The 105563-nt window shown below is 45.3% G+C and overlaps 1 protein-coding gene across 3 annotated transcripts; it reads right to left on the bottom strand.

Annotated features, from left to right (window-relative positions):
- Positions 1 to 17037: 17037 nt before the first annotated feature.
- On the bottom strand, positions 17038 to 74054 carry PGGHG (protein-glucosylgalactosylhydroxylysine glucosidase). Of its 3 annotated transcripts, none has more exons than XM_073563279.1 (14): positions 73824 to 74054; positions 71599 to 71869; positions 71017 to 71215; positions 68782 to 69211; positions 67781 to 67900; positions 66246 to 66377; positions 65131 to 65242; positions 64303 to 64375; positions 56304 to 56440; positions 52979 to 53112; positions 40554 to 40649; positions 34407 to 34504; positions 32562 to 32773; positions 17038 to 18250 (listed from the first exon to the last, which is right to left on the bottom strand). In XM_073563279.1, the coding sequence occupies exons 2-14, from the start codon at positions 71849 to 71851 to the stop codon at positions 18195 to 18197; spliced, it is 2052 nt and encodes a 683-aa protein (XP_073419380.1). In that variant the 5' UTR covers positions 71852 to 71869; positions 73824 to 74054; the 3' UTR covers positions 17038 to 18194. The 3 variants fall into 3 exon arrangements, with proteins under 3 accessions (XP_073419380.1, XP_073419379.1, XP_073419378.1); XM_073563278.1 differs by having other exon boundaries at positions 73877 to 74054; XM_073563277.1 differs by lacking the exon at positions 73824 to 74054 and adding an exon at positions 72160 to 72224.
- Between the last annotated feature and the right edge of the window lie 31509 nt (positions 74055 to 105563).

Below are 105563 nucleotides of genomic sequence, written 5' to 3'. Positions count from 1 at the left end.
TGCTGCAGGCAGTGAAACCCTGGTGTCAGCTGGGATGTGCGCTGAACACGTGGCGGAGATCGCGCGCGCACAGATCCTGTGCACGATCGCCACGACATATATAAACACTTTACTGGTCGGGAAGTCCTTCCCTTCCATGACGTACATACACTTCAAATGTCGTGAAGGGGCTGAGGCCTATTTTTAACTTTAAGGACCAAGCAATTTTTCTTTGTTTCAAGAGTTGGTGAGGAAGATCAGAACCAATTTCAGAAAAGTATCTTTTTAACAAAAGTAGAGTAGTTTAGAACTATTTTCAGCAGATGTGTTTGGAAAATAAACAGTAAGTGAATATAAAAACCCCTCCTGCTATAAACATATATCTATCTTAAAGAGGTTGTCCGGGCTTTTCACATAATCAGTGTATATGTGAGCACTGTGTCTCTAATGACACATACTGATGGGAGCAGCCTGTCCAATCAGCAGCTGTAACAGTGTGAAGTGTATGTATGTATGTATTGTGCTGCTTTCACAAATACAGGATCACTGCTGTGTTCTTTCCAATGCTGGAATGATGATAAAGGTAAGTGCTGGTGCAGTTTACTGCCAGCCAATGAGTGGTCAGTGGGTGGTGCTGGTCACTGGAGCTTGTTGGGAGTTTGGTGGAGCTTCTCACATACACTGCACCAAATCTGCTGCTGTGTGAAGACATCAGTGACACAGAGCTGTCTCATTCACACAGCAGAGACTTTGTCACACAACAGATTACATCAGTGACTGCCATCCCCTGTGCAGACTAGAAGCTGCAGACCCCCATCACTGGCCATCACACAGTCTGTTCTCACTGCTGCCAGCAGCCTGGGACAGTGAGGGAAGGAATTACTGATAATGAGTTATGTATTGTAATCATGGAGTGGCCCAGAATACAGGACCATTTTCCCTCCTCCTCACTAGATTCACTTTCCATAGATTACTGTTCAGAGTGTGTCTGGGGGAGGAGCAGCTCTCTGCACTGAGGCTGCTGGAGGGGAAGAATTCCTTACTGTGTGATGAGGGCTGCTTCATGTGGATGGGGAGGGCCTGTTGCTATGGAGGGTGGGGTTGTTGCTATAGAGGGCAGCTTTGGAGTAGAGTAGGAGGTTATGACTAGTTCTCATTTCAATGCCATAACACACCCCCCTTGGATGTTCTGTTCAGAATATCTAGAAAACCGTGCAAACTAGTGACAGAAAGTAAATTACTTATTGTCATAATTCTGCAGCCCAGATATGTACTGAGATTATGTGAAAAGCCCGGACAACCCCTTTAAAATAAGAAGAAAATAATGTAAGGGCAGAAAACTTAGAAAGTGAAAGTTGTGCTCTATGTTTTAATTGTTCCAGCCGTCTTCCTTTGTCAACTCGGATGTAGCGGACAATATTGACGGCTACATTAAAGGGGTTAAATTCAGAGATATGCCGATTCCGGTGTGTTACTGTCAAATGATGAGCCATAAGATCTTGTGGATAGAGAGAATAACACCTACAAGGTCATAGTGATAGATATGGTCTATTCATTAATGTGCAGGATCAAACACCCACCAGAGAGAGAGATATATTCATCACTAGGTGTCCAAGGGTTAATGACCGTTACACTTTTTGAGTTTTTTTTCTCCATGGCCGACTTAATGACCTAAGGTTTACAATTCTCATTTTCGGAGTACAGGGTCTTCTACTGAAGCTTTTACAGGAAGAGCTGCTAATGTTTTCACAAGTAGGAATGATTAAAATAGATTAACACCTATTCAAAAAGTGATCACACCATTTACCACTTACATTTCCTGGAAGTGTCTGCAAAAGATCAGACACTAAACAGGTAGAATAAAAATAAGCATCAAGAAGAAAAAAGAAAAAAAAAAAAAATTATATATATATATATATATATATATATATATATATATATATATATATATATATACCGTACTTCAGGAAAACTGTTCCAAAGCCATCATTATTTATATTACAAACTAATGTGCATTGTTTATATGAAGTATAAAATTAGCCAAAGGTTTCAGCAATATTAGTGAATTAATATAACTGCTTCCGGACCACCCACAGACTCCAAATTAAACCTCCGGGCGGTCCGGCCTCTACTCTGCAGTGATGTTGTAAAAATAGGTGTGCAGCTACACCTGATCGTGTCGCTACAGGAGCGGGGATTAGGCTGAAAAAGCGCTGTGTACACGGTAGTAGGAAGCATTGACTGCATAATCTCCTCCATACACAGCGGTCACGCAATCACTGTGCATAGTGAAGGACCAGAAGATTTGGGGGTCATAGGAGATTCAGACAGCTCTGCTATGCAGCCAGCAGGCTGGATTTCCCCTGTAACTGGGGCTAATATATCAGCCCTAGATACGAGGAAAATACGATGAAAATTAAAAAAAAATATATCAATATTTATGGGGGACACAATGTGTAGAATAAATGAAATTAAAAAAAAAAAGTCTACCGTCAATCCAAGAAAAGTTAAAAGTTAAATTGTCATACGTAGATAAAGATAATGGAGTTAAATAGAAAAAATGACTTTGCAATCATTTATTAACCCCTTCACACTACTGCCAGTTTTGGCATGTTTTAAACCTCACGTGTCACTTTATGTGCTAATATTTTGATACTCTTATACCTATACCAGTGATTCACTCAAGTTTCTTTTTTTTTTGTGACACATTGTACTCTTAGTGGTAAATTGATGTCAATATGTTTTCCTATATTTTATGGAAATACCTTTTTTTAAACCTCTGGAAATTTCAGATAACAAAATTGTAAAATTTGGAGTTTTAAAACAATGGATGTTACAGATCAAAAATTGCAAACATGTCATTTTAGTACCCAATACATGGTGCCCAGCTTGTGCATCTGGAAACAAAACCCCATAAATTGTTGAATAGGTTTGCTTTCCAGAGCAATTCCATGCATGGGGACGTTAATTTAGGATTGGGCTGGGCTCTGAATGGAGATGAGCCATTATAATTTGGGAGCTCTGCTTTAGCTGAATTGTTTTTTTTGTTTAGGAGCCATCTCTCTTTTTCAAATCCTTTGAACTTCCATTACAAAGGCTTTTCCCAGTGTCGGCTCCTAGACTGAGAGGTCTGTCTCTACACACATAGGAAATGTTTCAAATAAGGGGAGAGACTATGGAGGACCAGACTCTTAGATTAATCATCCAAAACGCATTGTCCTCAGCAGAGGTTTCTAAGTGTGCTTTTTTCAGAAACACCGTAAGTAATGCAAGTAATCAGGCTCCTTGCATCTTCTCGCCCTACCACTTGCATCAGTGACCCCATTCCATCACATCTCCCCCAGTCCCTTTCCACTGCTGTCACCACTCACCTAACAAAAATATTTAACCTCTCTCTCTTCTGGTATCTTTCCTTCCTCATTTAAGCATGCCATCATACAGCCATTACTTAAAAAACATCCCTCGACCAAAACTGTGCCGCTAACTATACACCTGTCTCTAATCTTCCCTTCATCTCTAAACTCCTGGAATGCCTGGTTCACGCCCGACTTATCCGCTATCTTTCAGATAACTCTCTCCTCGACCCTCTACAATCCGGTTTCCGCTCTATACACTCCACTGAAACTGCCCTCACTAAAGTCTCTAATGATCTGCTAACAGCTAAATCTAATGGTCATTACTCCATGCTAATTCTCTTGGATCTCTCTGCAGCATTTGACACTGTGGATCATCAGCTCCTCCTCACTATGCTCCGCTCCATCGGCATCAAGGACACCGTTCTCTCTTGGTTCTCCTCCTATCTCTCTGACCGCTCCTTTACTGTATCTTTTTTGCTGGCTCCTCCTCTCATCTTTCCCTTACTGTTGGGGTTCCTCAAGGATCGGTTCAAGGCCCCCTCCTCTTCTCTTTGTATACTGTCCCTATTGGTCAAGCAATCAGTAGATTTGGGTTCCAGTACCAGCTCTATGCTGATGACACCCAATTATTACACTTCTCCTGATATCATGCCTGCCTTTTTAGAAAACACCAGTGATTGTCTTACCGCTGTCTCTAGCATCATGTCCTCCCTTTATCTGAAACTGAACCTGTCAAAAACTGAACTCCTCGTGTTTCCTCCCTCTACTAACCTACCTATGCCCGACATTATCATTTCCGTGTGGTTCCACCATTACTCCCCAGCAACATGCCCGCTGTCTTGGGGGTCATACTTGATTCCGAGCTTTCATTCACCCCCACATCCGGTTACTGGCTCACTCTTGTTATCTGCACCTCAAAAACATTTCTAGAATTCGACCCTTTCTTACTTTCGACTCTGCAAAAACTCTTACTGTTTCTCTTATTCATTCTCGTCTGGACTATTGTAACTCTCTTCTAATCGGTCTCCCTCTTTCCAAACTCGTCCCTCACCAATCTGTCCTGAATGCTGCAGCTAGGATCATATTCCTCACCAATCGTTATACCGATGCCTCTACCTTGTGCCAGTCCTTAAACTGGCTACCCATCCACTCCAGAATTCAGTATAAACTAATTACCCTTACCCACACAGCACTCCATGGCTCAGCACCACCCTACATCTTCTCCCTTGTCTCAACCTACCATCCTACCCGTGCCCTCCGTTTTGCTAATGACCCGAAGTTAACATCCTCATTAATCACAATCTTCCACTCCCGTCTCCAAGACTTTTCACGTGCCGCGCCAACTCTATGGAATGCACTACCCAGGCTAGTATGATTAATCCCCAATCCCCACAGTTTTAAGCGTGCCTTAAAAACGCATTTGTTCAGACTGGCCTATCGCCTCAACGCATTAACCTAAATATCCCTGTGTGGCTCATTTAACATTTTTTTACCATAACCAGGTTCCTCACATCATGTTCTCACATGCTTTTTGCATTTAATAGCCCTCTGTGTCTGTACTGTTACATATTTAGACTGTTAACTGGTTCATGCAGTAACAGGAACACCCGATTCTTGCACTAGGGATGGTCCAAACAATAAAAACAAAATTAATAGTTACCATCCTCCTTTCGTGTATCCCATTTTTCCTTATAGATTGTAAGCTTGTGAGCAGGGCCCTCACTCCTCTTGGTATCTGTTTTGATCTGTGTTTATTGCAATGCTGTAATGTCTATTGTCTGTAGAAGTCCCCTCTATAAAGTAAAGTGCTGCGGAATATGTTGGCGCTATAGAAATAATAATAATAATAATAATAATAATAATAATAATAATAATAATTTTATTATTATAGCCAGTCTGTTATTCATGGTTCCACACATCAATAGTGAATACGGTAAATACTATCTTGTGAGATTTAGTCAAACAGCCTAAGACCTCATTCACATGTCAACATTTTGGCATCAGTGTTTGTATGCCAAAGCGAGGAGCGTAACTTGGATAGAAAAACTATCACTGAAAGATTGACACCTGTTCTGTGTTTTGGAGACACTCTTGGTTTTTGCATACAAATACTGATGTAAAAATACTGATGTGTGAATGAGGCCGGTTTCACATTAGCGCATTTTATGCACGCGCACGGCCGGGGGTAGCTCCGCCCCCGATCCGGCTCTCTGCCCGGCGTGCCCGCCCCTTCCTTGTAGCGCCGCCTCCTAGCGGACAGCGGCGCCTGCGATCGGCGCACCCTATCTTTAGCATAGGGTGCGCCGATCGTGCGCAGGTCGTGCGCTAGTTGCGCTTTGACCTGCGCTGCGCACTTTTGACGGTGCGCCGTGCGCGCCAAAATCGAACTTTTCGGATTTTGGCGCGCACGGCGCACCGTCATAAGTGCGCAGCGCAGGTCAAAGCGCAACTAGCGCACGGCCTGCGCACGATCGGCGCACCCTATGCTAAAGATAGGGTGCGCCGATCGCAGGCGCCGCTGTCCGCTAGGAGGCGGCGCTACAAGGAAGGGGCGGGCACGCCGGGCAGAGAGCCGGATCGGGGGCGGAGCTACCCCCGGCCGTGCGCGCGCATAAAATGCGCTAATGTGAAACCGGCCTGAGACATGAGTTTTAGACAGTGCAAACTTCGTTTTAAAAATTAACCAAATTTATCTAGCCTATCAGGGAGTCTAATTCTAGGTGTTGATTTGCTCCCAAAATTTGCCCAAAAATTTTGCCAAATTTTTCAAAGCATAGAGGGAACATTTGACAGCAAGGTGAAGTGACGGGAGCCCATTTCAGTTACAACCGTTTCAGACTTCTTATGTTCGCTCTGATGACAGGAAATGTCCGGACAGGCCAAGCATTGTGATCCGACACTGGAAGGATTATCACAGACGCCTCAAACAGCACTTAACTTGAGCGCGCCAGTTTACACCTCCACTTTTATTTAAATAATTTATTGAATCAAAATTTCCTCAAACTTATGGCCCAAAGCCAAATATTAGTAATGTTGTCCATTAATTTAGCAAGAGAAAGAGCTAACCACAGAAGCTTCTGAATATGAAGATATAAAAAGAAAAAAAGTCATTAATTTAGTATTCATCTTTACAGGTAAATGTGCTGTTATATATACAACTATACATTTATCTAGTCAGTTACCGCATATACTCATGTATAAGCCGATATTTTCAGCCCATTTTTTTGGGCTGAAAGTACCCCTCTCGGCTCATACACGAGTCATATACCTGGGGGTCAGCGGGGGAGGGGGGGTGTCACAGATCATACTCACCCGTCCTGGCACTCTCTACAGCCCCCTCGCTTCTCCACTGTCTCCCTTCCTGTCTTCAGCGGTCACATGGTACCGCTCATTAAACTCATGAATATGCGCATGAGCGGTATCACGTGACCGCTGAAGGCAGGAAGGGAGACAGAGGAGAAGCAAGGCTGCAGAGGCGTTCCAGGACGGGCGAGTATAGCGATATTCACCTGTCCTTGTTCCCACGCTGCTCACCGCCGTCTGCTGCTTCCTGTGTCCGTGAGGTTTAGCCAGCAGGGGGAGCTGTGACGTGGTTAGTGCGCGCCGCGCCCTCTGCTGGCTGAACAGTCATTGACAGAGGACGTGTAGACAGTGGTGAGCAGCGATGGACCCCGGACAGGTGAATATCTCAGGTGCCGGGTTCTGAGCAGGAGAGGCGAGTATGGCATTTTTATTTTTTTTTTTTGCAGCATATGGGGGCATAATATATGGGGCAGCATATGGGGCATATTCTATGGAGCAGCATATGGGGGCATAATCTATGGAGCATTTTAGGGGGGCATTATTAACCTTTGTGCAGCATTATATGGGATGTATTTTGTATGGAGCATTATATGGATATTCAAAAACATTTAACCTACTGATGTCTCAATTAATTTTACTTTTATTGGTATCTATTTCTATTTGAAATTTACCAGTAGCTGCTGCATTTTCCACCCTAGGCTTATACACGAGTCAATAAGTTTTCCCAGTTTTTTGTGGCAAAATTGAAGGGGGTAGGGTCGGCTTATACACGGGTCCCCTTATAAAAGAGTATATATGGTAATTATGAATTATTTTCATTAATTTATTTTTATATTCTAAAAAATAATTATTATACAAATAATAATTCCTAAAGTAGAAGAGTAAATGTAGAAAAGGCTTTATATCCATTTTGGAAAATGCATTTTTTATTTACATGAATTTGTAGTTTATTTAATAATATTTTTGTACCAGATTTTATTTCTCTGCTTAAATCCTTCATGACCAAGTTATTTCTTTTTTTGGATTTATTTTTCCCCTTCTTCAAAGAGCTAAAACTTTTATTTTTCAATAGACGTAATAAATGGTGCTAAGCCTAAGAGAAAGCCCTTGTACGATTTTCTCGTTAGATATATTGGAAAGTAGGGGGAAAAAAAGCAAATTTGTACAATTTCTGCATTTCATTTTTATGGCATTAATTTGTAATAAAATGACCTGGCGAAATGAATTTCCAGGTCACTGTGATTATGGTGATTACCAAGGTTGTTGAGCTTTTCTTGCATATTTTAATGGCTATAAAAAAAAAAAATCCAAACTTTAAAAGGGGTATTCCCATCTCCAAGATCCTATCCCAATATGTAGTAGGTGTAAAAAAAAAATAAATAAAAGTAAATACCTCCAATAAGAAATGTAGCATGGTTCTTCTGATTCGCCATGTCGCTTACCGCTTGTGCAGGGCATTGTAGTAGTGGTTACGACCACTCCAATAGTGACAGTTAGCTAGATGCTAGTGGTCATAACTATGGATATCTAATGCCCTGCACATCAGGAAAGAGATATTGCGAATCAGAAAAACTGTACTACATTTCTAATTGGAGGCATTTGCTAATAATAATAATATTTATATAGCGCCAACATATTCCGCAGCGCTTTACAATTTAACATTTTCAAAATACAAGTCATAAGTAACAACATTAACAATACAATAATTCAAGCAAACTAAGACGACCCTGCTCGTGAGAGCTTACACTCTACAATGAGGTGAGGGAGATACAAAGTACAGGTGTGTATTTACAATGGTGTATTTACAATGATGATCCAGCCATCTTGAGGGAGTGAGGGATGGATGGAGATAGTGAATGGGCTACACACGCACACTTACACATAGAATGACTGATTAGTGAACGTGATAGGCCGCTCTGAACAAATGTGTTGTGAGGGAACGCCTGAAACTATTCAAATTGTGGATAGTCCTAATTTCTTGGGGTAGAGCATTCCAAAGGTTTGGCGCAGCGCGGGAGAAGTCTTGGAGTCGGAGGTACGGATTAGTGAAGAGGTTAGTCGAAAGTCATTTTCAGAGCGCAGCAGTCGGTTAGGCCGATAGACAGAAATGAGGGAGGAGATGTAGGGGGTGCTGCACTGTGGAGAGCTTTGTGGGTGAAAACAAGTACTTTGAATTGGATCCTATAATGAATGGACAGCCAATGTAAGGACTGGCGAAGAGCGAACGCGTCCGAGTACAGATTAGCCAGATGGATGACCCTGGCTGCTGCATTAAGGATGGACTGGAGAGGGGATAGTCAAGTAAAGGGGAGGCCAAATAATAGAGCATAGCAGTAATCCAGGCAGGAGTGGATCAATGCTACAGTGATGGTTTTTGTTGTTTCCATGGTGAGAAAAGGGCGGATTCTAGAGATGTTCTTTAGGTGTAAGCGGCAAGAGCGGGCAAGAGATTGTATATGGGATGTGAAGGAGAGATTGGTGTCAAATATAACACCCAGACAGCACGCCTGCTGCCGGGGTGTTATTATGGTGCCACCCACGGAGAGGGAAATGTCACATTTAGGGAGGTTAGTAGATGGTAGTTCAGTTTTTGAGAGTTTGAGTTTCAGATAGAGAGCAGACATGATGTTGGAGACTGTGGACAGATAGTCACTGGCGTTCTGTAGTACAGCGGGCGTAAGCTCGGGGGATAACGTGTATAATTGTGCGTCATCAGCATAAAGATGGTACTGAAAGCCAAATCTGCTGATGGTTTGTCCAATTGGGGCCGTGTAGAGAGAGAAGAGAAGGGGGCCAAGGACTGAGCCCTGAGGTACCCCGACAGCGAGAGGAAGAGATGATTTAGAGCCAGAGAACAAAACACTGAAGGAGCGGTGAGAAAGATAGGAAGAGAACCAGGAGAGAGCAGTGTGCCCAGTGACTGGAGCCTAGAGAGTAGGAGATGGTGGTCAACAGTGTCGAAAGCTGCAGAAAGGTCAAGAAGAATGAGCAGAGAGTGGTGACCATTACTTTTTGCTGTCAGAAGGTCATTGGTCACTTTGATGAGTGCAGTTTCAGTCGAACGTAGGGGGCGGAAGCCGGTCTGTAAAGGGGCTAGGAGGGAGTGAGTGGAGAGGTAATGGGTAAGCCAGGAGTAGACTAGGCGCTCCAAAAGTTTAGAGATGAAGGGGAGATTGGAGACTTGTCTGTAGTTGTTTGTGCAGGATGGGTCAAGAGCGGGCTTCTTTAGTAATGGAGTAACGATGGCGTGTTTGAAGGAGGATGGGAAAATGCCCGAGGAGAGGGAGAGGTTAAAGATTGTAATTAGGCGAGTTGTGACGACTGGAGAGACAGACTGGAGGAGATGTGAGGGAATGGGGTCGGTCGTGCATGTAGTCGGACGAGAAGAGAGGAGTCTGGAGACTTCTGTGATGGGATCAAATGTGGAAAGTGAGCCATGGGAAATGAAGGGAGGGATGGGAGTCACAGCACTTGGTGGTTGGGAGCATATTTCTTGAAAGATATTATCTATTTTTTCTATACAGTGGAATGCCAGGTCATCAGAACAAAATGTTTGTGTTAAGGGGCTTGTGCTTTTGGCCTGAGGAGGGGGTGAAAAAAGTGTCAAAAAGTTTCTAGGGGTTCTTGGCTAGTGAGTGTGACGTCCGTCTGCGAGTCTGGGCTGCAGTAAGACAGCATCCCGAGCAACCCCGATACCCTTTACCCGTATACAGGGATCTGGATTTACAGCAGAACCCAGGAGGTAGCTGTCTGAATAAGAGCAGCAGACCAGAGCAGGGCGGTCGCCAGAAAGGGGTTAAAAAAACGGGACCAAAAGCGTAGTCAGGAATCCAAGTCTAAACCAGGCGGGCAGCAGAGGTACAAAAACGGCAGACAGTAGCAGAGTCAAATCCAGGCCAAGGTCAGAGTCATAAACCAGGAGGGCGGCAGAGGTACAAAATCATCAGGCAGGAGCAGAGTCAGAAATCCAGGCAAAGGTCAGAATCAAAGATAGCAAATAAAAAACTAGCACACTTGGGAAACCAAGACTATATCTGGCGGCCTGCAAGAGAGCCCCAAGGTATTTGAAGGATCAGGCTATCCCTCACAGGTTCATAGTCTGATGATGTCATTTGGACCACCCCCAGGACCAGGCCAGATGGTGATGCACCAACCCTTTCAAGACTGACAGAGGAGCGGAGCCTGCGCCCACCAGATGCCTGCGCAGAAGCCCCTTCTCTGTCACCACCACTCACGGGGAAACCACGGCGCCTCCTAGTGGCCGAGGCAGGAACAGCCATTACCGAGTCTGACGGTGACGTGACCGCCCGGCGCCTCCCAGTGGTTGAGACCGGAACAGCAGTCCCTGTATCTGACGGCGACGTGACTGTCTGGCGCCTCCCAGTGGCCGAGGCAGGAACATCAGTCCCTGTATCTGACGGCGAAGTGACAGTCCGGCGCCTCCCAGTGTCCGAGGCAGGAACAGCAGTCCCTGTGTCTGACAGCAACGTGACAGTACCCCCACTTCTAAGAGGGGCATCCGGACCCTCAAAACCTGGTTTGTTAGGGTGAAGGAGGTGAAATTTCCTGATCAACCCCTTGGCATGAATGTCACCAGCAGGGACCCAGGACCTCTCCTCCGGACCGTAGCCCTTCCAGTGCACCAGATACTGCACGGACCCTCTCACTAAGCGAGAGTCAAGGATGCCCTGGACTTCATATTCCAAGGCACCCCCGACCAAAACTGGAGGAGGAGGGGACCGGACAGGACGAATTGGGGAGCGGTACAACTTGGAGAGACTTGTGGAAAACATTTAGCAGTTTGAATGACTGAGGGAGTTTTAGATGAAAAGCTACTGGGTTAATCACCTCAATTTCGTACGGACCAATGAACCTAGGACCTAGTTTGGCAGACGGCACTTTAAGCCTAATATTCCTGGTAGAAAGCCAGACTTTGTCTCCAACTCCCAGGTGCGGCCCTTTGGATCGCCGTCTGTTAGCAGCCGAAGCTTGTCTAACCTTTCAAGTTTGTGTTCACTTCTGCCCAAATCGTCTTTAACTGATATATAGATCTTTCTACCCCAGGGAGCTCTGACATCTTAGCAGAGAATGAGCCAAAGCGTGGGTGCAGCCCAAGATTATAGAAGAAAGGGGTAGTCTTGATGGACTCCTGGTACTGATTATTCAGGGTGAACTCTGCTAAGGGCAGATGTTCCACCCAATTGGACTGATGCTCAGACACATAACGGAGATATTGTTCCAGAGCTTGGTTGGCGCGCTCAGTTTGACCATTGGTTTCAGGGTGGTAGGCAGAGGAGAAGGACAATTCAATGCCAATGCGTTTGCAGAACGCCCTCCAAAATTTAGAAACAAACTGGGTACCCCTGTCAGACACAATATTCACAGGAGTGCCAACAGGCGTACAACATGAATAATGAACAGTTTACTTAGGGTTTCGGAATTAGGTAGTCCAGACAGAGGAACGAAATGACACTGCTTACTGAACCTATCCACCACCACCCAGATACACGTCTTCCCTTCTGTGGGCGGGAGGTCAGTAATAAAGTCCATGTAGATGTGGGTCCATGGACCCTCAGGGGTAGGCAAGGACTGGAGTCAGCTGGCAGGGCGATTATGGGGGGACTTAGCGCGAGCACAGATTTCACAAGCCAGTACATAGTCCTTACAATCCTTTATTACAGTTGGCCACCAAAAATTCCTGGTCACCAGTCTGATGGCATTATTTATACCTGGATGCCCTGCAAGGACGGAATCATGCGATTCCTTCAGAACTTGCAGGCGGAATGTGGCTGGAATAAAACAATTTTTGGGGAGGCGTAGTGTCAGGGGATCTACGGATCTCCTCCAGAAGATCCAAAGACACAGCCGAAACAACAATCCCGTTGGCCAATATTGGAGCTGGTTCAGAGTCCTCGGCCTGTGAGGGGCAAAAACTTAGAGAGAGGGCATCAGCCCTTACATTTTTAGTACCTGGTTGAAAAGTGATCACAAAATCAAATCTCGAGAAGAACAGGGCCCACCTTGCTTGTCTAGGATTCAGTCTTTTTGCTGATTCCAAGTAGATGAGGTTCTTGTAATCCGTGATCACGGTGATCTTATGTTTCGCACCTTCGAGGAAGAAGCACCATTCCTCGAAGGCCCATTTTATTGCCAACAGTTCCCGATTCCCTATATCATAATTCCTCTCAGTGGAAGAAAATTTTCGGGAAAAGAAGGCACATGGACGAAGTTGAGTGAGGGATGCCGTGCCTTGTCATACCACTGCTCCTACTCCAACCTCAGAGGCATCAACCTCTACAACAAAGGGGCGGTCTAGATCAGGCTGAATCAATATTGGGTTAGACGCAAAACATTCTTTTAAAACAGAAAATGCCCGAAGTGCCTCAGGCTTCCAATTAACCACATCCGCCCCTTTCCGGGTCAAATCTGTGAGTGGTTTAGCAATCTCCGAAAAACCTTTGATAAATTTGCGATAAGAGTTCGCGAACCCTAAGAATCGCTGCAGCGCTTTAAGAGACTTGGGTTGTACCCATTCCTTAATGGGTTGGATCTTGGCAGGATCCATGCAAAACCCTTTAGCTGAGACAATGTATCCTAGAAACTGTACCACCTCCTCAGCCATGAAAACGCATTTCTCTAATTTGGCGAATAGAGAATGTCCTCTAAGCCTCTGGAGAACCGAACAGAACAGACATGTTGGACGTGCGTCATAAGATCAGCAGAGTAGATCAGGATGTCATCAAAATAAATGACTACATATACTCCACAGATATCTCTGAAGATATCATTAACAAAATTTTGAAACACGGCAGGTGCGTTACTGAGCCCGAACTGCATTACAAGGTACTCAAAGTGGCCAAGGGGTGTGTTATACGCGGTTTTCCTCTCATCTCCTTTTCTTATACGGACAAGATTATATGCTCCACGGAGGTCAAGCTTAGTAAACCAAGAGGCTCCCAACAGCTGATTAAAAAGATCAGGGATGAGTGGAAGCGGATACTGTTTTTTTACAGTGATTGCATTTAACTCACGGTAGTCAATGCAAGGTCTGAGACCACCATCTTTCTTTTCCACAAAAAAGAACCCAGCGCCAACAGGTGAGGTGGATGGCCTAATAAACCCCTTATGTAAACTGTCTGCTATGTAGTCTCTCATGGCCTGACGCTCTGGACCAGAGATATTATTCTCCCCTTTGGGAGACGAGAATCTGGTATCAAGTCTATGGGGCAATCGTACTCTCTGTGAGGGGGAAATTTCTCAAATTCCACTATGGAAAAAACATCCTCATAATCTCGAAATGCATAAGGTACAAAGGGAGGTTTGATTTTAACTTGGTTTACCGATAGCGATATACAGTTGTCCTGACACTGTCGGCTCCAGCGAACAATATCACCAAGGTGCCAGTCTATGACCGGATTATGTGTATGCAACCATGGCATACCCAAAATAACTGCAGCTGATAAATTATCAATCACAAAAAATGACACATGTTCAGTATGTAATGTCCCCACTGACATTGCAATTTCTGCAGTAACAAACTCCACTCCACCCTGGACAATAGATGTGCCATTAATCTCAGTGGTTTTAATAGGGGCATTAAGCCTTAGCAGTGGTACACCAAGCTTCTTTGCCACCAAGAAATCCATGAAGTTTCCCTCAGAACCACTATCCACATAAGCCTCCAAACGCAGAGATTTTTTAAAGAATGACAGAGAGATGGGTAAAAAAAACTTTAGCCGCATCTGCGGGCAATACCTGAGCCACTGGGCAGGCATGACCAGAACTGACCAGGGGCTGATGTCCCAGGAGTGAAGATATCTGTTGTCCAGAGTTTTCCCTGAAGTCTCCAGACTGCAGCATGCTTGTATAGGAGGATGGGAGTGTTCCTCCAGGCTGTGCAATGAAGCAGGTGCTTTTAGCCACTTAAATCAGCTCAGGCAGGAGAGGGAAAAAAAGTTCAGGGATAATGCTTTTATATACATGTGATATATATAAAAAACGATTTTTTGGGCCAAATATAATGTGACGTTCGTCTGCGCGTCTGGGCTGCAGTAAGACAGCACCCCGAGCAACCCTGATACCCTTTACCCCTATACAGGGATCTGGATTTACAGCAGAGCCCAGGAGGTAGCTGTCTGAATAAGAGCAGCGGACCAGAGCAGGGCGGTCGCCAGAAAGGGGTTAAAAAAACGGGACCAAAAGCGAAGTCAGGAATCCGAGTCTAAACCAGGCGGGCAGCAGAGGTACAAAAACGGCAGACAGTAGCAGAGTCAAATCCAGGCCAAGGTAAGAGACATAAACCAGGAGGGCGGCAGAGGCCAAAATCGTCAGGCAGGAGCAGTCTCAGAAATCCAGGCAAAGGTCAGAATCAAAGATAGCAAATAACAAACTAGCACACTGGGGAAACCAAGACTATATCTGGCGGCCTGCAAGACAGGCCCCAAGGTATTTGAAGGATCAGGCTATCCCTCACAGGTTCACAGTCTGATGATGTCATTTGGACCGCCCCCAGGACCAGGCCAGATAGTGATGCACCAACCCTTTCATGACTGACAGAGGAGCGGAGCCTACGCCCACCAGATGCCTGTGCAGGAGCCCCTTCTCTGTCACCACCACCCACGGGGAAACCACGGCGCCTCCTAGTGGTCGAGGCAGGAACAGCCGTCCCCGAGTCTGACGTGACCGCCCGGCGCCTCCCAGTGGTTGAGACCGGAACAGCAGTCCCTGTATCTGACGGCGACGTGACAGTCCGGCGCCTCCCAGTGGCCGAGGCAGGAACAGCAGTCCCTGTATCTGACGGCGACGTGACAGTCCGGCGCCTCCCAGTGGCCGGGGCAGGAACAGCAGTCCCTGTGTCTGACGGCGACGTGACAGTGAGGAGATCAGGGTGGCGAAGTAGGTCTGTTTGGCGAGGTGAATGGCAGCGTTATAGGTTCTTAAGAAATTTAAAGTGGATGAAGTCTTCTGGTGTGCGGGTTTTTCTCCATAGGCGTTCAGCACTCCTAGAGCATCGCTGGAGAAGTTGAGTTTGCGATATGAGCCAGGGTTGTTTTACTCTGTGTTTGGAAGTTCTGAGGGTGAGCGGCGCTACTTGGTCAAGGGTGCTTCTAAGAGTGTCGTTGAAGTGATGAGCAGCCAGATTAGGACAGGAAAAAGAGGCGATTGGAGACGGTGATGAGTGTAGGGAGTCTGAAAGTGTCTGAGGGTTAACAGCTTGTAGATTTCTGAATGTGTGGTGAGTAGGAGTGAGCTGGGGTGGGTGAAGATTTGTGAGCGTGAAGGAGAGAATGTTGTGGTCAGAGTGGAAGCGGTGAGTTATTTAGGTGGGAGATTGAACAGAGCCAGACAAAGACCAGATCAAGGGTGTTACCGTCCTTGTGTGTCTCAGAGGTTTAGGGCTGTGAGAGGCCTAGAGAAGTGGTTAGTGATAGAAGCTGGGATACAGATGTGGAAGTGGGGCTGTTAATGGGGATGTTGAAGTCTCCCAAGATAAGGGTTGGTAGTTCTGAGGACATGAAGTGCGGCAGCCAAGCTGAAAAGTGGTCAAGGAAGTGGGTGGCTGAGCCTGAGGGCCGGTATATGACCGCTACTCTGAGGGAGAGGGGACGGAGGAGCCTGATGGTGTGGACCTTAAAAGAAGGGAATGAGAGTGATGGAACTGGGGGGATGACCTGGAAAGTGCATTGTGGGGACAGGAGTATGCCGACTCCACCACCATGTCTGTTTGTGGGTCTCGGGGAATGGGAGAATTGTAAGCCACCATGGGAAATGGCAGCAGGAGAGAGAGTGTCAGAATTCTGAATCCAGGTATTACAACTACAACATATTGTGATAGGATCTTGGAGATGGGAGTACCCCTTTAATATATGAAATTTCACACTACATATTAAAATTCAGAACTACGTAATTTTGATTTGAAGTCGCTGTGAATGTTTAAAAAGTATTCATAAAATAAACTCTGATGTATAATACAAGCATAATGTGAGCAGAACATTTGCTTTCAAAAATAAGCTTTTACGGTAAGGGCGCATTCAGGTCAGACGACATATAAATTGGACGGAGATCAAGATGCAGTGCCCGGACTGGCGTCAAGTCTCCCAACAAGAGCGTGACAGCTGCATAGCATGCATATGAAGCAGTGCTGCTAGGGTTAGGAGGGCAGCGGCCAGACTCCGTGCATTGCGGTCCATACCGATTTGTATGGACGGCTAACTATGCGTGAACTACAGCAGGGATCAACATCCTATTGGGCATACCCTAGATAAGCCGGTAGACACAAGAACACTGCACGCAGCTAATGAATGGGGTTCAAAGGAGGGGTGTTGCAGGGAAAACTGATCTGATTAGCACGTCTAGTCCCAGCTTTGCATTTATAACAAATTACAGAAAGACATCAGCATTCCCCAAAATCAGGTCTCTTTAATCCAAGTGCCATAAAACACAACAATAAGGAACAGCTTTTCTGCTTGTAATAACAAGTCGAAATCTTGCATGTGAACAGTATCTGGGAGTCAGACACTTGACAACCTCACTGATCACATCCGCCAGTTGCTAGAACTGAAAGCAGCCGATCACTGGAGTTTCCAGGTGTCAGACCTGCACCGATCTGATATTCATAACCAGTCCCAAAAATAGGTCAGTAATATATACAGTGGCAAGTAAAAGCTTGTCTATTGGAGATAAATACTACCTGTACTGCACTTTATAGTAGGGGTAGCTTATGGATATATGGGACAGCCGCAAACTGAAGGTTTTACAATGGCCCTCACAGTCTCCTGATCTGAACACCATTGAAAATCTGAGGCTAGATCTCAAAACAGCAGTGCATGCAAGACAACCCAGGAATCTCAGAGCTGGAAGAATTTTCCAAGAAAGAATGGATGAAAATCCCTCAAAAAATAGTTGAAAAAAAAAAACTCTTGGCTGGCTACAAAAAGGATTCAAAAGGGGGTGCCTACTAGGTACTAACAATGCAAAGCGTCCAAACGTTTGCATTGGCCCATATTCCTTTTTGTAATTTTTAAAATGTAAAAGATACAAATATATTATTTTTTGCCTGAAATACAAAGGAAATGTGTCATCTTTAACTTTAGCCATTTTAGAGATAATTTCATCTTTAACTTGCTTACTTGCTTAACTGTTCACAACAACAGTTATTTTGACCAGGGGTACCCAAACTACATTTACTTGCCACTGTATTAAGCCTAGACAACCCTTCTGATGGCATATACTGTAACTACGCCAAAAATGTCTCAATGGAAATGCCATGGAGCTTAGAACAAGTTTAATATGACAATATGGTCTTGATAGCAAAAAAAAAAAAAAATATCCCTCCCCTGCAACAATATATGCAACTAAAAACTTACATTTTGTAGGTTCTTTAAAGCTAAAATATCTAGGTGGCGGGAATGATGGGATTTAATTACCACTTGATATAACGCAACATACTCCTGATGTTCTTGCCTGTAAGAAGACAAGTTGTGTGTCCTCTGATAGAGATAACACCCGATAAATGATACACAGTCATCAGAACAGATTTGTGCTTGTTTTATTCAATCAGGAGGTTGTCATCTGAACCCGGCCTGCTTTGGTCGAAAAGGACACTGGTTTACCTGTAGCATGGGAAACACAGACAAGCACTTATTGTATTGATTCATCCATCTACAGACCCATGAAGCCCTTGCCAAAATACAGTGAAAAGAATACAAATTTGCGCCAGGAACAAATTTTAATGTTACTTATTTCTGCAACACTTGTCTGAAAAAAAAAAATAAAAATGACCTGTTCTGTTATTTAACCCTCTTGCACCAGAGCCTGTTTTTGCCTTCGTGACCGGGCCAGTTTTTTCAATTCTGACCAGTGTCACTTTAGGAGGTCATAACTCTAGAACGCTTCAACGGATCCCGGTGATTCTGAGAATGTTTTCTTGTGACATATTGTACTTTATGATAGTGGTAAAATTTATTTGATATGACTTTGCACTTATCTGTTAAAAATGGAAATTAGGCGAAAGTTTTGAAAATTTCGTAATTTTCAAACTTAATTTTTATGCCCAGTCATATCGCATAAAATAGTTCATTTTTTTCTTAGGAAGTTATAAGGTATAAAATTTGACCAGCGATTTCTAATTTTTACAACCAAATTTACAAAACCATTTTTTTTTTTTTTTTTTTTAGGGACCACATTATACAGTATATGGAGTGAGTTTGGGGGGGGGGGGGGGTCAATATGACAGAAAATACCCAAAAGTAACACCATTCTAAAAACTTCACCCCTCAAGGTGCTCAAAACCACATTCAAAAAGTTAATTAACACTTTACGTGCTTCACAGGAACTGAAGCAATGTGGAAGGAATAAATTGAACATTTAACTTTTTTTTCACAAACATTTTACTTCAGAACCAATTTTTTTTTCACAAGTGTAAAAAGAGAAAAATGAACCACAAAATCTTTTGTGCAATTTCTCCTGAATACGCCGATATGCCATATGTGGGGGTGAACCACTGTTTGAGTGCACGGCAGAGCTCGGAAGTGAAGGAGCGCCATTTGACTTTTTCAATGCAGAATTGGCTGGAATTGAGGTTGGACGCCATGTCATGTTTTCAGAGCCCCTGATGTGCCTAAACAGTGGGAACCCCCACAAGTGACACCATTATGGAAACTAGACCCCCCCAAGGAACTTATCTAGATGTGTGGTGAGCACTTTGAACCCCCAAGCGCTTCACAGAAGTTTATAACTTAGAGTCATGAAAATAAAAAATCATTTTTTTCCATAAAAATAATCTCTTTGCCCCCAAATTTTTATTTTCCCAAGGGTAACAGGAGAAATTAGACCCCAAAAGTTGTTGTGCAATTTGTCCTGAATACGTCGATACCCCATATGTGGCGGTAAACAACTGGGCACACGGCAGAGCTCGGTAGGGAAGGAGTACCATTTGACGCTTTCAATGCAGATTTGGCTGGAATTGAGATCGGACGCCATATTGCTTTTGGAGAGTCCCTATAGTGCCTAAACAGTGGAAACCCCCCAATTCTAATTCCGACTCTATGCCCAACACACCCCTAAACCCAATGCCAAACATAACTCTAACCACAACCCTAACCCCAAAACACCCCAAACTCTAATCCCTACCCTAACCATAACACTAACCATAAAAATAACCCTAACACACCCCTAACCCCAACCCTAATTTTAGCCACAATCCTAACCCTAACTTTAGCTTATCCCTAACTTTAGCCTAAAGGGGGTTTTACACATAGCGATATCGCTAACAATATCGCTAAAGCATCACCGATTTGGTGACGCAGCAGCGATATCGCTATGTGTGATACTTGCCTCCGATCGGCTCCCCCGCTGTCCATCGCTGATCGCGCAGTTCCATTTCTCGTCGGGTGCTTCCTGCTGGGCTTCCTGCTGGCGCCGACGAGTGACGCGTGGACGCGGACGGGAGGACGTCAGGATCGCCGCGTTTGAAAGGTAAGTAACGACCGCTGTATCGCTGCTGCATCGCTGTGAGATCTGCCTGTGTGGCAGCTCACTAGCGACCATTTAGCGATGCACCAGCGATCCTGACCGGGTCGTATCGTGGTCGGGATCGCTGGTGCATCGCTAAATGTAAAGGGGCCTTAACCCTAACCTTAGCCTAACAATAACCCTAACCTTAGCCTAACAATAACCCTAACCTTAGCCTAACAATAACCCTAACCTTAGCCTAACAATAACCCTAACCTTAGCCTAACAATAACACTATTTTAGCCTAACAATAACCCTAACTTTAGCCTAACAGTAACCCTAACTTTAGCCTAAGACTGGTTTCACATTTGCGGACGGAGGAGCTGCAGAGGGCTGCGGACTTCCTCAGTGTTCTCCGCCTCCTGCCACGACTCCTCCGGTCAGCTCCGCTTATGGCCACATACGGCCTGCGTACCCTATCTTTAGCATTGGGTACGCAGGCCGTGCCGCTGTATGCAGATGCCTCCGCATGCATTTTGACGGTGCGGTGACCTGCGCCGAACGCAGCATGTTGGAATTTGTTTTGTTTGCCGCATCGTCAAAATGACGCATGCAGAGAAATCTGCATACAGAAGCATGGCCTGCGTACCCAATGCTAAAGATAGGTACGCAGGCCGCATGCAGAAGTATGCGGCCATAGGCCGAGCTGACCGGAGGAGGCGGAGCTTCACGGAAATGTGAAACTAGCCTAACAGTAACCCCAACAGTAACCATAACCTTAACCCTAACCGTAACCCTAACTTTAGCCTAACAGTAAGCCTAACTTTAGCCTAACAGTAACACTAACCCTAACTATAGCACTAACCCTAACAGTAACCCTAACTTTAGCCCAACAGTAACCCTAACAGTAACTATAACCTTAACCCTAACAGTAACCCTAACAATAACCCTAACAGTAACCCTAACTTTAGCATAACACTAAACCTAGCTATAGCACTAACCCTAACCGCAACCCTAACAGTAATCATAACCTTAACCCAACAGTAACCCCAACAGTAACCCTAACTTTAGCCTAACACTAACCCTAACTATATCACTAACCCTAACAGTAACCCTAATTATAGTACTAACCCTAACCTGCCATATCTGTTTTTTTACTTCATAATAAGTTTGCTGACTGGCACAGCTATTGCCAGCAGAACTTGTCACACTATTTCTCCTCTAATCTCTCACTGACAGGAGATCATAGGAGAAACAGCATTACTATGAGGCAGATCGCTGGGAAAGTTCGTTGCTACAACAAAGTTTCCCAGTGATCTGTCTCATTGGCTGATGTGATGCTAATATCATCAGGACCTGAACCAATCAGGTCTCGATGATGTTGGGGATCACAGGAAGTGTTGTGCTCCGGGATCCCCTCGTTATAAGGTATGTGGGGGTCTCGATCAGCACAAAACCGCTGACCGTAGACAAACATTGGCACTGCACAAAGCCCTACCAGTGCCAACGTTTCTCTACCGTTGGCGGTCACGAAGATCTTAAGTAAATTTATTACTGGTATATTCTATGCATTTGTTTTATAAGGGTTTTTTTCCCCCATATCATTTTAAATATTTGTAATCACTACATTAAAAAAAAACTTGTAAATTTCACACGGGCCACTAGGACTAGTTTAGGACTCCAATTTCCTGCTGGGCACATGGACATTAGCATCCACAGACTGACCAAACCCTATCTTTTGTGTAGAATCATTATGTGAGCATGCTCTAATCTCAGCAAAGATCATTTGAAAGAAGGGTGAGGAGATGAGCTGTGACAACACCTATTGTGAATGTTGGATCCTGTGCTATCATTTATTGTACAGGAGGAGAAGATGAGCTGTGACATCACATATCGTGAATGGTGGATCCCCCTGACGAAGGATCATATCCGAAACGCGCATCGGGGTTGTGCAGTCCTTGGACCGGTGGGCCTTAAAAGTATATACCCTCATTTGGGGGTGTGGCCTAGGCACGAGCAGGAGAAGACGTGCAGTGTCTGAGCTCCTGGCCCTAGGCCATAAGAAAGTGCTTAAATTGCCTGAAAAACCTACCCATCCAAACCCAGGGTGTGCTTTAGATCCCCCTGTGCAGCCCTACCGCAGATAAAAGACCCCAGATGATCCACTCACCGGCTCCAGACGCTGCACAGACAGGAGAGGCCTGGGCTGACGGGAGGCGCGGTGCAGGCTGCGGCCGCTGGGGCCTTCTCGAACAAGAGATCATCGGTGAACAGAGGCCTCCATCAGGAAGGGGAGGTTGGAAGCCAAAGGAGCCAGGGGCGCTGGTGACGGCGGGCGAAACAGTGAGTGCTCGGTGAGCGCACGGGAGACAGGAGCGGCCGTGACGGGCACCCATCCCCCCCACAGGAGAGACACGGTGAGTCCAGCGGCTTGTTCCCCTCGCTTGCCTTGTAACTGCCTCAGTGACAGTTGTTGCCCCTATTGAACGGACGCCCGGGGGGAGAGTGAAACGCACAGAAAGGAGGTCACCCAGGTGCGTGGATAGCCAGAGCGCGAGGCACAAGCTCAGAAAAGTTTGCAGGGGTGAGGGGCGTCTGTTACTAACAGCCCCATAAGCTTCACTCTAAGAGCTGACAGTCGATTCAAAACCCCGCATTTATCTCAGGCCCCTCTATATTTCACCCCCTAGCAGCTATTCTATCTGATTGGGGGTGCGGAGTACTCTCTTACCGGGACTGAATTGGCGCCAAATTCTCCTCTGTTTGGAGCAGCTAAGACGCCATTTTCTCCCCTCTTGCCTCATAGAAAGGAGCTGAAAAGAAGGCTCACTGCATAACCTTTCCTTTCTCCAATCAATCCCTCCTCTCAACTTGTGAAGAAATCTCTCTATTTGGGGTTTAGGAGACGCTTCTTTATTACATTTATGCTTTGGAGGAGACAGAGTAATATATATGTTATTTCCACGTTCATCCTCTATAATAGTGAGTCTGCTCCACCTGCTGGCAGATCTATATTACTGCGCTTGTTTTTGAGTTTCATACATGCCGACATAATTGTCTCCTACAAACGGAGCTCAAAACTCCTCAAAATAGCAACAAGCATGCTAACTCTGATAATGATTCATTAAACGAACTGATGATCCAGTGGTGATTTTATGAAAACACGCTCATAAGTTCGATATGGCTAAAACAATTAAGGAGCGTGTCAAAGTGCTTCCCGACAGTAACAAAGCCCGCAAACAAGTGGATCTTGACAAATTTTTAAGGAAGAAACCCTCTACCCAACAGCCATCACTGAAAAAAACCAACCAACCAAGTGATGGAACGTCAACGCTCTGATACCTCGGACTCAAACGAGGACAGTTCGGACGGCGAATCCCGTCCTCCTCTAGATAGTGCTCCCATCTCCAGATCATTTCTAAAGAAATCTTTGACCCAAGCAATGAAACCTTTGCTGCAGGAAATAGCAGGACTCAGATCAGACATAAAACAAATAGGAGACAGAGTGGAGTCACTTGAATCTGCCCAAATGGAGCAGACAGAGCATTCCGAAACTTCAAGAGAACAAATCTCCTACCATCAAAATCAGTTAAATACCACCCTTCTGGCTATTGAAGACCAGGAGAACAGGAGTCGGTGGAAAAATGTCAGAATAAAAGGAAATTCCTGAAACCTATGCCACTGAAGCTACTGAAAAAGTCACTAGAAAAATTTTTTCATCCTTAGTGGGCCAGGACAGAGCGGAGAAGATAGTCATTGAACGAGTGCACAGAGCTCTAAAACCCAAACCAAAACCGCCAGATGCCCCTAGAGACATTATTTGTGGCATTCTCAGTTTCGTTTATACGAACGCTATCCTCACCAAAGCAAGAGAAATGGCCCCCCTCCTCTATGAAGCCTCTCCTTTTCAAATATTCAAAGACATAGCTCCTTCAACTCTGGCCAAGAGACGGCTGATGAAACCCCTACTAGACACACTGAGATCACACAAGCTCCCATACAGATGGTTGTTTCAATTTGGTGTAGCAATTATAAAAGATGGAAGACAGATCGCCGTCTGCTCCCCTGAGGATCTACAGAAAGATTGGGAGATCTTGCAGATTACCCCGGTAGAAGTGCCCTCCTGGATGCCTTTGGAGGTGAACTACTCCTATCCGCAGCTGCAGAAGATGGAGAATTGGTCCACACAGAAGAAGACAGATTCTCCCAAATTCAAGAAGCAGAATCATAGACGCACAGCTGCTTAATCTCTAGACTGTCCACTTGCTTGGATGCCTCAGACTTACAGTTGGGGCCAAAAGTATTGACACCCCTGCAATTCTGTCAGATAATACTCAGTTTCTTCCTGAAAATGATTGCAAACACAAATTCTTTGGTATTATCTTCATTTAATTTGTCTTAAATGAAAAAACACAAAAGAGAATGAAGCAAAAAGCAAAACATTGATCATTTCACACAAAACTCCAAAAATGGGCCAGACAAAAGTATCGGCACCCTCAGCCTAATACTTGGCTAAACAACCTTTAGCCGAAATAACTGCCAACAACCGCTTCCGGTAACCATCAATGAGTTTCTTACAATGCTCTGCTGGAATTTTAGACCATTCTTCTTTGGCAAACTGCTCCAGGTCCCTGATATTAGAAGGGTGCCTTCTCCAAACTGCCATTTTTAGATCTCTCCACAGGTGTTCTATGGGATTCAGTTCTGGAATCATTGCTGGCCACCTTAGAAGTCTCCAGTGCTTTCTCTCAAACCATTTTCTAGTGCTTTTTGAAGTGTGTTTTGGGCCATTGTCCTGCTGGAAGACCCATGACCTCTGAGGGAGACCCAGCTTTCTCACACTGGGCCCTACATTATGCTGCAAAATTTGTTGGTAGTCTTCAGACTTCATAATGCCATGCACACGATCAAAGCAGTCCAGTGCCAGAGGCAGCAAAGCAACCCCAAAACATCAGGGAACCTCCGCCATGTTTGACTGTAGGGACCGTGTTGTTTTCTTTGAATGCCTCTTTTTTTCTCCTGTAAACTCTTATGTTGATGCCTTTGCCCAAAAAGCTCTACTTTTGTCTCATCTGACCAGAGAACATTCTTACAAAACGTTTTAGGCTTTCAGGTAAGTTTTGGCAAACTCCAACCTGGCTTTTTTGTGTCTCGGGGTAAGAAGTGGGGTCTTCCTGGGTCTCCTACCATACAGTCCCTTTTCATTCAGACGCCGATGGATAGTACGGGTTGACACTGTTGTACCCTCGGACTGCAGGGCAGCTTGAACTTGTTTGGATGTTAGTCGAGGTTCTTTATCCAACATCCGCACAATCTTGCGCTGAAATCTCTTGTCAATTTTCTTTTCCGTCCACATCTAGGGAGGTTAGCCACAGTGCCATGGGCTTTAAACTTCTTGATGACACTGCGCACGGTAGACACAGGAACGTTCAGGTCTTTGGAGATGGACTTGTAGCCTTGAGATTGCTCATGCTTCCTCACAATTTGGTTTCTCAAGTCCTCAGACAGTTCTTTGGTCTTCTTTCTTTTCTCCAGGCTCAATGTGGTACACACAAGGACACAGGACAGAGGTTGAGTCAACTTTAATCCATGTCAACTGGCTCCAAGTGTGATTTAGTTATTGCCAACACCTGTTAGGTGCCACAGGTAAGTTACAGGTGCTGTTAATTACACAAATTAGAGAAGCATCACATGATTTTTCAAACAGAGCCAATACTTTTGTCCACCCTCTTTTTTGTTTGGTGTGGAATTATATCCAATTTGGCTTTAGGACAATTCTTTTTGTGTTTTTTTCATTTAAGACAAATTAAATGAAGCTAATAATACCAAAGAATTTGTGTTTTTCAATCATTTTCAGGAAGAAACTGAGTATATCTGACAGAATTGCAGGGGTGTCAATACTTTTGGCCACAACTGTAAGTCCTGATGGGACAGGGTGTGGGGAGGGATAGATAACCCTTGTTGCCATCGGGCCACCTTTTCCCCCTTTGGACTGGTCGGTTTATGTTCTTTTGTTACTGTTCCTTACTTATTGTGCTCTACTTTCACAAAACAACTAAATATGTTTGTGTTGTAACTAATTTTCTTCACCCAGTCTCCTAGGACTTTTAGGGGATCGCCACTGGACGTTCTGTTCATCCCCCTTATGGACTGTCTTGTTTGCTTTCGGTTTGAAGTTGGGCTACCCCCCCTGCCGCAGATACGATTTTCATTGTCAATAATTGTTTATATGTTGTTTTCGTTGTTCGACGTTCTTACATTGGTGCAGCCTATGTCATTTAGTTCAGCTCACAGACACACCCCATACCATGTCCAGTCAATTCACAGTAGATAGTCTGACATTAGCATCCTTCAATGTGAAGGGCCTGAACTCCCCAGCCAAAAGGAGTCAAATTATGCTACTGCTAAAGAGAAATAAAACAAAGATTGCCTTTTTACAGGAGACTCACTTTAAAAAAGGTCGCTCCCCTGATACCTCCCGCTCTGTCTTCCCGATTTGGTTTAATAGCAACAGTTCTTCTGCTTCAAAAGGGGTCAGCATCGCTCTAAGAATCTGCCTTTCCAATGGAAGGACACGCTCTCGGATTCAGAGGGCCGCTACATTATGGTGAAAGGCCTGTTGGCTAACACTATGGTAACTTTGTGTAACCTGTACGCCCTCAATAAGCGCCAGGAGCTATGGCTGTCAAAAACCTTGGGTACACCATCCTTATTTAAGGAAGGTCTACTCATAATAGGGGGAGACTTTAATGTTACTCTAAATTCCTCATTAGACTCATCTTCGGGAGCAAAAAAAACACCTCGCAAAAAGCGATTAGGAAGATTCACATTGCCTTGAACTCACTAAATCTGATAGACCCTTGGAGAGCAAACAACCCAGAGACAAAGGGCTATACCTTTTTCTCTCCCCCACACAACTCATATCAAAGACTAGACTATTTCTTTGTCCAAAACCATACCCTTCCCCTAATAAAGAAAACCCACATACTCCCCATTACATTATCAGATCATGCACCCATATACCTAGAAATCACCCTCACCTCTCTCCCGAAGCCCATGGAAATGTGGAGCCTGAACGAAACCCTGTTAGATAATAAGAACCTTGATAAAATAAAGAACACATTAGGTCTGTTTTTTATGGAGAATATGCATCTTGACATATCAATCCCAATGGGATTACTTCCTCGCTTTTAAAAAAACAAACAGAGCATTTATACGAAAAATCAAAAATGATCAATCTCAAATAGTCTCTAAGACAGATGACATAGCACAAGTGTTCATGCGGTTTTATGAAGGCCTCTATAACTTGCCCAGACCCCTCTCAATGCTTGACCCTATGGTGGCAGAGGATAAAATTTCAACTTTCCTCTCCAATATTGACTTGCCGAAACTTAACCCCACAGACAAAGACGCACTACTGACTCCAATCACAACACGAGAAATTTTAGAGACCCTAAAATCAATACCTAAGGGCAAATCTCAAGGCCCTGATGGTCTCCCGATCATATACTATAAAAAGTTTGCGGACATCCTTGCCCGACACTTGTGTAACCTTTTCAATGATCTTCTAAAAGGCACCCCTCTACCCAAACAAGCGTTAGAAGCTTTTATAACTATTATACCCAAGGAGGGGAAGAATCCGGAGCTGTGTGCCAGCTATCGCCCCATATCCCTGTTAAACACAGACATCAAACTTTGGGCAAAGATCTTAGCCACAAGGATGAGCGGCCTTATACCCAAGCTGGTTCATCCTGATCAGACTGGATTTGTGAAGGGGAGGGAGGGCAAGGACAATACAGCCAGGATTCTTCACTCTGTCAACCATGCCCTTAAAACAAAATCCCCCTTAGTCCTCCTATCAACCGACGCAAAAAAGGCATTCGATCGCGTAAACTGGCACTACAAGGAGAAAACACTTGAAAAATTTGACTTTCCTAGCAACTTTGTCAAAGCGATATTTTCTTTATACTCAGATCCGTCTGCTAAGATAAAAATCAATGGTATATACTCCCAACCCTTTGATATCCGAAATGGCACGTCAGGGCTGTCCCCTATCACCCACCCTTTTCATTCTGGTAATAGAAACATTAATCCAAGCAGTGCGACAAAACCCAGATATTAAGGGACTAAAAATGAAACACACTGAGCAGAAATGTGCTGCCTTCGCTGATGACCTGCTCATCCTTATTACTAACCCCAGAGTAGCCACACACAGTATAGTCGACCTTTTCCACAATTTTAATGAATTATCAGATTTTAAAATCAATTGGGACAAATCAGAGGCATTGAATATATCGGCCTCAGATAATGACATCTCCTTCCTGAAGGGCATAACACCATTCCAATGGCCTGCTAATCACATCAAGTACTTTGGAATTTTTCCTACCAAGAACCCCCGCAGGACCTCTACAAAGAAAACTATGATAAACTGATTAAAACTATCGCAGGGCAATTAAAGTCCTTTGATCACCCGTATCTTTCTTGGCTGGGAAGAATAAATATAGTTAAAACATATATCACACCTAAAATACTATATACAATGTCCATGATGCCAATCCCACTCCCCAAAATTTTCTTTTCGACCATCAGGAAAACTCTCTCACAATATGTTTGGAAGTTCAAAAAAAAAAAAAAAAAAAAATCGAGGCTTTCCCACAGATTTCTTAATCTCCCGTTACTATCGGGGGGCTTAAACTTTCCAGACTTCACCTCCTATTATAAAGCTATTCACATCAATAGATGGTTGAAACTAGCACTTGCATATCAATCCCTGCACCACAATAATTTAGGTATTTTTCTCGAGAAGTAGTTCTATCACTATATCTGGAACGATTTGCTGCCCCCGCCTATTTAAACCTAGATCCAATCACCCTAACTACCTTAAAAGTTAAAAAAGAATTAAGCAAAACTTTATCTATTTCAGAAGGTCTATCCGCATTAGTACCCACCGTTATTCCATATCTTCTTAATCCAAATGATACAGACATTTTTAATTTGTGGCATCGACTCCCATACCAGGCAATTTCCCAACTGGACTTGGGAAATGTTTCTTTATTAGATATTTGGCCCAAGGATACCTGTATGTGCCCGGAGAACTTTATACAAGTAGCCCACGTCTCTGAAACGCAATTTAATGTTAAACACAATAAGACCTGAAACTGGTCCTGGATCGAAATGCTGACGAAACTCTCCATGCCTATCCCCGGACTGCTCTCCAGAGTATATAAAAATATTATAACTCCCTCCAGTTCGCTGAAACCATTCTGCTTACTTTCATGGGAAAAAGAGCTTGGCATTTCGCTAACTGACTCGGAAGTACATAAGATTCTGGCCATCTTGAGAGGGTTCTCCAGATGAATTTTAAATTCTTACAAAATCCTAGTGAGATGGTATAGAACACCTGAGTTCTTGCACCATCTTGGATTGATCGACTCAAAATTATGCTGGAGATGCGGTTTGGGGGTAGGCAATATGTGACATATCTACTAGACCTGCCCTCTTCTGAAAGATTTTTAGTCAGGGATCAACAAAACACTTGTAGACTTAAAGTTGATTTCCAGAAACCTTTCTCCTAAGGAAGTGTTGCTCTCGTCCCACATCAGATTGCAGGTTAACAAAACATAGTCCTCTGGCTCTATTATTAAGCGCAACCAAACATTTAATCTCTTCCCACAGGAAGAGTCCTTCCCCTCCACCCCTTACCGAATGGTTTGAAAAAATTAAACTCTCATACAGAATGGAGGCGCTGTCTAGTTGGGAAACTCATTCGCACCCCTTTTTTCTAAAAGCCTGGGCCACTTGGAGGCAAAAATATGCCAAAACCTAGCCCGCTAAAGGTTCCCAGATCTCTTCAATCTTCTTGTAGGGAATTCCACCAGCTGTCTGTTGTTCTTTTCTAAATACTCCCTTTTATCAATAGACCTCAACTACCAGTACTGGGCGGACCTGGTATTCAATTTCTCCGCACCTACGGTTTCCTTCCTGTTCAGGCCCCTTACAATCAAAACACTCAATGCTCTGTATGAATTCTACTTCTCCGCTTATTCATCTAGATGACATTCATATACGTATCTGTTTGTCTCTGTATCAATGCACTGGTTTTACTGTTAACTCTGTTGTGCTTTTTGGGTCTGTCTGTTAGTCTGACCTACTAATATCTGCAATATACTGCTGGTTTAACATTCATATTCTTACTTGAAAAGTACTCTCTAGATGTATTGTGGTTACATTTTTCCTTCAATAAAAAAAATATACAATAAAAAGTATATACCCTCATTTGTGCTCTCCCCCTCTTACTGGCACTTTGTTCTTTGCTATATTGCTTCACCTTAGCACCTTTTCACTAATTTACCCATGGTAGGATGTTAGATTGGCTTATTGCCTTATATTTATTTAATACACTCTTTTATTCACATTTTTTATACATTGAATGAGCATATTAATGGTTATAGATATATCCAGCATAACATATGCATAATTATTTCCCTGTTTTTTTAATTACTTTTTAATGGATCTTATCTATATGCATATGTGACTTCAATATTTCTAATTTTTGGTCCGCTGCATTTCTATTTGGATGTATATACTTTTTCTTGCATTTGCTTTATTTATTTTTATTATTTGATACCTACTTTTAGACCATAAGTTCAAGTTGTTCTTTTTTGGCGTTATCATTTATTGTACAGGAGGAGGAGGAGATGAGCTGTGACATCACTCATTGTGAATGGTGGATCCTGTATTATCTACTGTATATAGAGATGTTATCAGTCATTGCACAGGAAGAGGTGAGCTGTGACATCACCTACTGGGAATGGTGGAACCTGTGTTATTTACTGTACACAGAGGTGTTATCAGGCATTGTACAGGAGGAGGTGAGCTGTGACGTCACCTACTGTGATTGGTGGATCCTGTGCCATTATAGAGGTGGTATCAATCATTGTACAAGAGGAGGAGGTCAGCTGTGACATCCCATATTGTAAATGGTGGATATTTTGTTATCTTCTGGATATAGAGATGTGATCTTCCATGGTAATTCAATCTGTTATTGCAATAAAACAGCTGATCAGAGTTCCTTACAGAACAGGAAGTGTCTAGCATTATAGACCAGTGTGAAAATTGCAAGATCTGTATTTGTTTTTACTATTACAAGATTTAAAAAAAATAATTGTAAAAAATACTTTTAACACAGAAAACTATTACAACTTAAAAAATAGGTCATTTTCTGATGGTACATGCCCTTTAATTACTTATTTTCTTAATTTAATCACTACCCAAAAAAAATTAAATATAAATTTGCAATCTGGGCATCCTGTATATGTACTTATTTGTGAATCCACCACCTTTGTCATTTTTTCTATGTTTAGCGGTAGGCACGGACTGGGGGATGCCATGATGTTTCTGTCCCATTCCCCCATCCCTCTCTAAAAAGGTGATAAAAGTTAATATAATAAAAGATGAAATAAGAAGATGAATATAAATTAGACTAAATAATTAATAGAGACTAATAAATAAGACTAAAAGATTAAATAAGATATTTGGTATTTGCATATCGCTACGACCTGTAGAATGAAGTTATCATGTATTTATACTGCAAAATGCTTACTATAAAAATAAAAGGCAATAAAAGATTAGCAGATTTACAATTTCTCCCTACACTGTCAGACATCTGTGACATCATAACCCACAATGGTAACAAGCGGAATCAGTAATGAAATTTAACAAGCCCAAATCGTCTTCTTGACTGGATTACAAATCTTGACCAGATTTGTCCAACATCAATCTAAGGGTATGTGCACACCGAGTCTTTGGAGCGCAGAAACTCCAAGTTTTTGAAATCATGAGGATTATTTGAAGAGTTTCCACTCAGTTTCTGCTTGACAAACTCCTGAAAAACTCAATGTGCACATACTCTAATGTGTATTGACATCTTTAGGAGTTTAGAGATCAGCCATTGTGTAGGGGTGTGACGTGTGTCTATGTAGTATATGAAGGTGTTAGTTTGTAAAACTTTGATAATTTTTTTTTTTTTCAAATGTATGCATTTTGGACTAAAATTAATTTTTGCCATTTGGTGTCATTAAAAACATTGCATCCTTTGTCTTTTCCAGGCTTTTTGTTTTCGTGCACATTCAACTTTCATGTGGTCATAAGTTATCAGAGAGGAGCTCAGAAAATGAAAGATGAAAAAGTTACAAATTCTCCTGTTAGGATATTAGAACAAGCTCTCTGATAGATTCTCAGTTAACTCATCCTGCGGCTAATGTCGAGGTCTTGGCATTACATGTTTATAATGTAGAGAACTCCGCCATTACATTTGGTAAGAACTAGTGTTGATCGAGCATTGAAATGCTTGAGTGCTCGGTACTCAAATCGAGCAGGTCTGACCCACAAAGAAATTTAAGGTGTAGAGTTTCTGTAATGCAGAATTCACAGATAACACTTCCAACTTGCAGGAAACAATACATAACTTACCAATGTGCAGAGGAATACATGGTGTTAAGTCATCAAATTCAATGACCAGTGGATACTTCTTAGAATCGAGAACTAAAGTCAACTCCACCGTTGTGAGGTCCTTGGAAAAAGTGAAATCGATCTTATTGCCGAGATAACACACTCCAGTAATAGATAACGCTGTAACATCACCAGTGAGAATGGGATCAAACTGCAGACACTTGTCTGTGATTCTACGCAAGAGAAAAATGAAAATACCGTATTGTACCTGTATTTGGTCCATGTTTTCAGTACATTAATTGACAAGTTAAAAGGGGATTTCTAAAAATCAGTCTTCACGAGATCACTGCTCTCAACGTCCTGTTTGCACTCCCTGATTGACAGTTCGGACCAGTGGCATTGTTACTCTGCTGGCCCAAACTGTGCCCAATACAATGCTGTAAGCAAAGGCAGATTTATCTCTGCAACATCGGAGGAACACAGGGATACAAGATCCAACCAGCTACTTTTGGCATTTTGACCGCAGTCCTGGCCAGCTCCGTCAAAGTTGGCAGACCATGGACAGGGTATGGCAGCGCGAGTCCACTGAAGTCATCAAAAGATTATGCCAGAAATACTACAATCCCCGCACAGATGCGCACACCAGTGAGAAGGAGTTGAATTCTTTACTGCTCCTATTAATTAATTTGGCGCATCCAAATCCTGCATAGCCCATCATTAAGACAAAGGTATACAACTCCAGTCTTAATGAATTGTCCTTATAGATTTTTTTTCAGGGTTTTTTGGAAACGAAACCTCTCCAAAACTCTTGGAGAACTCCTAATTTATTACTACAGCAAATTCACTTTACTGTTGGTATGAGTAGTTTGGGATTGCTTTAGCTTTTTTCTCTGAAGAGGTTTAGAAAAAAACCTCAGCAGAGAAAAAAAAAGTGCATGAAACTTCTTGAACTGGATCCTGAAGGAAAATCTTTCCAAATTAAGCACTGTCCAAAAAAAAAATAATATCTTCTAAAACGGCTTCGGGAAACTCTATGAAAAGAAAATCTCCCTTCCTGAAGTGGATTATTCTTATAAAAATGAGGGTTTGGTCACATATAGCAGTTATGGCGGAGCAACAGCACCACGGCCAAGATGCGGGTGTGATGCTGCGGCATCATAACAGATGTAGAGGCTGAAAAAAAAAAAAAAAAAAAATAGAAAATCGAATTTAAGATTTTGGATTACTTCCTGTTCATGTTCCAGTGTTTTCTGCACAATAACATGGCCATTAAAAATAAAGTTAATCAATTTACACTCATGTTCCTAATTTGACAGTTGCCATCAGGACACTGCCACATCATTCCTACACCTCGACCACATACAGACTGATGCGTGACCGTATCCTAATGCAACTGTGAGGAATAAAATGCCTTTGTATTTATTTTAGATAATGCTATAAGGATTTAGAAATTCAAGGAATTCAGGATTATGATTTACATGGTATTACTGTATTTTTCGGACGAGACTAAGACGCACTTTACGGCAAGAAAAAAAATCTTGCTAAAAAGTCCTAGCGTCTTATAGATTGCAGTTGGGAGAACGGGTCTGGCAGTGCGAGATTCCCTGGCCGCTTCGTTAATCATCAGACAGTGCACAATTACAGCACTTAGCCCAATCAGAGATACAACAGAGAATCAGAAGTTGTCTGGTTTGGCCGGTGTAGATTGTGTTTACATACATTCTTTCAAAATGGAGGCAAAACCCAATTTTGTCACAATTCAAAAAAAGTTTAAAAAAAAAAAAAATAAAGCACTGGTCAGAACACACGAATACACAATAATAGGATGCAAAGAATAAAATGAACATTAAACACGCAGATACAGACCTAAATCCCGTATAACCAAATAGTATCGCCTGCAAAAATCCTCCCATGCCAGTGAGGAAATTGACAGCTCCAGAACCATCAGCGTTTTCAGTCCATATCTAAAAGTATAAAAAGGTACAAAAATATTATCAGCAGCTAACTCAGCAGCGTGTTTATCTTACCATGGAAACATCATCCCCTTTACACATATAGATTCTAATAAAGTAAAATATTAATCCTTTCCCATCATCCGTTTTACAACCATGGCACGTTGGGTCCATTGTATGGAGCCGACTCAAGAGCTCAGCATACGCTGCAGATGCCGGACGGTGTACTGACAGCCATAGGCAAGGCTCATAGGACACTGTCATTTTAGCTGTGGTATTTCAGGATATAAAGCAAGGGGGATCAGTCGATCACAGACTCTAGTCCTCAAAGGGAACTAACAGTGAGGAAAAAAAAAAAAAAAAAAAAAGAGAAATTTGTATTTTCTTGGTCTCAAAAGTATCCCCAACAAATGCAATAAGAAGTGATAAAAATGATAAATCCTAAAATGGTAACAATAAAAACATCGGCTTGACATGCAAAAATGAAGTTCTTGTACAGCTTCATTGATCGAAAACTAAAAAAAAAAAAAAAAAAAAAGCTATGGGTCTCAGATAATTGAGAAAATAGAATTAGACTTACCGGTAATTCGGTTTCTAGAAACCTTCCACGACAGCATAGGAGGATGTCTCCACGCACTAATGGGGGACAGGAACCACGAGAGGTTAAAAAGTTCCCTCCCACCTCCCTCTCACCAGTGACTTATGACTGATTACCATAGCACCGGTTACCTTAGGATTCTCAGAATTTGTCCAAGAATGCAGGGAGGGAAATAGTGGTGTCGTGGAACGTTTCTAGAAACCAAATTACCGGTAAGTCTAATTCTATTTTCTCTAGCAACCTTCCACGACAGCATAGGAGGCATAACAACCTATACTGCAGTAGGGGGGGGGGGGGGGACAACGGCCTGAAGAACTTTCCGGCCAAAGACTAGATCCCTGTTGGAAACAAGGTCTAATCTATAGTGTTTAGTAAAAGTATGTAAGGAGGACCAGGTTGCTGCCGTACAAATCTGCTCTGAAGATGCACCTGCCCTCTCAGCCCATGAAGTAGAGGTAGATTGTGTTGAATGCGCTTTGATCCCTGCCGGGGGAGTGATGTTTTGCGCCAGGTATGCTTCAGAGATAGCCTTTTTAATCCAATTGGCAATGGTGTTCTTTGCCACCTTCTTTCCTCTGTTTGGACCAGAGGTATGGATAAATAGGTTGTGGTCGATTCTATATGGTTTGGTGTACTCCAAGTAGTGGAGAATTATACGTCTTACGTCCAGCGTGTGGAACAACTCCTCTTTGGGGTTTGCTGGGTTTTCACAGAATGAAGGAAGAGTTATATTCTGAGATCTATGAAAGTCAGACACAACCTTTGGTAGAAAAGATGGATCAAGGGAGAGAACTATGGAATCGTCTCTGTTAGGTAGGGTTCCTTGATTGAGAGAGCTTGGAGCTCTCCTACTCGCCTTGCTGAGGTTATTGCTATAAGGAAGGCTAATTTGTAGGTGAGGAGCTGAGAAGTACATGATGACAGAGGCTCAAAGGGTGATTGAGTGAGTCCCGTAAGCACCACATTCAAGTCCCATGGTGGAACGGAAACTAGTCTTTTTGGATGTAGCCTAGCGGCTGATGTCATGAATCTTTTTATCCACCTGTGGTTAACCAAGTCACAGTCAAACATGGAGCTTAAATGCCGATACTTGTACTTTTAGTGTGCTAGGTTTTAGACCTAGTTCCAGCCCCCTCTGTAAGAAATCCTGGATGCGGAAAATGTTAGGGTTGTCTGGGTAGGGCAGGTCTGGCAGATACCATGAGGAGAATCTCTTCCATATTTTATTATATATGGCAATGGTGACCGGCTTCCGAGATTTCTGGAGAGTTTTAATTACCGCCTCCGATAGCCCCTTGGCTCTCAAGATCTGGGCTTCAGAAACCAGGCCACTAACTTCATTCCCCGGAGGTTTGAGTGATATAGAGGGCCCTGTAAGAGAAGGTCGTCTTCTATGGGCAGGATGAATGGCCCGTCTACCCGTAGTTCTGTAATTAGCGAATACCAGCTCCTCTTTGGCCACAGCGGAGCTACTAGAATAGTTGGGGTCTGATCCTCCCGGATTTTCCTCAGGGTTGCAGCAAGGATTGGAACTGGTGGGAAGGCATATGCCAGACGGAACCTCCACTTGTGGGCGAAGGCGTCCACTCCCTGTAATCTGTCCCTGGGGTTCAGGGAGAAGTAGTCTCTCACCTGAGCATTCTCTGAGGCTAGAAGGTCCACCTCTGGGAGACCCCACCTGCTGACTAGTATTCGAAAGATTCTTCCATTCAGGGTCCATTCGCCGGGCTGGATGCGTTTTCTGCTTAGGAAATCTGCCTGAAGACTGGCCGTACCTTTCAGGCGGACCGCTGTCAGGGAACGGAGGTGTCTTTCGGCCCAGCAAAATATTCGGCCTGAGAGGCCCTCCAGGTTGCTGGATCTTGTGCCGCCCTGATGCCTGAGATGTGCCACTGTTGTTACATTGTCCGAGTAGACTGATATGTTGATCTTGGACCAGGTGTCTTGCTGCTCGGAGGGCTTCAGCTCCCTGAACTTTGAGGATCTTGCACTCATTTTCTGGCTCCATAACCCCTGGAATGGTTGTCGAGACACTACAGCTCCCCAGCCTTTTTTGCTGGCGTCTGTCGCAACCGTAACTAAGGGGATCTGGGACCAGTTGATTCCCCTGCACAGGTTTTTGCGGTCCATCCACCATGCCAGTGAAGCTTTCACTGTTCCTGGGGTCTGGACTCTTTTGTTCAGGCAGGTGTGATCCCTGTTCCAGTTTCTTAAGATACGGGATTGGAGCGTTCTGGAGTGGGCCTGAGCCCAGGGCACCGACTGGATGCAGGAGGTCATTAACCCTAGAATGGACATGGCTGACCTGAGGGTTGGGGACCTCTGTCCCCTGAAATCTGAGACTCTTGACATTATGGACCTCTGATGTTCCTCCGGGAGGAAGGACATTTGATTCTTTGAATCTAGTAGGATTCCTAAGAATTTTACCTCCTGAGAGGGTTGAATTTGTGATTTCTTTATATTTGGAATCCACCCCAATGATTGAAGAATGTCCAGAGTCTGGGCTACCTGGTCTTCCAGGGTCTGGTAGGAGGACCCTATTAGTAGGTCGTCCAGGTAAGGTACAATACATATACCCCGGCCTCTGATGTAGGACACGGCTTCTGTCATAATTTTGGAAAAAACTCGAGGGGCAGAGGATATTCCGAAGGTAAGCACATTGTATTGAAAGTGCTTGACTTCCGGACCCTGACGAATCGAAAACCTCAGATACTTCCTGTGGGAAGGATGTATGGGGATATGGAAATAAGCATCCTTCAGATCTATGGTTGCCATGAAGTACGCCGGCCCCATCAGAGGAATGGCGGTCTTTACTGACTCCATCTTGAATTTGCGGTATGCAATGTGTCGGCTGAGGCCTTTCAGACTTATTATTATTCTTGCCTCCCCTGTGGGCTTTTTTTACTAGGAACAATCTGGAATAATGCCCCCCTTCCTTGTTCCTCCGCAGGGACCCGAGAGATGGCTTTTGAGTGTAGAAGAAGCCGAATGCCGGATTTTAATGCTTGGTTCTCCCGAGGTGGTAGGGAGGTAACTTATACCCTGCGGGGGGGGGGGGGGGGGGGGGGAGATTCTTCGAGCTCTAGCAGTAGGCCCTCTCTGATCACACTGAGGACCCAGGGGCTGTTGCAAATCAACTGCCAAGCAAGAAAAAACCTCGAAAGCCTTCCCCCGACCTGGGTCGAGTCATTGCTTTTCTTGAGGTTGCTGCTGCTGCTGGGGGACCAGGATGTTCCTGCCTCTCCCTTTAGCGTAGCTCCATCTTCCCGTCTTTCCCTTTCCTCGCGGTTGGGATGACTGACTTTGGGGGGCTCGAAAAAGACGCTTTCTTGTGGTCCTCTGCTCTGGAAGCACCTTTTTATATCTGTGGCCTTTTCTAGAATTTCGTCTAAGGCCGGGCCGAAAACATGTTCGCCTTTGAAGGGTAAAGAGCAGAGTTTAACTTTGGATGTAACATCCCCACTCCATGTTTTAAGCCAGAGGGCCCGCCTGGCAGAATTTGACTGGACCATGGCCCTGGCAGAGGCACGGATCATCTCTATTGATGCATCCGCCAGGAAACCCGTAGCTCTCTGCAAGATAGGAAGGGAGTTAAGGAGGTCACTCCTTGAGGTACCACAAGAAATATGGCTCTCTAGCTCCTCAATCCATTGGAAGAGGGACCTAGAGACACAGGTGGACGCGATTCCTGATTTTAAAGTAAAGGCAGAGGTTTCCCAGGCTTTTCTTAGGAGGCTTTCTGCTTTACGGTCCATCGGGTCTCTAAGCTGGGATGCATCATCGAACGGCAGAACCATCTTTTTTACCACTCTTGCTACCTGGACATCTACTTTCGGGATGTCCCATCTGAATTCCTCTCCCTCTAGGGGAAATCAATGGCGTAGTTCTGAAGGGGCCGAGTAGCGTTTTTCTGGATACTCCCATTCCTGGGAAATCATATCTGCTACACTCCTGTGAACTGGAAACCCCGTTCGCTTAGGCCCCTCATATCCACCAAACATGCGATCCTGTGCTGTCTGCGTGATGGGTTCGTCCTCTAGGCCCATAGTGGCATAGTACTGCACTGACCAGCTCCTCCACATATTCCGTGGAAAGGAGGTACCTCCTAGTGTCGGCTGACCTAGAGGTTCCTGGTTGTTTCCAATTCTCGGATCCCGAATTGTATGATCTTTCTGATTCTGACTCTGAATCCTCTATTTGAATCTTCCGTTTTTTAGGGGGTGGTGAACCCACAATCGGAGGGAGTGGAGGTGGTGGAGGGGGGGGGGCAGGGCAGCTAAAGAGGTTTGAACCTGATGGGTAACCAAGCTGCGGATTTCGTCAATCAATGACGGATGCTCAGCCCTAACCACCTTATCCGTGCAAGCTTGACATAGCTTCTTCTTCCAATTTGAGGGAAGTTTTGTGCTGCATATGGCACATTTGGCTGACTAGCTAGATGTATTGGTGCTCTTATGGGCAGACTTTTCTCCCTATGGAATAAGGGGGAGAAGCATTTTGACGACCTATGCCCTGACCGCACCATTAGGACCCTCCCTGGACACTTACTGTAGCTGGGGCAGCGCTGGGCTCTGCAGACGCAGGGCAGGAAGACCCGTCCATGCTAACAGGGGATTCTCATCTTACCTGTCGGCGTCTTCCGGCGTGTTAATATGAGATTAACCCCGCCCTCAGCGCAGTCATCTGTTTACCCCTCCTCCTCCCTGGGTCCCGGAGCAGGCACAGCAACGCTGGTGAGCTCCACGCGCCGGCAACAGGATGGGGGCCGCCATGACAGCACGACCTCCACATACCCCGGAAGTGACACGTGCGCTGACGTCACTTCCGGTATCGTACTGCACGCAGGGGGAGGAGAGACCGGAGAGCTGCAGGAGGCCTCCGGTCAGGGATCACTGGCCCGCTTTACTCCCCATAAGGGAGCGCGGGAGGGCCAGGAAACGGTCCCGAGTTCAGAGAAGACGGGAGCAGAACGGAGGAGGGGAGGCAGCGCCACCGACCACCACTGCGTGGCTTTTGGAACTTCCAGGTACGCTGCGGCAGCCGGCCACACAGCATACCAGACCTCTCCATGCCCCATGGGGGACAGGAAAGTCACTGGTGAGAGGGAGGTGGGAGGGACCTTTTAACCTCTCGTGCTTCCTGTCCCCCATTAGGGCGTGGAGACATCCTCCTATGCTGTCGTGGAAGGTTGCTAGAGAAAAACTATGAAGAGCACTTTCTGAATATATTGGAGGCTGAGATTGCACCTCTCTGTTCCCAATTGGAGCGCCAGAGACTCTGCCATCACTGGTGGTCCCATTGAGAATGAATGGAGGTGCGCAAGCTCGGCTTCCTCTCTACTCAGAAGGGGCTCTTCATACCTCTGTTCTCGGGATCGGTGGGGATCTCAGGAATCGGGAAATTATTCTCTATTCAATGATTAATGGAAAACTTCCAAATGTGGCACAACCTCTTTAATCTAACCTTAAATGGATCTGTTATATTTGTAAAGCATTTCTTCAATTGTTGTTCTGCCATTTTCATTTCTTTTAATTCCATATAACCGATTGCAAACATGCTCTAAAAAGAAAAAAAAAAAAATTATACAACACACATTAAAATGGGACGTACCGCAGCTGTATAAACTTCGACTATTATATTACCCTAGCTGAAGAGTCCAGCGTTGCCCAGGCATAGTAAGAAACTGTGGTTAGTGATAACAAATTTTAATGATTATATTGCACATAAAAACATTTCACATCATATATTCAACACTACAGATTTGCAATACAAATTAACAAAATGATTATTGACAGTACTTTACTTTCAAATCATTCAAGAGCCTTTTTATAAACAGTTTTGGTTTTTCCTTCCGATGCAAAGATGAACAGATTTTTGGCAGTTCCAACTCTTGAACAGGCCACGGAAAGTTGACCATGAGAAAACTATGGAGATTGCAAATCGATTCCTACTACTTTCAAGGACTGTCCCTGAGCATTGTTAATGGACATTGCAAATGCTAGTTGAACTGGAAACTGGAGGCATTTAAAATCAAAAGGCAAAATCAGATGGAATGAGTGGAATTCTTGGAATGAAAATGTCATCTCCTTTGGCACATCCTGTCAAAATGGTTGCTTCAATTACATGTGTCAACAGGTTCTTAACCCCTTATTATTTTCGTTTTTGCGTTTGCTTTTCGCTCTTTCTTCCCAGAGCCATAACTTTTTAATTTTTCCGTCAATATGGCCATGTGAGGGCTTATTTTTTGCGGGACGAGTTGTACTTTTGAACAACACCATTGATTTTACCATGTCGTGTACTACAAAACGGGAAAAAAATCCAAGTGCAGTGAAATTGCAAAAAAAGTGCAATCCCACACTTGTTTTTTGCTTGGCTTTTTTGCTAGGTTCACTAAATGCTAAAACTGACCCACCGTTATGATTCGCGAGGTCATTTCGAGTTCATAGACACCAAACATGTCTAGGTTATTTTTTATCTAAGTGGTGAAAAATAAATCCAAAGTTTGCTAAAACGAAAAAAACAACACCATTTTCTGAGACCCGTAGCGTCTCCATTTTTCGTGATCTGGGGTGAGGTGAGGGCTTATTTTTTCCGTGCCGGGCTGACGTTTTTAATGATATCACTTTTATGCAGACACGTTCTTTTGATCGCCCGTTATTGCATTTTAATGCATTGTCACAGAGATCAAAAAAACGTAATTCTGGGGTTTTGACTTTTTTTCTCGCTACGCCGTTTAGCGATCGGGTTAATGCTTTTTTTTTTTATTGATAGATCGGGCGATTCTGAACGCGGCGATACCTAATATGTGTATGTGGGGATTTTTTTTACTGTTTTATTTTGATTAGGGCGAAAGGGGGGTGATTTGAACTTTTATTTATTTTTTTAAACATTTTCTTTTTTTTTACTTTTGGCATGCTTCAATAGCCTCCATAGGAGGCTTGAAGCATGCACAACTCGATCGGCTCTGCTACATATGGGCGATGAGCAGATTGCCCATATGTAGCAGATTTACTCCTGTGCTTTCAAAGCCGAACACCTGGCGGGGCTGAAAGCCATCAGCCTGGAACAACCATAGAGGTCTCTATGAGACCTCTGGTTGTCCAGGCAACATGACGCCGACCCCCGATCACGTGACGGGGGTCGGCGATGAGCTCACTTCCGTCCCGGCGGCTGGAAGTGCTATTTAAATGCCCGCTGCCAGCTTTGACAGCGGGATTTAAACAACTAGTTAATAGGCGCGGGTGGACGGCGATTCCGCTCGCGCCTATTGCGGGCACATGTCAGCTGTTCAAAACAGCTGACATGTCCCGGCTTTGATGTGGGCTCAGCGCCGGAGTCCACCTCAAAGCAGGGGAGATGTCTGATGGCGGACTGTGTCCGTCATTGGACATTAAGGGGGTTAATCAAGAGTCTTGTTCCAATACACCGCTTTGGTGGATCTAAATTTCTCAACAGCAGAATAGGTGCTCCAGGTTTTAGAAAGAGTTTATGCGGAGGAAGTCCTTGTGTTTCAATCCAAGGAGGTGAGGAACTCTATTGGATAGAATAATGCTTGATCCGGGTCTGTTACTGTATCCACTGACTTGTAGGTAGTGCACATACCTGGAAGGAGACTTAAAATTTGAAGATAGTGTCAACAAGATCAATCATTTTTTGGAGCTAGAATAACCCTTTCACACAGCCAGCCAGACTTCCTGAAGTTGCATTGAAAAACCTTTTCATTTAGCTCCTCAATTGATGTAATGATGTAGCAAAAGATACTTGGAAACATGATCTGTCCAGTGGTTGAGTTTACTGGTGCCTTGCCATCTCCAATAGTCATCAGCTGGCTTGAGAACAATCCAGCAGAAACATCAGCTGTCATGTGGACCCTCATGTTTGTGTTCATTTTCTTCACTTGTCTCCAAAGGTATGATGCTTTTAGGGAAGCATTAACTTCATCTGTAGGGGCTGATCTTGGTATAATGGGTGTGTATATACTATGAGGTAATAATGGTGATATACAGGGCCAGTACCTGTGTATAGTGATCAGTACTGTGCGTATATAGTATATGAGGTAATAATGGTGATATACAGGGCCAGTACCTGTGTATAGTGATCAGTGCTGTGTGTATATACTATGAGGTAATAATGGTGATATACAGGGCCAGTACCTGTGTATAGTGATCAGTGCTGTGTGTATATACTATGAGGTAATAATGGTGATATACAGGGCCAGTACCTGTGTATAGTGATCAGTGCTGTGTGTATATACTATGAGGTAATAATGGTGATATACAGGGCCAGTACCTGTGTATAGTGATCAGTGCTGTGTGTATATACTATGAGGTAATAATGGTGATATACAGGGCCAGTACCTGTGTATAGTGATCAGTACTGTGTGTATATACTATATGAGGTAATAATGGTGATATATGGGATCCAGTACCTGTGTATAGTGATCAGTGCTGTGTGTATATACTATATGAGGTAATAATGGTGATATACAGGGCCAGTACCTGTGTATAGTGATCAGTGCTGTGTGTATATACTATATGAGGTAATAATGGTGATATACAGGGCCAGTACCTGTGTATAGTGATCAGTGCTGTGTGTATATACTATATGAGGTAATAATGGTGATATATGGGATCCAGTACCTGTGTATAGTGATCAGTGCTGTGTGTATATACTATATGAGGTAATAATGGTGATATACAGGGCCAGTACCTGTGTATAGTGATCAGTGCTGTGTGTATATACTATATGAGGTAATAATGGTGATATATGGGATCCAGTACCTGTGTATAGTGATCAGTGCTGTGTGTATATACTATATGAGGTAATAATGGTGATATACAGGGCCAGTACCTGTGTATAGTGATCAGTGCTGTGTGTATATACTATGAGGTAATAATGGTGATATACAGGGCCAGTACCTGTGTATAGTGATCAGTGCTGTGTGTATATACTATGAGGTAATAATGGTGATATACAGGGCCAGTACCTGTGTATAGTGATCAGTGCTGTGTGTATATACTATGAGGTAATAATGGTGATATACAGGGCCAGTACCTGTGTATAGTGATCAGTGCTGTGTGTATATACTATGAGGTAATAATGGTGATATACAGGGCCAGTACCTGTGTATAGTGATCAGTGCTGTGTGTATATACTATGAGGTAATAATGGTGATATACAGGGCCAGTACCTGTGTATAGTGATCAGTACTGTGTGTATATACTATATGAGGTAATAATGGTGATATATGGGATCCAGTACCTGTGTATAGTGATCAGTGCTGTGTGTATATACTATATGAGGTAATAATGGTGATATATGGGATCCAGTACCTGTGTATAGTGATCAGTGCTGTGTGTATATACTATATGAGGTAATAATGGTGATATACAGGGCCAGTACCTGTGTATAGTGATCAGTGCTGTGTGTATATACTATGAGGTAATAATGGTGATATACAGGGCCAGTACCTGTGTATAGTGATCAGTACTGTGCGTATATAGTATATGAGGTAATAATGGTGATATACAGGGCCAGTACCTGTGTATAGTGATCAGTGCTGTGTGTATATACTATGAGGTAATAATGGTGATATACAGGGCCAGTACCTGTGTATAGTGATCAGTGCTGTGTGTATATACTATATGAGGTAATAATGGTGATATATGGGATCCAGTACCTGTGTATAGTGATCAGTGCTGTGTGTATATACTATGAGGTAATAATGGTGATATACAGGGCCAGTACCTGTGTATAGTGATCAGTGCTGTGTGTATATACTATATGAGGTAATAATGGTGATATATGGGAGCCAGTACCTGTGTATAGTGATCAGTGCTGTGTGTATATACTATGAGGTAATAATGGTGATATACAGGGCCAGTACCTGTGTATAGTGATCAGTGCTGTGTGTATATACTATATGAGGTAATAATGGTGATATATGGGATCCAGTACCTGTGTATAGTGATCAGTGCTGTGTGTATATACTATATGAGGTAATAATGGTGATATACAGGGCCAGTACCTGTGTATAGTGATCAGTGCTGTGTGTATATACTATATGAGGTAATAATGGTGATATATGGGATCCAGTACCTGTGTATAGTGATCAGTGCTGTGTGTATATACTATGAGGTAATAATGGTGATATACAGGGCCAGTACCTGTGTATAGTGATCAGTGCTGTGTGTATATACTATATGAGGTAATAATGGTGATATATGGGATCCAGTACCTGTGTATAGTGATCAGTGCTGTGTGTATATACTATATGAGGTAATAATGGTGATATATGGGATCCAGTACCTGTGTATAGTGATCAGTGCTGTGTGTATATACTATATGAGGTAATAATGGTGATATACAGGGCCAGTACCTGTGTATAGTGATCAGTGCTGTGTGTATATACTATGAGGTAATAATGGTGATATACAGGGCCAGTACCTGTGTATAGTGATCAGTGCTGTGTGTATATACTATATGAGGTAATAATGGTGATATACAGGGCCAGTACCTGTGTATAGTGATCAGTGCTGTGTGTATATACTATGAGGTAATAATGGTGATATACAGGGCCAGTACCTGTGTACAGTGATCAGTGTATACTATATGAGGTAATAATGGTGATATATGGGGTCCAGTACCTGTGTATAGTGATCAGTGCTGTGTGTATATACTATATGAGGTAATAATGGTGATATATGGGGTCCAGTACCTGTGTATAGTGATCAGTGCTGTGTGTATATAGTATATGAGGTAATAATGGTGATATACAGGGCCAGTACCTGTGTATAGTGATCAGTGCTGTGTGTATATACTATATGAGGTAATAATGGTGATATACAGGGCCAGTACCTGTGTATAGTGATCAGTGCTGTGTGTATATACTATATGAGGTAATAATGGTGATATACAGGGCCAGTACCTGTGTATAGTGATCAGTGCTGTGTGTATATACTATATGAGGTAATAATGGTGATATACAGGGCCAGTACCTGTGTATAGTGATCAGTGCTGTGTGTATATACTATATGAGGTAATAATGGTGATATACAGGGCCAGTACCTGTGTATAGTGATCAGTGCTGTGTGTATATACTATATGAGGTAATAATGGTGATATACAGGGCCAGTACCTGTGTATAGTGATCAGTGCTGTGTGTATATACTATATGAGGTAATAATGGTGATATACAGGGCCAGTACCTGTGTATAGTGATCAGTGCTGTGTGTATATACTATGAGGTAATAATGGTGACATACAGGGCCAGTACCTGTGTATAGTGATCAGTGCTGTGTGTATATACTATGAGGTAATAATGGTGATATACAGGGCCAGTACCTGTGTATAGTGATCAGTGCTGTGTGTATATACTATATGAGGTAATAATGGTGATATATGGGGTCCAGTACCTGTGTATAGTGATCAGTGCTGTGTGTATATACTATATGAGGTAATAATGGTGATATATGGGGTCCAGTACCTGTGTATAGTGATCAGTGCTGTGTGTATATACTATATGAGGTAATAATGGTGATATATGGGGTCCAGTACCTGTGTATAGTGATCAGTGCTGTGTGTATATACTATATGAGGTAATAATGGTGATATACAGGGCCAGTACCTGTGTATAGTGATCAGTGCTGTGTGTATATACTATATGAGGTAATAATGGTGATATACAGGGCCAGTACCTGTGTATAGTGATCAGTGCTGTGTGTATATACTATATGAGGTAATAATGGTGATATACCGTATATACTCGAATATAAGTCGAGATTTTCAGCCCAAAAAATTGGGCTGAAAGTCCCCCTCTCGTCTTATATTCAAGTCATATACACCGGGGGGTCGGAGGGGGAGGGGGAGCGGGGGTGTCAGGTCATACTTACCCGTCCTGACTCTGTGTCTTGAGCCCCCAGCTTCTCCCCGTGCTCTCTCTTCCTGCCTTCAGCGGTCACGTGGTGCTGCTCATTAAAACTCATGAATATGCGCATATTCATGAGTTTTAATGAGCGGTATCATATGACCGCTGAAGGCAGGAAGAGAGAGCGTGGAGAAGCTGGGGGCTCAAGACACAGCGTCAGGACGGGTAAGTATAGCGATACTCACCTGTCCTGCGTCCATGGCTGCTTGCTGCTGTCTGTGTCTGTCATCGGTCAGTGACTTCAGACAGCAGTGACTGATGACGTGGCAGATAGCGGGGAGCAGCCATGGACGCAGGACAGGTGAGAATCTGACACCCAGCGACGGAGAGGTGAGTATGTCATTTTTTTATTTTTACATGCTGCAGCAGCAGCAGCACATGGAGAAATAATCTATGGAGCTTCTTATGGGGGCAGCACATGGGGAAATAATCTATGGAGCTTCTTATGGGGGCAGCATATGGGGGAATAATCTATGGAGCTTCTTCTGGGGACACCATATGGGGGAATAATCTATGGAGCATTTCCCACCCCAGACTTATACTCGAGTCAATAAGTTCTCCCAGTTTTTTGTGGCAAAATTAGGGGGGTCGACTTATACTCGAGTATATACTGTACAGGGCCAGTACCTGTGTATAGTGATCAGTACTGTGGTTATATACTATATGAGGTAATAATGGTGATATATGGGGTCCAGTACCTGTGTATAGTGATCAGTACTGTGGTTATATACTATATGAGGTAATAATGGTGATATATGGGGTCCAGTACCTGTGTATAGTGATCAGTGCTGTGTGTATACACTATATGAGGTAATAATGGTGATATAGGGGGTCCAGTACCTGTGTATAGTGATCAGTGCTGTGTGTATATACTATGAGGTAATAATGGTGATATATGGGGTCCAGTACCTGTGTATAGTGATCAGTGCTGTGTGTATATACTATATGAGGTAATAATGGTGACATACGGGGTCCAGTACCTGTGTATAGTGATCAGTGCTGTGTGTATATACTATATGAGGTAATAATGGTGACATACGGGGTCCAGTACCTGTGTATAGTGATCAGTGCTGTGTGTATATACACTATATGAGGTAATAATGGTGATATATGGGGTCCAGTACCCATGTATCGTGATCAGTGCTGTGTGTATATATATGAGATAATAATGGTGATATATAGGGTCCAGTACCTGTGAATAGTGATCAGGCTGTGTGTATATACTATATGAGGTAATAATGGTGATATACAGGGTCCAGTACCTGTGTATAGTGATCAGTGCTGTGTGTATATACTATATGAGGTAATAATGGTGATATAGGGGGTCCAGTACCTGTGTATAGTGATCAGTGCTGTGTGTATATACTATATGAGGTAATAATGGTGACATACGGGGTCCAGTACCTGTGTATAGTGATCAGTGCTGTGTGTATATACTATATGAGGTAATAATGGTGACATACGGGGTCCAGTACCTGTGTATAGTGATCAGTGCTGTGTGTATACACTATATGAGGTAATAATGGTGATATATGGGGTCCAGTACCCATGTATCGTGATTAGTGCTGTGTGTATATATATGAGATAATAATGGTGATATATAGGGTCCAGTACCTGTGAATAGTGATCAGGCTGTGTGTATATACTATATGAGGTAATAATGGTGATATATAGGGTCCATTACCTGTGTATAGTGATCAGTACTGTGTGTATATACTATATGAGGTAATAATGGTGATATATAGGGTCCAGTGCCTGTGTATAGTGATCAGTGCTGTGTGTATACACTATATGAGGTAATAATGGTGATATACAGGGCCAGTACATGTGTATAGTGATCAGTGCTGTGTGTATATACTATATGAGGTAATAATGGTGATATACAGGGCCAGTACATGTGTATAGTGATCAGCACTGTGTGTATATACTATATGAGGTAATAATGGTGATATATGGGGTCCAGTACCTGTGTAGAGTGATCAGTGCTGTGTGTATATATATGAGGTAATAATGGTGATATATAGGGTCCAGTACCTGTGTATAGTGATCAGTGCTGTGTGTATATAATATATGAGGTAATAATGGTGATATATAGGGTCCAGTACCTGTGAATAGTGATCAGGCTGTGTGTATATACTATATGAGGTAATGATGGTGATATATAGGGTCCAGTACCTGTGTATAGTGATCAGTACTGTGTGTATATACTATATGAGGTAGTAATGATGATATATGGGGTCCAATATCTGTGTATAGTGATCAGTACGGTGAGTTTTCCAGGGTGGTTTTCGAGGCGAATGTGTCTCCGCCCATGTGCGCTAACAACATGGGCCATGTGGATGGGGCTTTGCGTGTGGAGTTAGTTTGGCTATGCAGAGTGGGCGTGGCTATGCGGACTCAGCATGACTTGATGCAGACACTCAGCTTTATATATTAAAATGGGACTTAACGCAGCTGTATAAACCTTGACTATTATATTACACTTGACACTTTGAATAAATCACATTATGTAGATTATATTCCATAAAGCAATAAAGTGGTAATCAAAACAATCAAGCTAACAATTCTCAGGCTAAGGCCACAGGAACGAGTCCGTGTCGATGCCAAAAATTGCAGTACCAGATTTTTTTTTATTGTTTAATTAGCAATTACAGTGGGGAAAAAAAGTATTTAGTCAGTCAGCAATAGTGCAAGTTCCACCACTTAAAAAGATGAGAGGCGTCTGTAATTTACATCATAGGTAGACCTCAACTATGGGAGACAAACTGAGAAAAAAAAATCCAGAAAATCACATTGTCTGTTTTTTTTTTCATTTTATTTGCATATTATGGTGGAAAATAAGTATTTGGTCAGAAACAAAATTTAATCTCAATACTTTGTGATATATCCTTTGTTGGCAATGACAGAGGTCAAACGTTTTCTGTAAGTCTTCACAAGGTTGCCACACACTGTTGTTGGTATGTTGGCCCATTCCTCCATGCAGATCTCCTCTAGAGCAGTGATGTTTTTGGCTTTTCGCTTGGCAACACGGACTTTCAACTCCCTCCAAAGGTTTTCTATAGGACCTTGAAATGCTTCTTACGAAGCCACTCCTTCGTTGCCCTGGCGGTGTGCTTTGGATCATTGTCATGTTGAAAGACCCAGCCACGTTTCATCTTCAATGCCCTTGCTGATGGAAGGAGGTTTGCACTCAAAATCTCACGATACATGGCCCCATTCATTCTTTCATGTACCCGGATCAGTCGTCCTGGCCCCTTTGCAGAGAAACAGCCCCAAAGCATGATGTTTCCACCACCATGCTTTACAGTAGGTATGGTGTTTGATGGATGCAACTCAGTATTCTTTTTCCTCCAAACATGACAAGTTGTGTTTCTACCAAACAGTTCCAGTTTGGTTTCATCAGACCATAGGACATTCTCCCAAAACTCCTCTGGATCATCCAAATGCTCTCTAGCAAACTTCAGACGGGCCCGGACATGTACAGGCTTAAGCAGTGGGACACGTCTGGCACTGCAGGATCTGAGTCCATGGTGGCGTAGTGTGTTACTTATGGTAGGCCTTGTTACATTGGTCCCAGCTCTCTGCAGTTCATTCACTAGGTCCCCCCGCGTGGTTCTGGGATTTTTGCTCACCGTTCTTGTGATCATTCTGACCCCACGGGGTGGGATTTTGCGTGGAGCACCAGATCGAGGGAGATTATCAGTGGTCTTGTATGTCTTCCATTTTCTAATTATTGCTCCCACAGTTGATTTCTTCACTCCAAGCTGGTTGGCTATTGCAGATTCAGTCTTCCCAGCCTGGTGCAGGGCTACAATTTTGTTTCTGGTGTCCTTTGACAGCTCTTTGGTCTTCACCATAGTGGAGTTTGGAGTCAGACTGTTTGAGGGTGTGCACAGGTGTCTTTTTATACTGATAACAAGTTTAAACAGGTGCCATTACTACAGGTAATGAGTGGAGGAAAGAGGAGACTCTTAAAGAAGTTACAGGTCTGTGAGAGCCAGAAATCTTGATTGCTTGTTTCTGACCAAATACTTATTTTCCACCATAATATGCAAATAAAATGAAAAAAAAACAGACAATGTGATTTTCCGGATTTTTTTTTCTCAGTTTGTCTCCCATAGTTGAGGTCTACCTATGATGTAAATTACAGACGCCTCTCATCTTTTTAAGTGGTGGAACTTGCACTATTGCTGACTGACTAAATACTTTTTTTCCCCACTGTACTTGACCTTTTTATTTTTTTGAGGGGGGGATGATTGGAAGGATAGAGAACTGTCTGCTTCCGAGAAAATAAGCCAAGAAGAATGAGCATATCAGTCCTTTTAACCGCTTCAGGGTTTCCAAACTTGTGACGTAAGGCTGGTTTCACATTTGCGTTTTTTAGCGCTGGAAAAAAACGCATATGTGCGCATGCGTTTTTTCCCCTATATTTAACATGGGTGCACATACCTGCGCGCTTGTAAGCGCATGTATGCGATTTTCATGCGCTGCGTTTTTTTGGGGTGTGCGTTGGTATTTTCCAGACGCAGCATGTTGCATTTTTTGGCCCTGCAAAAAAGCGCATGCGCACATATGCGCACGTTTTGCGCTAAAAATGGCCATTATAGCCTATGGATGCGCATATGTGCGCACTGGCATGCTCATGTATGCGTTTTTTTGCATATGCGTTTTTTTTTTTTAACCATGGAATTTAGGGGTTTGGGTTAGAGTTAGGGTTAGTTAAGGGGGTTTAGGGTCAGGGTTAGGGTTGGGGTTTGGGTCAGGGTTAGGGTTAAGTATGGTTTGGTTAAGGGTTAGGGTCAGGGTTAGGGTCAGGATTAGGGTTAAGTATGGTTTGGTTAAGGGTTAGGGTCAGGGTCAGGGTTAGGGTTAAGTATGGTTTTGTTAAGGGTTAGGGTCAGGGTTAGGGTCAGGATTAGGGTTAAGTATGGTTTGGTTAAGGGTTAGGGTCAGGGTTAGGGTTAGGGTTAAGTATGGTTTGGTTAAGGGTTAGGGTCAGGGTTAGGGTTAGGGTCAGGGTTAGGGTTAGTTAGGGTTTAGGGTTTGGGTTAGGGTTAAGTATGATTTGGTTAAGGGTTAGGGTCAGGGTTAGGGTTAGTAAAGTCATGGTTTGGGTTAGTGTGAGGGGACATCCAATGTTGGAAAAAAACGCAAACGCGGTAAAAAAGCACTAAAAACGCATACAAACGCTTAAAAACGCTGCGTTTTTTTCATGCATGCTCATAAAAATGCTTGAAAAAAACGCAGCAGTTGTATGCTTTTGTATGCGTTTTTTCAATGCGTTTTTTTGCGGGAAAAACGCGCTGCAAAAAAAAGCAAGTGTGAAACTAGCCTAAGACAGAACATGTGCTCAGTGCTATCGTTTTTTTTTGACATTGCGGTGCTTTCCCGGACAGATTCCGGGTGGCAACACTGTGTGCACATACCCCAACTCTCGAATCGAAACAGCCCCGTAGACTATGATGGGTACATATTCAATAGGCAAAAACCATGGACAGAACATATACGAATAATGGACGTCTGATCTTTGTGAGCAGTACGTGCTACTGATAATATTCATATTGTATGGGGACAGAAATATATTTAATGTTAGCAAAAAAAGAAGAAGGACTTAAAGAATCAAAAATCAACCAGTAATACAGTTGATTAGTGCACGTTGCCAGCAAAAATCTACCCATGTAGACTAATCTTAAGGGATTTGTACAAATATTGAAAGTTGTCCGCTATCCAATAAATAGAGAATAACTTTCGGATTGCTAGAGCACCCAAAAGTCAAGAGAACGGCGCCTGTCTGAATGGACAGGAGATAAGATCCAATATTGGTACAAACCCTTTAAGAGCGCCATCGCTGTGTTCTTTCACTCATTTTCATCCACGGTCTCCCAATCATTATCTGAAGTTTTGCAATAAACCAATCCTACAAGCTACCCACTTGTTAATGCTGTATATGTACAGTATTTACCCAAGTCATGGCAGGTCCATCAGGGTCTGTAACGGCCTCGTAGATCTGAAGATCATTTCTGCGACGTTCTGGAGACATTGCAAACATCAGAGGATAGCCAAGCAACACCACGTCTGCCTGTTTAACCTGATCACCTGTTTAGATTTAGAGCTGATGGTGAGGATAGGGAATCACAAAAAATGCTAAACAATCATATCCCCTAAATCATCTGTGTCTACAAGATGTAGCTCCAGCTTTATGTAAGAAAGTCATGTCAAATATTAAAAGGAACAGCCGATACATGCTGCCCGGACCATGAGCCATGTATCAGACCCTGGCTCTATTATTAACAGCCAGCAGGTGACCTTGCCGCTCGGGTAAGTAGTTCAAGAACCTATAGGGCGATACCTATGACTCAAACGCCGCGGGGCCAACCGGAGACTAGTCATTCGAGTGGCTCAGTCCCCGAATAGGGAGAGACCTGTCACTCAAAGGCTAATCCAGGGATCAGAGAGAAATCAGATCCTTGTACATGTCCCCCTAGATGTCACAGTCAATATCAAAGGCAGCATCTAAGGTATGTACAGTGGGAATGGTCTCCGCCTGCCAGGCCATCAGCACCCTGCAACTCAATTACTGGGTGCTTTTGGATTCACCAAGAAAGTCAGGCGCTAAACAAAGGTCCCCAAGTCAGACATAGGTAGAGTATCTGTGTGTCAGACCCTGCCAGAAACATGACTTAAAAGGGCTGCCAAGTTTAAGAAGTAAAGTCTGCAGTCACTCTACGCGACTACAAAATAAAACTAAACAATAAAATGGGGCCCGCACACCTTTAGCACTAAATGTATAGATTTTTTATTATGCGCTGCTTATATAGCACCATCATATTCCACAGCGCTTTACAAACAACACTGTCTACAGCGGAACTCACAATTTACATTCACTATCAGTTTGTTTTTGGAGTATGGGACGAAACCAGAGAACCTGGAGGAAATCCACACAAACAAGGGGGGGAACATACTAACTCCTTGCAGATGTTGTCCTTGGTGGATTTGAACCCAGGACCCCAGTGCTGCAAAGCAACAGTGCTAACCACTGAGCCACGGTACTGCCCATAACATGTACAGGTGAACAAATACACTATGGAGCCAATATACGTACATATACTGTACAATGCATCAGCACACTGCGACTAATGACTACATTAACTCCAATATTGCTGTAAGTGTTAAAACGTAAAAGGTACTTAGTTATCGTTTTTTGATCGATTAGCACAAAAGCCATCTAACCAAGTCAAGGTGACCTTTTTAATGTGGATGGCCTCTAATCACTATATCTCCTACCTCTCCATGTGTCATACCAGCCTCATTTGAATTAGGACATGAAAGAAAGCCATTAATAGCTTGCAATTATATCTTGTCTGGGAAGGATGTGTAGATAGGTATGCTGAGCCCTGGAGGGGGCCATACACCCCAACATATACGCTTCGTGGCCAATATACAAACATACAGTACACCATATATACACAATTCATCAGCATAATGCGAATAAGGAATTTTAACATTCACAGCAATATTGGAGTTCATGTATTCATTAGTCGCAGTGTGCCGACACCATGTATATACAGTATATGGCCACATTTGTGCACCCGTGCATTAGTTTAATACTGAAAACATGTGGGTCCTATTTTTTGAGGTGGAGGTGGGGGGGGTTCATTGTGAGCTGTGTGCCTAGTTTTCTTTAACTCCCCATTCAGACGAGGTTTGTTAGGACCATAAGACGCTGAATTTTTTGAGCCGCAAAAGTATACAGCGTCAAAAACTCATGGTGGGAGCTTAACCCCTTAATGACCGCCGATACGCCTTTTAACGGCAGTAGTTAAGGTTACTTAAACCACAGCGCCGTTAATTAATGGCACTGTGGAAAAAGTGTATAGCGTCCGCCAGAGTCGGATTTTGTCTGGGGTCCCGGAGGTAGCCGAGACCCCAGAGAACATGATTTGGGTCGCTTTTGCGATCACCGTTATTAAAGGGGTTGTCCGGGCTTTTCACATAATCTCCATGCATATCTGGGCTGCTGAATTATGACAATAAGTAATTTACTTTATGTCACCAGTTTGCAGGGTTTTCTAGATATTCTGAACAGAACGTCCAAGGGGGGGGTGTTATGGCATTGAAATGAGAACTGGTCTCTTCCTCCTACTCTACTAAAAACATGCCGTCCATAGCAACAACCCCACCCTCCATAGCTACAGGCCCTCCCCATCCACATAAAGAAGCCCTCCTCACACAGTAACAAATCCTCCCCGCCGCTCCATCCCCCCCCCTCCCTGCTGCTCCATTCCCCCCCACCACGCCGGTCCGTCTCACCCGGTCTTCGCATTGCCGGTGAAAGCTGCAGCAGGGAAGGAGCGGGTCATGTGACAGGCGGGCTGAAGTGACATGCACAGAGCCTGTCACATGACAGTTTCCAAAATGGGGTCACTTGTTGGAGGTTTCCACTGTTTAGGCACATCAGGGGCTCTCCAAATGCAACATGGTGTCCGATCTCAATTACAGCCAATTCTGCATTGAAAAAGTCAAACAGCGCTCCTTCCGTTCCAAGCCATGCCGTTCGCACAAACAGTGGTTTACTCTCACATATTGGGTATCGGCGTATTCAGGAGAAATTGCACAAAGTTAGTGGTTTTCCTTTTCTCTTTTTACACTTGTAAAATTTGTTTTTCTTTTAAAAAAAGTCAAAAGTTAATGTTTTCCTTCCACATTGCTTAATTTCCTGTGAAGCACGTAAAGTGTTAATAAACTTCTTGAATGTGGTTTTGAGCAGCTTGAGGGGTGCAGTTTTTAGAATGGTGTCACTTTTGTGTATTTTCTGTCATATTGACCTCCCAAAGTGACTTCAAATGTCATGTGGTCCCTAAAAAAAATGGTTTTGCAAATTTGGTTGTAAAAATGAGAAATCGCTGGTTATCTGTTAACTCTTAACTTACTAACAAAAAAAAAATTTGGTTCCAAAATTGTGCTGATGTAAGTAGACATGTGGGAAATTTTATTAAGTATTTTTGAAAATTGCAAAATTTTAAAAATTTACCATATTTCCGTTTTTTTCATAAATAAATGCAAATCATATCAACATTTTACCACCAACATGAAGTAAAATATGTCACGAAAAAACAGTCTTAGAATCAGCGGGATCCGTTAAAGCGCTCCAGAGTTATAACCTCATAAAGTGACAGTAGTCAGAATTGTAAAAATTCGACCGGTCATTAACCTGCAAATTGGCTCCGTCACTAAGGGGTTAATCTATACAGTCACGAAAACATTTTACTCTAGAAATTCATAGATACCTAGTTTGTAGCCATCATATTCCGGATGGTAATTATTTTTGTGATCAAACGGGACTTTAATTCTGTATGCTACTTTGCTCCATATTTCTGGGATGGGTTGTTGTAAATCCTTTGTGAGGTCCATAGCAAAGGTTAGGCTGCACAAGGAAAAAGTAAGGTTAATATCCAGAAATGATCATCTTGTGCTTACACATACAACCTATAGACCTGGGGTCCCCAACCTGTAGCTCGGGAGCCACATGTGGCTCGCGATCCCATGAATTGTGGCTCGCGGCTGTCTGCCAGCTTGGTGTATTAGGTCCAGGTCTAGCAAACAGGTATGAAGAGAACATCTCAAAATGGTGAATTTTGTGAGTAGCCCTACACAGAAGTGCAGATGTGGATGCACATATACTGGTCTTTGGGGTGTAGAGATGTTTTAGGTATGGTACACTGGAGGATGGTCCTACCTGTTAGAGGAGGTGCTCAAAGCTGAATGTAACAATGTGCTGGGAGTCCTTGATGGAGAATACTGAATGTGGTTATTGTGGGAACCCCTGAATCTCAGTGTACTGCTTTGGAGGGATTTCTGTGGAAAAGCTTTGGTTATCATTATACCTGTAATGGGGGCTTTGGTTGACACTACTTTGAAGGGGGCAGAAGCTGGATGTGGCTCGCAACCCTCTCTCAGTGCTGAATGTGGCTCGTGACCCTCTCACTAAGCTGAATGTGGCTCTCGAGGTCAGAAAGGTTGGGGACCACTGCTATAGAATTACAGAAAAATCAGCCACTACATACAAGGATGTTCACATACAAATTATTCAAATTATTACTATGGAACTAAGAAACAGGGATTTTTGTGTGTCCTCACCGTGAAATCCTTTTCTTTGAGCCAATCATTGGGGGACACAGGACCATGGGTGTTATGCTGCTGCCACTAGGAGGACACTAAGTGAACATAGAAGAAATTAATTGCTCATCTGCAGTATACACCCTCCTACCAGCTCTCAGTGAACCAGTTCAGTGACAAAGCAGTAGCAGCTCACAAGTATGAAACAGAAGGCTAATATACCAAACAATGTACCCAAAAAACCAGGCCATAAGGCCAACAGGGTGGGTGCTGTGTCCCCCATTGATTGGCTGGGAGAAAAGGATTTTACTGTGAGTACACACAAAACTCCGTTTCTCCTTCGCCTCATTGGGGGGGGGGGGGGGGACAGGTCCATGGGACGTCCTAAAGCAGTCCCTGGGTGGGAAACAGCACGACAGCTGAGACCTCATGTACTAGCAGGCTACATTTGCTCTGCAGATGCGATTACTGCTGATTGCAGAATCCGTCTGCCAATGGCGGCATCTGCAGAAGCCTGAGCATGAATATTGTAGTGTTTCACAAACCTGTGCAAGCTGGACGAAGTCACAGCCTTGCAGACTTACTGTGCTGACGCCTGGTGCCGGTTGGCCCGGAAGCCCCCACTGACCGAGTGGAGTGTGCCTTAATCCCCGCTGGGATAGGCCTGCCTCTGACACAGTAAGCTTCCTGGATAGCCAAGTGGATCCACCTGGCTATTGTAGCCTTAGAAGCAGGCAGACCCTTTCTGTGTTCCTCCGGAAGCACGAAGAGAGCATCCGTCCTATGGAAAGGAGCTGTCCAGGAGACATACTTCCTAAGTGCTCTCACCAAATCCAATGTGTGGAGAGCCTTTTCAATACAATGGACCAGCGCTGGGCAGAACGAGGGGAGAACGATGTCCTCATTCAGATGGAAGGCGGAAACAATTTTAGGCAAGAAGGACGGAGACATCCTCAGCATCACCTTGTCCTGGTGGAAGGTCAGGAACGGAGGTCTGCAAAACAAGGCAGCCAATTCCGAGACCCGTCTGATTGACGTTACCGCCACTAGAAAGGTTACTTTGCAAGAAAGAAGAGTCAATGACACGTCCTGCAGTGGCTTGAAAGGGGTTTCTTGAAGAACCCCTATGACCAAATTAAGGTCCCAAGACGAACAGCATTTTGTAGGGAGGCACCACATGGGAAACTCCCTGCATGAAGGTCCTCACCTGTGATCTGGTAGCTATCCGGAACCAACGGTCCAGAGAAAGCGGGTTCCTGTCCCAGGATATCAGAAGTGCCTGTTGCAGAGGGCAGAGGTGTAGTTGGGCGAATGGAACCGCCTCCATTGCTGTCACCTTCCTTCCCAGTACCTGCATACCGAATCGCAAGGAGTGAGAACGGGGGATGGAGAGCCTCAGGGCTCCATGCAGCAAGGCCGAGACCTTTTCTGGTGGTACAATCACCAACCCTCGGGAAGTGTCTAGGATCATCCCCAAAAAGGAAATCCTTTGAGCTGGTACCGGGGAAGACTTGTTTAAAGTTTACCAGCCAGCCCAGACGAGAAAGTGTCCACAGTGATGCCCACACACTCTACGAAGGCCTGAAAAGACGGTCCCCTTGATGAGCAGATCATCTAGATACGGTAGGATCACCATGCCTCGAGAGTGGAGAAGGACATGACAGCCGCCATGACCTTGGTGAACACCCTGAGGGCGGTGGCGAGACCGAAGGGCGAGTCAGTGAATTGGAAGTGCTCCTCACGGACGGCAAAGCACAGGAATCTTTGGTGGGAGGGAAAGATTGGGATATGAAGATAAGTGTCCTGGATGTCGATGGACGCGAGAAATTCTCCTTTCTCCACTGAGGTAATGACTGAACGGAGGGACTCCATTCTGAAGTGACGAACCTTGACAAACTTGTTCAACAGTTTTAGGTCCAGAATAGGCTGCACCGTTCTGTCTTTTTTGGAACGACAAACAGGTTTGAGTAAAACCTTTTGAAACTGGAACTATGATTCCTTCTTTGCGGAGTGCATTTATGGCTCGGTAGAATGGGGCTGCTCGTGCTTCTGCCTTGGGGGGTGAGAAAACTATTTTGTATCCTCAGATCTCTGACCCATTGATCATGAACGACTACAAGCCAGGCTTGACGGAACAAGAGCAGACGGCAGCCTACCTTGTTGGTGGCCACAGGATACGGCAACGAGTCATTGCGCAGAGAATCTATAGGATCTGGATCATTAGGATCCAGACTGTCTGGGCCTGCTTTGCCAGGAAGAAGTGGGTTTGTACAAAGCCTGGGAACCTCTGTCTCTACGCAGGGGTACGAGCCGAGCCAGAGGAAGCGGTCAAAGAGGACCAGCTTGTGGTGCCGCGAAAGGGCCGAAACCGAACCTGGTTTTAATTTCGAAAAGGCCGACTGGGCCTTTGTTGGGGGAAGAAATTTGCTCTTTCCTCCCGTAGCGTCAGAGATAAGTTGATCTCCGAATAAGGGCCCGCTCTGGTAAGGCAGAGATGTTAAGGATTTCTTGGGAGCAGAATCCGCTCGGTACTCTCTGAGCCAAAATGCTCTCCTGATGGTGATGGCATTTGCGGCTGCTAGTGTGGCGCAGTTTCAATACAATACACTATAGGAAAAAAAAGCGAAAATAGAGAGTCTTATCCGGGTTAATAAAATATATAAGAAATCCACTCACCTATTGTAGGAGAGATCAGGCATATACGATTAGTAGTCAGCTGCTGCACATCCAAAGGTCAAACAAGTGACCGCTGATATATCAATTCTTATGGAAATAATTTATGGACTTCCATGCACTGCTTGACAAAATACAGGATTCCAATTATGGTGAAAGATTAACCATTTATTTCCAACGCCTTTCGAAGTAAGTACTACTTCTTCCTCAGGGGATGACAAACATGAGCAGATAGCGTTGTCTCAAGACTATATACACTCCATATTTGAAAATTGGCGCAAATAGTCACATGTTCTTTTTCAAGAAGTCAAAGGTCAAACACATAGAATAGCACAATCATTAATCTTTACCTGGGAATAAATGGTTAATCTTTCACCATATTTGGAATCCTGTATTTTGTCAAGCAGCGCATGGAAGTCCATAAATTATTTCCATAAGAATTAGTGTGGCGCAGTTGACTGAATCTAGCGAGGCATGCACCACGTAATCTCCGGCCCGTGCGATCTGGTAGGTCAGACTCACTGCCTCAGAAGGCAGGTTACTGTCGTGACTGATTTTGGCCAGAGCCTCCGCCCAAGCCTCCATGGCTTTAGCCACCCATGCTGCGGTGAAGGATGAAGAGAGTGCTGAGCCAGAGGCTTGAAAAACTGACCGAACAAGACTATCAATCTGTCGGTCCATGGGGTTCTAAATTGAGGAGCCGTCAGACAAAGATAGGAGTTTTAGATGCGAGACATGATATGGGGGGGGTCCACTGAGGGGGACTCGGTCCACTCATTCAGATTAGAAGTGAAGGGATATCGTGTCTCGAGGGGCACTGAAAATCGTTTGTCCGGGTGAGTCCTATGCCTCTGAATAATATCTGTAAACTCGGGGTGGTTAGCAAACACCCTATGAGGACGTTTAGTTCTCTTAAAGGACACTGTGTGATATGGACTAGTTGCAGGGTCCTCATCCACCCTCAGAACCTTACTGACTGCTTCAATGAGTGAATCTATTGACTTCTGGTACTCCTGCGAGTCCGGATCCATGGACATATCAGACTCGTATTCAGGGTCGTGTTCGCTGCGAACCCCTAGTGAGGGGGAGCGGGAAACGGAATTCACGGACGCCGAGGCTCGAGAGGGCCCGGGGGACGCGCTATGGATTCGCTTCCTAGAAGTTTGCATATCCTTCGTTGCAGGACGACCCCTGTCTGAGGTCGGTTCCTGCGTGGCTGGGGAACTTTCCACGCCAGACAAAACAGATTCCCTGGCTTGAGGAGGAATTACGGAAGGATCCTATTGCTTTAGCCAGAGAAGCCATGGATTGTGCTAGGGACGTGGCCCACTCAGGGGGGCTAGGTCCACTAGGGTAGGCCGTAGCGGAGGGCTCCTGTACACATGCAGGGTCGCAGGCCATGCAGAATGTAGTACTGTGGCCCCGGGGCAATATGGTATTACATGTGGTACATGAAGCTAACGCTACCGTGTGTGTTTTCATGGCCTTCTTAGCGGACTGTTTGGGACATATTGGCCCTCTAGAGCTGCTCAGAGGTATAGAGGTTCCTATACTGCACGGAAGGGGTTATGCTCCGTTTGCAGCTTACCCAGGTCCTGTGTCCCCAGGGATGGTGTTCGGCTTCTGTCAATCTCGAAGTGTGTCTGCCAGCGCCCGTCGCGGAAGATCTGCTGTGCTTGCAGGAACAGGTGCCTGTCTGCTGTCAGCGCAGAGAAAATCGCCGCCGGGGTTAACAGTGGCGCTTCTCGTTAGGAACGAGAAGCACCTGAAGACGTGGGTGGGCCAGCCCAGTGGGCGGGGTTACATCCGTAGCGCTTCTCGTCTAGAGCTAGAAGAGCCTGAAATGCATGCGGAGCCACCCCAGTGTGCGGAGTTATGAGGACATGTGGCCTAGTCTGGCCAGAAGCCGGGGACTAAATTTGCGGTGGCGGCGGGGGCACGTGAATGCGGGCATAACGTCGGGACATGCATCCCTTCCCAGGGGTCAGGATCTATTGTCTAAGGAGCCCACCTGCCGTACTTGGCCGCTGGGGGCCAGGACCCCTTCTTGTACTCACTAATGTCGGCACGGATGTAGCAGAGGAGGGAGGTGGAAAAGGGACCATCTGCCTCCCGTCATCATCCGATTTCTCTTAGAGGTGATGTAGTGGGGGCTGCACGGACTCTGCTGGAACTTCTGTGCATCCCGTAGGTTCAATCCCTTGGGATGGAACAGGATCGTCGTTCGGCTGTAGGCCTGGCTCCAGAAGGGGATACGTGGGGCGAAATCCCATGTTTCCGTATGTTGGTGATGTGGGGAGACCGGGGCCCTAGAGGGACCCGTCACCCCTGAAACGAGCCCAGGCATTGTAGTGTTGCAGGAGAGGGTACAGGGAGGTTACACTCCGCGTTCCCGCCTGTTGAAAATTCGGGTAGATCGGGACCTTGAAAGGACCCGTCGCCCTTTTAATCCATGGAAAAAGAAAAAGAAAAATAATAAGAAGAATAAAATAATAAAGTTGGGGGTCTGAATCCCAGACCCAAGTGCCTCCTACAGACACTAAGTAAGAACTAGTTTACTGAGAGCCGGTAGGAGGTGTATACTGCAGAGGAGTTAATTTCTTCTATGTTTACTTAGTGTCCTCCTAGTGGCAGCAGCATAACACCCATGGTCCAGTGTCCCTCAATGAGGCGAAGGAGAAATACAGATTTTACGGGAAGTACCAAAGTACCAAAAATCTACTTTTCCTGACCCAATCTGTGGCCATCAGTTCATTATCAAAGGGGCCATGAGCTGAAGACCTGGGAAGAGAGATTATTTCTGAGTATCTAGTATTTTCCAAATGACGGGACTCAGAATCCACAACCAAGAACCTCTGGTGTGTAGTGGCCGGTAGTGCTGGTGTGCAATGTGAAGTCAAATTGTTCCAGGACCCAACAAAGTTTCCATGAATAAAACAAGGATTAAACCCACTAAAAAAAAAATAAAAAAAAAAACAGTCCAAAAGGAGGATGTTACGCGTATCGAACCCTGGCTCCCGAATTCTTAATCATAACAACTGGGCAAAAATCAGGGCATAAAACAGCCACACAGCTCCGCAAAGCAAAACTATTCATTGTGTGTTTCTTTGTTTTACGTGTTATTTTTTTCTTTTTCTTACACTTGGTGACTCCCACTCTTTTCTAGCAAGTTTTGTTTTGTGACAGAATCAGCCACTGGTAACGATTGTCCCTAATGCTGGTTTTACACTTGCCGTATTTTCAAGGGCCGTTTTTCCAGCCCCAATAGATTTCTATGGGGACGCAAAATCGACCAGCAAAAAAATTAGTAGGAGGGCCGTGCTCTGTATGGCCGTAAAAAAATATTGAGCTTGCTCGATATTTTTCACGGCTTACGGACATGGCCGCAAGGCATTTCAATGGTACCGCAAAAACAACATTTTGTTTTTGCGGTACACCGTTTTTGCGGATCGCCATTTTTTTCCCCTGCTATTTGTTATAACACGGAAAAACGGCGATCCGAGAAGGTTTTTTGCGGCCCGTTTTTGCGGGAGACCACAAAAATCACAGCCATACAGCCCGCAAAAAAGGACCACAAAAACGAGCCGCAAAAAACACAGCAAGTGTAAAACCAGCCTAATACTGGATCTACACAGTCTCAGGTCCTGCACGCTACATAGAGCGTCACCAGGGCTCCCCCTACTGGTATAAAATCCTACAAAGTCATCCTCGCACTCAGTATGATAATGCTGTACAGGGACAGGAGTTTGTTGGAAATACTGAAGCAACCATGCATAGGTGTGAACATAATAAGAAAAAAAACTATATAGTAGTTAAATGTGGATGGTTTTGTAAAGTTAAAGGGGAATTCTCATCTCCAAGATCCTATCCCACTATGTAGTAGGTGTAATAATAATATTAGCAAATACCTCCAATTAGAAATGTAGTATAGTTCTTTTGATTCACTATATCACTTACCCCATGTGCAGGATATTGCAGTGATCGTAACCATGGATACCTAGGCTACTGCAATATCCTGCACATGGGGTAAGTGACATAGTGAATCAGAAGAACTATACTACATTTCTAATTGGAGGAATTTGCTATTATTAGTAGTACTATTACTACATCTACTACATATTGGAATAGGGTCTTGGTGATAGGAATACCCCTTTAAAATCACAGAAAAGAAAAAAAAAAAAATCCACCCTAATTATCATAACAGATAAAATGTAATCTTAGCATATACGGTATATATTCAAGCTCATTGGCAATATTGTGTGCACTAATCCTGTATGACGACACATGAAGTCCACACAGGTTAGTGTTACCGACTTCTTCTATTTGTACTTTGCTGTATGGTGTCGGTATGGATACAATACATTTTAAAGTAAAAAAAAAAAAAAAGTGCATCTTGGTGCAAAATCGGGCGCTGTATTACAGATCAACTCAACATAGATATGTAATATGAAGTGCTAAAGCAAAATTATGAGATAATATAGAATCAAAAAGCATCACCTGATCTGCGCCAGTGCATTTGTATATACAGAGTTATTCACATGACTGTGATATTCATCTGGAGGCATCACCCCTGTAAGGAAAAACATAACATTTACAGTATATATAATACTGTACATTAAAAAGCATTTTGGTCTATCAACGCCACAAAGTTGCCATTTTATTAGTGAGTAAGCCAAATACTCAGTGGTCTGATAAAGGGGTGTCTTCCTAAAGAGGCATATGGGTCAGTGGGGACAACTCTGCATGATAACCGGCTCCCATTCATGCTATGTAGGGCCATCCTTGTATTAAAGGGATGACCAGAAGTGATGAGCGAACGTGCTCGAATATCAGGCTATCTTAGAATAATCGGGTGTTATCGAGTCCTTGTGGCTGCATGTTTTGATGTTGGACAGCTGCAATATATACAGCCGTAGGGACTCGAACATATTATCCGACACGCCCAAGATACTCGAATAACTCCCGACCATGCTCGGATTACACGATATCTGAGCACACACGCTCATCACTAGTAGCCATATTTAAAGTGGCATATTATAGTGACAAGGACACTCTCCTATGACTCCTATGAGTCCAAATAGCATTTGGCTAATAAACACAATCAAAGACTACATCAGCCTCATAGTTAGGAGCCCAATAAATGCCGGAACGATCGCTCTTATCCTGCCTCCCCTGACCTCCGCACAGTGATCGATGGCTGACGGTGAAGGATGTACATACACAGCAGCTTGTCAGTCACTGCGGTCGATAATCTTACATGGCTACTAGAATTTCTTCTTTGTTTCTATTCCTTTACTACATATCCCTAGGAGTGTGTATGTGTACCTGTAATATGATAGCACCCTTCTTCTTCACTCCACACAACTCTGCTACACCAGTAATCAGCGATCGAGCTCACCACGTCCCAGCCGCCACTCAAAGCAAAAAAATCCACATCCTACAATAGAAATAAATCAAACATTTTTTATACAGGCGACGCCTCCACCTAAATTCCCGAAAAACCAGGACTCTGATGGAACAATTCACTATAATGAAGGAGACGAGGTCTATTTGTATGCCATCTGGCCTTCGTTCTAGTGGTGTCCATCTGACACAGAAGCAAAGCAGACTATTGTTTTGTTTTTTTCTTGGGTTTTGTCTGTGGCCACAGTGTGAACGCGCTCTTACACTTTGCATGTATATCAGCTTATAGTGCGGCTCATTCCTTTGGTTTTACTATAATTTTGCATCAACCTTTAAAAAAAAAAAAAAAGAAAAACGAAAAGCAGACATGCCATCAGAAAGGGGGCTGAACACAGTCCAAAGTGACTCTTGCCTGCCCGATTATAGCAAATTGCCCCATCATAGATTCCATCTGAGTGCCATTTTTCAGGGATTTAAAACGAAAATATGAAGCAGTTCTCAGCGAAGAGCACAGTATGAACGCGAACCTAGCGTTAGAGCCTCAGGGCGGTCCCACGTTGGCGTCTCAGTAAGGGTATGTGCATCGGGGGCACACACGCAGTCAAATCTCGGCCCAGTCTTGGATATTAGTGTAGCAGCTTTGTGGATCACATTTTAAGAAATGTCATAGACACCATGCAGAGAATATCTCTGTAGGAGATTTGTAAATGAAATGTCCAGTGGGCAAGAACCACATTTATGTACATAAGAGGAGATTCTCTAATACCCCAAAAACATCTGAACATGAAATGAAGCCATGTCCAAAGTTCACCTTCTGTTCTATGTTCTGCCGTGATTGCCAAATCACTGCATTCTTATTTTCTTTACATTTCACACAACGTCCCAGCTTATTTGGGAAGTATTTCTTCCATCTTAACACGGGTGAATCTTTTTGTCCACTTTATCCTATAGTCAGCGCCTAATAAATGTGTTAATACAATAACTACCTGCCAAGTAAATGATAGCACAACGCGTAAAATCAAAAGTCGGATTGATACCTTGGTCATGTAATAGTATTGTCTGAACATCATCAGAACATCTCCATTAATGTGAATTTCCTGATCTCCATATATTTTCTCTGGACAAACTTCATATCCTGTTAATGCGCTTTCCCAGGGGAATTTTGCACCCTAAATGATGAAGAGAAATTTAGAATACTGTGATAATATCCGGTCTGACTTGTTACCAAGACATATGTAACCCGTTTCGCTCTGGGCCAATTCTCGATTTTACGTATTCATTTTTTCCTCTGCTTATTTGAAGAGATTTTTTTATATATATTTTTACCTCAACAACATAAAAATGTTCTTTTTCGCAGGACAAAATGTAGTTCAGAATGACACTAGTCACTACTATATAAGGTACTCACAAAAAGTGAAAAAAAATCCAAGAGAGTTGAAATGGTGAAAAAAAAATTAAAATTCAGGGCAGAGTATTTAAAAAGGTTGTCCACTACTTTTTCATTGATAACCTATCCTTAGGCTAGGTCATCAAAGTCTGATCGGTCGGGGTCCGACACGCAGCACCCCCGATCAGCTGCACTTTGTCGGCGGCCACCGGCTGAAACTGATTGATTGCAGATCTACTCCGTCCGTGGCCGGTTACAGCTCTTCAGCGGGGGTGCCAGGTGTAGGACCCCAGCCGATCAGACATTGATGACCTATCCTAAGGATAGATCATCAATAAAAAAGTAGTGCACAACCTCTTTAAGTGACAGATCTCATAAGCAGCCTAGCTACCTACTTGAACAATGTGTAAAAACTGTTCTAAAATAAAGGTAAATGCAAACTACTTATTAGGACACAAAACATTATATAGAGGAGGAGAGGCTCATTGCTTCAGACCTATCCGTAGGGCAAAGAGGAGATCTTCGCTCAATCATAACATGATCACCCATTTATTTGAATAGGAACCAAAAATACTACAATTACTTATGGCCACCAGCAGCACCCCTTACCAGAACTGACTGGAGATTTCAGCAGCCAGTCTCTCACTGCTGAGCTGGCTTTCTTTTCCAAATGAGTTGTCTATTTTGTAAGATCCCTTTAAACAAAACTACATAAAGGCGTTATCCATTGAAAACAAGTAATCACCTATCCACACTGATCGACGGTGGTGGTGGGGTGGTCTAACTGCTGGGACCTGCATTGATCATCAGAATGGGGAGTTCACTACAAAATGGAGTGACAGGTCAGATGGCTGACAGCTGCTATTTTCATTCCCTATGGGGCTGCTGGAAAAAGTTCATAGGACCACCTGGCAACCCCATAGGGCATACAGGTTGAGCATCTGTGGGACCATTCTAATAGAGCTTAGAATGGAGCAGCAGTGCGCATACTCGAACTGCACTCCATTCCTTATAGAGCTCCCGTGTGCTGCTCCCCACTATTGATCAGTGATGGGTCCTGCAGTCAGAACCGTACCGATCAACTAGAATAGATGATCATTTGCTTTCAATAGAAATCTCCTTTAACTCTATACTAATCCTAGAAGACCTTTCTTCTGCAGACAACACACAGGTCAGATGACTTACTTTATATCCTTGCTCCTCAGCATTGTGCAGGGCTCCCTCAAGTGTTCTAATCCGGTATTTAAGAATATGACGAGCCATCTCAGGGTAAAACAGCAGAATATTTGGATATATCCATGTGTCCTTCAATAATGGAGACACAAATCATTACAATATTAGTCAAATAAAGCATACTTCAAAATTACAGTATTTTTAATATCAGACAAGGCACATAATGCCCGGTATATTTTCACTAGCTTAATCGTTCCCGCTAAAAACAAGATCGAGCCAAACATACTGTATAGTTACAAGTTACAAGCCAGCCATACATGTGCTATAACTGAAAACCTAAGAAGAGCCACCTCTCCTGACTACCATGATCTCTCAGCCTGGCCGATGGCCCATGCGTTTTCAATGGGCAGACAGAAAAAAAAAAAAAAAAAATCATCTGCCCGATACCTCCCATTGAGATCACAAAATAAGTGGTTTGGGGGTCGATAGTTTCCAAGTTGACATCTTTTGTAAAACTACAAATCCCATCAATCCCTGTGAAGTGTACATACACAACAGATTGGAGACAACTGTGTAGATGTAGAGTAGTGATGGAGAATGTAATAAGCTTTTCGTAGGACTCGTCCTGTAGGTAATATCCATGAATACGGGGATTTCTTCCCGAATAGTCTTCAAATTACACTTTACAATTCCAACTGTATATGAGGCTAATAATAAAACATTTCATACTTGACATGTGGTGCATCTACAGTACTTTTATTCATTCTAATTCTAAAAAAAATTACACCTCTATACAATATAAGGGGGCATTCAGACATCCATGCACATTGGTCCGAGATCGGAGCGCTAATGTATGAACAGCTTCATGTATTTCTATAAGGCTGCCATGCTCGGTCAGGAAATTCATGGCCGGTCCGTGCATAGCGGTCCAATCTCGGACATCTGTATGCGCCCTAAGTGTGACACATAAGAGAACATCACGGCTGGAAGTGAACTCTAGCATTCATACGTACTTGGTCCCAAAAAACATGACCCCAATAATCTTCATTTTGCTGACCATTGGACAGACCCCCAGGACTGATGCCATTGAAGTGTTCTTCAGATCCCAGAGGTGGTAAGGAGCTTAGTAAATAATAAAGACATCCAATGACAGCCTGTTGAAGAAGCAGGGGGCCTTCCACCGCGATCCGGCTCCCCTCCCATAGCGTCGTCCATGCTTTTGCATGCGAAGAGAAAAGCCGTCCTTCATCAGCTAAAGAAAGGCCTTGATCAAATCTTTTTTTCACGTCTTTTTCAGTTTCTGAAACAGCTGTGAGGAACACCCATGTTTTTTCCTGCTCGGAGGATAGGGTCAGACACTGGGGTACTGAAGTGTAGACCATGTGAACCATCTTCAGGGGGCAGGAGGGAACCTCGGGAGTTAGGGTGCTTCCATAAATGTACCTAAAAAGACAAAGTGTGACGATAATTGCTACAGATATCGTGTTATGAAGAAAATAAGTCTGTTCAAATCAGGTTTGTGTCTTTAGTAAGAGGAAGACACCAGGAGTATATGGTAACACAAACTTCAGACGACAGCCTTTAACATGAGCCACTGTATAGGCATGCATTGCCCTTAGGCTCATATGGTAGAAAATTGTACATTGTGCAGTCAATATTCTTCTGTACAATGCCTACGTAAAGGAATTCGCTATTGATGCCTATAGTACCTGCCCTGCAGATGGTAGAAGGACACCGTTTTTAGCATCCGCAGGGCAATAGGCACCCTAAGGGTACCGTTACACTAAGCGATGCACCAGTGATCCCGACAACGATATGGATCGTTGGTGCATCGCTAAGTGGTTGCTAGTGAGCTGCTACACAGGCAGATCTCACCAGCGACATAGCAGCGGTCGGGGGTCGCTACTTACCTGTCAGACGCGGCAATCCTGACGTCCTCCTGCCCGCGTCCACGTGTCGCTCATCTGCGCCACAGGAAGCCCAGCAGGAAGCACCCGACGTGAAATGGTCCAGGACGTTCTCGCGCGATCTGCGATAGCCAGCGGGGAAGCCGGTCGGAGGTAAGTATCACATGTAGCGATATCGCTAGCAATATCGCTGCTACGTCACAAAACCAGTGACGTTACAGCGATATTGCTAGCAATATCTCTATGTGTAACGGGACCTTAAGATTAAGGTTGACTTGTTTGATACAAACCCATGCTGGCTCTGGTTAATTACTGTATTCTTATCCAAGTACTTACATACATGCTGTTTAATATTTTGTCCAAAGATATTACCTGGTATAGAAGTAAGGCTCACTGGCTCAATCTGCTTTCCTTTTTTGAAGATAGGGACGACATTTGCCCTTCTCCAATTAGCCAGGATTTTCTAGGATTCTGGCTAGTGATTTTGCAATTTCCTCTGCTAACTCGTTCAGTACCCTAGGATGTAATTCACCTGGACCAGGAGATTTATATTCATTTAAATTAGCTAAGTGTTACCTCGCCATCTCTCTGTTTATAGATAGGAATAAAATAATCCACTCTTCGATAGCACTGGGAAGATAATTGATGTTACAATTGCTTTCTTACAGAACACAGAAGCAAAATACCTGTCTGCTATGAAGCCAAGTCATGGGTTGGGATTTATAGGCGTAGTAAATGGTAGACACTGAGGTCTTCAGTACAGCCTCAGCTGCCATCACAATCTATGGCATCCTGAGACCACTTTGCAAGACGGGGATGGAGAAATCAATGGGAGTCAGAAGGGACAACCTCACCCTGATTTTAAGCTCATAGATGCCACTATCAAGATTGATAGCAACATCTTACAAGTTGCTGGCTACATACAGTGATCTCAGCACCTGAGCCCACTTCATTCAGCAAGTGTCCATACTGACCATAACTATCACCGGGGGGGGGGGGGTTACTCGGGAGTGGAAATCCCTTAGCTAATACACAAGAGTCAGCCCGATGCAAGAGGTAATTTTGTTGGGACTGAGAGTAGTCACGGAGGAGGTCATAGTGACAAACGTCAATAAAATCTGAAGATTGACTGAAGAGAGACCTACTACAATATAGTATCTAACATTACTTACCTGCCCAGATAATGCTGCATATACAGGCTACAATGTATTCATATAGTATAGTAGCATGATTCTGAACAATCTCCCTGCCCAGCTGGAGAGACCTTTTAGGACTATAAATCCTTTTTAGAAAGCCTCATAAATAAGTAACCAAATGAATAGGTTCTGTATTAATACTCACTTAGCATTACAGTAGTCGGGGCCTCCCCGGAGATCTAGGTCTTGGCTCTCCGCCTTAAAATTGACTTCAAGATTGACATTAACAGGGCTGAAACCTTTTAAGGTTATCATATTGACCAAGAGATGTCTGTGCGAACGATGAGCAAAGAGCTGCTGTGTAGCTGTAAATGTGGAGCACTGGATGGCATGGCTAAATGTTCCTGAAAGAACAGAAAACAATGATGAATGACAAAAACAGCAGAAAAAAGAAACTAACGCATGCACAAAATGTTACTGCTGGAAATCAGGAAAGATATACATCTTTGTACCCTGTTAGCCAGTAGATAGAAGAATATTTAGAATTGAGAATCCTCCGTGGTAGCAACCACTGAGGACTGCTGGAAACACAAATGCAATTTTTTTTTATTTAAAATGTACAAAGTGGGATATTTTTCTCCTTTGCATCCACTCCTGTCTTTGATCAAAAACTGCAGGTGCGATGCCAGCTAAATCTGGCAGAGAAATCATCAAAAACAAAACGCTCTTTTAGGGAATTGTACGTTACTCAACTCAATTATTACCAAAAAATGCTTCCAACACTTACCTGTTTTTACATCTAGAGAGAACCTTTCATCTATAAGTTCTTCCTTCTTTATACAGAGGCGGACATGGAGAGGGCTGGGAACATTTGCTCTGTGACAGTCACCTACCGAACCGTTGTAGATGCCATTTACATGCAAGACCTCTCCGTAGACCCTTGTGCCCAGATACCCGTTTGCCATTGTTGCCATGAGTCGGGAGTCTGAAGGTAAAGATTTGGTTGAGAATATCCAGGGGTCATCGTCTACGGCCGACATTTCTTTATTATTTATGAGCTGCAAATAAGAACAAAGGAATATCGGTGTCACAAAGAAAACATCGTAACTTAGAAAAGGGCATGATACCACTGAGGTTAGAGATTGGTTTTAGATATCACGTGAGGTCTAAGGGTGGTGACCAGCGACGTACCGCTAATAGCGGCAGACCACTTGGGTGCTATGGGGCCTGCGGGTCTGGTGCCGGTGCTGGACCCTTCCCAGCCCGACTTTCTATTGCATTCGCATCACGGATGCAGTTACAAGTGAAAGCAATGATGGAAGAGGGCGCCATCATCTGAAGCACCCACCTCCATCATTCTCCTTGGCGTCTGACTTCTCAGTGTAGCTGGCACGATAATGTCATCGCACCCGCTGTGCACATGCTGCAGAGACTGGAGTAGAGAGGGAACGAAGAGAGATATTTTTTTAACCAATGAGTACTTTGTGGAGGACATCATACTATATAGAAGGCTATGTGGGGGTCTTTCATACAATTTTGAGGGCTATATTGGGGCCATCATACTATTTGGGAGGGTTTACGGGGGCTAACAAGTGCCATTATAGTGTATGCAGGCTATTATATATTGTGTGGGTGCCACTCTACTGAATGGAGGGCCTTCATACTGTATGGAGGGGCATGTGGGGGCCATCATACTGTGTTGGGGTCACTGTGGAGGCATCATTCTTTGAGGGGTGTACTGTGCATGTGAATTGTACTGTGCTGGAATTTGCTTTGGGAGTATTTTACTGTGTTTGTGGGGGCATATTGTTGGCATCATACTTTGTGGGGGCCATGAAAGTATCTTCCACAATGGCAATATTACTTTGTAAGGGCTTCAAAGTTGTGGGGTATGCAGCCTCTGTGAACCTGCTGAATATTTAAAAAAAAAATAAAAAATTTGTGTGTGCGTATGGGGGGGGTCAATTAAGACTGTCACGGAGCCCCACAATTTCTATGTGCATCCCTTTCCGTAACATCTGCAGCCAATGTTAAAGAGATTCAATCACACCCAAAATGTATAATAATAAATCTATCCCCTCTAAAAAAAAAAAAAAAAAGCTTACCTTAAATTCAGATGCAAATAAATGCGCACCTCTTCAATTTGCATTTAGGGGACTTCCCCTACTTAATTTAAAAAGGAGTTCCCCACTACTAGACAACCCCTGCTTAAAGGGAAAGCCTTTCAGCAAATGTTTAAGGCAGCCAGATGGAGCAATGCTGGCAGAGCGTTCGCCGCCACTCATTAATTTGACCAGTGGACTTTGCCATGCCCCCCTGTTGCTCCAACTTTGTCGAAACTAGGGAAAAAATTATGCAAACACAACAAAAAAGTTTTATTTTTAGTTTCTTTTTAAGCACACATTTGCACAAAAAAAAAATACAACTGTCGAAGCTTTTTTTCCCCCAGAAATATGGCGAAAAAGCTTTGACGAATCGCCCCCGCCCCCTATCTGAAATTATAAATTGCATTTTCTAAAGTGACAGTGTCCATTTAATCAATTCATTGCTCTATAGAAGATAAACACAGCGGCCATCTCCGTGCCAGCGACTCTGTTCCTGGTGAGTGGCGTGACATTGATGTGTCATGTGGGCGCTGCAGACAGTCAGCGGCCGGTCGGCAGCACTCGTGTGACGCAATAAGGTCACGTCTCCCACCAGGAACAGCGGCGCCAACATCGCTGGCAGGACACAAGTTTTTCGGCATAAGGAGTTATCCAAGTAGTGGAAAAACCCTTTAAATTTTGGTGCAAAAAAAAAAAAAAAAGGTGAAAAAAAACCCTAAAACAATGATAAATTTGTTACAAGCACTGATGATGAGGAGATGTCAAAAATGTCGCCCACTGCGCCTAAATATTGGAGCAGATTGCCTGCATCCAAAAGAGCATTAGGGGATGTGGAGGTTACGTGGAAGGGTGCAGCCCGAAAAATGGGAGCACAAGATCCAGGAAAGGCATGCCTGAAAGTTGGCACCTGGAGAGGAGCGGTCGTGAGGCAGCAGTCAGGAATTCCACGCGGGACGTTACCTCTGTGTACACGGGCTTCCTGCAGGTACACTATGTCAGTGCCGCCCTCTGCTCTCCCCGTATGAATCTCACGAGAACCGGAAGATAACTTTTTTTCCTAGGGAAGCAGAGCCGTGACGCGTTCCGCCCCGCGGAGAGTACACCGTCCGGCTGCACCGCTGTACTCAGGGAGTACAGCTTTCTCCTCTTCTGCCTGATTACAACCAATCAGGTTGCGGCTTTCACTTCAAAAACGTCTTCTACACCATGTAAGCTGTTATCTGATTGGTTGCTATGTGCCATGGCTCTAGCGTCCCTTAGCAACACTTTTAATAAATGGCTCCTGACCTCTTTCAGATGTTTTATGTATGGAAGGAACAAAAAGTGACAAAATCATGAGAGGGAAAGCTGGACTGGTTACCACAGGCAGCTGTTCTCCTAGGTGAATACAGCCAAGAGTATCAGCATTTGAAAAACAAACTCACCATGCCTAGACCACATGAGCGAACAAGGTCAAATAAGGTGTTATCTGAGCATGCTCCGGTGCTACCCAAGGGTCTTCGGCGTACTCGAATAATATTTTCAAGTCCTCGCGGCTGCATGTTTCACGGCTGTTCGACAGCTGCAACATACACAGGGATTGCCTGTTTGTCATACAGCCGAAACACATGCGGGAATTGCCTAACAGCCACGAGACATGCAGCCGCAGGGACTCGAAAATATTATTCGAGTACGCCGAAGACCCTTGGGTAGCACCCGAGCATGCTCAGATAACACCTTCCCAGCACGTTCACTCATCACTAATGGTTAAGGCTCATTTAGGCATCGGTCCGAGCACAGCCTGCTAATCCACAGACTGGCCACGGCCCACAGCTTCCCCGACCTGGCTGTGACAGCTTCATGTATTTCTATGAGGCTGTCCTGCTCGAGTTAGGAGAGACGCTGCCAGTGCCGTGCACTGCGGTCCAATCTCGGACTGATTTGTACTGAAATCTGAGAGACCCGTTAGAAAAGCCGTCCAGTAGTGATGAGCACAAGTTCTCATTACCCGAGTTTGCCCAGGATGCTCAGGTACGCACTGAGTATCGCGGGTGCTCGATTGCCATGTTTGAGTCCCTACGGCCGCATGTTTCACGGCTCACAGCAACAAAACGTGGGGATTGCCTGACAAACACAGACAATTCCACAGGGAATTGAATATGTCACCCGAGCACCCGCGGTACTTGGTAGGTACCCAAGCACCCTGGGCAGCCTCCTTTTCCCCCTTAGGCCGGGTTCACACTTGCGTTTGGCTGGTCTGTGTATGGCTGCGTACTTCCTCCCTTAAGCTCTGCCTACTTCCGCCTGCATCCTGCGTACCTATCTTTAACATTGGGTATGCAGGGACATGCGTTGTATGCGGATGCGTCCGCATGCGACATTTTGACGTGCCCGCCGATCGCAACATTGCACTTCTGTGCGTAGGGCAGGCACGTCAAAACGCAGCATACGGACGCAGGATGCACACGGAAGTAGGCGGAGCCTAAGGGAAGAAGTATGCAGCGATGCTCAGACCAGCCAAATGCGAGTGTGAACCCGGCCTTACTCCTTAAGGAGTAAGAGGGAAAAGTAGAGCTGTGTATGATGTTTGGTGGCTATTGCTGTGATCTGCAGATCATCTCCTATTGAATTAAATAGGAGCTAAGCTGCAGTTCTCAGCTACAGGCGCTACACAGTGAATGGAGGCACGCTGTTCTGTCTCTGTTCACAGATTACATCCGGTCATAGCTGGAAACAGCCTGTCTGTATAGGTTCCGGGTGGCGGACTGACACCGATCTGACATTGACGACATATCCTAAGGTCATAAATATGAGGCTGGACACCTCATTTAATGCCCATTGCGTGATATACCAGTCCGAACTTTGCATCGCCACAATGGCACCTGAATGGAGCAGAGTGGCCTTTATCACCCCCACACAGCCGGCCACTACTCTTTCTTCTCTGATTCGCTTTGTCTTCTGATTTCGGCCCACGTTTTCCATTCCACCTTAAGGTCTTATTTTAGTTTTGTTCTGGTTTGACTTTTAGCTCCAACTTCTGCTTCCATATCCTGCTGATGCCAATCTGACATCAATCTGCTTTCTGAAATGGATTTCACCTACAAACATGACTACTTGATCTGATGCATCTGCCCATCCGGATTAGCGGCAAGTAGGAGACAACTGAGAGCTGATAATCATGCTGGGTAAAGGGGTAGTCCCAACTTCATAGATTAATATTCTTGGATACTGCTTGAAAAACAAGCTTTTTTTTTTGCAATGTATTCCTTATTAAAATTTGCAGCCATTCTTGAGATATTAATACTTTCCTTCTGTTTTACAGCTAGTTGCCTTGGAGTCCGACCACCACTGCTCAAGGGCGGACACTGACAGTTTGGGGCCCCTGTGCAAGAAATGTGTCTGGGCCCCCTGTCCCTGCCCAGTACGCTGCTTGTGATGAGGGCAATCTGGCAATGGGACCCCTGGAGCCTCGGGCTCCAAGAAACAAGCCAGATTGCCCTCATTATTACTGCCCTGCAAGCGGGGGCGTACATAGAAATCACAGGGCCCCGTAGCACAAGATCTATTTGGGCCCCCACACCTCTAAAACATATATATATTTATATTTTTTCCCTTGAGATGGAGATATATACTGTACCTGAGTGTGTGTAATATATATTTTCCCTTGAGATGGAGATATATACTGTACATGTGTCTGTAATATATATATATACACACTGTATATATATATGAAGCGATAGCCGGGAGAACCACCACAGTGCAGGGAGACTACGGTACACATGATGAGGTGCAAACAACAAAGGGTAAATTTATTGGAAGGCAAGGAATGAAGTGGATGAGGAAGGTGCAAACAGGGGGTATGCAATGGCAAAATATAATTTACAAGAGTTGTATTCTTTAGCTGGGCCGTCAAATAGCACGGTGCTCCAGCTATTACAGATCAATATATTTCAAACAGGCAAAACAAAACAATGAACACAGAATGATGCTACTCTGACTGTAGACTACCTGGCCTCTGCTACACAAGCCAGACGACTGCCGTGTTCTGTCTATTGAAGCCTACCCTATGTTAGGAGTGGCCGAAGACACCAAATAAAAATATAAATAAAGTGCCTTCGCCACTCGGGGTCCACCGTGCGGTGGATGGAAAAACCGCTGCTAGAAGAGGCAGAGCACTATGGCGGTAATGTGCACAGGGTTAACTGCACCTAGTGCACTGTAGCAAGCTCTGTTATATTTCACAGAGCTGCAGGCATAAAGCATACAAAACGCTGAGTCTGTTCAAGGTCACAGACAGTCAGCGATACAGACACGGTATTCCAGGTCACAGGAGTAGCCTTAAAACAACAGGACTACTCCGTCTAGACCTACCGTGAAATAAGGTGCATGGCGTCGCCACTGCGAACGCCCAACAGGACTGCTACCGCAGCGCGTGAACTGAGACGCAGAGAAAGCACCGCTATGTCGCAAGCGCGATGCAGGACGCTAGCTGCTGAAGTAGATGGTGCTTAAGCGCGCTGGCGCTGCTAGTGGCTGATACCCAAACACTCACACAGACATATTATCAGAGGGAAGGGGTTCTTAATAAGTCAGTCACCAGTCCAAGCATCCATCACCATACACACAGCAGCAAGTATGAAAATACTAGCACATGGCGGAACGGCCATGCGCACTTTTTATAGCGGACGGGACCTTCCTGAAGTCTCCATAACCCTGAGCTGGACCAATGGAATCAGGAGCAGGACCTGAGCACCTGACTCCTGAGCTCCAATGAGAGATTGTCCCACGAGCATGCTCAGAGGATGGGATGAAGGACTTACCTTCGGAGAGAGTTGCTGAAAAGCAATCTCCTCTGCAATCTCTCTTGCAGTGTACGGAGCGCAGGAGACTGCAGGATGTAAGGGTCTAGATCTCTGCGTAGACAGGGCAGAAATCTGACTCCTAACACCCTAGGCCCTAACATGTGCACACACTGGATTAAACTCACAGTATCTTTGGGGACTACAGTCCAGTCCCGGGGGCCCCCAGCAGTCCTGTACGAAGGTGCGCATGTCTATCTTGAAGATCCGTGAACCTTGGTCTTCTCCTTGCTTTAGGGACCTGGAGGTGCTCCTGGAAACTGTCGATTCCTTTCTCGGTCTCTTCGTGGCTTCTCACAATAGCACAGGACAGCCACCTTTGTTATACCAGAAGAGTCTATACAATCTCACAAGTCCAGTGAGTCTCAGGCTGTGCATCCTCTTTTCACAGCTCCATTCACAGCAACTCTCTGCAGAATCTTCAGTTCAGAACGCACACACAGGCTTAAACCCCTCCCCTCTCCACTTGGCAGAACATGACACAGTCTATTGCAGGGGAGAGCAGAACGTACCATCACACAACAAAGGGGGTGCTGTCTCTTAAAGTGGCAGCGTGTCTCTTACTGTCCATAACAACACCACCCCCTTACATATATAATCTGTTAGTATTTGGTTCTGCTGCTTCCAGCGCAGTCATACTTGCAGTCATGTGAAAACTAGTATCCGCTGTCAGTGAATAAACACTGCTGATGCTTTAGTTGGCACATGACAGCAAGTGTGCAGAGCGCCTTCTCGTGGGTATGTGATTACTGCTGGACCCGGCAGAGCCCGACCATGTACGGCATATATTACATTATATGTTTGGTATCTGTATCATCTGTTAGTTACTCTATTCATTGTCTACGGAACTGAAGGAAAAAACGAGCGCAGCACTCAAGAGCACTATGGATAATGAATAGAGCAGAGGCTGAACATGCACAACTCTGCTCCATCCAGGGTGAGTCTGCAGAGCCCTGTTCTCAGATTCTCTGGGTGGCCTAGTGGTCAAATTCCCAGTGATCAGCAAGTTATCTATGATCCGATGGATCACATACACCGTACATACACACATTTACCGTACAAACACATCCTGTACATACATACACACACTTATATACACGTATAGTATACACAGAAATTAGACAAAGTTTTAGCTCTTTGGCATTAACTCAACTCGCTGTTGTAACGCCGGTGTGTTTGTGCCTTGTTTCCCCGGTGTTACTCTGCATGTCTGTGCTCTTACCCTTTTCTCCTTTCCCTCTAATCAGCTGGAATACTGCTGGCTGTTACCTGTATGGATGCTGCTCAGTTCCCTGCTCTGCTGCGTAGCCTTACATGTGTTGTAGAGTCTTTGCTCCGCTGCATGACCATCCACGTGTGCAGTCCCTGGCTGTCGCTGTGGAAGCTATACACGGATTGTGAGGTCCTCTGCAGCTGGTGCATGACTTTCCACGTGTGTCCAGGCTTGCAACCTGTTGTGAGCTCATCTGTTCATTCATCTTTTGTGTCCGAGGATCTCCCTCTTCCGGTGAAGGAAGGTAGTGAGGCTGATTTGGATGAAAGAAACCAAACACCTGATCAGGTGGATTGTGACTGGGTAACGGGAACTACAGACTGGATATAAGGCAGCCGACGCCCTTCTGAGTGGCTTGTGATTTCTCTGCTGGATTCTTGGAGACCAGTCTGATTCCTGCTTCCCAAAGATAAGATTTTGCTCTGCTATTGAACTTATTAGTTTTGGTTTTGTTTACCTTGGTTTTTGAGTTCAGCCATCCCCGGCCCGGGGTGTGCTGGATTCTTTTCCCTTGATCAGTGTTCTCTTTTGCTCTGCTTTCAGAATATTCTGAGTGCTGATATAGGGTTTGAAGTCTAGTGACTTTAGGGTCCTTTTTGCTTATCAGTTGTGTTGGTAATATTTTTGGCAGGGTTTTCTCGGATTGCAGACAGCAGCTTTTCTGTCCTGTCCTTTTTAGTTAGCTTGGGCCCCATCGTTTGCTCAACCTATCTTTCTATCTGTGTTAATGTTTTCATCTTGCTTCACCGTCATTATATGTTGGGGGCTGCCTATTGCTTTGGGGTCTGCTCTGGGGCAGTCAGTTTTTCCCTTTTCTCTCTTTAGGCTTATTTAGATCTCCGGCTGTGACGAGGTGTCTAAGATCACCGTAGGAACACTCCACGACTACTGCTAGTTGTGTGATAGGATCAGGGGTCTGCAATCCGCTAGTTTCCAACCGCTCTGATTTTCTGGGATGAGCTTGTGTTTTGTTTTTTCCTCCTCGGTGACTCAATCATAACAGCAACCACTGCCAGGTGCCTTAAGCCTCTGTTCCTGTGCTGGCTATGTTGTACTGGTTTCTGTCTGTACTTATGGTACACACAGCCACACCTTCCCTTCTTTTATTAAAGGTAGTGTGTGCGCTTGAATTGCTGTCCCCAGTCTATTGCTGAAGGGCAGCTCCTATTTAAAGTTCTTCCTCCCTGTTGGGCGTTGCCAGAGCTTCTCATTAGGTTCCTGAACCTAGCCATGTGTGTTTGGGCCTCCATGGTGCTCCTGTTCTGCGTGCTATCAGTTCTTGGAAAGCTGATGTCTTTGTTCCTGGACCTGTCCTGTCTCTGTGTTGGTACCAAAGCCCTTGCCCTGATTCCTGCTGTGTGATGTTCCTGAAGTCCTTCTATGTCTAGAACCATATACCCAGTGACTTTGAATAATCCTGTGTACATCTTTTGAAGATGGAGTCTGGTGGTTCTGCTGAGCCTCTACTACGCTGTGGTCAGCTTGTTATGCGGTGCTAGCTCCGTCCAGCTCTGGTCCAATCCTGCGGTGCTTGCACCATACTGCTTGAGTTCCTTTCTAGGTCATGTCCGGAGTCTGGCGACCGATGCCTGATGACCTCTGCGTGGAGCCTGACGACCGCTGCCTGATATTCTCTACCTAGAGCCGTGTCTGTTGTCCGGAGTCCAGAGGTTCTGTCTTTGTCCTAGATGTCCAGTTCGTGTTCCTGGACGGGCTCCTCCTTCTGGTTCCTGGGGAGTCTCCTGTATTATTTCCTGGTGATGGCTCTGCCTGTGTGTCCTGGATCTGACCAATCGATGTTCCTGGACCTGTGCTGTCCGCGTCTTGCCTGTGTCCCGATGTCCTGCCGGTTCCCTGGGGTCCGCCCTGTGATGACGTCTGTCCGAGGTCAGTGTCTGATGTTCTCCTGCTGTGGCTGTGCTACGCTTGAGGCCTGAGAGAAAGGTTCTCCTGGTAGGCCCGTGCCAGATGACCCTGGAATGCATCAACTCGTGTTGATCTCCTGCCATCGTTTGACCAAGGTCGGTGTCTGATGTTCTCCTGCTGTGCCTGTGCTACGCCTGAGAGAGAGGTTCTCTTGGTAGGCCCGTGCCAGATGACCCTGGACTGCATCAACCCATGATGACCTCCTGCCATCCTTTGCTAACCTGGGATGTGTGCCCTTCCTTGATGTGCGGAATTGGAAGCCTGGCATGTTACCGTGCTTTTTGGATCATAAGGCACACTTTTTTTTCCCAAAAAATTTTGGGGGAAAATAGGGGTGCGTCTTATGGTCGCAATATACTTACAAATCCGGCGGCGGTGGTCCCGGTGGCGGCAGTCCAGATGCAGCCTCCCTTCCCAGGCTGGTGTGGCTGTGGTGCGGTGGTGTCAGGGCTCTGCGGTGTGGCGTCAGTGGGGCTCTGTGCTGTGTGGGGGGCTCCGCCAGTATTTCATCAAAGCCTGGAAGCCCCCACAGCTCTGTTGCTGTGACGCGGTGGCCTCCGGAAAGATGGCCACGGGGGGCGGCGCATGCTCAGATTCAGATCTTGGCAATGAGATCTCGGAACGAGATCACATTGCCGAGATCTGAATCTGAGAGTGCGCCGCCCCAGGTGGCCATCTTTCCGGAGGCCTACACGTCGCAGCAACGGCGCTATGGGGGCTTCCGGGCTTTGATGGAACCCACACAGCACAGAGAGCCGCTGCCGCCCCAGGACATAGCGCTACCGCCCCAGGACAGAGCTCAAGCCATCCCACAAAGCCCCGTCACCCCACAGAGCACCGCTGCAACACAGAGCACCTCCACCGCACCTGCCTAGACCACCAAGCGACTCCTGTGACCACTCCTCCACCTGTGCCAATCCCTTCCCTGGTAAGCTGAATTCGGACTGTAAGACGGACCCCCATTTGACACATTATATTTTTTCCCTATTTTCCTTCTGAAAATTTGGGGTGCGTCTTATGGTCCGGTGCATCTTATAGTCCAAAAAATATGGTATGTCTTGTGTTCTGTATGTGATTGTCTTAGTAAACTTTATGTTCTTTATACCTGAAGTTGTGCGGTGTCATCTAGTCCTGCATCTCCCCACCTTGCCCACATGCTCAGCTGCCACAGACCCCGGTCGCTGCCCTTCCCTAGTCCGGGTAGGCTCGGGTCCCCCTCTGTGGTCCAGTAAGTCCACATTCCATTACCACCTGGGACGCACGCCCCACGTCATCATGGCCTGGCGGCATGGGAGCGTTAGCTAAGCTAGCCAAGCTAAGCCATGTCCCTTCCCCTCTGACAGCTGTGTTTGGAAGAAGAGAAATGCTGCCTATGAGCTAAAGAACACTGTCCCCACTTTCAAGTATGGAGGTGGAAACTTTATGTTTTGGGGGTGTTTCTCTGCTAAAGGCACAGGACTACTTCACCGCATCAATGGGAGAATGGATGGAGCCATGTACCGTAAAATCCTAAGTGACAACCTCCTTCCCTCCACCAGGACATTAAAAATGGGTTGTGGCTGGATGTTCCAACAAGACAATGACCCTAAACATACAGCCAAGGCAACAAAGGAGTGGCTCAATAAGAAGCACATTAAGGTCATGGAGTGGCCTAGCCAGTCTCCAGACTTTAATCCCATAGAAGACTTATGAAGGGAGTTGAAGCTCCGAGTTGCCAAGCGACAGCATCAAAATCTTAATGATTTAGAGATGATCTGCAAAGAGGAGTGGACCAAAATTTCTCCTGACATGTGCACAAACCTCATCATCAACTACAAAAACGTCTGACTGCTGTGCTTGCCAACAAGGGTTTTGCAACCAAGTATTAAGTCTTATTTGCCAGAGGGATCGAATACTTATTTCTCACTGCAAAATGCAAATTTATATAATTTATACAATGTGCTTCTCTGTATTTTATTTTTAATATTCTATCTCAATGTTAAAATTAACCTACCCCTAAAATTATAGACTGCCTATGTCTTTGTCAGTGGGCAAACTAACAAAATCAGCAAGGAATCAAATAATTATTTCCCCCACTGTATACATACAGTGGGGCAAAAAAGTATTTAGTCAGTCAGCAATAGTGCAAGTTCCACCACTTAAAAAGAAGAGAGGCGTCTGTAATTTACATCATAGGTAGACCTCAACTATGGGAGACAAACTGAGAAAAAAAATCCAGAAAATCACATTGTCTGTTTTTTTTCATTTTATTTGCATATTATGGTGGAAAATAAGTATTTGGTCAGAAACAAAATTTCATCTCAATACTTTGTGATATATCCTTTGTTGGCAATGACAGAGGTCAAACGTTTTCTGTAAGTCTTCACAAGGTTGCCACACACTGTTGTTGGTATGTTGGCCCATTCCTCCATGCAGATCTCCTCTAGAGCAGTGATGTTTTTGGCTTTTCGCTTGGCAACACGGACTTTCAACTCCCTCCAAAGGTTTTCTATAGGGTTGAGATCTGGAGACTGGCTAGGCCACTCCAGGACCTTGAAATGCTTCTTACGAAGCCACTCCTTCGTTTCCCTGGCGGTGTGCTTTGGATCATTGTCATGTTGAAAGATCCAGCCACGTTTCATCTTCAATGCCCTTGCTGATGGAAGGAGGTTTGCACTCAAAATCTCACGATACATGGCCCCATTCATTCTTTCATGTACCCGGATCAGTCGTCCTGGCCCCTTTGCAGAGAAACAGCCCCAAAGCATGATGTTTCCACCACCATGCTTTACAGTAGGTATGGTGTTTGATGGATGCAACTCAGTATTCTTTTTCCTCCAAACACGACAAGTTGTGTTTCTACCAAACAGTTCCAGTTTGGTTTCATCAGACCATAGGACATTCTCCCAAAACTCCTCTGGATCATCCAAATGCTCTCTAGCAAACTTCAGACGGGCCCGGACATGTACAGGCTTAAGCAGTGGGACACGTCTGGCACTGCAGGATCTGAGTCCATGGTGGCGTAGTGTGTTACTTATGGTAGGCCTTGTTACATTGGTCCCAGCTCTCTGCAGTTCATTCACTAGGTCCCCCCGCGTGGTTCTGGGATTTTTGCTCACCGTTCTTGTGATCAGAAACAAAATTGTAGCCCTGCACCAGGCTGGGAAGACTGAATCTGCAATAGCCAACCAACTTGGATTGAAGAAATCAACTGTGGGAGCAATAATTAGAAAATGGAAGACATACAAGACCACTGATAATCTCCCTCGATCTGGTGCTCCACGCAAAATCCCACCCCGTGGGGTCAGAATGATCACAAGAACGGTGAGCAAAAATCCCAGAACCACGCGGGGGGACCTAGTGAATGAACTGCAGAGAGCTGGGACCAAAGTAACAAGGCCTACCATAAGTAACACACTACGCCACCATGGACTCAGATCCTGCAGTGCCAGACGTGTCCCACTGCTTAAGCCTGTACATGTCCGGGCCCGTCTGAAGTTTGCTAGAGAGCATTTGGATGATCCAGAGGAGTTTTGGGAGAATGTCCTATGGTCTGATGAAACCAAACTGGAACTGTTTGGTAGAAACACAACTTGTCGTGTTTGGAGGAAAAAGAATACTGAGTTGCATCCATCAAACACCATACCTACTGTAAAGCATGGTGGTGGAAACATCATGCTTTGGGGCTGTTTCTCTGCAAAGGGGCCAGGACGACTGATCCGGGTACATGAAAGAATGAATGGGGCCATGTATCGTGAGATTTTGAGTGCAAACCTCCTTCCATCAGCAAGGGCATTGAAGATGAAACGTGGCTGGGTCTTTCAACATGACAATGATCCAAAGCACACCGCCAGGGCAACGAAGGAGTGCCTTCGTAAGAAGCATTTCAAGGTCCTGGAGTGGCCTAGCCAGTCTCCAGATCTCAACCCTATAGAAAACCTTTGGAGGGAGTTGAAAGTCCGTGTTGCCAAGCGAAAAGCCAAAAACATCACTGCTCTAGAGGAGATCTGCATGGAGGAATGGGCCAACATACCAACAACAGTGTGTGGCAACCTTGTGAAGACTTACAGAAAACGTTTGACCTCTGTCAATGCCAACAAAGGATATATCACAAAGTATTGAGATGAAATTTTGTTTCTGACCAAATACTTATTTTCCACCATAATATGCAAATAAAATGAAAAAAAAACAGACAATGTGATTTTCTGGATTTTTTTTTCTCAGTTTGTCTCCCATAGTTGAGGTCTACCTATGATGTAAATTACAGACGCCTCTCATCTTTTTAAGTGGTGGAACTTGCACTATTGCTGACTGACTAAATACTTTTTTTCCCCACTGTACATACATGCACACACACATAGATATATTCATACAAAGATGTACACACATACTGTATATTCACACATATACATACACACAGATATACACATACATATACTGTACATACACCATGTGCAGAATTATTAGGCAAGTTGTATTTGAGAGGATTCTTTTTATTATTGAATAACAACTATGTTCTCAATCAACCCAAAAGACTCATAGCTATCAAAGCTTAATATTTTTGGAAGTTGGAGTGTTTTTTTTTTAGATTTGGCTATCTTAGGAGGATATCTGTTTGTGCAGGTGTAACGAATGGAAGCAGAGGCAGAGATGGTGAAGTTCACATTCATTTTTATTTTTTAAGTGGAACCTCGGGACCACGGTCCGGGGGGCTCCGAAGGGGGCGTGACTAGTGAGCCCCGGGCACCCGTAGTAAAGTCCCTCAGACAGGGCCAGAATGGAATACCCGGAGGACACAGGTGCTACCTCCAGTAAGACCCCAAACACGTGGCAGCTGTCCCAGCGGGACCAAAAGGGATAACAAAAGTTACAGCAGAGTACGTAATGCGCTGGGTCCTGGATTCGGGTAGTTGGTAAGGAGTCGGTTCCATTGACCTTCACACAGTCCTTGGATTCGGATGGCTGTAGGCGGAACGGGATGGCTTAGGCCCAGATGGTTGCAGATATAACCAGGTAACACAGGATACTGATATGCTGTGGAGACAGAGAGCATTAGACAATGCACAGAGACTGCAGATGCAGCGCAGACAGGTTAGCATGAGAACCGGATGTAGCAATGATAGATACTCGTTGCTCCGGCGCTCTCCCTATGGAGGAGATGCCAGAAATAGCATCCACTGGGCTGCCATTGGTTAATTGCACTTTTTGAAAAATGCACGCCACCCCTTTAAGAAGGCAAGAGAGCGGGCGGGCCCTAATAGCCTTAGCTACAGATCTCCTCACAGGAGGCCAGGAGGAGGAGGCAGGAGTGAGGACAGAACGCTGAGCAGCAGCATGAGAGGCTCGAGGTGAGTGCCCAGAACGGAGAGCAGCGGCAGGCCTGAACGCAGCGCCAGGACGGGGGCCAGGTGTAACTGTGGCAGACCTGGGCGCAGCGCCAGGACGGGGACCGGGTGTAACAGTATCCTCCTCTTTACACCCCCTCTTCTTGAAGCCTGCGTAGAACCGTTTAAGGAGAAGAGGAGCCTGGATGTTCTCCCTAGGCTCCCAAGATCTCTCCTCAGGACTAAAACCCTTCCAGTCCACCAGGTAGAAGGTCTTACCCCTTACTTTTTTTACGGCCAGGATATGTTTTACCTCAAAAACATCATCCTCCAAGACAGGGTCAGGAGTGGTACCCGGAACCTTAAAGAAGGGACTCAAAACTACTGGTTTGAGGAGAGAAACATGAAAGGAGTTAGGCACACGTAGGGAAGTGGGCAACTTCAGCTTGTATGAGACTGGATTGATCTGTCTCAAGATCTCAAATGGTCCGATGAACCAGGGACCCAATTTGTAGTATGGCATCTTTAACTGGATGTACTTAGAAGAGAGCCATACCTTGTCTCTGGGGCGAAAGATAGGTGCATCCAAAAGTCTCTTGTCCGCATGCCTTTTCATACGCTGGGAGGCTTTCTCCAGAGCAGTTTTGGTATCCCTCCAGACCTTAGAAAAATCTTCGGAGAAAGTATCGGCAGCTGGAACGCCAGATGATCCGGAGATGGGAAGAGGTATTCTGGGTTGCAATCCGAAGACAATCTGAAAGGGAGACTTTCCAGAAGATTAACTTACTTGATTGTTGTTAGAAAATTCGGCCCAGGACAGTAAGTCTACCAAGTCGTCATGATGGGCGTTGACAAAGTGACGCAGGAATCCAGCCAGGATTTGATTTGTCCTCTCCACTCGTCCATTGGACTGGGGATGGTACGCTGAGGAAAAATCCAGTTCAATTCTTACCAGTTTACAAACTGCTCTCCAGAATCTTGAGGTGAACTGGACTCCTCTGTCGGACACGATGTGGAGAGGGAAACCATGGAGACGGAAGATATGCCGGATGAACAGGTCCGCCCACTCAGGAGCAGTTGGAAGACCGGGTAGTGGAACGAAGTGAGCCATTTTAGAGAAGCGATCCTCCACTACCCACACCACAGAACAGCCAGATGAGATCGGGAGATCTGTGATGAAGTCCATTGCGATATGTTGCCAGGGAGCAGACGGAATTGGAAGAGGCTGAAGCCTACCTGCGGGTAGATGCTTGGCCGTCTTGTTACGAGCACAGGAAGGACAGGCTGTGACGTACTCCAGAATGTCCTTAGCCATGGCAGGCCACCAGTAGTACCGGGAGATGAGTTGCAGAGTCTCTCTCTGGCCGGCGTGACCAGCCAACTTGGACGAGTGACCCCACCGAAGGACACGAGTACGCTCAGAAGCTGACACGAAAGTCTTCCCGGGAGGCAGCCGGGCAAGATCAGTAGTAGCGACCGCGACTAACCTTGAGGGTTCAATGATGTGCTGTGGTTTTTCTTCTTGATCAGGAGGTAGAAAGGCTCTGGAAAGTGCGTCTGCTTTGACATTTTTGTCAGCTGGGCGAAAATGAAGAATAAAGTTAAAACGAGCAAAAAACAAAGCCCAGCGGGCTTGACGGGGATTCAGCCTTTGTGCAGTTTGGAGGTAAGAAAGGTTTTTGTGATCAGTGTATACGACTACCTGATGAAGAGCTCCTTCTAGAAGATGCCTCCACTCCTGCAGAGCCAATTTGATGGCCAACAATTCCCGATCTCCAACAGAATTATTCCTCTCTGCGGAAGAAAAAACCTTGGAAAAAACCCACAGGAATGCATTCTCCCGGAGGACGATTTCTGGGTTAGTACAGCTCCCGCACCTACTGAAGAGGCATCGACCTCAAGAAAAAATTGTTCATTGGAGTTAGGACGATGAAGAACAGGTGCGACAGCAACGGCTTTTTTGAGAGAAACAAAGGCGTCCTCAGCCTCAGGAGGCCAATCCATCGGATTTGTACCTTTCCGGGTTAGAGCTGAGATGGGCGCCACTCGGGTGGAGAAGTTAGGAATGAATTGCCTGTAGTAGTTGGCGAAGCCCAGGAATCGCTGTTTGGCCTTCAACCCAGACGGACGAGGCCACTTGAGTACAGCCGATAACTTCTCTGGATCCATTTTTAATCCTGTGGAGGAAACAATGTAACCGAGGAAAGGCAAAGAGGATTGTTCAAAGAGGCACTTTTCAAACTTGGCGTACAGTCTGTTCTCCCTGAGCCTCTGTAAGACCAGGCGCACTTGTCTGCGATGCGAGACCAAGTCAGTAGAAAAAATCAGAATATCGTCTAGGTAGACAACAACACAGGTGTAAAGCAGATCCCTGAAAATGTCATTGATGAACTCTTGGAAAACAGCAGGAGCATTGCTTAGACCAAACGGCATTACCAGGTACTCGTAATGGCCATCACGGGTGTTGAAGGCTGTTTTGCATTCGTCTCCACCTCTGATTCGGATTAAATTGTAAGCCCCTCTGAGATCCAGCTTGGTGAAGATCCTGGCCCCTCGGAGACGGTCAAACAGTTCTGAAATTAGAGGCAAAAGGTACCTGTTTTTACCGTGATCTGGTACAGTCCTCGGTAGTCGATACAGGGCCACAGGGATCCGTCCTTTTTCTTCACAAAGAAGACGCCTGCTCCTGCCGGTGACGATGATTTTGGGATAAACCCTCTGGCCAAGTTCTCCTGGATGTAGTCCGACATAGCCTGAGTCTCTGCCTGGGAAAGAGGGTAAACTCTCACACGGGGAGGAGATGTTCCAGGAAGAAGGTCTATTGGACAGTCATACGACCTGTGGGGAGGAAGTTTTTCAGACTTCTTTTTCCCGAAGACATCCGAGAAGGACCAGTAAGCTGATGGTAATCCAGGCAGGTATGCAGGTGGACCAGGGGTGAAGCTGGTTCAATCCGGGTTAAACAACGGTCCGAGCAGGAATCTCCCCAAAGTAGAATTTCGCCTGTTCTCCAATTAAGGACTGGTTCATGTTTCTGAAACCAAGGCAAACCTAGAAGCAAGGGGTGAGACAAACCAGGGTACACATAAAAATGGATTCTTTCAGAATGCATAAGACCTACCCGGAGTTCCACTGGCTCAGTCTAGAACTGGACGGGTTCGGTCAGAGGCTGGCCATCGACAGCGGTTACCCGCAACGGGTTGGGAAGAGCCTGAACTGGTAAGTGGTAGCGATCCAAAAGCGTCTGCTGGATAAAGCTTCCGGCGGCTCCAGAGTCCAACAGACAGAGTCCAGAAAATGTTATTGCTCCGCAGGTCACGGAGACTGAGATCTGCAACGAAGGAGAGGAACGTTCTCTACCTAGGATGGCCTCTCCTACCGAGCCTAGGCACAGGAGTTTTCCGACTTCTTTGGACAGGAGCGGATCAGGTGTTCGGAACTACCACAGTACAGACAGCTTCCGTTTTTGCAACGCGCCTCCTGGCGGCGGCTGGCCAGACTTACTCGATCTACCTCCATAGCTTCGGGAGAAGAGGATGAGGTAGACGTCTTGGAAGAATTAGAGTCCAGGTGGTAGGACCTCCTGTCACGCTTAATCTCCATGGAACGCTCGTGAAAACGCAGGTCAATCCAGGTTGCCAAGGAAATCAGGTCATCCAAGATGGTAGTCCTGTCCCGCCCCGCCAGCTCATCTTTAATTTTTCCAGATAGGCCCTCCCAGAAGGTAGTCAGCAAGTCCTCATTGTTCCAGGATAACTCAGACGAGAGGGTGCGGAACTGAACAGCATACTGAGCCACCGTGAGGGTTCCTTGGCGCAAGCGAAGCAGGGCAGAAGCGGTCGACGTGACCCGGCCAGGTTCATCAAAGGTCCTGCGAAAAGTTTCTAGGAAAGATTGAAGATCATTAACCAGCGGGTCTCCTCTCTCCCATAACGGATTCAGCCAGGCGAGAGCCTCTCCTGCTAAATGTGACATAATGAAGCCCACTTTGGCAAGGTCAGAAGCAAACATATGCCCCAAGATTTCGAAGTGTAGGGTACACTGATTGAGAAAACCCCGACACTGAGTGGGATCACCATGGAAGCGGGTAGGAGCCGCTAGGCGGGGGCCCTTGCTTGTCATGACAGCAGGTACCTGGGTGTTGCTAGGTGAATCAGGAGCAGCCGGGTTCTGCAGAGAATCCATGCAGGTGGACAGGTTACGTAGATACGTTGTGATCTTATCCTGTTGATCTCTTAAACGGGTCACATCTTGGCACAACTCCAATGTCGGAGGCCTCTGGGGTCCAGTGGATTCCATGGCCGGAGCAATCTGTAACGAATGGAAGTGGAGGCAGAGATGGGGAAGTTCACATTTGTTTTTATTTTTTAAGTGTAACCTCGGGACCACGGTCCGGGGGCCTCCGAAGGGGGCGTGACTAATGAGCCCCGGGCACCCGTAGTAAAGCCCCTCAGGCAGGACCAGAATTGAATACCCGGAGGACACGGGTGCTACCTCCAGTTAGACCCCGAACACGTGGCAGCTGTCCCAGCGGGACCAAAAGGGTTAACAAAAGTTACAGCAGAGTCCGTAATGCGCTGGGTCCTGGATCCAGGTAGTTGGTAAGGAGTCGGTTCCAGTGACCTTCACACAGTCCTTGGACTCGGATGGCTGTAGGCAGAACGGGATGGCTTAGGCCCAGATGGTTGCAGATATAACCAGGTAACACAGGATACTTATATGCTGTGGAGACAGAGAGCATTAAACAATGCACAGAGACTGCAGATGCAGCGCAGACAGGTTAGCATGAGAAACGGATGTAGCAATGATAGATACTCGTTGATCCGGCGCTCTCCCTATGGAGGAGAGGCCAGAAATAGCAGCCAGTGCGCTGCCATTGGTTAATAGCACTTTTTGAATAATGCACGCCGCCCCTTTAAGAAGGCAAGAGAGCGGGCGGGCGTGCCCTAATAGCCTTAGCTACAGATCTACTCACAGGAGGCCAGGAGGAGGAGGCAGGAGGGAGGACAGAACGCTGAGAAGCAGCATGAGAGGCTCGAGGTGAGTGCCCATAACAGAGAGCAGCGGCAGGCCTGGACGCAGCGCCAGGACGGGGGCCAGGTGTAACTGTGGCAGACCTGGGTGCAGCGCCAGGACGGGGACCGGGCGTAACAGCAGGTAACTATTACTGTGCATAATTATTAGGCAACTTAATAAAAACCAAATATATACCCATCTCACTTGTTTATTTTCACCAGGTAAACCAATATAACAACACAAAATGTAGAAATAAACATTTCTGACATTCAAAACCCAAAAAAAAAAATCAGTGACCAATATAGCCAGCTTTCTTTACGATGACACTCAAAAGCCTTCCATCCATAGATTCTGTCAGTTGCTTGATCTGTTTACGATCAACATTGCATGCAGCAGCCACCACAGCCTCCCTGACACTGTTCCGAGAGGTGTAATGTTTTCCGTCCCTGTAGATCTCACATTTTATGAGGGACCACAGGTTCTCTATGGAGTTCAGATCAGGTGAACAAGGGGGCCATGTCATTATTTTTTCTTCTTTTAGACCTTTACTGGCCAGCCACGCTGTGGAGTATTTGGATGCATGTGATGGAGCATTGTCCTGCATGAAAATCATGTTTTTCTTGAACGAAACCAACTTCTTCCTGTAACACTGCTTGAAAAAGGTGTCTTCCAGAAACTGCCAGTAGGTCTGGGAGTTGAGCTTCACTCCATCCTCAACCCGAAAAGGTCCCACAAGTTCATCTTTGATGATACCAGCCCATACCAGTACCCCACCTCCACCTTGCTGGCATCTGAGTCAGAGTGGAGCTCTCTGGCCTTTACTGATACAGCCTCGGGCCCATCCATCTGGCCCATCAAGAGTCACTCTCATGTCATCAGTCCATAAAACCTTACAAAAATCTGTCTTTAGATATTTCTTGGCCCAGTCTTGACGTTTTATCTTATGTTTCTTGTTCAAAGGTGGTCGTTTTCCAGCCTTCCTTACCTTGGCCATGTCCCTGAGTATGGCACAGCTTGTGCTTTTTGATACTCCAGTAACATTGCAGCTCTGAATTATGGCAAAACTGGTGGCAAATGGCATCTTGGCAGCTTCACGCTTGATTTTCCTCATATCATGGGCAATTATTTTGCGCCTTTTTTATCAACACGCTTCTTGCGACCCTGTTGGATATTTGCCATGAAACACTTGATTGTTCGGTGATCATGGGTCGCCCTCCAAGGGCTGTGGGGTACTCGGTACCGGGCCGGTGTCAGCGGGATGTGTCACAGCAGCGGTGACCCGGTCCGTGGCCCTGGGCGCCCAAATCAATGGGGGAATGTAAATGGTGGAATGTAGTTAATGGAATAGTTTGTGACGCCACCTGTGGTGTTCGGCAAGTAGGATGTTAGGCCGACGCTGCATGCAGATCGTCTGGGGCTGGTAGTGTGTTGCAGCCTAGATGGTGTAGCTCCCCACAGGTGAAGCTGTAGCCCCAGGGCAGTGTGGATGCAATGGAAGAGGAGAGGTGCAGGCGGTGTGGAGAATGGTACCCAGCTATAGCGGTGTTGAATGTGTTAGCGCACAAATGAATGGAGGACACCGGGGCTTGTAGTTCCGAAGCTTTACTCACAGTCCGTTGTACACACACACAGGTGCCTGCCTCCGGGCCGTGTCCTCCGGGTCAGAGACTCAATCAACCTCCGGGCAAGTTAGGATTCTCCCCTCCAACACTCCGCCAACATGTACCTTTCTGAATGACTCCTCTATAACGCCTTAAAGTGTGAAGATCTCCTAGTACTGAGTTACTCTGGAGTTCTTCCTGTCAGATGTTCCCAAGAACTCTACTTGTACGGCAGACAGCTGTAGCCCGCTTCGGGGACTCCCTTCTCCTGAGTCCCGGCTCTCTATCCAATTGCTGTTGTGCCCCAAGTCTTAGATGGGAGTAGGGCATTTACAGCCAACTACTCCACCGGTGTCTGCTGCAGAACTATAAGTGTCCATACAACCTCGGGGACCGGGCCCCAGCCTTGCACTGAGAACCTATAGGCAGGGTTCCTCCTCGAACCCACATCCTCTCTGTTCTCTCTACTCCTTCGTTCCGTACTTGTCTTTCTTTCTTATTGAAGCTTAGATTTCAGTTCTACGTCTTTCTCCTTCTTTTCCTTTCCTGTGCCAGCTGGCTCAGATCACTGAGGCAGCTGCAGCACTCCTTCCTCTCCTTCCTCCATCCCTTCTTCCAGAGATCTTCACTCCTGTCTGTGTGACTTCCTACCCGACTGACCTTCTGTCAGGCTGACCTGTCCTCCTACACTTTCCCACTCTTTTATGTATCTTAACTCCACCCACTTCCCAGCACGTCGAGTTTTCCAAGCAGGGAACCACCAAAGGTGCTCTGCTACCCTCTGAGCAAGGAGCCGCAATGTGGTTGTGCAGAACTACCCTGTTGTGTGGGGTGTGAGTGTTGGAGTGTGGAAAGGAGTTCCCACCTTACCCGGATGGTGGGGCACTACACCTTAGGAGAAGGTGCAGTACCTCTGTGGCGACTGAGCCTCGGGCGACACATACCCCCCCCCGGTAAACACAGCACATCCACGGGCTGCAAGATAAACAAAGTTGACAGTACAGGAACATAAAAAATTTTGCAATGCTGAACAACATCTCTTATACTATAACTTCCCGATATGAGAGGCATTGTTTCTTAAACGTTGCAATCAATTCCTAATTACCTATCTAAAATTCTAAGTCAAAAGTGCAAATCTTTACTTAATTTCAAAGTGCTGTCATCTGTTACTTACTATCACTTCAGTATTCTTCATCAATACATTTCTTTCTTTTCACTGTCTCTTCTAGACTCTGCACGACAACCGTAAATACCTGGTTCGTCAACTAAAATTTTTAATTCTTTATTCAAATTTCTCATCTTTACGTATCAAAACATTCTTACATCAATATAAAAGCCATTGACTATCATAAGACACATTATCAAATATTTCACAGTAAAACTTTTCAAAAATTCTTGTAAGTGCTGGACACCGCTCCCAGCCGGGATCTCTTGCAGTGTCCGTTGAGGTAGACTCTTTCTTCGAAAAGGGTCCTTATATAAAACCAAGAGAGGGCACCTAAAGAGGCGCAAACTATTTACAATAAAGTTTGTGATGCACTCCAAGTTCATGATCATAGACGTTCAAATCAGAAAACGCTGCCAATCAAAAACCAGGCAACAAAAGTACAAACAGGGAAAACATGATGAACAAAAGAAGGCACAACGGTGCAAATAAACCCTCCTGGGTAACGAGAGTTATTATTGCTGATCCCCTCCTGGGGTTCTGGAAGCTGATATAGAACTGCTACCAGACAAAAAGAACGCATCTACAGTCCTCAAATATTCCTCCGATAGTAGCGGCAGAGAGGGAACAAAGTATGCAGCCGGTGGCATGGCAGCGGTTCCAGGCTCCACAGGGTCCACCTGGAAGAGGTCCGGTGCAGCAACGGCGGGTACCGGTGTCGCAGTCGGGTAGGAAGTCACTCAGACAGGAGTGAGGATCCCTGGAAGAAGGGATGGAGGAAGGAGTGCTGCAGCTGCCTCAGTGATCTGAGCCAGCTGGCACGGGAAAGGAAAAGAAGGAGAAAGACGTAGAACTGAAATCTAAGCTTCCATAAGAAAGAAAGACAAGTACGGAACGAAGGAGTAGAGAGAACAGAGAGGACGTGGGTTAGAGGAGGAACCCTGCCTATAGGTTCTCAGTGCAAGGCCGGGGCTTCAAAAGTTTGGCAATTTCAAGACTGCTGTATCCCTCTACAAGACATCTCACAATTTTTGACTTTTCAGAGTCCGTCAAATCTCTCTTCTGACCCATTTTACCAAAGGAAAGGAAGTTGCCTAATAATTAAGCACACCTTATATAGGGTTTTGATGTCATTAGACCACACCCCTCCTCATTATAGAGATGCAAATCAGCTGATTTACATAATTGGCAGTTGGCTTGCAAGCCTATAGAGCTTGGAGTAGGACAACATGTATAAAAAGGATGATGTGATCAAAATACGCATTTGCCTAATAATTCTGCACCCAGTGTAGATCCACACACGTACATACACAGATGCGCGCACACACATATACCATACATGCACAGATGCACATACATATGTCATACACATATACATATACTGTACATTCACACATATACATATACTGTACACGCTAACCCACACACATGTACATATACAAACACACACATACTAATCTACGGTGTCAGGTGATCAGATGAGTTCTGGAGGAGGTCAGCCACATAGTGCAGAGACTAGCTGGAGATGGCTGCAGAACCCACAGTGGAAGATGAGGACACAGCAGAGAGGACTGATATCAGCCCACTGTTGCGGCCGTACTGTCCCGTGCAGTGAGCCTCCTCCTCCGACCTCTTCTCTGTGAGGAGATACTGCTGGGAATGGAACAGTGGAGGGAGCAGAAGACACACTGTAAGTCGTGCTCTTCCTCCACTGCTGTCCCCTGTGTGCTGTGTGGCCCGGACCACCTGACTCAGGTGAACACTCACCATTGGGACCCGCCATGCAGGAGAACAGAGACGGCAGCCAGTGAGTGCTCTCATCAGTCTGGTGGGGAAACGTTCTTTGGCCAGCGTCTCTCCTTGCATGACACGCCCTCTTTTTGAACTCCTGCACTCTGCGTGCCGCTCTCTCCCCTGCTCTGGGTAGTCACATGATTATGGGAGTGGGAGTGAGTGAGAGGGGCCCGATGCTGCATGACATCGGGCCTCTCTCACTCCTGCCTGTAATCTTGACTCAGTTGCCTCATAACGGCCACATACTCTGCAGCTATGGGCAGTATGCCCCTGCCTGCATGGCCCCCCTCTACCTTCAGGCCTTGGTGAAGATGCATCGGCGGTATGTCCGCCCCTGTCATTGCTGTCTAAGGATGGTTTCATGTGTCTGTTTTTTCCAGGTACCCGAAAAAAATGGTATAGGAGATGAGTGTCCATGTGTGTAATACTTGCGGCACATGAGTGGCAACCGTGTGCCGCATCAGTACCACACATACAGGAGCCAAGGAAGAAGCGTTACAGTAAGCGCTGTTTCCCGGTGCCGGGTGCTGAAGACGGCTCTAATCAAGAAGTGTTTCCAACAAAAATGATGTTAAAAAATTCAATTTTTTTTAATGACCAGCTAAAAAGGGTAAAAATTTAAATTAGACAGGTTCAAACCTCCATAGAAGCAGGGGAAACACACGCCCCCAGATGAAGCAAGCAGCAAAACGGCGCCCGGTGGGCGGGCAGGAGAGCACAGTTTTGCAGCAGCATCCTGTGACCAGCACTGTAACCCATCGCCATCTATTCACGAGCCCTACTTAGGTAACACTTATTGTACTACAGACTTTTTTCAACTCTCCATTTTTTGGTGATATGACTACTAGTTTTTAGCTGTGCTAGTATCAGATACTACCATGCACGGATTTTGAGACAGCCACTGTTCTGAGTGAACAATATCTTTGTCCATTTTATTTGTGCAGTAGATTTATCTCTTGATTTGAATCATATCTATATACTGGTCCATGTATTTGTTGATCTATAGTGTTTTTTTTTTTACCAAGTTTTTTTATATATATATATATATATATATATATATATATATATATATATATATATATAAAAAGAACTTTTTTCTTTTGATATTTTTATGGTTGGCTTTTTTATATCCTGATATATTGATGTGCCTTCAATCCAAGACCAATTTATTTGGCAGCGGATCATTCAGGAGATGGAGGAATGTCATCATCTACTGCAAGAACTCTCGCCCGTGGAAGGGGGAGGGGGAGTGTAAGAAGGACCGTACCGCGGGTACCTGTTCTATGCCGCTTCCGGAAACGTCAGGGCTGTCTCCTCTGTTATCCAGGGGAAAGCTTAAGGGACCAGACCAAAACTTGCATGCAGAAGCAGGGGGCGTAGTTAAGGGGGTACAGCTGCAGCACGTGCGGAAACAGGCAGATTTGGCGTGAACAGACAGCATGCAGCAGGGAGCAGTGAGTGCTACGGCCCCAGAGTATCCAAGCACCACCACCTCCACCGCTGGCAGAGACTGTGAGAAGACACGTGCAGTGTGCCCATCAGTCACCACAAAGCGAGGTGCCAGACAATCCGGGCCTGTGAGTACCGAGCGCGTGCCGCCCAAGAGAGATCGGGTGCGGGACCATTACTCATGCCCTGATGCCCCAGTGTACATGTGCTGGACCACAGTGGGCGCAGACAGCGTGGTGGCCCACACTTTCCCAGCTACTGTACATCAGTATATGGACTAGGGGCAGTGGAAGTTACCGGAGACCGACCACTGCTGCCAGAAGATGGATCAGCATTACCTTCAAGACCCCTACCGTACAATTACTACGCCGTTGTGGACATCATCTCCTGCTCCGTGATTCATCCCATTCTGGGGAACGTCTGAGAGGATAAGTGACCCAACAAGATCTGTGATACCCTTTCTCCTTGTTCTTTAATGAGCCTTGTTGGAATTTTCACTCAGCAACTGCTGCCTGTTTCTGTAAAACACCCATGGAGTCAAAAGTGTTACTACATCTGTAGATAAAATCCCAAAGGGTTATAATTTCCAAAATGGGGTCACCTGAGGGGGGGTTCCACTGTTTAGGCACATCATGGGCTCTCCAAGCTCGACATGGCATTCACTAACTATTCCAGCAAATTGCACATTCCCTTCCAAGCTCTGCCGTGCATCCAAAGAGTAGTATTCCCCCACATATGGGGTATCGGTGTACTCTGAGAAATTGCACAGCAAATTGTATGGGGCAATTTTACCTGTTACCCTTATGAAAATGCAAAACATTGAGCTAAAAAAGATTTATTTTGGAAAAATGTGATTTTATTTCTACGACGATACATTATAAACTTCTGTGAAGCACCTGTGGGTTCAAGGTGCTCAATACACATCCATATAAGTTCCTTAAGGGATCTAGTTTCCAAAATGGTGTGACTTGTGGGAGGTTTCCACTGTTTAGGCACATCAGGAGAGCTTCAAACGCGACATGGCGTCCGATAACTATTCCAGCATATTTTACATTCAAAAAGTCAAATGGTTTTCCTTCCCTTCCAAGCTTTACACCCACACAGTTGTTTTCCTCCACATATTGGGTGTCTGCGCACTCAGGAGAAATTGCACAACAAATTTTAAATTGTTAACCTTATGCAATGCAAAATTTGGAGCTTTGGAGCTAAAAAATATTTATCTAGGAAAAAAATTGATTTTTTTTTCACGGCTTAACGTAATAAACTTCTGTGAAGCACCTATGGGTTCAAGGTGCTCAGTACACATCTAGATAAGTTCCCTAAGGGGTCTATTTTCCAAAATGGTGTCACTTGTGGGGGGTTTCCAGTATTTAGGCACCTCAGCGGCTCTCCAAACACAACATGGCAACCGCTAATTATGCCAGCTTATTTTGCATTCAAAAAGTGAAATGTCGCTCCTTCCCTTCCAAGTCCTCCCGTGCCCCCAAATAGTAGTATTCTCCCACATATTGGGTATCTGTAAACTCAGGAGAAATTGCACAACAAATTGTATGGAGCAATTTTTCTTGTTACCATTATGAAAATGCAGAATTTGGAGCTAAAAAAAGATTTTTCTAGGAGAAATGTGATCTATTTATTTATTTATTTTCCCACAGCTTAACATTGTACACTTCTGTGAAGCACCTGGGAGTTCAAGGTGCTCAATACACATCTAGGTAAGTTCCCTAAGGGGTCTAATTTAGAAAATGGTGTCACTTATTTGGGGGTTTCCTCTGTTTAGGCACATCAGTGGCTCTCGAAACACGACATGGCAACCGCTAATTATTCCAGCAAATTTTACATTACAAAAGTGAAATGGCGCTCCTTCCCTTCCGTGCTCTGCCGTCGGCCCAAACAGTAGATTTCCCCCACATATGGGGTATTGGCATGCTCAGGAGAAATTGCACAACAAAATGTATGGTCCATTTTCTCCTGTTACCGTTGCAAAAGTAAAAAAAAAAATTATGTCTAAAGGAAAATTTTTGTGAAATAAAAGTAAATGTTTAGTTTTTCCTTCCGCATTACAAAAATTCTTGTGAAGCACCTGAAGGGTTCATAAACTTCTTGCATGTGGTTTTGAGTACCTTGAGGGGTGCAGTCTTTAGAATGGTGTCACTTTTGGGAATTTTCTGTCATATAGGCCCCTCAAAGTAACTTCAAACGAGATGTGGTCCCTAAAAAAAAAAAGGGGTTTTGCAAATTTTGTTGTAAAAATGAGAAATTGTTGGTCAACTTTTAAGCCTTATAACTTCCTAACAAAAAAATTATGGTTCTAAAATTATTCTGATGTAAAGTAGACATATGGGAAAGGTTATTTATTAACTATTTTGTGTGATTTGACTCTCTGATTTAAGGGCATAAAAATTAAAACTTTGAAAATTGCAAAATTTTTAATTTTTTTTCCAAATTTCCATTTTTTAGCAATAAACAAAAGTCATATAAAATACATTTTACCACTATCACAAAGTACAATCTGTCATGAGATAACATTCTCAGAATTAGTGGGATCCGTTGAAGCGTTCTAGAGTTGACCTCTTAAAGTGACAGTGGTTAGAATCGTAAAAATTGGCCTGGTCAGGAAGGTGAAAACAGGCTTCGGAGTGAAGAGTTTAAAATGATCCAATCAGCTAGAATTTGGTGTAACAATGTAACCGCCTTCCCTGGTGATTCGGTTATTTTTCTATCATAAAATATAGTTCTTTTTCATGAGTTCGTAGTTCTAAAATATATATTATTTCAATTAAATGTATTCTACTGTTTTTAAAACTGCATAAAATGTATGATTATAATAGTAGGCAGCCGAAGCATGTTAGCTTGGCGCCATGTGCTTTTGCATTTAAACACTTCACCACCTTGCAATTCTCCGCTATTGCGCTTTAGTTTTTTGCTCCTCTTCCCTTCGTCTTCTATCTGTTTTTCCATCAATATTGTCCATCAATATGCGTTGATCCACTCCCGACTGGACTACTGCAACGCTCTATCAATTGGCCTCCCCATTACTCGTCTTTCCCCTCTACAGTCCATCCTTAATGCAGCAGCCAGGGTCATCTAACTGACTAATCGGTACTCGGACGCATCCGCTCTTTGCCAGTCATTACACTGGCTGCCCATTCATTATAGGATCCAATTCAAAATACTTGTTCTCACTCACAAAGCTCTCCACAGTGCAGCACCCCCCTACATCTCCTCCCTCATTTCTGTCTATCGGCCTAACTGACCGCTGCGCTCTGCAAACGACTTTCGACTAACCTCTACACTAATCCGCACATCCCACTCCCGACTCCAAGACTTCTCCCATGCTGCTCCTATCCTCTGGAATACTCTACCCCAAGAAATTAGGACTATCCACAATTTGCATAGTTTCAGGCGCTCCCTTTAAACACATTTGTTCACAGGGGCCTATCATGTTCACTAATCACAGTCATTCTATGTGAAAGTGTGCATGTGTGGCCCATTCACTATCTCCATCCATCCCTCACTCCCTCAAGATGGCTGGACCTTCATTGTAAATACACCATTGTAAATACACACCTGTACTTTGTATCTCCTGTGGTGTAGTAACCACTATGTCCGCTAGGGGGCGCTGTGTGGAGGTTCCAAGGGAGAGGATGAGTGGCAGAATCCTGAAGGATGGTTATGTATCTCAAAGGGGGTGGCTTTGAGATGGAGACTTAGTTATGCGTATTGATCAGCAATGGTATTGCTGAGGTGTTATTTCAAGGTATAAGGGAGAAGTCTCCAGGTAACTCGGGAGTTGGGCGGGCCGGTTACCTACAAACCCACCCAGGGGTGTGTCTGAAACGCCTGTAGTAAAAGACTATGTGAGGGTGTGAAGGACCTGTGATGAGGTCATAGTCACGTGACCCAGTGGGTGTGGATATAGACCATATAATGTGGCCAGGGTAGGTCACATGTGGTGAATGCTGGGACCTGGTTGGTCCAGTGTGGAAGGTCCTGCAGAGATGGAGCTTCCTCCCAGACAGCACGTGTGAAGTGGCTGGGAGCAATGGCGATGTGTGCCTGAGAGTTCCCTGGAGGGAACGAACGTGTGTGGAATGCTGCAGCCGCATGAGGAACCCTGACGTGGGTGAGATAGTTGTGAGGCTAAGTGAGTCTGCGTACTGGACATTGATAATAAGAGTGAAGCATTATAATGGACGCTATGCTGGTAATGCTATTAAGTGAACTTTCTATTGCTGCTGAGGTTTATGAGGCGAGAATAATCTGCAAGGACTGTATGATTTGATGGAAAATCCGTGCTGGAACTGTTTTTTGTTCGCTGCAAGCGAGAATTTCCCTAAGCAAATGACAGCGCTACCTCACATTTGGTGGAGAAAGCAATGGGCAATGTTGTAGCCTTGTTGCTGGGAGCAACGGAAGAGGACTGCAAAGTTTCGGTTGCTAAGGGCAACGGTTTCCAAAGGCACATGTTGCAGTGCTGGCAACGCTGAGCCAGGAAGGCTAACGAGGAAGCCACTGCCCGGCTGTGGTTCTGGAACCGTAGGGCGGCCTAGTGAGTAAGGCACTGTCCGGATCGGTGAGCCCAGTGCGGCCGTTTCCTCAGGAGAAAGAGACTGGTGTTTACTAGGATACCTCTGCTGTAGAGGGGTCCGAGAACCTGTGCCGCCAGCAGGTGACGATCGTGAAAACCATGTTGTACTGACCGGGGTCAGTGAGCAAGAGACTGGTGATTGCTTTAGGGTGCCTCTGCGGATAAGAGGTATTTGGGGACCTGTGTGGCCGACACAGGCAATGGACTGGTGTTCCTGTGGTACTGACCTGAGTCAGTGGGAAAGACTGTGTTCCTGGAAGGTTCAGTGAGCAAGGTCCTGGAGGGTCAGTGTTGGGAAGATCCTTGGAGCACGTGGTATGACCTTGGACCTCGTGAGGCATAAGTGTTGGGCAGTCTCAGGCGGAGACGGATGTCCTGAATAGCACCCGCTAAGCCCCTGGACCTGGTGAGGCCGGTGTGTTGGGAAACCCTGGAAAGAGGGTCGGCTCCCTGAATAGCACCCGGTGCGCCCTGTGTGTTGGATGGTCTCAGGCGGAGACGGTGCATCCTGAATAGCACACAGACAGGACACGTGAGTTTTGTGTTGGTGAGGCTGGTGTTGGGAAACCCTGGGAGGAGGGTCGCTCCCTGAATAGCACCCGGTGCGCCCTGTGTGTTGGACGGTCTCAGGCGGAGACGGTACGTCCTGAATAGCACACAGAAAGGGTCAGTGGGACACGTGAGTTTTTGGAGTTTTGTGTGGTGTTTTTCTTTTCTTCTTTTCTCAACTCAGCCTGCGGTGGCTCAGTGGGAGTCAAGAAGGTGACAAGTGGCTTCATGTGGCTCAGTGGGGTCACGAAAGTGACAAGCGGCTTCCGGTAACTCAGCGGGGTTACGAAGGTGACAAGCGGCTTCCGGTGGATCCTGGGGTCCACGAAGACGACTCAGCAGGTGCTGCAGTGACTCCAGCCACTGTGTGTGTGAACAGCAGCCGGTGGTGTCGGTGATCGGTAACAGCAGGAGCTGTGGTGGTGCAACAAGGACTTGTGTGGTATCGTTAAGACATAAACTGTGTTGTGTGAACTGTGGTCTGAGGAGACCGGTATAACGGACATGGGGAGATCCCGAAAGGGGGTGGAGTCCCAGGAGGGGGCGGTAACCCAAATTGGGGTGATTCAGGAAATGGCAGCACTGGTTGACTCAGTGGATATGTTTGGGAAACTGTAGTGTTCATGTATGTCATTTCCAGAATGTGGGATATTCTTTCCGAATGTTGACGAGCCGCAAGTATGTACTGTTACGCTACACCAGGAAGGGATATCGGGACGGCTGGACTCAAAGAGTCAGGTGACTCTGGTAGGAACTCCTCTCACTCTCTGTCTGACCGAGAAAATGGTCCAGGTTCGCTGTGCACATGAGGTCACAGTGAACTATGCGGTAGACAGAGTAATGTTTAAGGAGTTCGGAGGCATTAAGTGCCAAGGTGGCAGTATACCACCAGACTTAGTTTATGCCTCGGAGTGGGGCCGGGACTTGGTCTGGTTTGATGACCTATGCCAGGAGGATAGAGACGTGTCTACTGTAGGGCTAGCAGACTCTGAGATGCTGACGCCTCCTAACGTGGACAGGCCAGACGTAGGGGCGACCGGAGAAAGAATGGCGTCGGACAAATTCACTGACCTGACGTCACCTGAAGGGTACATCAGTGTGAATCAGAAGGGTGTGGTAAACAAAAAGAGCGGAGCTGACACACGGATAGAGAGTGTCTTGGGGGTTTACCGTACAGTGTGGTGTGACTGTGACGTGTCATTGCCAGTAACCACCCCTAGGACAGAATCTAGTGCTGTGCTGACTGAAACTTGTGACAGGACGGATGGTAACCTGGTCGAGAAGATAACGGGAGTAGAGACACAGTCAGTGGGTAACTGGGGGGTTCACTCGACTGACGGGACTAACCCAGGGGTACCTTTTGACGATATGATTAAAGAAGTAGTAGTGCAACACATACTGACCAAAAGAGAACTAGAGCAGGAGATACAGTCAATAAAAGAGACAGTAAGGGATCATCTCGAACGTGAAAGTGTGATGAGACAAACGGCCGAGCACAGAGTGAAGGAGCTCGAGAAAGAAGTCTTGAACCTCAGAGGTCACCTGTCTACGTGGCACAGCTTAAACAACACCTTAAGAGAGGATGTGTTAGGGCTTGAGAAAAAAGTCTTGGAGCTCAGTGGTCACCTGTCAATGTGGCAAAATGTGAACAAGACCCTTAGGGAAGAAATGGAAGAACGCAGAGGAGTAGTTAAAAGTCTTCTGCGGGAGAAATTGGACAATAACTTACCGCGGGTGAATGTAAGTGATAACAGGACAGAACGGCCAGTAGCCCTCGTGGCAAAGGGTCATGAAGTGATCAAATCGTGTGAAGTTGAGGAGTTAAGAGCGGAAGAAGACAGTCACCCGGTCGGGTCAACGGCAGTGAGGGAAGTGTCCGTGGTAAAGCTAGAGCCTTCGGTCCAGGAAGAGAGCAAGACCACAACCTTCCAGTTGGTGATTGACGTACCAGAAGACATGTGTCACGGTGCCAGTCCCTGCTCCTGCTTACCTCGCTGCACGCTCTGTTCGGCGGGCTCCTGCTCCTCAGCGCGCCCCCGCGCCCGGCCTCCGGCTCCCTCGGCGTCGGGTACCAGCACACAGCGCGCGGCCTCCTGGATCATGTGACGCGCTAGCTCCGCCCCCAACATGGCCGCACCCACCGCTACATATGCCCGGCGCCTGCTCAGGTAAGACGCCTGATTATCTTATGCGGTAACGCTGTCTGCTGCAGTGCCCACTGTCCTCAGGCCCCCTCTCATTCTCTGTCTTTGCTTGTTAGTGCCTTAGTTCTTCCTAGTTCGCTGCCTGCATGATCTCGGTCTGCCTTTCCAGTGCTCTGCCCTCCCAGTCTCCCTGAGGCTTTCTTCCCTCTGTCCTGCCTCCTGCTCTCTCCCTTCCGTCTCGGTTACCTGCTGTCCTACTCCTTTTGCATCACTGTGCTCCTTTACCTTTTCAGCCTCCAGTCCTGTGCTCCCCTGGCTCTCCAGTCCTGTACCCTACTGGATCCCTGCCTTGCCCGGTGCTTCACTTATCGTCCACGTCAGTACCTTCTTTCTATTGCCTCAGTCGTCCCTTTGGTTCCGGTTGTTACGGCCCTATCCCCTGGAGGTCTGTCCCTAACACTCCCTGTATAGGGGGTGCTCCTCACCTGGGCACTCGCCCCCGGGGGCTCTAGAGTCGTGACCCAGAGGGTCCACTTTCAGGTACATCTTTAATTTTCCTCAACACTGTAACAACATGCAAGAAGACTGTGCGGAGGAAGGTGTGCATGAGGCTTTCAAAGAAGCGGTCAAAGCGTGTAAGGTGCGCTGGCCACCTGAGACTCGGCAGTTGGTGGTAGTAGCGGATAGAGAAGATACATCGAACCGAGTAGCTGTCCTGAAAGAGATGCATCTACAGTGTCTCCACACCAAACAGCGGGTCAGGCAGAGTAATGTGAAGGCTGCTCGACGCCTAGAATTAGCAAGGGAGGCAATGGATCAGCTGGGTTTGCGGAAAGATATGGTGCCGGTACCCAAAGCTCTGATTGGGAGAATCATTGGGAGATCCGGGAAGGTAATGCAAGACCTTGTGAATATATCCGGTGTGGTGAGAGTGAGGATCCCTCCTGATGATGAAGACCAAGTATCCAGTGAAGTGGGTAGGATTCCCATCCTAGTGG

The sequence above is a fragment of the Dendrobates tinctorius genome, unplaced genomic scaffold (assembly GCF_039654945.1).
Source record: "Dendrobates tinctorius isolate UK_male_01 unplaced genomic scaffold, ASM3965494v1 ptg000384l, whole genome shotgun sequence".
Lineage (NCBI taxonomy): Eukaryota > Metazoa > Chordata > Amphibia > Anura > Dendrobatidae > Dendrobates > Dendrobates tinctorius.
Note: the sequence above shows the minus strand (reverse complement) of the source record. Positions and strands in the feature narration are given on the sequence as shown.

Bases quoted from the DNA above. Each gene is read 5' to 3' on its own strand.
- PGGHG (XM_073563277.1), bottom strand. The intron at 71,216-71,598 runs GTAAGTGTTGGA...CTGTTCTTTCAG, and splicing joins CTCTCTAGATGTAAAAACAG to GAACATTTAGCCATGCCATC. The intron at 56,441-64,302 runs GTGATGCTTTTT...TTCCTTGTGCAG, and splicing joins AATGCACTGGCGCAGATCAG to CCTAACCTTTGCTATGGACC.